Here is a 144,179-nt window from a genome sequence, read left to right as displayed (position 1 = left end):
AAAAACGGTCACAGGTATGTGTATACAGGGTATTTGTTACATAACAATTCCTTTTTGCTTCAACATCGATTGGCGCACGCTTTACCCGTAAAACAGCAAAACTAACTTATTAACGAAAACTGATTATCCCTGGCAGTATCTATCACAAATTGGTGGCTATATAACACAAATATTAAAGTAGGAAAAGGATTAAAGACTTGCATTAGCAAACTCTTTATAAAATGAGAGAGAGAGAGAGAGAGAGAGAGAGAGAGAGAGAGAGAGAGAGAGAATTATTTAACATTACTGGATAGTTGGTAAAATGGGTAGTAAAAACCGGGCCGGGCCGGGTCAGATCACCTTCGTAATCCGAATTTTTTAGTTTTCTTCGTTGATTTGTCATTGTTTCTTTTGAAACTTACAGAATATATTCTCAATGATATATTTAGTCTTCGCCACAAATTTTAGCACATAATATTACCTATAGGTAAGGAATTAAATGATTTTATGAAATCTGGTTGGTAAAATGGGTAGCAAGACCAAAACACACATTATTGCATATTTTCTGTATAATATGCATCTGAACCCGGGCCAAAAGGAAACCGGATGCGGTCGACCCAGGCCGGCGTTATTTATTCCGATTTAATTGCTAATGCTTTTATTAATTAACCAATAATAATGGTCCTAAAAAAATATCACCGACTGACAAATTATGTCTACTTTATGAATATTTAAACTGAAGATAGAGTTTAAAGAGGATTATAAGGAGAGTATTTTTAAATTACTATGTATATCCTGCCTGATTAAAATAAAAAAAATAAAATAAAAAATCGTAATTTATTAAAAATTAAACACATTTTAACCATACTAATTATGATCTGTATAATAATGACTTAAAATATTGTATTTATAGTGCTAGTATTCATTTCTTTATTAATAATAGATATATAATTTAAAAACATCTTAAAACGTCAAGATATGAAGTGTGCATATTCATAATATAAAATGATGGTATTATATATCTAATTTTTAAATGAAACAATTAACAACACAGTATATGTACATAAATTTTATTTTCAAAATGGCACTCAAGTAAGTCTGCATATGCTTGTTAAATTTGAGGATCATGAAAATTTGCAATTTTGGTAGGCCTTCAATTTTGTGGCAGTTTTTGCCGTACCTTTAAGGCTCAAGGGATGTAGGAGTCCTGAAATTTATGTCCCCTTTGTCCCAAAGATGCTTCATACCAAATTTGAAAGGAATTGGAATGATCATACTTATCAAGAAGTTAAAAATGTTCAATTGTTAACGCACGATGACAGACGACAAGCAATTTTGTAATGTCACCCGAGACCTAAAAATCGTAGAAACGATTAAATAAATCGTAGAAACGACTTTTTAAATCGTAGAAACGACTTTTTAAATCGTAGAAACGACTTTCTAAATCGTAGAAATGACTTTTTACATCGTTTCTACCATTTAATAAATCGTAGAAACGATTATTTTTATTTTTTCTGCTAGGTTAAATTGGCACGAATACGCCGTCGTAAGTAACTTAATTAATGATAGTTAGGTTAAAATTTAAATTAAAAAGATGGTTCTTATGAGGATACCTCCAAGTGGTAAGAACTAAGCAATGTCACGTTTCATGAGATCGTGCACGTGATAGCTAACATCCTCATTTTATTCGGAATTTTAATATCTGGCGCCGGCTGCGCCCCCCCCCCCTTAAATCCGCCACTGATATCTGTTGCATAACACTTCTCGTCTGCTTCAACGCCCCACAGATCGATCGGCGCACGCTTTACCCGTGAAACAGCAAAAGTAACTTCACGAAAACTGAATTATCCCTGTCTTGTTTCTATTGTGTAATTCTGATGTTAGTACCGTCCATGCGATAACAAAGGTGAGAGGAGCTCGTTTTATCACATATGCGATAACAAGACCCTGTTGATGATAATCAAATTTATCCCTTTAAGATAAATTCAGTTATTGAGAATGACGAATTTGACATGCTTGAATATTTTTAAGTGCAATTCAATTTTTCCGGAATTTTGCTGTCCTTTTCTCGACACCAGACTTAGTCCATAAATAGTCCCAACGCGAGCATGCGCTCTCGGCCTTTTCATTTTCATCCTCGGGCAAGTGCAGACGAATTCCAGGCGATCAAGAAAAAATCCAATTAAGGTAGTACTCTACATTGTCATAATGACTGACTTCCTTTAAAAACATGGATGAAAAAATCGATATCAACAATATTTGACTTTTCCTTTTCCATTTAAATACCTAGCCGAGTAGGTCAGTAGGTTAGAATACCGACTGCTGACCTGTAGGTCACAGGTTCGAGTGCAGCAGGGGTTTTAAATTTTTTCCATATTACCTTCTACTAAAACTGTATTTTTTGACAAAATAAAGTAAATTTGAAAATTTTCAACTTCAAAATATTTTTGTACATATCCTCCACTTTTCATCTACATCAAATTTCTCTGGTGTAGCACATCTCCTTAAATTGGCTAAGTATTGTATCAATCCAGCAAATTTAAGTATCGAAATTGATTTTGTTGAACTTATTATATTGTTATTAATCGTTTCATTGAATTTATATCAAACAATTTTGCAAATATTGTAATCTGTAATTTGTCGGACCGAATCTTTTATTTACACGATTGAAATAGATTTATAGCACAAATTTTTAATCGTTTCATAGAATTTTTATCAAACAATTTGCGAAAATTGTATCAGTAATTTGTCGGACACCGAATTTTATGTACACGATTGAAATAATTTTACACTAGTCTAGGCTAGTACATTTTTATGCCCCCGAGATCGAAGATCGGGGGGCATATTGTTTTTGTCCTGTCTGTCATTCTGTCTGATTTAGGCCAGGCTTTAACCAACATCTGGAACAACATCCCTCAAGCATTTCTGAACAAGTTAGTGACATCAATGAGGCGCCGTTGTCAAGCATGCGTGAATGCAAATGGTGCTCACACGCGTTATTAACTTTGTTAATTCGAGTTCGAATACCAGTGTCTTTCGAGTGTGCTGAAATTGACGTTATTCGACGTTAACATTAATGGATTATGAAATGTTGTAACGAATACATTTATTAACAGTATACAAAAAATGAAATTTGTTCATTGTTATTTTTTATTATTATACTTTCATGTAAAATACTCGAACCTGATTGGTCGGCTACGCCTCGGTTGACAATGGTTTTCTCGGGGTGAAAATTTTCAATGTTACCCTCAACTACATGCAATATTTATATATTATTTTTTCATATATTAAATAATGCTGTGTCTTTTTCCCGCTAATATACAATATCGACTGAGCACAGGTGAAAGATGGCGATATTTTATTTCGATCAAGGCATATTTCTAAAGGTAACTAGTGGCGGATTTAGAATTTTGATACGGCAGGTGTGATGTTTTGCCTCGTTTAGATGATATTTAACAGTGAATGTGGGAAATGCTCAGCATTTGAATCAAGATTATGGAAATTCCTAAATATGAGGGAATATTTTTTCGTAATACTACTTACTATCAACTGTTCGAAGACCGATTTTGAATACTCGCGATATCAGTCGAATATCAGGAATGCGGTAAACTGGGCACTGCCGATGGATCGGACTTCGCTCAACGACTACAGAAAAAGTACTCGCGTGATTAACAGATTTGATTTATATTTTCATTGATATGTTTCTTTTGCAAATGACCTTGAATTGTTAAATTCATAAAGTGTTTATTTACACAATTAGCGAATGAGTTTTGTCGAATGCCCCTATTCAGATGTCCTACTTTTACAACAATACCATCAACACACAATCCCGATCCTGATGAATATAAATACATAACAATATAAACATTAATTTCTTTTACATCACTCCATCACATGTTACAAAATTCGATCTTGATCTGTAGTTTGCCACTCTGAAACTACATGACAAGTTTCAAATGAATTCTCGCAAGCGTAACCGGACTAAACAGACTGACTGACAGACAGAGGGACGGACAGACAGGAGAAACCTATTGTAAAGGACTAGTAATTTCATTCGAACAATATGCAAAATGAAATTATCATTATTTGTTAAATCTTAAGTTAATGAATATAAATTCAAACATACAAGATTCATATATATCTGAAAACTCAAATATGTTTTGTTTTCTTTTGATTTACTAGTATTTCGGTCCAAAACAATTTAACTAACTAATTGAATTTTATACCAAAAGCTTATGAAATACATGTAGTTGAACAATAAATCAAATAAACGAAAACGAAACGTTACCTCTACAAATAGAAGGTAGGGAAGCTCAGATAAAATTAGACGATGTTGCTTTATTCGGGTATCCGTTTAAAGGTGGTCCGGGTAGGGGAACTCCTCTGATTTACTTTTAACCAAACAAATTCTTAATCAATGTTAAACCCAATATCTAATACTAATTGATCACGTGACCTATCTCGTTGCGATATTTACCTGTGACACCTGACACTGAATGGGATATTCCCGGTACAAAGACTAATTGATAATGTTTAATTCAAAAGAAAACCCACCAAAAAATCAATATGTACCAACTAATTAATTAATTATATTCCAAAAATCACATCACCAACATTTCATATCAATCAATGAATGCTTTATTCTCCTTAATATGTATAGTCCTACTTTACAGAGAAGAGACTGCTTTGAAGAATTTACAGAAATATTCAATACTGTTTTCAGTACTGTTGTAGGACTGCTCTTTGGGGTCAGAGGCACATATATCTCAGTAAAGGGTGAAAATAAGATTTGATTTGATGACAAATATGAACTGTCGTGATACTTTATGTGTATTCAATAAAACATGTAGGACTAGAAATATGATAAATACCAAACTTGTGCAGTCAAAACAAGGCGATGCTATATATGTGATGTAAATTTAAGGAAATGTGCTTGATCATTCCGATAAACCATGGAAGTTTTACAAGATATTCAAGCGTTAAAGGTTTAGTAGGAGCAGTCTTGCAACTAGAAACTCTTTTCAACATTTTAAAGATATTTGTAATGATAATAATAACAATGAACCCGATCCCTTACTTGATTGCCAGTGATACATTTTTTTCTGAACTTGATATAAATATCTTTGAGTACGAGGTGTCATATGTCCTTTAGCAGCACGCATCATTACTGGACTGAGAATTAACTCTTCCAGAACAGCACTCTATCATGAATTGGGTTGGGACATCTCAGCATGTCGTAGAGAAATCCATAAACTCATTTTATTTTATAATATAGTACAAGGCATTCCTCCCTAATATCTACAAGATCTATTGCTTTCAAATATACCACCTCAACATTCATACACCTTAAGAAACAATGATGATGATCTCAAATTTATTCTTCCAAAAGTTAAGACCACAACATACATGAATAGTTATCTGCCCTCCGCAATCAGGTTATTGAATGGTCTGTCAATACACATTAGAAACATTCCCTCACCTGCATCATTTAAAAATGCCTTCAATAAATTCTACTGCTTACAACCCAATACACTTTTTAATATCGGTAAACGTAAAGGTAACATTGTGCACTGTCAACTTAGAAACAATGCAAGTAATTTAAATACAGATCTTAAACCCCACTTCTTACGAGATAGTGCTACTTGTGATAGGCGTGGCCACCATACTGAAGATTCTTTTCATTTCTTCTTCAAATGTCCTGAGTTTGCTGACCATAGAACTATACTATTCTCGTCTATCAATGAAATGCAACTTTCTTTTCTTTTAACACTGAATTTATTTTATATGGCGAAAAATGTTTAGGCTTTAAATACAATGAATTTTTTTTTTGAAATTGTTCAAAAGTATATCTTGGAAACTAATAGGTTCTTTTAAGTATCCCATATTTTGTCTATTATACAATTTTTTATTTTTGGTATGTAGTTTTTTTCCCTTTTACCGGTACTGCCCCCCCCCCCCTTTCCTTATCTTTTGTTTGTTACATGTATATATCCTTACTTTTCTTTCTTTCTCATGGTATAAATATTTTTCAGTTCTCATTTTATTTGTTTGTTTGGGTTTTTTTTCAATTTTTTCTTTTCGTTTACTCATTCTGTATGTGTGCATATATCGAAACTTCTTAGTCTATCTATTGCTATGGAGTTAAGCGCCCTTGGTAGTAAGTGGTCAGTAACAAAAGAGCTCGTACAAATATGTGAAAAACATCTATTAAATCTTGGGGTGGATTGCCAGAAATTTTCCAGAAGATCAAAGGTCCTTTATTTTCTGCAATTCACCCTTCCTATTTTCCTACCCTACATGTTTTGTATGCTTTATTTGCCATTGTTTTGCTGTTTTTTGCATGAACTCATTTATTTTGAAATGTCTTGTATTACTACCATGGTAGTACTGTACTCATGTGAATTGTTGCCTTGTATGTATTTGTGTTTTTTCTTCCATACCATTTTGTTTACTTGCAATCAAACCTTATGTGCAGTTTGTCATGCAACCATATTTGTATATTCTAGGTCTTCAGAAATACATGTCCTAATATTTAAACCCTCAACAGGAAACATTTTCTATGATTGCAGCTACATATTTTCAAATTACATATACCACAACTTAGATAATGGGTAACTCCATTGAACAATTCCGAGCTGCAATCGGTCTTTTCTATTTATCAGGTAGAGGTACTTACAAAAGTTATTGTGTTACCGTTTTCATGTTTTATGCATTTCCTCAAACACATTTTAAAACTACTCGCTAGTTGTTTGACATTCATTAAGCTTAGATCTGTGTTTATCAATTTTTATCTTCAGTTTTTCATATTTGTTTTGTTAGCTTGCGGCGATGTAGAGTTAAATCCGGGTCCTGCTGAAAATGTCCTTGACATATTACATCTGAATATCCGAAGTATAAGACACAAACTAGGTCATTTAAATTCTTTTGTTCATGACTTTGATATTTTATGTTTTTCTGAAACCCATCTAGATATTTTAGTGAGCAACGATAAATTACTTCTTGACGGCTTTAATAAAATAATTCGTAAAGATAGAAATTGTTTTGGAGGCGGTGTTATGATATATTTGTCAAATCAAATACGCGTTACAAGACGCCCAGACTTTGAGCCCGCCGATCTTGAGTGTATATGGATTGAAGTAGATAACAATACCTGTGTTTATCAGCTTTGCTGTATTTATAGGCCTCCCAGTTCCGACAGCTCTTTTTGGTCTAAACTTTCGTGGAGTTTAGACACAGCGAATATTCCGACAAAATAATCATAGTAGGCGATTTAAATGTAGATTTTCTTTATCCTCCATTATCACACAATATTCGTGAAATTATTTCAACTCATGGTCTAGTAAATAATATAACTGTCGCTACACGGAATCTGGCACTCCTTGACCCAATATTGACCTCAACAGAGATTCAATCGTGTGAATCGGGTATATTAAAAATCGAACCGACGATCAGTGATCATAGTGCCACATACACAGAACCTCGGTCTTTTAATTGGCGACAGAACTTCATCTCTATTATGAGTTCTGTCGAAGATTATGCCAGACGATGGGCTAAATATGAAAAAGAAGAACTTGATACACTGTCAGAATGGGTTAAAAGCATAAGAGGGATATTAAAATCCCGCATTAGACACATGAAAACAAAAGTACGTGCCATCTATCCTTCTGTGTTTAGTAAACCAGAAGTGATAAAAGAATTAGATAGGTTACATGAGGAATATGTTTTGGTTCCAGCTGACAAAGCTAGTAACAACATTGTCTTTGTTTGTAAGGCTCATTATTACAACTGTATTTTAAATGAACTTGGCATTAATTCCACTTTTGGTAATCATACTTATACTCCAACTGCCCTTTCAAAAGACGAAATTCTTCAAAACCATGCTTCAGTTTTAGACACATTTAATATTCCAGTCAATGGGTCGAATGAATATGAGTTACCGTACCTATACTGGATTCCTAAACTACATAAAAACCCTTACAAACAAAGATACATTGCTGGATCTAGTAAGTGCTCTACCAAGCCCCTATCTTTGCTCCTCACGAAAATGTTAACAGCTGTGAAGGAGAAACTTCAAACTTACTGTGCGACTACATATGCCAGAAGTGGTGTTAATCAAATGGATTCTAAAAAATTCTAAAGAACTTTTAGTAAACTTGAAATCACAGAATTTTTCCCAAATCAATAGCATTAAAACCTATGACTTTTCAACACTATACACGACCATTCCTCACGATAAATTAAAGACTAGACTTTTTGACATCATAGACAGTTGCTTCTTCAACAAAAACGGAAAACGGAAATATTCATATCTAGTGATTAGTCATTCAAAAACTTACTTTGTTAAACACCACTCTGATTCCACGCACAAGTACTCTGAAGTTGAAATAAAAAATATGCTAGAGTTCCTCATTGACAATATCTTCGTGGTCTTTGGTGATCAGGTCTTCCAACAGTCTGTTGGAATTCCCATGGGCACGAATTGTGCTCCTTTGTTAGCTGACCTGTTTTTATATTCATATGAAGCAGAATTTATTCAAAAACTTCTACGTGAGAAGAAAATCTCTCTCGCTGTGACCTTCAATTCAACTTTTAGATATATCGATGACGTTTTGTCTATTAACAATGATAGCTTTCATTCATATGTCGATTTGATATATCCCTGTGAGCTCGAAATAAAGGACACCACAGAGTCGTCCACTTCTGCTTCATACTTAGATATTTTATTGAAAGTAGACATTAACGGCAAACTGACAACTCAACTGTATGACAAACGGGATGATTTCAGCTTCTCCATCGTCAACTTCCCACATTTATGTAGCAATATTCCATTATCACCTGCATATGGTGTTTATATATCTCAACTGATTCGATATGCAAGAGCTTGTTCTGGGTATAGTCAGTTTTTAAATCGAGGTAAGCTACTAACAAACAAGTTGATGGTACAGGGATTTCAACAGTCTCGATTGAAGTCAGCATTTCGCAAATTCTATGGTCGTTATAACGATCTAGTTCGTCAATACAACCTCGCATTGGGTCAAATGCTGTCTGACGTGTTTCATACCGATTGTTAAGCCGTTCTTGGCACACTGATTTGACTGCGGATAACTCCGTTTACCTGATCAGGATATGGGGCTCACGGCGGGTGTGACCGGTCAACAGGGGATGCTTACTCCTCCTAGGCACCTGATCCCACCTCTGGTGTGTCCAGGGGTCCGTGTTTACCCAACTATCTATTTTGTATTGCTTGTAGGAGTTATGAGATTGATCACTGTTCGTTATCTTCACTTTGCATACATCTCCCTCTTTTCGAATATAATGTACAATCGTGCATACACGCGTAAAGTATGGATTTATAAAAATGCTGACTTTATAAAACTCAATTATTTAATTGAAAATTGTAACTGGGCAAATATTATCAACGGAGCAGATACTTTAGATTTGGCAACCAAAAATTTTACATCCGAATTTCTTTCTTGTGTTCGTCAATGTATACCTGAACAAATTATAACAGTTCTTCCGCAAGATAAACCATGGTTTGATTCTATGATGATTCATCTGCGCATGCGTTAACTTAGGAAGACACGAAAAATTTGGAGGCGATTCTTTTTCAAAATTTACGCAAAGTGCAATCGAAAAATCAACGTTTGAGCATTGGATTATGATTGGAGAGTGTTTTTGCATCCCGAATGAGTCCGAAAAAAGGTAAAAATTTGCGAAAAAGGAAACCTAAGAGCCAAAATTTAAGTGGTGAGAGTGAGAACAAAATTCGAATTACAAGTACTCAGCAGGACAAAACACAGCCGAGGGACACTAGCGTCATCAATGGGAACACTAACCCACAATACAACCTACAGAACCCTGGATTTGCTATTGTTCACCAATCGACACCCGTTCCAGCGATGAACAGCGCTCAGATGACTCCAATGCCTTTGTCTATGGGTAACCAACAATATTATCACGACCAAGTGAACTTGTCACCTATCAGAAATTACCCGCCAAATCAGGAATTATCTGGCAAAATCGACAACCTCACCTCCAAGCTTGACAACATAAACAAAAAACTTAACAAACTTGACATAATCGAGCGACGGCTAAAGACATTAGAGGAAAGCGTAAAACTGTCAAAAGATGATATCAAACACATGAAATCAAAGTTTTCTGGAATCGAAGAAAGTCTCACGTTCATGAACGAAAAATTTGAAGAAAACAAAACAGAACTTAAGTAACACAAGGATTCGGTGAAACAGATTTATAGTACTACCAAATCCCTTAGCAGTAAGGAACAAGATCTCCAAGACCAGCTCGTTAACCTTATCTGTGATCACAACGATTTGAAGGAGAGGCATCTTGATCTTCAGTGGAGAAACATGAGGGATAATCTCATCATTAAAGGTATCCCGGAAGTTCCCGAGGAAAACACCGAAAACGTAGTGATAGAATTCCTTAGTCGACAGATGGAAATAGTTCTCGACCCTTCCAAATTCCATCGTGTTCACAGATTTGGGCGCACTGGTACGGGAAGGCCGAGACCCATAGTGGCCAAATTTGTACTCTACAAAGACAAGGAGAGAATACAAAAATCCCAAAAGAAGCTTAAAGACACACCCTATGGAATTAGCGATATGTACCCTCGTGAAATCAACGAAAGACCCACATTACAAGCGCGCCCGACAACAAGGGATGAAAGCAGTGATGAATGGTGACAAGCTTTATATCAACAATAAGTTATTTGACCCACGTGAGCACGTAAACAACAACCACATGGACACTGACCCCACAACCGGAAGGAATCATGGAATCCCCAATAGAGGCATAAGAATCAACTCTCAACGCTAGGACTGTCGCGGAGGATCAACGGAATGTGACTCTGACAATCCTGATGTAAACTCTATTTCAAACCCACAACTGTCATCTGACTGTGCAAGTTATTCGGCCTCTCTTACAAGTACTGGTAATTATTTGAGTATTTTATGCCTTAATGTATGTGGTTTAAAACCTAAACTTCTCTGCCCAGAATTTCTAGACTTCATAGAAAAATACGAAATTATCTGTTTAGTTGAATCAAAAACTGATAGTACAGATATTTTTGACATTCCAAATTTTGATTGTTACACAAAGCACAGACACGAGTTATCACGCTTTAAATCTGTCGGGATTGTGGTATACTGTAAAACATCTTTAAGCGCTATAAAAGATATCAAAATTTTGGATTCAAATTTACCATATGTATTTTGGTTATCTCTGTCATTTGATTACTCAAACAATAGAAATGTCAGAAAACTCTTACTTGGTGTAACATATATTCCACCAGAAAACTCTAAATATGTTTCACCTACTGTGTTTGATGAAATTGAATTGGGTATTAACCAATTCTCCGATGATTATGATCTAGTAGCACTTATTGGTGACTTTAATAGTCGAACAGCAGATAAATGTGATATGTTAGAGGATGATTTAGAGGATGTATTATGTTCTGAAAATGACTTGACAATAAACGATTTTTCAAATGTAAATATGTACAGAGTGTCAATGGACAAGGACACAAATAATTTTGGTAAGAAACTACTGTACTTGATTTATGTAAACATATGAATTTATACATTATGAATGGTCGAGTCGGAAGTGACCGTCTCGTAGGACATACTACTTGTAAAAACACAAGTGTAGTAGATTATTGTATTGGGAATTTAAATTTTTTTTCAATTGTAGATAATTTTTTTGTTCAACCCTTTTCATCAATTTTATCCGATGTTCATAACCCTATATCTGTTTGTTTGAAAATTGATTGTAAGTACTCCGAATCAATACATAACAGGAAATGATACAAATCCTGATTTGCCTAATAAATGGAGGGATGAGAAAGCAAGCTTATTTAGAGAAAAATTTTATGAAAATATTGATTATGTAAATGAATTATGTACTATGTTTGACGAAATACATGTATCTGACATAACCAGTGATTTTATTGATAATGCTGTCGATAAACTATGTACTCTTTTTTTAGACTGTGAAGTATACTTTTGGTGTCAAAGAAAATAGAAAAAGAAATGTTAACAAAAGATTTAAGAAACCATGGTTTACTTGTGAATGTTTAAATGCAAGGCACTGTTATAGAAAAGCCAAAAGATTGTATAGAATTTATGGAAACGAATTTTTTTAAAAATAAACCTTCTTGAGAAAGAAAAAGAATATAAGAAAACTATGAAAAAAGCTGTAAACAAATACAAGTTTAATACTCAAAAAAGGTTGAGTGAATTGAAAAAATCATGTCCAAAGGAATACTGGAAAATATTGAATGGTAGAAAAACTAAGAAAACTGTTGATAAAATTAGCATAGATGAACTAGAATTGAATGAGGAAGATGAATCAGTTGTACCAGATTTTTTGTTTTGTGAAAATGATTTGAATATGATCAGAGTATACAGAAATGGAATGAACTTTTATGTAATTCGTCAAAAGCAATTAATTATTCCATCTTTAAAAATGAACCAAATTTTGAATTTTATTTAGATGAACTTCCTAAAAATAAAAGAGAAATACTCTGTAGATTTAGAGCATCAAATTTTAGATTACCTGTAGAGACAGGACGATGGTTAAACATTCCAAGAAATGAAAGAGTATGCACTTCATGTAATAATAATGATTTGGCTGATGAGTTCCATTATTTATTTATATGTACTGATGAAACTATTAAGAAATCAAGATTGGAAAACTTAGATAGATATTATACAAATAGAACAGACAGATATAAATTTAAACAGCTTCTTAATAGTAAAAATATTATTGTACTTAAAAGATATGCAAATTTTTAATGGTTATAAGGGAGAGGGCATGTCCTCCATGTTAACTGCATGCTACATGTATGTATTATATATTATTCGTTGTATTATATATTACGAATTACTTCTCTACAATACACATGTTGTATTTATTTGAGAATCAATAATTTTGTTGTTGATACGGAAGACAATCGGAATTAAAGATCGACTTCGCAATAAAGCATTAAAATCAAAAAATGACTCCGACTGGTCCGCTTATAGAAAAGTTCGGAATTCGGTTAACAATATGAAAAAAACACGCGATAACAAATTATTATGACAATATAGAAACCTACTTAGACGATTCTAGTAAAGACAATAATAAGTTATATTGGAAGTTGATGAAAGACGCGTTTAATATTAAATCATCGAATGAAATACCTCCAATACAAATTAATGATAACAACGGCGATAACAAGTTAGTATATTCTGATAAAATAGAAGCATTAAATGCATATTTTTCATCAATTACCAATATTGATGACACCAATGAAACACTACCAAACATGTATAGCTTATTTAATGGTTCCTTAAATAGCATTATTATTGAAGAACAAGAAGTATCGGATATTATTACAATACTCCCAGTTAATAAAGCTGTTGGCCCAGATAGCATTAGCCATAAAATGTTGAAATCAACAAAACCTACCATTGTCAAACCACTTGCTATGTTATTCAACAGATCATTGTCAGAAAATATTTCCCCATCTTTTTGGAAAATTGCTCACGTCATTCCTCTTTTTAAGAAGGAAGACCCGTCAATAGTATCTAATTATAGACCTGTCTCGCTATTATCATGCGTTAGTAAAATTTTGGAGGGAATTATTTTCAAACATGTATATAATTATTTTCATAGTAATGATTTATTTTATCGATATCAAGCTGGATTTTTACCAGGTCATTCTACAGTTTATCAATTATTAGAAACTTATCATTGTATTGTTCAAAGTATTGATAAAGGGAAATCATGTTGTATGATATTTTGTGACCTATCAAAAGCATTTGACAGAGTATGGCATAATGGTCTTATTTTCAAATTACAAACTTATGGTATATCTGGTAGTCTTTTACATTGGTTCAATAGCTACTTATGTCACAGATCACAAAAAGTAATGTATAAGGACCTTTTATCGTCAAAACTTGATATATTTGCTGGTGTACCCCAAGGTTCTGTTTTAGGACCTTTACTATTTTTGATTTATGTTAATGATGTTGCTGTAAATATGCTATCAATGTGTAGATTATTTACTGATGACAACTCACTCCAGCAGTCCTCATATAATATGCTAGAAATTGAAAACAAGCTTAATTATGATTTACATATACTCGAAAAATTGTCAAATAAGTGGTTACTCAAAATTAATCCATCCAAGACTAAAGCTGTTTATTTTTCGAAAAAAGATAACTCTATTTTACCGAAAATATTTTTCCAAGGTGATAGATTGGAGTGTGTTCCAGTCCATCGTCATCTAGGCTTATTATTACATAACCTCAGTTGGTCTTTATACATTGATTCCATAGTTGATAAATCTTTTTAAAAATTAGGGCTTTTAAAAAGATTTAAGTTCAAAATTGGCAGAAAACATCTGTCAACATTGTATATAGCTTTTATTAGACCTACTCTTGAATATGCTTCAATTGTTTGGGATGGCTGTTCTGTTCACGATACTGATAAGCTTGAAAAAGTACAATTACGTGCAGCTAGAATTGTTACTGGTCTTCCTATTTTTGCATCTAGAGAATCCCTTTATTTAGAAACAGGCTGGCAAACTTTAAAAAATAGACGTTATATTGCAGAAATGACTACCATGTTTAAAATTTGCAATGGTAGCGCCCCTGATTATTTGAATGAAATTGTTCCACATAAACATGAAAATATATCCCTTTATAATACTAGAAACAATGATAAGTTTTACATTCCAAAATGCAGATTAGAGTTATTCAAAAAATCATTTGTACCTGACTCTGTAAAACAGTGAAATTTATTAAATGTAGAAGCCAGAGAAGCCATCTCAATCAATTCATTCCGCAAATATAACAGACATTACAAGACCACCATCATATTACTCTTTTGGAAAACGATATATCAACATTATTCATACAAAGCTAAGATACAACTGTATACTTAATTATAATCTTTATAAACGAAATATTACAAATTCTCCGTTTTGTACATGTGGACATATTAATGAAGATGTATACCATCTCTTTTTTGCTTGTAAAAATTACTCCAGGGCTAGAAATGATCTTTTTAATCACCTTTTCATGCTTGACTTGGTTAATATTGATACAAAATTGTTATTATGCGGTAATGTCAATTTACCTCTGCAAACTAATATAACTATTTTTTCAGTTGTTCATAAATTTATAGAAGAAACTTGTAGATTTGTTTAATCATTGTACATTTTACCTGTTAATTATTACCTTGCATGACATATTGTAATATTTTAGGAGAGGGACTTGTAAGTTGTCAGAACTTCTTCCCAATCCTTTTGATTTCATCAATAAAATATGTTCAAAATAAACAAGCTATTAAGGCTAATCCGAAAACATGAGTTGTCTTTCCTTGATCCGGAACGTAGTGCGCTTGCATAACAGTAGTTCAAGATTTCCGGGTAGTATATTCGAGAAGCGTCATTATCAACAGTGCAGAAGGCTGCAAAGATATTGCTGTATAATATTACAGCAATAACGCCAACAAATATGTTTAAGTTAATAAAAAATTACAATGCATAGGTTTCCTTCATACACGTAAAATTAACCAACTTTGCATGTACAAATAAAAGATATTAATGTTGTAAATAGAGGACACCCCCCTCCCCGATAGAATGTTCTATCGTTTTTGTGATGCAATTTCCTACGGCGGGCCGGGCCTGTCCCGAAACGCAGTTAGATTATTCTTTCTAACTTCCTTTCCAGGATTTCACGTGTTTTATGACTGAAATTAGTATATATCATGATATATTGCATAAATTTCCTCAGGATCTTTAATATCCCGTGTTTTTATGCAGTCAGAATTAAGAACATACAGAGTAGGCTGGATGAATTGCATGCTTACTACGACAGCTGGAATATTGAGGTCAATATTGGGAAAACAAAAATTGTTGTATTTCATTTACCTCGCACTGATAACAGGTTTTATGATATGATTGATTGATTGTATCTTGTTTAACGTCTTTCTCAAGAATTTTTCACTCATATGGAGACGTCACCAAGACCGGTGGAGGGCTTCAAATTAGACCTTTGCTCGGCGCTTACGGCCATTGAGCAGAAAACCTACTGTGTTACATTCGATTTTAAGGTCATCTCCGAGAACCCGTAACATTCACACCTGATGCTGAGCGTTTAGCAATGGAACTGTCACTACCTGTTTTAACGACTAAGGTCTGTCGCGGCCGGGATTCGAAGCCCGGCCTTCCGCATGCGGGGCGAACGCTCTAACCTCTAAACTACCGCGGCGGTTTTTATGATATTTAAAGAATTGAAAATGACGATAGTTTCAATTATTTAGGTACAATTCTCACTTACTTGTAATTACCATTCTACTTCTTCAGTTACTATAGAGCGCCAAATTAACATAAACTCAATTAGATAAAGACATCTTTAATCATTTGAAGATATCATTAATTCATTTTTTGTACGGAATTATTAAATCAAAGATTTCTTTTTTAACAATCCAATCGTGTCTTTATGTCTGAATTATTGCGGGTATTAATTGAACTATTGATAGCATTAATTCTTCTGCTGAATTGATGCGCACACTGATAAAATTGTTGCTCTCTTCAAATAAATTGGTAATATCAACAACTGAATTGATGCACTCTATAATTCAATGAAGAGAGCAATAATTCAATTAATGCGTGAATCAATTAATGCGAGCGATAATTCAATTAATATTCTCTTCTGTTAAATTGCGCGCATTAATTCAATTATTGTGCGCAATAATTGAGTTATTGCCCTCTTTAATCAATGATATCATGAATTCAATAAATGTGTTCCATTTTTCTTTTAACTAGAGAGCATTTATCTAATTAGAAATCTCTTCAATTCAACATATCCACAATTTAATTAATGACATCTTTAATACGGGACTTTCGAGATACGGGTTCACTCTGACTTTTATCGAGCGTCGAACGTAATTGTAGGGCATGTCACTTCCGGATTACAATAGCAACTAAGTAAACAAGCATGGGATACTTCAATTGCTATTAAATTCCTGCATTAAAATGCTATTTTTCAAAGAAAGGATTCACTACAACCATTTATAAGAAAACACATTTGATTAAATTATGTGAGTTGGCGAGGAAAACAAATCTAGGGAATATCTTGAGGATATGCGTCTAAATGCGCCTTTTCCCTTCCATCTAATTTACACTCAGGTACTAAGCACCAACAGTGACTTGGATCGTCATCGTGGGACTGCGCATCGCTCTTTACGGACCATCTGCTAGCGAAACACCAGTTGTATCGACGTCAACTTTGGTCTACAATACGCAACTTCCGAGATATCAGCTCTTCTGTGATGGAGGTACGTTCAGTGTTCTGTTGAACGCTTAGATGGGTACAAGATGTATACATATACTATAGACTAGCTATGTCAATACGGATAGAAGTAATGAAAGTGTAAATTTTGTTTATATCAGCCGTCGGTACACATTAAACCGACCATATCAAGAACAATATTTGTTTGAATTAGGCCATTGAATTAAATATGAACTTATTTTTTTGTTCCCTCCTCTGCACGAGTGATATTTTAATCAAAGAAAAATGGTGATTATCGATTTTTGTTTGAGCTAATTTATTATTAAATACTAATAAACTTAATAATACTGTGTTTCCCTGCAGATTGGGTGGTTGCATGATGTCTGATAATCGGTCTTAAGGCAATATATGAAGGCAACCATAAGCATTTGTACCCACAGCGTCTGGACGATAGTATGTTTTGCGTCTCACTGTGCGTAAGAGTTCCACAAAGGGAAAGAACTATTGGGCAACTCGGAAATTGCGTATTGCTTATTATCACGTGACCGCGGTGTATAAACGTCAAGTTTAATCGGTCGTTCCGGCACATCCCGAAAGTTCCGTATTGAATTGCTGTTTCTTAAAAGAATCGATGCGCGCATTAATACCTGATACAAAATCGTTTTGTATAATTAAGAATAAAGATATTTTAAATTGAATTAAAGAGACCATCAAATCAGTTATACCGAGCTCTAATCAATAATTAATTTTTATTGCGCAAAATAATCGAATTGAAACGAGCATCAAATCAGTTATTGCTGTCATCAATATTGAATTGATGCGCGCATTAAATCAATTATTGAGCGTAATAATTTAATTGATTTGCGCATCAATTCAATTGATAAAAGCAAAATGTTATTAGATGTTCGCCTCTATTCAATCATTGCGCATAGTAATTGAATTGGTGATATCTTCAAATGATGAAAGTTATCTTCAGTTATTTGGGTTTATGTTAATTTGGCGCCCCATAAGTAACTTACTCTTTGATACAGAAAGCATCATTAGAATTTTTAAAGTATCTTTCTTCAAAAAACTAATGTTCATAGAAATAATATACCGGTATAATATGCTTATAGTGTAAAACTTATACGGTACCAACTTTGCTGCACCAGATGCGCACCTCGACAAACAATGTCCCTTCAGTGATGCTCAACCGAAATGTTTGAAATCCGAAATAACTATGAAGTATTAGAGCTAAATATAGCCCAAAAAAAAAAAACCAAAAAAAAAAAAACAATGTGCCAAAAAAGTGAAGCCAAATTCGTCCAAGGATAAGAGCTATGCATGAGGGAGATAATCCTTGTGTGTGTACTTAAAGTTGTCAATGTATAACAATCATATTTCATTTACAAGTATCTAGTAAATGGATGGTGGGAGTTTTGTAATCATGGTATCATTTTGAAGAGTTTCTTAAATAAAGATAATCCACCATTGGAATTTTTGAAAAAAAATGTTTACTGTTTGATTTATTTCACTTAGAATTTAAAGTAAAGTATGTTTTATTAAAATATTTTTAAAAGGAATTATATTATCTCTTGGTAGAAAGTTGTATACATTTTCTCTTTATGAAAATATGAAATAAAATTAAAAATTTACCACATATTTTTAGAAAAAAAATTCTTATCTTTACAAAGGGTGAATAACTCTTTAAAAAAGTCTTAATAATCATTTACCATTCAGCTTCAATTTCATCATTTTCTATCGATAACCATTTAAATATTGATTTAAAACCTTCAGAATTGTTCATTATCCTTTCGTTATACATAAACATTTAATAACTTAAGTTCATGTCATGTTATTATTATCATGTAAAAATTATATCAAATGCTCAATATGTATGTACAAATACTTTTGTTAGTATATTCGGGATAAAATGTGTGTTCTGCATGTAGAACACTGTACCCATATGGAAAGCCAAAGAGTTCAATATTCTATCTTTGTAATTATGTATTTGTTGTTACTAAATGCGCCATTGGTTCAATGTAAAATAGAAAATGTTAATCGTTATCTTGACATTTGTAGTACATAATGGTATATTTGTTATTTGAATGGCGTAAGATGTAAAGGAATGTAATGTCTTTGTAGATGCGTAACAAGTGAATGCATTATTTATTCAATGTAAATTTGAAATTAGATCTTCGTCATCGTATTTGAGCATTTGCACATTGCAGTTGCGAGTTACAGTAATTTTTTTTGGTAATCCGTCTGATGATAGTTCGACATTCGAATTTGCTCATTCGTTTACTGCATTTCAACATTTGTTCGTTGTTTTACCATTATGACGACAGAGGGCGCGCGCTACATCGAATCTTTTGGGAAACAGACTATAGAATCATATTGGAGGACCAGTTTATGTGACATTCCCTCGGAGCTATTATTTTCCCGGCCTTTCGAAGTCCGAGGTAAATTATTTTATTTTGTGCAAGGACGATATTTTGATAAGCAAATTCATACCATATTTTTATTATGAGTTTCATACCTTCTGTTTATCATGAGTAGAGTTTCTTCTCCGACGATGTACTGATTAATAGAAAAATTCGATTATCTAATCGAAATTGCCCCCGATTATAGATAATCTATTAAAATTTTGGATAATCGATTAATCAAAATATAACTTAAAGTAATTAAATTTATATTCATGCTTTCTTGATTTATTTTCTGTGAATGTAACTAATTCATAAGTATTAATTTGATAAATGAATCCAATGATAAAAAATACATCAAAAATGCATTTCAGAAATCACACCAAATTTTTTACCAATTCATTCTTCATTCAATAATAAGCAAATTTAATACTTGAAATTAATCGATTATTAATCAATTCTAGTGCGTCCGATTATACTGATAATCAATCATGAAAATTTTTTCCGATGGTTCATCACTACGACTGTTTAAAAGGTTGGACACAATTCCCTAACAGGGCAATTGTTACACTAAAAATGGAATTGTTACTCTTTTTTAGTCTAATTAACTGTATCATGGGATTTTCAGTTGTTTCCCCTCTATTCTCGTGTTTGCTTTGAGTAAAAAATTAAGTGCAAGAATACTTCTACATCCTCTAAATATTTAGAGTCTAGGAAGCGTATATTTACTTATATGTACAAGGACTCTATATGTGGCCAACAAGGTTTATAAATAACCTCTAACAGCTAGAATGTTTCTTTCTCTGCTTTAAACAGACAAATGAGTGGTTTACAATAAAGAGGTTTGACAGAGGACATCTGGAACAATATTTTTGACAAGAGAAAAGTATCTCAAATTAAACTATATCAAAATACCCCCGGTAATGTTGATTAATGATGCATTTTTAAAGGGACTGGTTCACGATTTTTGAAGAAAATATTTTTTTATTTTTTGTGCTAGATATTAAAAGTATAACTCATTTAATGTTGACAACCAACATTTTGACCTTCTGAATGCAAGGATAAAAGCTATATTTTAGCCTTAAATATGTGTTATGTAAACAAAGACTCGAGTCTTTTTATGTAAACAAACAAACAAGTAAAATATAAAGCATCATAATTTTGCATAGTTGCACATTTTAACTTTTATATAACACATATTACCCGAAGAATGCTTGAAATGCGAAAGTTATAATAAACTAAGATCGATATCTATTTTTTTTTTTAAATTTCATAAACAATAACATACCGCAATCTTTGTTTACAAAACAAATAATAAACTCTCTAAAATGGGCTTCTGTGATGATGTATAACCTTAATTTTTATGTGAATTTTTTAAAAACATATTAGACAGTAAATTTTGATCATTAAAAGTGAAAAATAAAATTTTGGGGAAAATCGTGAATCAGTCCCTTTAACAAAAATAGGAGTTTTGAAATTGGGGTGTCTGAAATTGAGTTAGCTATCTTGTGGAGAGAAAAAGAAGGGGGTGATCAGATACGAAACAAGTGCTTGTGGAAATAATCTAAAATTCAAATCTAGGTCATGGCTCAGGCTACTGGTTTTATGGCCTGGCCTAGTAAACATTATGGAAAAATAGCCCGACTGGTCTATTACATAAAAACTTTAAATATGTTACATTCAAGGTTGTCTGTCATTTAATGAAAACAACTGGTAAATGATAACTGATTCACTTTGTTTACAAATATAAAACCCATAGGCGTCGGAACCGGGGGGGGGGGGGGGGACTAGGGAGGGGCTTACCCCCCCCCCTCCGACTTTTTTTGCAAAGATAGACATAATACAACCCCCCCCAAACGACGTAGAAACTTTTTTGTTGGTTTAGCCGCCCCCCCCCTTTCCGACGCCTATGAAACCAGAATATTTTTGCGTGTTTTAGAATTCTTACCCAATGTACATATTAACTATTTAATATTGTAAATTACGTATTTCAGTGACAGCAATGCAAAAATGGTGAGGAAACAGGGGCGGATCCAGGAATTGTGGTTACGGGGGGCGCCACTTTATGAGGCTGGGGGTCCAGGGGGCGAAGCCCCCGGAAGCTCCTGGATTTTACAGATTTTATGGGGCTTGAAATATTTCTCCTATTAAGTCATTTGTACTATTTTCTATCATTTCAATGATGTGAAATTAATAAAATGACCCAAATTTTAAGGGGCTTTTGGAAAAAATTAAGTTCTCCCAATAAAGTAATTCAAGAAATCAAAGGATTTTGTCATTTATTTCTCCGGGAGTGGAAGAAATTATTGCTTCTTTTATCGTTTTAGTACATTTTCCGAAACAAGATACCGCGATTTACCTTAAATGTGAAAATTTTAGGGGGGGAGGGCGCCCCCCTCTAAATCCGCCAGTGGGAAGGGGCACGAAAACGAAAATCAATCCCAATCAAAGCAAATATGTACAAGAGTTTTTGGTCTCGCACAAATAAATGCATGGCATACACTGTTTGTTTAAGTAAACTCATGGAAAAAAATCAGTCCAGTCATCTATATTGATACTTACAACAATGTTCTACATCAAGTCTCAAACTACTTCAGCAGCACATTTTCAACGACTTTTAGCGCCAACCGGTTAATGTTGAGTGTGCTAGACACCCGAGTAGTCCCGAGTGTTAACTGGTCCTACTATATGATTCTATAGTCTGTTTCCCAAAAGATACGATATAGCACGCGCCCTCTGTCGTCATAATGGTAAAACAATTTACAAATGTTGAATTGCGCAAAGGCGAATGTCGAACTAACATCGGACGGATTACCAAAACACATTTACCACAACTTGCATAGGCTTAGGTAGCAGGGGACAGTTTCGCACTATAGGCCCGGTCAACTTTTTCAAAAAATGGAATTACCCTGTATTTGAAGTGATATTACATGTGTAAAAATGTATACAATAATTTTAGGATGCATGTCAAATGTAGCTGAGTGCTTAGTAAAAATGTTGATATACAACATGTAGGTGTCACCATGATTCCTAGCATATAGATGGGTGCAAATACGAAACTAAGACACGTGGTCAGTTGCTGAAGAAATTCCGGTGAAAACATGCAGGGTCTAGCAAAAGGTCTGTAGCTGTGAGGGAAGGTGGATGGCCCCATATGAGAGGTAGATTTTTGAGAAGGGCAGATAGGGTTCTTGATTGTGCACAGTGTCTAAATCCCCATGTTTGGTACTGTGATGGTGTGGGGGTGGTGCGGATTAGCCCAAATGAGGGAAAATCAAAGCAAAAAAGGGGAACCTGCTCAGAGCATGTTTTGTGCACCAGCACCAGTATTTATAGATTACATGTAATTTAGGGTCATAATTTATTAACTACACTAATATGAAATACAAGTATTGACATAAAAGGGAAATATGATTTTTCATTAGTCTGTCATAATCTGACTTTGGTGTATACCCCCTATCCACATGTTTCAAAACCAAAGAAACTGTCCCCTGCCACCTTTACAAACTACAATGTGCAAATGCTCAACTACGGATGACGAAAATCCAATTTCAAATTTACATTAAATAAATAATGCATTCACTTGTTACGCATCCACACAAACATATATTCCTTTTACATCTTACGCAATTCAAATGACGAATATACCGTTATGCACTACAAATGTCAAGATAACAATTAACATTTTTCTATTTACATTGAACCGATGGCGCATTTAGGAACAACAAATACATAATTACAAAGATAGAATATTGAACCCTTTGGCTTTCCATATACCCACAGTACATGTATGTTAATGTATGTATGTGTATATTAATGTGAACTTCTACGTCATCGATTGTTTTCTTTTTTAACATGTAAGTGGTTGTATGTAACCCATGCCTGTAAACCGTAAATTGTGAACTTAACTACATGTATAAGAGAGTATAATCTAACAGTATTGATGACAATAATACTAATAATGACAATACTACAACTAATAATAACGATAATAATACTAATAACGATAATAATACTAATAATAACGATAACGATACTAATAATGATAATAATACTAATAATGATAATACTAATAATGATGATACTAATAATGATAATACTAATAATAATGATAATAATGATGATAATAATGATATTGATAATACTAATAATGATAATACTAATAATGATGATAATACTAATAAGGATAATACTAATAATGATAATACTAATAATGATGATAATACTAATGATGATAATACTAATAATGATAATGATAATACTAATAATGATAATACTAATAATGATAATGATAATACTAATAATAATGATAATACTAATAATGATGATAATACTAATAATGATAATAATAACAATAATGATAATAATACTAATGAAAGACGAAGATAACGAACAGTGATCAATCTCAAAATTCCTATAAGCAATACAAAATAGATAGTTGGGCAAACACGGACCTCTGGACACATCAGGGGTGGGATCAGGTGCCTAGGAGGGGTAAACATCCCCTGTCGACCGGTCACACCCGCCGTTCGCCCTATATCCTGATGAGGTAAACGGAGTTATTCGTAGTCAAAATCAGTGTGCCATAAACGGCCTAACAATCGGTATGAAACACCTCAGACAGCATTTGGCCCAATGATAGGTTGTATTGACGAACTAGATCGTTATAATGACCATTGAATTTGCGAAATGCTGACTTCAATCGAGACTCAGTCTGTTGAAACCCCTGTACCATCAACTTGTTTGTCAGTAGCTTGTCTCGATTTAAAAACTGACTATACGCAGAACAAGCTTTTGAGAGATATAAACACCATATGCAGGTGATAATGGAATATTGCAACATAAATATGGGAAGTTGACGATGGAGGAGCACAAATCATCCCGTTTGTCATACAGTTGAGTTGTCAGTTTGCCGTTAATGTCTACTTTCAATAAAATATCTAAGTATGAAGCAGAAGTGGACGACTCTGTGGTGTCTTTTATTTCGAGCTCACAATAATAATGATAATAATACTAATAACGATGATAATATTAATAACGAGGGTGATAATATTAATATCATAATATTGCTTAATGCTTAATCCACAGGATTCCTGGTATTAAACCTAGAAGATTATATTTCGCCTGTGATGAAAAAGAAATCGCAAATAGGTAGCTCTACGAAAAAGAAAATTTGTATTGCATACTATATATTCTAAACCGCCTGTTGTTCTGTCTATATCATATATACACTGTGGCCTAAGAGCAACAGACGGGCGTTAACAAAATGTTGATAAACATGAATGTGTAATAAAAGATCCGTTTAGGAAATACTACATATAAATATGAATCGGCGTAAATCATAATTTTACATTAAATATGAAATTTTAAAAAAAGAAACTTACAATTAAGTTGTGACACAATCCTCATTAAACTATATTGAATGAATGTCTTCAGAGACCTTATTCTTTACCTGGTCTCAGTCATGCATACCGCCGTTTTTCTTGCGTTGTAGTGTTTAAACATATCAACATTGTGTGCACACTCATGGTCGCATTCTTGCCAACCCATATATAATCATTAAACTACTCAAGTTCAGAAGAATGGTGGCTGATTTCTGCCATTTCACACTTTTTCGTATTTTCGATTATTTTAAGGCAAATAGACGACAATTCGCGACTTTTTGCAGCGAAATAACGAAAAGATGACAAAACGAAAAGACGATAAAATACATGCGAGATTACAAAGAAAACCCGCTTTTCGTATTTAAAAAAGTCGTCTTTTCGCTAAGTGTTTGATCGACTTGTCGTTATTTTGATGAGAAAAGACGAAAAGACGGCAGAACGATTATTAGCGACTTTTCGCCCCAAAATATTTATCAAACGACAAACAACTACGCAAAAAAAATACGTGTTTAAAGCTAGTGTCTCCTTAAAGCTGACATGAATTCTGAAATATGTACACATTTCTCATTTTATCGGCCATGTTTTCTTCAGATAGCTAAATGGTATTATATTCTACTCGTATATATCCCAAATGTAATTGTTACACCTGAGTGATTTTCTATTTGAACTGCACATCTCCGATAGTACAGTGTAGTTGGTTTGAACATATTTTATTGCATATATAATATACAAAAGGTTTGAACACAAGTTCTTACAACTTACGAGGTTCTCACCTCAGATTAATTAATTGATAACAATTGTCATAAAACATATGTATAGTACAGTGTAAGGTATAAGGAATGAGAAACAATGAGAAACCAGGCTTTAAAACATCATGCATTGCTCAAATAAAAAACAGCAACAACAAAAAACAAACAATTCGTGCGTAAGTAAAACATTCTGAATATTTAGATAAAAGGTTGTTTTTTTTTATATACTTGCATGCATATTTTCAAGCATTTACAGTTATCACGTTAATGATATGAAATAAATGCAGAGAAATCATTTGCCTAATGTTATAGAACGGAATGCGCAAAGAGCATAAAATATAATTTAAAAACACATTCAATTCTTACAAAATGTAGATGTATGTGCATAAACAACGCACACGGCATGCTTGCCTAGAAAACGCTTCAAACTATTTACTCGGGACGGGAAATGTACAATTACTGAAAATGTTACATACTCTTTATTGTGATAAATCCACGAGACTTCATTTGAACATGTATCTCGACAGTTACAACACGTTACCACATATACAGACTGACACACATCAACCGTGCCAATCATCAGGGGTGGATCCAGGAATTTCGGTTAGGGGCACAACTTTGTGAGCCAAGGGGTATGCGGGTCGCCTTACGGCCCCCAGTGGATCCAGGGCAAAGCCATGGTGGGGACCCAGGGGGCGAAGCCCCCAGAAACTCCTGGATTTTACAGATTTTAAAGGGCTTGAATATGTCTCCTATGTAGTCATTTTTACAATTTTCTGTCATTTCTGATAAGGTGAAATTAATAAAATGACGCAAATTTTAAGGATTTTTATGAAAAATGTAAGTTCTCCCAATAAAAGTAATTCAATAAATCAAAAGATTTTGTCATTTATTCCTCCGAGAGTGGAAGAAATTATTGCTTCTTTTATCATTTACATTTTTCTAAACAAGAGATCACGATTTACCTTGATTTACCTTAAATTTGAAAATTTTAGGTGGTGTGCCCCTTTAAATCTACCACTGATCAGGATGTCTTCAAGCAGGGGAGATATCAGAGTCAAATATATTTCATTTATATAATGCTTGACTGGTCAGGAATGTCTGTTTAAGAAATAAAGATCGTGTTTTCATGTATATTGTAAGATAACCTCCAAGGTCGAGAAATGTTTTACATTTCAAACAACATTTCGAAACAGAGGAGGTTATCTTGCAATATACACGAAAACGAATGCTTTATTTTTATTCTATACTGCGGACCAAAAATATACAGCCGATCGTGTACATATACAGCTAAGAATTGGTTCACCGTGACGTCATGACATTTTCTGAAACGGACTGTTTGACGAAGAAAAAGGTTAGGTCGAAGAGTATACTAGATCTATTTTAAAAAATTATATCAAGTATTTAGTTTGACTAATTATATCAACTGATTTGAATACCCCCCCCCCCCAAAGAAAACTATGTGTGCATCGACCTGTTTGTTTACATGCTTATCGATCTCAGAATGCAGACGATTGATCTATACTGAATGGCAAATGTTCTTCAGTCATTTATAAATTTGTTTTGCAACATATATTGATTAATTTTTATTCTTGTATTAGCAAAACATGAAGTGCAATCGAGATTTGGGATCAGGTGCCTATGAGGAGTAAGCATGCCCTGTTCACCGGTCACGCCCGCCTTGGGTCCATATCTTGATCAGGTAAACGGAGTTATCCGTATAGTCAAAATCAGTGTGCCAATCAGTGTAAACAATTTTCTCATAATCGGTTATTACATATGAAGGTATATCGCAGAATAGTGGTCGCGGCATTCCTTTGATCTTTGTAATAACCGTGCTATACTGGGATTTATTATATACTTTCAATTTCATCTCTTCTTTTTTTCTTTTTTTTTTTAAAGTTTGCGGGTATATATCACACGATATATGCCCGGAAACATTCCGGCCCGCTAACAATAGGTCAGAATCAATACCAAGCAAATTACTACGTCGTTAATTTTCAATTTTTTCGTGTTTTTCATCTTTTACTCAGTTAAACCAATAAAGGAATTGTTAAAAATAAATTATTGTTAGTTTCTAAATTAAAAATAAATTATTGTTAGTTTCTAAATGAAATTGAAAGTATATAATAAAAAGGTTATAGACTTTGTATGGGAAAATATGACGACCTCGTTTTTTGTCGCTGACGGACCTCGCAAGCTCGGTCCGTGTACGCGCCAAAAAACTCGGTCGTCATATTTTCCCATACAAAGTCTATAGCCTATAAATATTGCATGCACAATTTAAAATGAGTAGATGATTACATACAACCATGAATGATATTTCGAAAATATACATCTGGCTGAAAATACGGGTATTGCATGCGCAATCCAAAATAGACAGCTAATTACACAAAACCACATATAAAAGGGAATGTTAGTGTATAGACATAGTAGACAATACAGCGCAGCTTTCAAGATTTTTTGTCTTTTCGGCAATCACATAATTATTTATGCTCATTTTGCATGTATATGTATATTCATTGATTGAAAAAGGAGAGAGAGAGAGAGAGAGAGAGAGAGAGAGAGAGAGAGAGAGAGAGAGATAATGTTTTACTTCGATGTACAATGCTATTTCATAGAAGGGAAGGAAATTGATCATTGGTATCAGCGTATAAGTACATGTACATTGTATACATGAATTTCAACTATTCTGAAATGTTGTATTGACAATATAGTGGAAATTTACAAGAGTGGCTTCGGTGCTTATCATTATTATATTTGATATCATCATTAGAAATTTAAAAAAAAGAATTAGGTTGGGTTTGGACATAAAATATTCGTACTGAAAGTATATAAATTTGCATGAAACTCATATACATAAAAAATTGAAATATTCAGGCATGTTGCATCGGTTTTTTTTAAGTAGTAGGGGGAACAGCTGGCATGGGGTTCACTTCACACTTGCATTAAAATTCTTGATAAGTAAGAAAAACGGATCAATAATTGAGACACTTTCGCCCAAATCTAAGAATCCTTAAATTAACATGGGGGGGGGGGGGGGGGGGGGGGTGTCACACTACACGTATTCCTCAATTCAGCACTTCAAACAGCAACTACCTTTCTTGACTTACTTTGACTTAATTCCTTCTCTCCTAGTGGAGAATAGGGCAATGAACAAGTCCTCTCCATTTACTTCTGTCCTGGGCTGATCTTGCTGCTTCTGTCCATGACCCCAAACCTAGTTCTTTACTCTCTCTCTTTCTATTGTTCTTCTCCACGTTTCCTTCGGTCTTCCTCTCTTTCTTTTTCCTTCTGGTGTCCAACTAAGGGCTACATATGGGTGTGTTCTTTTATCCATCCGTAGCACATGTCCAATCCACTGCCATCTGCGTGTTTTTATCATAGTGCTGATCTTTGCTACTCCTGCCATCTCTCTAACTGCTACATTTGATATTTTCATTGGCCAGTAGATCTTTAAGATTTTCCTAAGACATTTGTGCTGGAAGGTATCTACAAGTTTTTCATCCCCTTTTGTCATTTACCAGGTCTCGCTGCCATACAATAACACAGCTATTACATTTGAGCTGAAGAGCTTCATTTTTGTTTTTCTGTTGAGTTGGTTATTGCTCCAGATTTTGCGTAGCTTTTAAACTACCTTTCACTGCTACTTTAAAAATGGGGAGGGGGGAGCAATCAATCTAACTACATGTAGAAAATATGAGATTTGTATGTTAGAATAACATTAAAAGTAAATTGTTATAAGGAGACAGGCCAGGGCTGAGTTTTACTGAACTTCGTAAGATACGATTTCGATCCTAACCTCTTGTTCTACGTGCCTGATATAACACTTACACAAACTAGTTTAAGAAAGCATTTCTTCAGGAGAATATAAGTATCTAAGCAACATACTTTAATTTTAAGTGATTCCTTCCCTGTAAATGTAATTATTAATCATCCACCACAGACAGCAAATTTCAAATTGAATTCCTACAAAATCAGACATTAAAAATAACGGGGAAATATATAATCTTATATCCCCACTCGCATATATAGACATTGTTATAATAACACATATTGATTCAAAGTGACCTATAGGTCCGTTTGGGCCGGGTGTTAATTCATTAATGTATACGTGATTTGTAAAACACATGTCACTATAATGAAGTACTTACTTATACCCTTCCCGTTACTATTGGAGATGTAAATGTACATGTTACCCGTCGAGACTACAATGTATACGCACAGGTAAATCGGAAACACTGATGTAAATTGAAACTTACCAAAATCGTTCCTATACAAATCCTGATACATATAATGATAGAATATTCATCTAATATGGCTGATAGCAGAGGGATATAGCGGACACTTAAAATTTCATTCTCTCTCTCTCTCTCTCTCTCTCTCTCTCTCTCTCTCTCTCTCTCTCTGTTAATTGGTGCAAAAAGTCGCTAATTATCGTTTTGTCGTTTTCCCCCCTCAAAATAACGACAAAACGCCAAGCTAAAAGAAGACAAAATTGGTCGCTAATTTGCGACTTTTCTTTGTCGTCCCTGAAAGAGCTCCCATGCATTTCTTCGACTTTTTATTTTGTCGTCTTTTCGTTATGTTGGGGTGAAAAGTCGCTTATTGTCGTTTTGTGAATTTCCTCACTCCACCCAAGTGTAAAAGGTAGACAGTGAAAGATATTGTTAGAATGTTATTGCTCTAGCGCTTGTAATGGCAGCTTGCACTGTATGCTTCCTAGGAGGCTGAGAAAGTTCTAGATTGATATAAGGTTTGTCGGGGTAATAATGTACATTGGTTATTGTAAAGTGCTTTGAGCAGACGAGAAAAGTTAAATGGCACAAATAAGCCACCATACTGTTCAAGAGAAGCATTGGTTTATCACAATGCCGCTTCGAAGAGATCTCAATTTGACGTAATACACAGGTATGTGTTCATACATAGTGTGTTTGCATATCAATTACATGAAAAACAAACATGTTCAATTCATTCCATTAACAATTCGATTTACAATTACATAAAGAACAAACATGTTCAATTCATTCCATTAACAATTCGATTTACAATTCTGTTGACGTTGGGATTATATTCACATTTATTTAAATGATTTCCAGGTGACCCCCACCCCCTATTATTGAGGCTGAATTGATAACAAAAAAATAGTTTTAAGTGTACATGGTCCATTTCGTAGTTTCTGCGACGTAATGAATACTGCGTTTGAAATTTAACAAGCTAATTACCTTTGAAATGTATGTCTAAGTGATTGATTTGGGGGTTGTAATTGAGAACATTTTCAACATAAGTCTTCATGGATTTGTCGAGTTCTTTACTGTCTGTCGTTAACTTTCTTTGAACACGTCAATGTAATATCTTGTATTCATCTTGAAAGCTAATGAACGTTCAGCTTTTAATTGACGAATAGCCCACGATACGATTGATATGAAACGACCTGTCCTTAAAATTTACATAGGTACAATTCAAATTTTGGAAATAAAAACAAATACAAACCAGCACTCAAACGAAAATATCTAAAATTAGACCCCCCTCCAAAAAATAAATAAATGGCGGGCTATATTTTGTTCTCAATGTACGTGTTTGACCCTCTATGCATGAATATACCACCAAACAGAATACTTTTTAACACTGTTTAATGGTACACGTTGTATTGAATATAGCAGAGGAAAAAAAACATATCTTTGACAAATAAAAATGGAACAAGATATGTTTGTGAAACACCATAGGCGCCTGGGTCAAGGATATTGCACTATAACCTATATGTAAGCAATGGAGGAAATTTGAATCTCGAATAAATATTTCTCCCCGATCTATGGTGTCTCTTTTTACATTTTTTTATTTAAAGTTTCAGGAAGCTTAAATACACGTGTCATTATCACAGAACACTAATTTATCCACATTTTAAAAAATGTCTTACCCCACTGTTACACATGTATATTCACAGGCACTTAATTGTTTCTGTAAATACATAATTATGTAAGTTGTGACATCTGTATACTAATAATACAGAGGTCACAACTTATTTACAGAAACAAGTACAGAGGTCACAACTTATTTATAGAAGCAAATACAGAGGTCACAACTTATTTACAGAAACAAGTACAGAGGTCACAACTTATTTATAGAAGCAAATACAGAGGTCACAACTTATTTACAGAAACAAGGGTCTGTGTGTATATTATGAATCAGTGGGATAAGACATTTTTTAAAACGTGGATATATTAGTGTTCTGTGATAATGACACGTGTATTTAAGCTTCCTGGGATATGAAAAAATGTATAAATAGACACCATAGGTCGGAGATAAATATTTATTCGAGGTTCGAATTTCCTCCATTGTTTACATATACACATGTAGGTTATAGTCCAATATCCTTGACCCAGGCGCCTATGTGAAACACTAATGTCCCCGTAAGGCAGCAGAGTATATTACGTTACCCAAAGAAAGTTCTTGTAACCAGGAATACACATGTGAGATATGAAAGCCCCATCACTAACCATTCAAATGTTACAGCCAAGGTTAAATTTTTTAAAAAGTAGTTCAAGGTCAAGAGGTAAAGAAATTTGTTACCTAATGAAATAGCTTGTCACAAGGAATACATACGTGTATTTGAAATATGAAAGCCCAGTCACTAACCATTCAAAAGTTATGGTATAGGACAAAGTTTGTGGAACTTTTCACCCTGAGAGATGTACATGTACATATGACAATATAGTTTATTTTAAACTATTTCAATAGAACATGCTCTTCCCATAGACACCAATGTTCATTCATTCATACAAGCCTCAAAAACAGTTCTAAGTGAAGTCTCACAGGGATAACTGAAGCGAAATAAAACTTTACTGCAGCCAATATAATGGATTGGGTAACATATGCTTATCTGAATTCAATTCAGGTACATACATTTTACGATTACCACGTGAAATTTTACACTCGCAGGGCTGTTGAATTTTATTACATTCAATTTAAAAGAGAAGTCCATAAATCTATTTTATTGCTTGGATGTAATTTCAATCTTAAAGTAATTCCACCCTTCTGTGATGTCATCAGATTTTGCAAAATCAATGATTTATTTAGATTTTGCATGATAGGAACATAAATTTTGTTGGAGTCTTTTCCGATAGTTATTGTAAAAAATCTTGTTGAAGATAAATTACTTTAAAAGTGTAAGTTATAGATCTATGAATAATCAACGATAAGTTTCAAAATATTGAACCCAAGGGCAATAACTCTGTTTTTATTGATTTCTTTATCAAGTCTCTTACGCGGTAGATTTCCTTTATTTTTACAGACATTTTGTATATTTTTGTGAAGAAACAGTTTTATGAAATTGTTATGAATGTTATTATATCGTCACAACCAGATTTTATGAAATTTCGATAACACTGTTTAAGGAAAATTGCAATTTTCTGACGCTGATATATGATTCTGTATATGTATGTGTTACATCTTAAAAAGTGTGATGACCTATATATTTTATTTGATCATTTGTTAGTTTTAACTCTAATGAATGGAAATAAATACACTTTTTAAACTTGTATAAGATAAAACTGCGAGTATGGAGTTACCTTAAACCATAAAAATCCTACAATCTTCCCGTTATTAAATCCTTACTACTCCGTGTATGTAAAGGAAGCCAAAAACTGTCCGTTCTGTGAGAGAAAGAACTGATCGAGGCCAGGCGGCCGTTTCACTAAGCGATCGTAAACGTACGATCATTTGACTCGCACGTATACAAGCGTTTCACGAAACCTATCGTAGTCGTAACACTTACGATTGCGATTTACGTCTGACTTTTTAGAACTCTTTTCTCTATGGAGGTAGATTTAAAATTAATCCTACCATGGAAAGAAATATCCATTCATTATTTCCTCATGGTTTTAAACATCCTTATCGTCTGCAGTAACCCATGCAAGTTGTCAACAAAAATAATGGAAATTTTGAGCTCTAGTGTAACGTTTAAACGATCATAGGATAATTTTTTATAGACTTTCATGTAACTAACTAAAAGTTTGGAAAAAATGATACAAGAAATAACATAAAAGATTTACATTTTAGAATTTTAATGTTGAGTAAACCATGTTCAAAGGATTAAAAAAAAATAAGAAAATGAAATGATATTGATAAAAAAAAAAAAGATAATAAAATGAAAATAAAATTGCACACAAGTATAGGAAATTTTATCCTGCATCAAACCATGGATATATATATATATATATATATATATATATATATATATATATATATATATATATGAACTCCGGCGTTTAAACATTGTTGTAAAATACGCTATAACACTAATGACATATCTGTTCACTTATTTGTATAAATTTTAAACAAATGATGGGCTCAATTTGTTCCTTAAATGACTTGAAATTTATTTTCCCCATGCGTTTGTATATATATATATATATATATATATATATATATATATATATATATATATAAATTTAGGCCTATACTCGGCGCTTACGGCCATTGAGCAGGGAGGGATCTTTATTGTGCCACACCTGCTGTGACACGGGACCTCAGTGTTTGTAGTCTCATCCGAAGGACCGCCCCATTTAGTCGCCTCTAACGACAAGCAAGAGGTACTGAGGACCTATTCTATCCTGGATCCCCATGGGATTGCATTTTATAACAAGGGGTCGGAACCCCAAGGATTCGATAATGACCCATCCCTTTTCTGTGTATACATATAGGTCTTGGTTTGTATGTTTAATTTCTAACGACCTTCATAAAACTACAGAAACGTTCTACTTGCAAAATTGGGATTTTAACCCTTCTCCCATTACCAAATCATGTTATTATCATATTTTCCTTAAAATTTGTAATGTTTATCATTCGAATGTGCATGTATTATGCAGTTAGTCAGTTGCATCAAAGGTATTGATCTGACGAGAAAAAAATAACTGAGTCCGTCGAATCGCAACGTCTCGGATTTAAATGAACTGTTTCTAAAGAAACTTAATTTCTGAACATGTCTATGAGAATTACTTGAATTCTGCCTACTGTTAAATATACATGTACACTAACGGTAATGCAGGCACATGTAGCAATAACACCCCCCTTCCCCATATTACTTTTCTAACAACTGTTCTCGTTAACATTACATGCAAAGTTTGATAATTGTATGGACTACACCCACCCCCCTCCTCACTTTTTAAAATATGAATTCATTGCCTTTACATTTACTTCAGCAGACTGGTCACAGGGGCTACAATGAATTTACTATATCTGTGGTATCACAGAGCCCGGGCCCAAAACGGGCTTGACCACTATGAGACTGGCATTTCTGTGGTTGTGTGTAACAAAGAAGGACAACTCTATTAAATATTGATTTAAGATTCGGGGTCGGACTGTACAATATTTTTGTGCAAAAGCAGACTGCAAGTCATTGTGATTGTTTTCTTCCTACAAAGTATAAACAAACTCAGTCAGGTAAATACTACCACAAAATGATCTCAGGCGGGCCAGCATGGCGGCCATATTGCTCATTTACGTGCATGTAGGAGCAATTACGATAGCCCTAGACCACTCGTAAGGTTACGATCAATACTGATCGTAAATCGCAAATCGTAACTTTTAGTGAACATTTAAGTCTACATTTACGATCTACGATCGGTTAGTGAAACTTTCTCTCACAGAATGGACATTTTGAGGCTTATATACTACTTAAAACATTACATAATTTGTTCTAAGAATGGACAGGCTCAGGTAAACCCATTGACAATGATAATTATGAATAAAGCTAGCTACTTTTGAACAGTCTGACAATATAACCAGTCTTGCGTAGAAGTCTGTTTCATTTGTTCACTTAATTATTGGACAGTCTTGTACTGCAGGTTTTATAGTCACTCACTCTGTATTATTGAGCCATAATGGCATATCAACATGTCGTCCTCTGATGGGGAGAGTATTTTCATTGCATAATCATTTAAGGATTTTAATAAAAGTACTGCGAATATTATCTTTATGAGTTATATTCTGGATATGAAGGATGAGAATGTTAGATCTGAAAAGCAAGTTGATGGTGCAGAGGTTTGAAGTCAGCATTTCGCAAATTCTATATGGTCGTTATATAACGATCTAGTTTGACAACACAACCTATTATTGGGTCAAATGCTGTCTGACGTGTTTCAGGCCGATTGTTAGGCCGTTCTAGGCACACTGATTTTGACTACGAATAACTCCGTTTACCTGATCAAGATATAGGGATCACGTGGATGTGGCCAGTCGACAGGGGATGCTTACTCCTCCTAGGCACCTGATCCCACCTCTGGTGTGTCCAGGGGTCCGTGTTTGCCCAACTCTCTATTTTGTGTTGCTTATAGGTCATTGTTCGTTATCTTAACCTTTCATACATATTAGTAGTTCAATGGGTATGATCGCTTTGTCCTTACTAATATTCTCTCTCAATCTTTTTTCACAATGCAAAAGAGAGTATTGGATAAGATTTTACAGATGTTCATATAACTACCTAAGATAAACCTGGAAGATGAACAGGAAGGGGAGAAAGTGAAACAAGAAAAACAGGGAGGGGAGAAAGTGAAACAAGAGAAACAGGGAGGAAAAAAAGTGAAACAGGAGAAACAGGGAGGAAAGAAAGTGAAACAAGAGAAACAGGGAACAGAGAAAGTGAAACGAGAGGAACAGGGAGGAGAGAAAGTGAAACGAGAGGAACAGGGAGGAGAGAAAGAGAAACAGGGAGGAAAGAAAGTGAAACAGGAGAAACAGGGAGGGCAGAAAGAGAAACAGGGAGGAGAGAAAGAGGAACAGGGAGGAGAGAAAGAGAAACAGGGAGGAGAGAAAGAGGAACAGGGAGGAGAGAAAGAGGAACAGGGAGGAGAGAAAGAGGAACAGGGAGGAGAGAAAGTGAAACAGGAGAAACAGGGAGGGCAGAAAGAGAAACAGGGAGGAGAGAAAGTGAAACAAGAGAAACAGGGAGGAAAGAAAGTGAAACAAGAGAAACAGGGAGGAAAGAAAGTGAAACAGGAGAAACAGGGAGGAAAGAAAGTGAAACAAGAGAAACAGGGAGCAGAGAAAGTGAAACAAAAGGAGCAGGGAGGGCAGAAAGAGAAACAGGGAGGAGAGAAAGAGAAACAGGGAGGAAAGAAAGTGAAACAGGAGAAACAGGGAGGAAAGAAAGTGAAACAGGAGAAACAGGGAGGAGAGAAAGTGAAACAAGAGAAACAGGGAGCAAAGAAAGTGAAACAAGAGAAACAGGGAGCAAAGAAAGTGAAACAAGAGAAACAGGGAGAGGAGGAAATAGAAGGAAAGGGACAGGGAGATAAGAAATTGGAAGAAGATGGACAAGGAAAGGAGAAAGTGAAACAAGAAGAATGGAGAGAGGAGGAAATCGAAGAAGAGGAACAGGGAGGGGAGAAAGAGAAACTGGTAGAACAGGAACGTGAGGAGAGGGAACTGGAAGAAAAGGGACAGGGAGATGAGAAATTGAAACAAGAGGGACCAAAAAAAAAATGAGAGGAGAAATATGAAGTGTCTGAGAAACTTCAAGAAAAATAGAATTTAAAATGCTTGAAGAATTTAATATTTGCCTAAAGATTCTTCAAGGTTACTTTAATCCCTCAGACCCTGAAGTATTATCGTAGGTTGTTTGTTTGAACATACTAATGTACGTTCCATATGAGATTTTTCGTACTCGTGTAGTTTCAATGCTCGATGTGGTACGGGAATTCGATCCATACCCAAAAGACCTGTGACTTTCACTGTTAATGCTGGACACATGGCGAGGGATCACTCACTACCAATGTTCGGCGCCGAGATCGAGAGCCTCCCGATTCCAAAGCCAGCAATGTGATCACCAGTTGTAAAGTGGAATTTCCAAATCTAATTTTGATTACTTTGGCGACAAGTTGACCTGGTTTTGAGCAGCAGCATTTGATCTTTAAACAAAGTTGGTAATATGATACTCAATCTTATTTAAAGAAAATAGATACCTTTGAATTGATTATTGTTCAAAATGGGCATATAAATTGTTTTAAAATACGTATTTTACAACTGCATTCTTTTGTGAAATTTTCGGTTCTGTTAATAGGGAGGTACTTGAATTGAGTTATCTCCATTAAACATCTACATCTGATGTGACCAGAACACGAACGTTAAAGACACTATACAGGTATAGTGTGGGTCTTCGGGCAACATATCAATTTTTGGCCATGAAGGTGAAAATGTTGCCCTAAGCCGTCGGGCAACATATGATTTGTTGGACCTGAACGTGAAAATGTTGCCCACGTAGGCACGTGAAACTGAAAGTCTAAGATCTATCTCAACAACTTTACCTCTCAAGAGAGCACTAAGATTTATTGTCGTCCAAGATGTCTCTCATCCCACTGCAAACTGTTCAAACTTGTGTAAATATGAATCAATACAATGTTTAGATCCATAAAATAGAGGTGACTTTGGTACAGTGTAACACAGCGAGCACCTGAGAGGCACGACCCACGGAACTCTTCCGTCTTTAATCTACATGTATATATGCAATTCATTTTCGCGCTTAATTTTTTTCTCCGACTGGATTTCTTGTTCAACCGTTCTTGCTTCCCTTTCTGCCGCAATTTTAATTCTTTAAGAAAAAATTATCTTTCTTTTCAATAAAATATTGTAAGTCTTTATCTTTCAAACCAAATTTCTCACTCATAGCTACAGAATGCTAGTAACAGCAAAAACATGAAATTGACAAGGCGCATGAAAAAAAATTGTCTTATGAACAAGTTTAAAGAATTACTTGCAAAACAATTCAACCAATTAAAAGCTGGCGAAAAGCAACCTTTACAAAGTGGAAAAGTAAATAATATATGCACTCTTGGCTATTAAGGAATCATCCCACCGCTGCCACCGAAAATGTTACAACTGAATCGCAGTTGTTGTGGGTTCTTTTACCCTAATATCAATTAACTCAAGAAAATATATGTTGAAATAAAACTGTAATAGATAGATAGATGGACAGATACAGACATTTAATCATCACCCGGTGTAATCTAATATGTCCCCGTATGGTCCAGCTATCGTCCACGTCTACTGAATGACCGCGATCCACCATTAACCTATTCCCCGCGTTCCAGCTGCTGAATCAAAATCCGCTGAACATCCTGGTCACGGGTACCTGTAAAGTGCGAAACGAAATCGAAACGAAACGAAATCTACCGAAACGAAACGAAACCCACCCAAACGAAACGAAACCTACCGAAACGAAACGAAACAGATTGTATAACCGAACTCTTTTAATTATAATGATTAAAAATGGTATCTTAGGCCCCAGTGAAAGTTACCACATACAAATGAAATTCGCCTCCCCTTTGATCAGTGCTCGAGCTGGGCTTCGCCATTTTCGCCAATGGCGAATTTTTTTCAAAAACGGCGAAAAAAAATTTAAAGTGGCGAAAATCCCTTTTTGCAATAAATTGTATTTTTAATCCTTTGTCAGTGACACATTATCGCCTGTTTGTTTATGCAGTCAAAATCTGTTTATTCAGTCAACGCGTGCGATCAGAAATCTCACGTCGCTCCAGTGCACACAGAGCTGGTCACAGCCTCAGGTAATTTATGGCTGCAAAAAAGTCGGTGATTATGTAATAAAGTACATCGGACGGCTGTTTACCTTGCTGTGGTCAATTGTTTAACATTTAAAGTCTTATTCATTATCGTGTTATCATCTCCACATTAATGTCAATTCTTAACCAGAGAACCGACCGGTAATTAAATTGGCCGTATTATTGTGTATAATGTATATCTGAATACATCAATTGTTTGTTTTTGCGGCCAAACTCGTTGATTACAAGATTTTGATTTTGATGTGTTTGATTTTAGTTCGAATATTTCATAAACAATGCGGTCGGTCACCATTGATATGGACATGGCAATTTTAATAAATAATTTTCTTTGAAGTTCGGTGCGCAACAGTATAAAAATGCTAATCTCATAAGACTATGCACCCCATTCTATTTTGACACTAAACTTGTAGCTTCTGATCCTAGTCAGTCTAAAATCAAAAAAATATCTATGTTTGGCTTTACAGTCAACCCCACCTCCTCAAACATCTGATTCTGTCCAAATTGCAAAATCTTCCATACAAAAACGGAAATTTAATAGGGAATGGTTGAGATACGACTCTAAATTGGGCTTGATGTTTTGTGACATCTGCATTTCGGCCAATGTACACAATGTTTTCACTGAGGGGTGTAGCATCATGAAGTTTATATTTATATGATTTATTATCTGAATTTTGATTTCCATAATAGAATTTATCAAACAAATCAACTTCTTATTATTTCAGAAAGAAATGTTTAGGTATGGTAGCTGGATATGATTAAGTAATGTAACTGATTCAAAATGCTAAAATAAGTGTAATGAATAAAATAATATATAATATGATGGATATAATTGTAAAGCATGTGATTATTTGTGCCGCGCCACTCCCCGAAAAAGTGGCGAAAGGGAATTCTGGTCCAGTGGGAGCACTGCCTTTGATGTAGGCTTTCGGCTTGACTGATACAAAGTTTTAAAAGTTGGAAGGGGGTTGAGTAAGCACAAAGTACATATCCGAAGTTGATTAAATACCATGTGCAATTAGTTTCGGATCCATAAATTTCAGAACGGAGGATTGCAATTTCAGAGGTATGGGGAAACACACTAAACGAGGGGTGGGGATCCGCCTTTGGGTATAGAAATATTATTTGAAGAAGCTGGTGTCTGAGAAAGTTGAAAGCAGGAAGAACTCTTAACCCCTTATTTTATCTCTAACTGCTGAGGTACGAGTGCTTTCAATAATGGAAAAACATTAAATAGTATACCATATTATATGAATGCAATGCGGTAAGATATATATACATATATTATTAAAAATTATTATTGATACACTGTATGTAGTGAGTCTAAAGATAACTCTATACATTTAGGATGTTGCTAAGACGGGAAATTGAAAACGGGACGGAAAACGGAAATGTTTTGTGCAATAATATCAGGAGGATGTGAGCATTTTGTAAAATCAAAAGGCTTATGAACAAGGGAAGCAGAAATTACAAAGATAAAGGGTGGACATACTCAGAATCCACCGTTTGATATAATACATACAAATACACAATATCCACATGTGTACATAGATTTGTCTTTAGAGCAAAAAATACTGAAACATGTATTATGCCCAAAGATGGATCCAACGCCGGCGACCCCCCCCCCCCCCTCGTTTAGTGTGTTTCCCCAGACCTCTGACTTATAAGACTGTAACCCTCCGTTCTGAAATTTATGGACCAAAACTGATTACACGTGGTATTTAATCAACTTCGGATACGTACTTTGTGCTTAATCACCCCCTTCCAACTTTTAAAACTTTGTATCAGTCAAGACGAAAGCCTACATCAAAGGGGAGGCGAATTTTATTTATATGTGGTAACGTTCACACGGGCCTAATATACCGTTTTTAATTATTATGATTAAAAGAATTCGGTTATATAATCTGTTTCGTTTCGGTAGGTTTCGTTTCGTTTCCATGCGTTTCGTTTCGGTGGGTTTCGTTTCGTTTCGGTAGATTTCGTTTCGTTTCGCACTTTACAGGTCCCCCCTGGTCACTGGGCTAGATGGCATATTTACACAACGTAAACTTTCTGTAATGAAATGCACACTAGGCCCTGCCTACTAACACCGCTACCACTACAATTCTACATCAAAAGAGGTAAAATCAAAGGCACATCTTTTTAGATAAAAATTAGATATTGAATCCGAAATCATACTCCATATACCAGTACTCTCGAATCCCCTCCGAGTAATTACGCTAAAGAGCTAGATGAACGCTTATTTATTACGCAATGAAATGGCTATATTTAAAAATCTGACGATTTACATCGATAGTTATGGTCTTCCCATAACCTCATATTCTTGTACATTTGATTCTGTCAAAATTATATGAGATTAATAAATAACAATAATGTATACATGTACATGCACCTCATTATGATAAGAAAACTCAGTAAAATTTTCGTCTTATTGGAATCTAATTACGTTTATAAACATCCACTCAAATGACTGTCGGCAGTGACAACATAATGGGGGATTTGAACATTTGAAATATAGGGAACTTTCTTATAGTGGGAAATCAAATTTGTCAAGTATCTGATTTTCAAATGTTGTATACAGAACGGAGAAAGGAGGCGAGCTGCGATAACGTTTGTCCGAGTAAGATAACTAAGAAGAAGAAAGACAACTTGCAATACATGCATGAACTAACATCTCATTTTCCAAAGATGGATGAAGACAATTTTCGTTTGAGCGGTCCCACCTTAGATGATACTTTCGGGCGCGGTGGGAGTTTATTAACTTCACAATTCTCTAAAATATCAGCCCCCAAATTGACACAATAAAACGTTCTGTTTTAAAATTTTCAAACGATTAAATTAGTGGTACCAGGGACGGATCCAGAAATCGCGATAAGGGGGCGCAACTTTATGAGGCAGGGGGTCTGGGAGCTGCCTTGACACCCCAGTGGGTCCAGTTCGAAGCCCTGACGGGGACCCTGGGGGCGATGCCAGAAACTTCTGAATTTTACAGATTTTATAAGATTTGAAAATGCTTCCTATGTCTAGTCAATTTTACTATTTTCTGTCATTTTTAATAAGGTGAAAGTAATAAGATAAATAAGGGTGAAAGAAAGAACTCGTGTTCAGACCATTTGTATAATATACACATACAATGAAATATGTTCAAATCAAATCATAAAATGACGCAAATTTTAAGGGTTTCTGGAAAAAAATGTACGTTTTCCCAATAAAAGTAATTCAATAAACAACAAAGAATTGTCATTTATTTCTCCGAGAGTGGAAGAAATTATTGCTTATTTTATCGTTTACATTTTTTTTTTTAGACAAGAGACCACGATTTACCTTAAATTTGAAAATTTTAGGGGGGTGGGGGGTGGGGCTGCGCCCCCTTTAAATCCCCCACTGGGTATAGCGCAGCCACATAGTAAAAGTAAACCATTGGTTAATTATAACAGCCTGTGGCACGCGGAACAGCGCGCTATCGGTACATATGTAACTGTACATCGATAAGATAAAAAATATTTTGTGCAACCTTTCTCAAATGTTAAACTCATAACTACAATTGTAAGTCTGTAAATGATTCTATTTATGCCATCAGAATGGCAATTTCTAAAATGTTTTATATGAATGATCCACTTTTTAAGCAAAAGTTGACGAACATTTGCCTGTAATACCCACTTTTGGCAATTTTCAGTGCTCAGAGAAATAAATATACACTGTAGCATATATCTCCGAGTACATTTTAAAATTACATATTAAAGATGCATTATTATTCTAATTACTAATTGTGATATTACAGTGTAAGTATGTGGTTATTTTCTCACAATATGCCGCAAGTTACATAATATATATGTATATTAATTATTTGCTTAATTTGCACTGTACATGCAGTTTTGAATGTCGAATGTTTCTGAAAATTTTCTGTAAATCAATATGTACATCGTCAGACTCACTGATTATAAATCTGCACGCACTAGTCTACCGCACAATGTACAATATATATCAGTTATAAACATTGAGGTTTTGTAGGAACCAATAAGCATCGGGATTGGTATCCAATAAATATCCAGAGCAATGGCTGCGCCCATTGCGACTTAAGATTATTATTTCGTCTCATTTATGTGATCTAATCGTATATGGTAAGTTCTTCATGATGTCAGCTGTATCCACTTTTTGGAAATTTGTTTCAGAACGTGTTTATAACTACATGTAGCTCAGAATTCGATTTATGGTAGGTATACACTGTTATATTGGTAGGGTTAAAACTTAAATTGGTAGGGTAGGTCCTAGCCCAGAAATAAATCGTACTTCCAACAGGTCCAGCACAATCTCTTGATCTAGCTATATAGTTTTATAAAGTTATTTGAAATAGCTTGATTTAGCTATTTCGAATCTTTTATCAAATTAATTTCTAAAATCATGAAACTCGAATTTCACTGAGTGTGCGGATAACGCAGAGGTAGATAGAATGTTATATCTTTAAAATGATAATGTCCTATGGACCCGATTGGTGAGAGCCTGTCCCGAGACACAGTTAGATTATTCTAACTAGCGCAGAGGCAGCGCTCTCACTTCTCACCGCTACTACCCGAGTTTGATCCCTGTGATCGGCAGTGGTTGTAAGTGAGAGGGTATGGCGGTTGTAACATAAAAATGGGGGTAAGAGTCAGAGGAATCTCGGATTAATGACCTAGCACAAATATCCGTGCATCAAAGGACCCCATTGGAAATAAGCTTTCGAACATGCGTTTTCCTATTTATGTATGTGTGTATGTATATACTGAATAAACATTTACTTATTTTAACATATTTCATCCTTGAATTCAGTACAACACATCATAAACATAAAATAATTCTTAAACTACGTCCCTATGGGAGAATATTGATTCACAATTGTCAAAAGTCAATGAGAATCAATAAAATGATGGATTGGCAATCTTGTTACATATTGTAAAGTCATCATACTTTTCTATGCTTCAATGCACACAGGAAAGTGGACAGTTAATAACACCAAAAAAATTCTCATTTCATGAAAAACCTTGCACTGACTATAGTATTGTTATGAACTCTAATTAGAATAGTGTTGTGGTTAGTTCAAAGTATAAACATATTTAAAAATTATTGTGCAACTTTTTTTACTATACCACTGCTCTTAAAAAAATCATATAGCTATATAGCTTAATAAAGTTATATACCTAAATCAAGACCTGTCTAAGGCAAGACTGCATTACCTGTTGGTATATGAATATTTTCGACCAAGGTACTGGTAACAGTTGCATTGAAAGATGTGTTAATTAGCATAAAAATGAATGATTTTAAAAGTAAAACTCAATAAATGTAAATAGTGGTTATTATTTTCCGTATCTGTAGCATAGGGCCAATGTCAATGCAGTCAGGCTAGTGATAGGTAGGCGGTCGGTCAAAATTTTACAAAAAAATTTCGACCAAGGTACTGGTTGCATTCAAAAGTATGTTCACTTGACAACATAAAAATGAAAATGTAAAACTGTAAAATACTTGCTAGCCTACTAACAACAACTAGTGCATTATATTTATTATTGCTATACTATAATTACTTATGCTATTTCAATGTCAAAACATCCTTCAAAGCCATTTTTGATTAAATGGTTTGCTTTTAATTGTGATGCTTGCTTTCTCCTCCAAGTCCTGGCCTGGAGGTTATAAAGCCGTACTCAAACTCTTACTCTCTGCCAGTATATTTATCTATGCGTAGCCATGCTTGTTTTGAGTACGACACCTGATCAAGCTCCAAAACATACTCACAAAATCTAAAGCATGTACTCCATTTGAGTATAAGAATGGTTTTATCAATATGAAGTTTTATTATGAAAACATGCTCAAAAAAGTTTAATAACCTCCAGGCCTGGAGAACTCTAGCATATTATAAGAGGTTATTAGATTAAAATAAAATGAATTTTCTGTATGAGAAAAATATTTGATAACCAATCCCCAGTAAAGATATCTTATTGAAAAAGTTTAGAATTTTATTGGTTTGAACAAAAAGGTCAGATCGAAATCAATCCAAACCATGCTTGGTCATTGGTTGTTCGAGAGTTTTATAGTTTATTTCAATATGTATTTAGACACTTGTATTTCTCATTGTTGTGTAACACTATATCTACCAAACCATGTGCTTGTTAGATAAATGATTGGTCAAAATTTCTACCATTACCGTGATATCATATTAGATAAATGCTAATCAAAATTTTCATCAGCAATAGCATAGTAGATCGATACTACTACCAGACCACAGAATATTGGATAAATTAATGCTGGTATTAAAATTTTCAATCATGCCCAAGCATAATAGATAAATGCTTTTAAATGTATTTTACATATTAGATTTGATGCAGCCATAGCACGAATGGGGCTCGATTTCACAACCTCCCGGTTTACGAAGCTAATTATACTGTATCACTGAGCTTCTAGCTGTCACCAGTTTCTACATGAATGCACATTGTATCATGGTCCAATGAATCTGAATATGACTTTCAATCTTTTAAATTCAAATGACCAAATGTTTTTAAAACAAAGCTCGCTAAAGTTTTCATCGTTTAATATATGGGTGGATTTGGAAGTTATTTGCATTTCTTCATTTGCAGATTCGAAATTTTGTTTTATCTAATGGCAAGTTTGAAATTTTATATTTCTTCATTGGCAGGTTAGAAATTTTGTATATTTCTTCATTGGCAGGTTAGAAATTTTGTATTTCTTCATTGGCAGGTTAGAAATTTTGTATTTCTTCATTGGGAGGTTAGAAATTTTGTATTTCTTCATTGGCAGGTTAGAAATTTTGTATATTTCTTCATTGGCAGGTTAGAAATTTTGTATTTCTTCATTGGCAGGTTAGAAATTTTGTATTTCTTCATTGGGAGGTTAGAAATTTTGTATTTCTTCATTAGCAGGTTAGAAATTTTGTATATTTCTTCATTGGCAGGTTAGAAATTTTGTATTTCTTCATTGGCAGGTTAGAAATTTTGTATTTCTTCATTGGGAGGTTAGAAATATTGTATTTCTTCATTAGCAGGTTAGAAATTTTGTATATTTCTTCATTGGCAGGTTAGAAATTTTGTATTTCTTCATTGGCAGGTTAGAAATTTTGTATTTCTTCATTGGGAGGTTAGAAATTTTGTATTTCTTCATTAGCAGGTTAGAAATTTTGTATATTTCTTCATTGGCAGGTTAGAAATTTTGTATTTCTTCATTGGCAGGTAGAAATTTTGTATATTTCTTCATTGGCAGGTTAGAAATTTTGTATTTCTTCATTGGCAGGTTAGAAATTTTGTATATTTCTTCATTGGCAGGTTAGAAATTTTGTATATTTCTTCATTGGCAGGTTAGAAATTTTGTATTTCTTCATTGGCAGGTTAGAAATTTTGTATATTTCTTCATTGGCAGGTTATCACTTACAATTGACTGGTATAACTTACTGATTACTTGTTTTACAGATTTAAAATAGAAAATAAAGCAAGATGACAGAAAGGGATGAAACAGATTTCATTCTGAATTACATGACAGAGGTGGAAGCTGCAGCAGAGGAAATTCTAGCTAGCAAGCAACACTTGGTAGAACTGGACAAGAGGAGACAAAAGACAAGAGAAGCAATTAGGTCGAAGATTTTTAACAAAATAAATCTCTAATTCATGCCATAATAAACAGATTGATCATTGTATTACAGAAAGAAGTGACTGCCTGTGTTATTAAAGTATAATTGAATGTAAACGATAATCCACTTATTGGCTTTTATCAATTATTAGTTGATTTGCAAGTGCTTCCATTGCAATGCCATTTTGTGCAAACTGTGTAACCAAAGTAGAACCTTCTCATAAATATGGGAGTTTCAATAATCAGCAGGGAAAATTTTAGCAGCCAGTACATGTATGATAAACAAACACAATCTTCTTGCATTCATTTCTTCTCTTTTTTTTAATCAAGTTTGTGATGCATTACCAACTGCTGGTAAAAAAATTACTGGTGTTGCATATTGTTAATGTTGCTGAAGTAAATCTGTATTTCATGTGAATCTCAGAATTTTCACACTTTATACTTGCAATACTTCGATCAACATATTTTGATGCTAAACATTATAAACAAAATCATCCTAGACATTAAATTAATATGCATTTAGAAGAGTTGGATATTTTATAGGGTGCTACAGAAAGACAAGGTTTCTACTAAACAGTGGGTTTGCCTCGGAAATATGTTTATAAAGATGCCATCAAAAGAAACAAAGAAACTTCTTGAGAAAGGTAAGAAATATAAGAATATATTCTAAATGTGATGCAGCAAGTCTGTGACTGAGTTTGTGGTAAGCGGTTCAAATCATATTACGCCACTGTCTGGAGTTCACATGAGATCCACTCCCTCCTGCCCAACACTGTTTGATCACAGAAGGCTTTAATTTCATCAATATTCATTAGATAAAGTACTTTAAGAATTATTTACAGCAAGTATTTAGTCAGGGTCTATTGGTGATGTCATATTTGTAAAACTTGTTAATATATTTAAGTGGTTAAAACATTTTTATGCTGTCTTAACAAGAAGGCAGAAAATTCATCTGATTCGTTTATGATAGCATTACTTCTCCATCCTCAAACATTGTCAACAAGTATTATTGGATATCCCAAGGTCACTATAAGGTCATGTTCCAACTATGCCTTACTCACAATGGTTAAAACATATTAGTGAGATGTGAGAAAATATATGAGCGTTAATTACACGTAAAGGAGGTGAGGATCATGCATGTTTATTGTACCTGTGGTTTGTGATGTGATGTCATTTTGAGGTTCAGAGTATTATCAGGGTAAATTTTTGAAGTATTTTGAACGTATGTAGTCATAGTCTGATGTTTCACAGATTCTGTGCGAGAAAATTGCTACATTTTTAGATAAGAAATTTTACATGAGTTCCAAGAGTTATTTCTCTTTGAACAAATTGTCCAATTGGCACATCATGTTCATACATCAAAACTTTAAATATAAGTACAATTTGTGTGGTGACTATGGTGACCAGGATTTGATAATTACACTGTATGGTGGTTGATCAAAAGGTCGAGGGAGTGGTGTCGGCAAGGGGGGAGTAAACTAAAACTTGTGAAAAAGTTAAAGTCTTTAAGAAACCAAATAAAGCAAACATATCAAAGACATAATTAAAAGTGAATCAAGTTATGTACTTTGCATTCATTACTCACACTGTTTCATTTGAGTAGGATTATGCAAAAATCTAAGAATAGGTTTTCTAGAAATTTGATCATAATGATTTATTTTTTATATGCTGGACAACAAATGATAAATGAATTTTGACTGTAGAAAGTGAAAAAGCGTGTACCTCAGATCTAAAATAAGATGGAGGAATTGTATGCCAGACTTAATAATTTATAGAGTTTGTCATTTAGAGCGTAAAGTATTCAATTATCAGACTACAATTTTACTTAATATCATAAAAGGAAGGTCTGATTTCCAGTGTGATCGTAGATAAACCCTTCTCTGAATATATCTAATATTAATTACTGAGAGAGCTGGGCTGATAGCATAGCTTTTAAAGGGTAAGTTCAATTTCCCAATGTATTAACTTCCATTTCACTGAGGAAAATATGGAAAACCCAAAAGGAGTAGGTGTGAGTTGTGCTATATCTCAATTATCTGTACAAAATATTGATTATGTATCATCCAAGCAATCTAAAATAGGTAAAATCTGGTTATACATGTAAGTAACAGAAAAAACCTGAGGATAATAGAAACATCTTATTGTGTTTGACATATGAAGGTTTTCAATAAAGACAGGGACCAATTATCAATCTCTAGAAATAATTTGAGTCTGGAAAATATTGCATCAGATAAATTTTCCTAAATATGGACATTTGATGGCATATGATATTGGTGTAAAAAGATTTAAGCTGAAGTTGATCCAGTAATGGATTTTCACCAACTATTGTCTGCTGAAATGCCCTGAAAGACTGTAAATGCTATAAGTCCATTGTTGGTGTCTAAACATTAGCTTTTAATATTTAGTATTGTCTCAGGAGTAGTAGTGTTACACAAAGCAACAGTATTAATGTATTCATTATGAAGAATTTTATAAGTAGATAAATAGTGTCATGTTGACATAGATTAACGGTGCATGTCCAGCCGCACGGAGATATGTCGATATACTCCCTGGGAGAATAATGCAAAGAACATCACGAGACTTGAATTACGTAGACCAAGCAAACGCAGTAGTGATATCATTTGCATTGATCGAAAACTGTAGTAATTAAGTGATAGTGCGATCTCATAATGTTTTGTGTGTCAAAAAAATGAAGGTGATGTAAATTAGATCTGTGCGTCGATTGGAATATTACTTGATGATAATGATATTGACATTTTCTCATATGGGAAATAAGCTGAAAATATCGTGCCAAAGTGTTGCACTAATTATTTAGACCAAATTGCATTCAGTACAATCACTAAACTTCAGAATGATATAGAAATGATACATGTATGTGGCAGTAACACAACCTGTTAAGTCTGATTATATTAAAGTGTTTCAGAAAATTGCAAGAAAATTGAAAGTATCTACTATCTACCAAATGAATTTCAATTTTCAGGTCATCTGAATCACTCAATTTTAAATTATGTGTTCTGTCCATTTCCATTCAGGTGTTGAGTGTCATTTGTAAACTTTTGATTAAAGGTAATTATTATCATGAATTTTTAATTCATTGGTATATTAGTTAATAAGGGAGTTGGGAATGACAGTGTAAAATTAAATTTTTCCAGTTCATACTTATGGTTGGGGCCAAACCCTCCTCCCTATAACAGCAGTTTTTAGCTGACCTTAGTCACTGTTTCAGCTTCTTCTCAAAAATAATTAGGCCAATTTCAACCAAACATGGCTCAACCCTTCTTAGGGTGAATGAATGAAAATTAAGGACTGCACCCCTTTCAAGAAGAGAATAATGAAGAAATAGTGAAAATAGGGGGAGGGTTAAGATTTTTTTTTTAAGTACCAGTGTACCAGAAAATTTGTAAGATAGAATTTTGTACAAACCATGATCCTTCCAGGGAGGTGCCTATATATATACAGTATATATATAATCTGAGTACTGGATTTTATTTTTTGACTTACACACACACACACACACACACACACACATACACACACACACACACACACACACACACACACATATAAAGCACTAAAATCCATCAACACTCAACATCCAAAGTGTGGAATCTAATAGTAGATACAAGGTCAAATAAAAAAGGATATAAAAAGCACTAGAAATGACCAACAGACAGATCAACAGTGAATTGTCAAATTTTCGGGACGACATGTCCCTTCTTAATAGAATAAGTAAGGAAACCAAAACTACAACTAAACTACAAAAGCTATGATATATAAATATATATATGATACAATGGAATTTCTTATCATGGTGGATATTTCAAATGCCATGGATATGTCAAAGTGAGTTGGAAGTCCCAACCATTTTAACCTCAATATCTCAAACTCTTGAATCTCTTTCTTGGGCCCCATCAAGTTCGAAGTTCGATTGTATATCCGTGTATGTATGGCAACAGAGTATGATTCCCTTGTAGTTATGTGTATGTATAGTTATGTGTGTATTGCAAATATCTTTCTTTCCAGTTTGTACACTACTTGCAAGATCTTCTAAGTAAAAAAAAAAAAAAGAAAGAAATCTGACAAGCTCTTTGATGATAAATTTTGACATGCCACTTTGATATATTGAAGGACAAGTGACAGATGTAAATACACAATAGTATGTTTATAATCTCTATCCCATCCATCTGTTATCTGTCAGTCAATGAAACTCCTCCTCCTTCTTCTCTCTCTCTCTCTCTCTCTCTCTCTCTCTCTCCTGGGAGTGGAATTCAGTACCAAGGGAAACTTCGTTTCACAAACATCACACATTGACTGAATTTTCTATTTAAAGAAACTTGACAATCAAGAAGTATGAGAAGAAGTGCATCAGGAGGATTTACTGCTAGCTCTCATGTAAACCTGTGTAAAGTGTTCTGATAGCACGTAGATGCTAGAAAACTGCTGCAGTTTGCAGTACCGTATTGTCATAAGCAGAAAGCTCAGATCTGAACCCCTACACTGCAGGTTGATAAGAGGGGAAGTGTTTAATGCAGATGACAAATTGGTACTGAAATCTACAATGCATGCATATCAAACAGTTAATTAAAGAAGGGTGGGGTGGGGTTATTGAGGATCAATTAGTCCACAAGCGTAAGTTTCATTGAGCAGACGATGTACATACACGTGCAATACTTAAGTCAGAACTCCTTAAAATCTAATCGACACCTATCCTTATGTCCACAACACGCAATGTAAAGAACGTTTTGTAATATCGAAACAGTGGTATGTCTGTATTCTGTCAGTAAAGATGTGGACTATCTTTAAATGTATTATTACCCAGGTATCACATAAAGATGATACATAACGATAAATGTTAGAGAGAGAATTCGAGACCATTGTATTTTATATGCTGCCTGTTGGATTATGTTATTTCTTATGATGTAATATAACTCTTAGTATTACATGTAGGCCTAAACATTAAATCTTTTGGATTACCGGTTTGAAAAAAAGAGAGCAAAATATGCGTTGCTTATGTGAAAAGAAGACGTCTACACAGCATAGCTTCGTTAATACAAAGACAATGAATTACGAAATGAATAAAGAAATTAAGAATCAAGAGTCAAACTGTACACTCATGACTGTATAGGATTGATTGGTGTTTTCCGCCACACTCAACAATTCTTCAGTTATCTGGTGGCGCCCAGTTTTTATTGGTGGAAGAGAGAACCCAGATACAATGTACCTGGGAAGAGACCACCGACCTTCCGAAAGTAAACTGAGAAACTTTCTCACTTACCGGCCACGGAGGCCCCCCTCACTGTATAGAAACTATAAGTTACATGTACTAAGACGCTGGAGAATTAATGAAAAGGGATACAATATTAAACTTAATTTTTTTTTAAAATTTTAACACAAGATATTGAGAGATGAGAATCTATAAAAGCTAGTAATGTATGACAGAGGGATCGTGTGGATATGTTTTATAGCGAGTAGCAAGAAACGTTTCTATAACGTCAACAATGATATAGTATATAAATACAACATCACATCTTTTTACAAATATTTAGAAAACAAGAACCGAATATTTTGTGGGGATCGTGTTGGATATAATTCAAAACGGCAATCAAAGATAAATTATAGCAGGTGAGGAATATCATGCAATTCCAGGACAATCTCGCAAAAACAATCCTGCCTTAGTGATAACATCAAATGACGTATGCCATGCAGAACTCATGGAAGAAATAGCGCTCTACTCTGTATTTTCAATATTGCTTTTTTGTTTTTAAATTTTCCACACATAATATATCATCGCTGCTTGAATTACATAATGTAGACGTCTATTTTCTATTTGTTTGTGTCCTTGTAAGATTATGACCTGATGCTGGTGCAAAGGATGATTATATCTTAATTATATACTAGCGTAATTGTGGGTTTTTTTTATTTAGCGTGGTGATTAAGTGTAGGCTCTGTGGATACCGTAACTTTTGAATTCTAGAGACAATTAACATGAATGTCATGTGACATAACTCATACATACTAACAATGACTTAAATAAACTAGTGCTGACTCATCGACTAATTTTATATCAGATTGGCGGTTGATAGAAATTTCTGGGAAGTTTTAAAAAGCAGGGACAATTTTAAACAGAATTGTAAAGCAGAAAATGAACACTACTTAAAATTAAGTTTATAAAAATGATGTGGTATGCATACTACGTATTGATCAGACAATTCCTCCAATTTGTCTGCTAATCACCTAAAGCCAGCGTTCATATGATTGATTGATTGTATGTTGTTTAACGTCCCACTCGAGACTTTTTCACTTACATGGAAACGTCACCTTTTTAGGTGAAGGGCTGCAAAATCTAAGCCTATGCTCGGCACTTATGGCCTTGAGCAGGGAGGGATCTTTTACGTGCCACACCTGCTGTGACACGGAACCTCGGTTTTTGCGGTTTCATCCGAAGGCCAGCTCAATTTAGTCGCCTCTTACGACAAGCAAGAGGGAATGACGTTATTATGGAAAGGAACTATTCACTGATGACTAACTGTTGAACTTACGCATTTCTGCAATGTGGTTTGATATCTCATAGTGTATTAACCAGATCAAAACGTCCATTAGATATCAGAGATGTATGATCATACTGTACTCACTCAGTGAGGATAGGACAGAAAGAAACTAGACGCTGTCATAAGACAGTAATACCCGCACACAAGTGTTTGCCTCTAAATATATTCCCCATCGTACTTGTGTAACTAGCAAAGAAACCACAATATTTACCACATAACATACCCTATACCAAATATTCATTTATTCTTGCTGCGTGTGTCAAAATGCATTGAGTATTCTGGTGGGCAAGTGTCCTGGGGTCATCCCAAACCCCATTTCATAATTAAAACAATTAAGTATTCTGATGGGCAAATGCCCTGGGGTCATCCCAACCCCCATCATTATTTATTGTTCAAATATTTTTAAAATGGTTGAAATTCCAACCCTTAAAGCAGATATATTTTTGTTGACCACGACATCATGCACTAAGCACCAGGTTTTTGAAAATTCCAAAAACGTCTTTCACATCTAAATGACACCACCAATCGTCTACCAAAAGATGATTTGGCCACTTCATAAAATGTCAGAGAAGTTCTGTGAAACAGATTTTTCCGTAGAAAAATGTTGTTTTTCAACCTCCAATTAACCCTCAGGGTGAAAATGAAAATTCTGAAACCTTATTGCATATCTATAGGACACCACCAAACATCTTCCAAAAAGATTATTAGGCTACTTTGTAAGTTCTAAGAGTTCTGGGAACCAGGTTTTTTATGTATAGAAAAAGCAAACCCGTCGGGTGGTTTTTTTTTTTTTTTTACCCCCAGGTTAAAAATCGAAATTTATTGCACATTTAAAGAACACTATTAATCATCTTCCAAAAGATGATTTGACTACTTCGTAAATTGCCAGATAAGTTCTGGGAACATGTTTTTGTTTTGTTTTTTGTCTGTTGGTGTCTTTTTGTTGTTGTTGTTTATTTGATATAGAAAAGTCGTTTTTCGACTCCCATTTGAACCCCCATAGTGAAAATGAATATTCTGAATATTATTGCACATCTACAGGACACCACAAATCATCTTCCAAAGATGATTTGCTATTGCGTAAAATGTAAGAGGAGATCTGGAAACCAGGTTTCTGTAGAAAAACATCGTTTCAGACCTCCATTTTGCTCTCGGGTGAAAATGAAAATTTTCAAACCTTATATTTACATGACATCACCAATCTGAACCTGGGTTTTTCTAGAAAAAAAACCCATTTTTTAAAACTTCCATTTTGGGCCTCAGGGTGAAAATAGAACATTTCGAAACCTTAATAGCACATCTGCAGGACACCACCTATCATATTCAAAAAGATTAAATTGGTTACTGCTTAAAATGAAACAGGAATGTGAGGAAGAACAAAGCGTGATAGACGTAGGGACGGACCGGGGTAACAACATTATACCCGAACAGAAGGCACTTTACTTAGATGTCGTGCGTGTGAGCAGAAGCCGCGACAAATCCAGTAATCAATACAAATGTATATACATGTAGGTAGCGACTGTTCCTTCGCCACGCGAATAAGTCGCTGGTCATCTATTCTCATTGAGCAAAAGAATATTGAATAACAAGATAATCTAGGATACATTTTTGGAAATAAGTCTAAATTATGACTCCAAGAAGTTTTTCATTCACAACTTTGAACGCCCTTGCATTCATTCATTGACAAACTACATAAGTGTTTACCAACGAACAGTTCATTTAATAAAAAAAATTGTACTAATTTTCAAAATTTAATACTCCCCCTCTATCATCTGAACAGAAAGCACAGCCCGGCACTATATATACAAAGTGTCATTAGGCGATAGATTAGTGCAGATAATTTCACTTGCATGATGCATTATTTCTTGTTTGCGTAAATAGTGAAGTTATGTCTGCATCGCACATTTGTCTTGATTACATGGTTGTGACCTTCGCTATATTGCGGTGACCTTGTTCATTATTGGTGGTCTTGATCACCTATTTTTTGAAGGCATTAGTTAATGATGGAATATCATGAAATCCTACTATCATCTGAGATAAAACATGATACGGAACACAAAGTTTCTATTGATACTTCATTATTCATATAGAAATCAATGATTGGATGCCATTCTATCACAATAAATTCAGAATTCACGAGGGAGGTTATCTACTGTGTTTACAGTGTTGGTTGCCTTTCAGAACAATAGCAAGTTTTCACGTCAGTTTGATGTTTTCGACAGCGTGTACATTTTCTGGTAACGCACATATCCAGAATTCTTGAGTTATAAATTTGTGATCGTTTGTGATATAGTCTTTCAGAATTCTTGAGTTGTAAATTTGTGATCAATTATGATATAGTCTTTCAGAATTCTGCAGTTGCAGATTTGTGATCATTTATGCTAGAATCTTTCAGAATTCTGCAGTTGTAAATTTGTGATCATTTATGATATAGTCTTTCAAAAATTTGTGATCATTTATGATGTAGTCTTTCAGATCTGCAGTTGTAGATTTGTGGTCATTTATGCTAGAATCTTTCAGAATTCTGCAGTTGTAAATTTGTGATCATTTATGATAATTCTTCAGTTGTGAATTTGTGATCATTTATGAGGTAGTCTTTGAGAATTCTTCAGTTGTAAATTTGTGATCATTTATGAGGTAGTCTTTGAGAATTCTGCAGTTGTAAATTTGTGATCATTTAGGATGTAGTCTTTGAGAATTCTTCAGTTGTAAATTTGTGATCATTTATGAGGTAGTCTTTGAGAATTCTGCAGTTGTAAATTTGTGATCATTTAGGATGTAGTCTTTGAGAATTCTTCAGTTGTAAATTTGTGATCATTTATGAGGTAGTCTTTGAGAATTCTGCAGTTGTAAATTTGTGATCATTTAGGATGTAGTCTTTGAGAATTCTGCAGTTGTAAATTTGTGATCATTTATGAGGTAGTCTTTGAGAATTCTGCAGTTGTAAATTTGTGATCATTTATGAGGTAGTCTTTGAGAATTCTGCAGTTGTACATTTGTGATCATTTATGAGGTAGTCTTTGAGAATTCCTCAGTTGTGATCATTTATGAGGTAGTCTTTGAGAATTCTGCAGTTGTACATTTTTGGTAGTATCCTCTGTGTTTTGCGATTCGTCTTTGGAAATAATGATAATACCATGAAACCATTAAACTTGATTTATTGCCATTTAATAGTAATCGAAGAAGTTTTAAAAACCACAGATTGCCTCAGCACAATAAGGGGGTATTGACAGTATTGTTTATATCAGATTTCATAGAATATCATCAACTGCAGAAAAAGATTCACACAGTAATAAAATCATGTACTCATGTCATGAAAATGGGTCCACTGTATGTTTTAAGTAGAGTGAGGTGAAATGATAATTTACTAAGAAAGAGTGACCGTGATTAGTCGGCCATCGGTTACAGCTGTCTTTTATTGGTCAAATAGTTTTCAAAGTGTATGTTGTCTTCTCGAAATGAGGACTAAATATTTTCAAAGTCCTGAATCCAATTTTCCAATTTCTAGTTGACTAATTCGGTTGCTAGTCGCACGTGATTTAGTGCTTGAAGTTGTGTGTTTTCTTGTAAACATCAGTTTATCATCAGTTCCAAAGGTGTCAGAAACCTTAATCTGAATCGCCGGTTCTCCTCTCCGATTCAATAGAGTAGAGAGCAGCCAAGTGAACGACAGCTTAATTATTCTTCGAAATTTTGATTCTCCAAAAAAGTATATGATGGGATTGATAACATTATTGACGAAGTAGGCTCTAGCCAACAAGGGTAGTGTCCCAAGAACTATTGGTGTAGGAGGAAGCGTGTTTCCCTTATTGAATGTGGAATTTGCATCCAGAATACAGTCCGGCAGGTAGGAGAGAATGAAAGCCACAGTAATGGCGATCATAATCTTGGTAATTCGAGGATTGATTTTGTGTTTTTTATCCTCGATTTTATTATGATGGTGAAGTTTTAGGATGATGATTGTGTACAGTACAACAAGAACAAAGAAAACAAAGACGTACACAGCCAACAGAACAACTGTGTATACGAAAGGATAGATGGTCTTTTTCACCCTGTCGTCAACGGAACAGTCGAATCCTATTATACCGCCATCTAAGTAATGGTTACGCGTGCCCTGTATTATTGCATTGGGCCAGGCAAATAAAATGGCTACAGATATTGCCATAACGCACAAAATACGAGCCTGCTTCGCAGATATAGGTTTGCTGAATGGCTTGCATATCTTCTTAAATCGACCGGCTGCCATGATCAAAATGATGAATGCGGACCCAATCTTGAAAACATACCCTAGAAAGCGACCCCCTTTGCAGAACGCCTCTACGAAGAACATAAGTGGATACAAATTATCCACTAATTCAACAGGCATAGCTATTAGACAGGACAAGAGGTCTATAATGGCGAGGGTGAGGATATACGTCCGGAAGGTCGATGAACGGTACTTCAGACTGTATACAACTAGCACGGTTATGTTCCCAATGATGCCAAAAGCTATGAGGATGCATAGAAAGATAATTGTTGGAAGTCGCTGTCGTGCCTTTAACTCGTTTTGCTCTTCCAAAGTTTTGAAGATTGCTTGTAGTGTTGGAGATTGGGTTTCCGTATATGAGGTGTTGTTCATTGTGTATCAACGTTGTGTTTTCTTATCATATGCCCTCCAAGTGCTGTAATGATAAGAATGTAGAAAAGTATTGTCTATGAACGACACCGAGTGTTCTAGTTCTGTGAATTGTTGTTTGGAAATCACGAAACCTTACGTTTGATGATTCTAGTGTAACGATATTTACTTGCATGTGTTGCAAAATTAAATCATGCAGGTAATGATTTTGCACTACGATTTAATATTTAAACTTTTTGGGGTTGTTTTGCTACATTATTGTAATTGTAAAACAGGTTGCAGTAATCTAGTGCTTAGGGCGCTCGCTTCGTAACCGGAAGTCCCGGGTTGGATTCTCGATCCCTACGCCGCGTCAAACTTTAGACGTCTAATATAGGCAGAGACGTCACCAAGTTCTCAGCATCATAGGTGAATAACAAGGCTCTTTTGGATATGATCTTTAAAATGGAAGTTCCGTGTCGTTGGTACAATAAAAAACCCTCAATGTTACAACCCTGATTGCTATGCATAGGTCTAAATATACATTGTTCTGGTGCCGTCTGTACATGAACGAAGAATTCTCGAATGGAACTTAAGCAATAGTCAAGTAAAGTTTTTAAAAAGTAACAACCCCCCCCCCCCACACACACACACATACAAATAGTGTGGCATCATTAATTTTTTTTCGAAATGCAATTTTCGTTGAATTCGTGTTTACCCCTATTTCACAAACTTCACATCACAAGGAGATATACGTGTACAATTTACATGACTTGAACCACTGCGACCAGCATTTTAATTTATTTTAGATTCTACGATCCCATTTTGTAATCTGACTTTAATCTAAATCATCCATATGTTGTTTTTTTTAATAAAGAAATCAAATGTTGTATGTGAATCGATGAATATCTTACTAATTCCGTATAATCTTAACGATGAATTATAAATACATGTAAATCAAACTCATGCATATTATTGCACTTTTAAAAACTACGGGTTTTATTTTCTTGGTTTTAAATCATAAGATCTCACCTTTTCTTTCAACAGTAGTTTCACAAACTCTGAACAAACGAGTATATTCTTTTTAGATAAATGAATCTCCTGTGAAAATCGCCTCAACTGTTCAAATATAACGCACTATCTAGTCCTTGTGAAACTGTGCCACTGCATTATACTAATTCTACAAAGTTATCAAACAAAGGGTGATTTTTCCACTTTTCTACTGATTTCCGGTAGTTTTATTCTTATCAAGTTAATGAGAGGACCTTCCCGTCAATACGATTTTGTGCAAGTAATATGCGACAAAGACCGTCATTCTGAAAATGAAAATTGCTCGTAACAAACATGACTGTTTTGGAGTTTTATCTTCTATGTTTTGTGACTTGAATACAAGAGATTACAAATTCAACACAATGGGTATTCTTAATTATCACTTACCCAGTCTTCTTTGAATAAGGGAATAATATATGTATTGTGATGTATGTTTTTGTATCAGCGGAGTGTACCAGATCAATGAGCATTATTACGAGCTATTGTAGAGTCGTGCGTTTTCGTTGAACTTAATTTTTGTTCTTTTTATGATGAAGGGATTCCCACCACGAATTTGTGTTTCTGTGAGCTGCACACGTATCCAAAAGATCGGACCACTTTTTGCCTCTTATTAGGGATTTCCAATGCAAATGTTATATGATCTAACAAAAATTGATATGGTATTTAAAAAAACCACCAACCAATTACTTTTGACTTTAACTCCATTGTACTTCCATACAATGTATTATTTGAAAGGGTGGAACGGTAATCTTTATATGTTGTGTACGAATTATTTTCGCTTTCATTTTACTCTTTCCCGTGGGGATCCGGGTTAGAATAGGTCCTCAGTACTCCCTTGCTTGTCGTAAGAGGCGACTAAATGGGGCGGTCCTTCGGATGAGACCGCGAAAACCGAGGTCCCGTGTCGCAGCAGGTGCGGCACGATAAAGATCCCTCCCTGCTCAATGGCCATAATCGCCGAGCATAGGCCCAAATATTGCAGCCCTTCACCGGCAGTGGTGACGTCTCCATATGAGTGAAATATTCTCGAGAGGGACGTTAAACAATATTTAATCAATCAATCGAGCGAAAAAAGAACATGAAATGGTTATGACAGATAGTAATGATCTATATAGAATGGGTCTAAAAATCTTCATGAAATCGAATTCATACAAGAAACTTGAAAATATCTAGGATTGAATTTAAATCTTCTATAACATCACGAATGTTATATAAAACTCATTTGTTTCATAAAGGAATCATTATAAGCGATATATTCTCGAATGACGATTGAAGTTTATCTGGCAAGAAGGCAGGGAAGCACATAATACGTAGTTGTAAGGGGAAAGTGTAAAAAAAACAAAACAAAAAAAAACAAAAAAAAAAACACCAAAAACCGCAGCAATATTGAATTTGAAAGATGCGGAAGTTTATGCGCATATTTTTTTATTTCAGATATGAGTACTATGTAATGATTGCTCTTAGCTTCAGCTTCTAGGAATTTATCTTTCGGACTTTGGATAAGTACTGATAATATTGTTCATTATCAGTACAACAAGTATTGAAAATTCGAATATATATTACTTTTATATTTTCCCTGTGAGTCATGTTTCACTCCGTTTTAAATTTTCGGGGTTTTTTTTTTTTTTTTTGTTCCTTTGTATAAGTCGGATACTAACACTTTGTTTCATATTTGTGAATTCATGACACGACTAATCAGGAAGTCAACTAACTCTTCATAATATTATAAATGAATATTTCTATTACACGACAAGCAGAGTATGTAAAAACTAGTGAAAATGCGAAGATAGCGAACAGTGATCCATCTCCTATAAGGAATACAAAATAGAGAGTTCAGTGCTCCAAGTTACGAGTAAAACGGTCGTATTTGCGACAAGAAAATCGATTTTGCGACTAAAGATTATATTAAGTCGCATTTTTGCGAGTGGAAAAAAAATTTGGCATCCAGTAAAATTTTGTAATTGGGATCGGAAGTCTGAATAAATATTTTTCAGTCTCGGTCAAAACAGCGTTTGAAAGCAATCAAGATGACGGGGAAACGAGGGTTAAAGCACTTTGGATTTATCAGTAGTAAAAAGTAGAAGCCTCGCCTAGTACATGTAACGAAGAAATTAAAAAATCACACGGAGAAAGTTCTGCATTTAAAGATGACGTAGCTGTGTCGAAAGAAAAATGCAAAAGTAAAGGAAGAACCCCAGTCCTAATGGCTGAAGGAATTTTCGTGGTTGATATTCAGAGATTGCAAAATGTTTTGCAGAATTTGTGAGGCCAATCAGCCAGCAACTTCCACCATTTATGGACACCCATTGTCCGATTTCACCACGACCTGGGGTACATCTTTCAAATGTGGAAGTGTGACTATTCACGATAACAGTAAGAAACATGTCTTTGTCCGTGACTGTATTATCAGCAATAAGTCGAGCGGAGCAACTGTTGCTGATAATTTTCACAGACAATTACAAACTCGGGATGTAGTGTTCTTATTGATGCTGGTACTGATTGTTCAGCAAAAGATCCAACAGAAGTAGAAGCTTTTATTCACATAAGCAGTGAAGGCCCTCTTATTAAGGACTTTAACATGTTTAAAGCAAATCCCTGTGTGGAACGCTGGGTTTTCTTCCCCAGAAACGTATTGTAAAATATACAGGATGGCTCAATGCAATATGCAATACAACTTTTGCCAGAGTAAATACTTGACTTGTTAGCATCAGCATGTTTCACAGCACATTTCTATTCAGTTTTAAAAAAATAAAATAAAACAAAACGCATTCATGGGTGAAGATTTTTTACTTGAAAGATATTCAAATTAAAAAAGAACTACAAACTTGTAGGTCTTATTTACAAAATCTTTTACCATGGCGAGTAGAAATTTTGAACATGGCGACTAGAAATTTGAAAATGGCGACCAGAAATATTTCTAGGTCGCTATTTCGCGACCTGATAGCAGATGTGACTTGGAGCACTGGAGTTGGGCAAACACGGACCCCTAAATATACAAGAGGTGGGATCAGGTGTCTAGGAGGAGTAATCATCCCCTTTTGACAGGTCACGCCCGCCATGAGTCCTATATCTTGATCAGGTAAACAGAGTAATCCGTAATCAGAATCAGTGGCCTAACAATTTGTATGAAACACGTCAGACATCATTTGACCCAATGACAGATCATATTTGCAAATTAGATTGTTTTAACGACCATAGAGTTTGGGAAATGCTGACTTTTAACGAGACTATTGAAATCCTTGTAATTATGGTAAAAGACGATTTTTACATGTTGATGACGTTAAAAAAGAACAACCAAAACAGTCAAACGCGGCAGACTAAGCATCCCCTATTGACATGTTAAACCCACCAACAGCCCTATATCTTGAATTAACAAACATGGTAACCCGTGCTCAAAATCAGTGTGTAAAGAATGGCCTGACAATTGGTGTTAAACCAGTCAAGACAGTATTCGATTTCATGAGAGGTTGTATTTACGAAGTAGGTCATTATAAAGAGCATACAATTTGCATAATGCTGACTTCAAATGAGACTGTTGAAACCCCCTGTAACATCGAACATTTTTTTCAGTAGTCTGCCTCGACTTAGAAATTGACCATACGTAGAGCATGCTCTCTCGTATCGAATCAATTAAGAGATGTAAACACTATATGCAGGTGGTAATGGAATATTGATACAGAAGTATGGGAAGTTGTGATGGAGAAGCTGAAGTCAATCCGATTGTCCTGAAGTTGAGTTGTTAGTTTGCCGTCAATGGTTACAGTTGATTGTTAAGTTCACATGGAGGACAATTCAATTAGATGGAGTTTGAAAGACGTTCTAATTTTGGTATGCACACGTTATTTATAAGGTTATGTACTTCTCGAATGTGTGCACTAGTGATTTTATAACATATTCAATATCTTGTTCAAATAGTAAATTGTTTATAGTTGACAGTGAGTTCCATATTTACAACATTGACTTTGAACATAAAAGGAATGATGAATTCGATAATGCGCGTCTATCGAGACCAGGATCAAACGCCATGTTACAGTAGGTGTTATATACTTCACGGTAATTTAGCACTCCTGAAGCACCGACTCTTCCGAAAGTGGTCATGTTTTAGAATATCAGTTTAAAAATCTCCACTTAGGTATGCATTTTTCATGAAGTATTACAGAGAAAAGGCAAAACAGGATCATAAAGAATCTATCCATGGAATTCACAGTTTATGACGATAGGAGAGGCAGAAAAGACGAGGTGTTTACTTTGACGCTATTTGGATTGATTAAATCAACTGGATTTAATTCCTTGGGTTGCAGTTAAAGTTTGATGCCAGACTGAAGGATTCAGCTAAACTAGTTTTGTTTAAAAATAAATGTTAGTACAGACACTTAATGATACTTGCAGGAATATCGGTAATATGCCGGTTGTTCGAGTTATTTGATGTTGTTTGTATAGCCTACTATGGGAATTAGTAAAATAATCGTTACTTCTAAGTTCTGTGAATAACAACAACAAAATTACCCCAAAATCAATGACATATGTTTGTTATCCATATACAAGTGGGTATCCTATACAATATACATGTACGCATGATAGAAATTGTAAAAACAAAATTATTTCTACTTATTTCTGATACAAGCCTTTAAAATCACATCCACAGAAAAATAAATCTCACATTAACCGCATACATGTATGTCCTCTTATTGGCTGTCTGATTTCAATGTCTTCTTCATATGTACATGGCTGACTTTTCCGTTTCCGAATCTGTCATTGACTTAAAGTTGATTTTCGCTGTTCGGAAAATTGTCACTTTTCGTGTTTGGTATTGGGTCCTCAGTTTTAAAGGTGTCCGAAAACGTGAATACCGACCCATCTGTCTTTGAATGCCGACGAAACAATGCATAAAGCATTACCAGGCAGGCATGTTTAACAATTTTCCGAAACTTTGAGTCTCCTATGAAGTATATTATGGGGTTGATAACGTTATTGATGAAGTATGTTCTGGCCAAAAGAGGCAGTGAACCCAGCACAGCGGGTGTGGGTGGCAGCATGTTTTCTTTGTTAAATGTTGAATTTGCATCCAGAATATTATCTGGTAGGTAAGAAACCAGAAAAGCGATAGTTATGGCAATCATAATCCTCGTGATTCGCGGGTCGATCTTGTGTTGTTCATCGGTTACTTCTTTGTGATTGTGATGGTGAACTTTCAGGATGATGAGGGTGTATAGGATAATCAGACCAATGAAAACAAACACATTGATGGCAAAAATTACGATTGCGTAGATGAAAGGGTAGCTGGTGTCTTTCAATTCGTCATCCACCGAACACGCATATCCGATTACACCGCCAACAAACTTCCGATGTTGTTTACCTCGTATTATTGCAAACGGCCAGGAAAACAAAATGGCTACAAATATTGACAATATACATAGATTACGAGCCATTTTGATAGAAATGGATTTAGAGAATGGGCGGCAAATCTTTTTGAATCGACAGACTGCCATTAAAAAGATGACAAACGCGGATCCTATTTTGAGAATTTGACCAAAAAACTTCCCTACTTTGCAAAATTCCTCACTGTAAAACATGAGGGGATACACGTTATCCACCACTTCGAAAGGCATCCCGATAAGGCAAGATAGAAGATCCAGAACAGCCAGGGTCAAGATATACGTCCGAAAGGTTGAGGAACGGTACTTTTGACTGTACACAGCCAAAACGATAGAGTTTCCAGTAATTCCCAAAGGTATCAGAATGCTGAGGAAGACGACGGTGGGGAGTCTGTGACGGCCTTTCTCATCGTTAAGCTCTTCCAATGTTTTGAAGCTGGAGTTGAGAATTGGACTAGTGTCTGTGAAGTTCATCATTCATCAATCCTTCTGGATTTTCATCTACTAAAATTAAAAAACACACCAAAACATACCATTATATGTGTGTGTGTGTATATATATATATATATATATATATATATATACACACGGTGGATTCGGATTTTAGAGAACGTCTTACCACATACTCCCTTTCTTGCGTAGTTGTGAAATTCTTCCGGTGTGATGTATTTTATTTTTAAAAGACATTGTTTTCTTTAAGTGTTGTGATTTATCAGGGAAGAAGGAACTGATTGACCATCGATATTGTAACACGCTATATAGACACCTTGAGGCTCCATTCTTGTTATTGACAACGTCCTGTAATCTGCCGCTGAAAATGTTACAACGGGGTCTTTCTATCCTCTTGTGTACCCCCATTCAGATGGATTTTCTGAGAAAAGTCAATGTTTGAAATTGTGGAACACTGCCAATTTTACTTCCCGTTGAGTTTAGAGGTCTACATTCCGAATGCGTATTTATGCCACTGGAATCCCAAGATTTGTAGGTGTATACTAGTTTATAAGCAAGTCCCTGCGTCCTGCCTGTTGTCGTTTTTGATATCATTTGTGATTTGCCTGAACTTTTAATAAGTGGCTCTGCATATTGTGCTACAGTGAATATGGTTATGGGTAGCGTTTTAGTCTTTCTCAGATGATAGTATTTACTCATATAGTGCTTCCTACTCATAGCCGGTGTTGCACTTGCCCTACATCTTATGCTTCCGTCATTCTGGTTACTCTAGGTATTTCCCTAGCTTAATACAAGTTTAGTGATATTTCAGTGACAAAATAAACGAAAACAATGAACAGTAATCAAATTCATAATTCCTCTAAAGAATACAAAATTAAGAGTAGGGAAAACATGTAAGTACCTCTGGACAAATCAGAGGTGGGATGATGTGCCTAGAAGGAGTAAGCACCCCCTCTTGACTAGTCACACCATGAGCCCTATATCTGGAGCAGACAAACGGAGTAATACGTAGTCAAGAACGGTTAACTATTGGTATGAAACACTTCAGACAGCATTCCACTTATTTGTAAATTACATGTAGATCGTTATACAATGCAACAAACCTATGATTTGCGAAATGCTGACTTTAAAGGACATTTGTAGTATTAACTTCGATATAAAAACTGATTATGCACAGAAAATGTTATTGCGTATCAAATCAGTTGAGAAACAAAAGCACCATATGCAGGTGATAATGGAATATTGCAACATGAATAAGGGAAGTTGACGATGGAGAAACTGAAATCACCCCGGTTATCGTAAAGTTGAGTTGTTAGTTTACCATTAAACATCTACGTGGAATTGGTAGACTCTATTCTGTGGTGTCTTTTGTTTCCAGTTCATTGGGATATATCGTATCGACATTTGAATGAAAATGTTAATAGAATTCGCCCTTTCATCCAAATGCTCGTTTTAATGCATAGATTATCACAATACTTTCTTATATGTTTAGTACTGCAATTTTAAGGTTTCTTTTTTACAATTGCATCTTCTTCCCCCAAACCATTCAGCCAATTTCAACCAAACTTGGCACATCCTATCCTTGAGTAATTGAAGGACCATCTCCCCTTTCAAGGGGAGATAATAAAAAAGGCAAACATTACGACGGGGTCAATTTAAGTTCCTCTCAAGAACCACAAGGCCAGAAACTTACATGGAAGCTTCCTGAAACTGTATAATGAAAATTTGAGATCGTCGAAATCATGGCCTCCAGAGGTAGGAGTGGGGGGCTACAATTAGGAATTAAAGTTTTACATGGGAATATGTTGAAACAATCTTTAACATCTTCTCAAGAATAGATTGATTGATTGTATCTTGTTTAACGTAAAGTAAAGGTGAAGATAACGACCAGCGATCAATCTCATAACTCCTATAAGCAATACAAAATGGAGAGTTGGACAGATACGGACCCCTGGATATACCAGAGGTGGGTTCAGGTGGCTAGGAGGAGTAAACATCCCCTTTCGACCGGTCACACCCGCCGTGAGCCCCCATATCTCTCGAGAATTTTTCACTCATATGGAGACGTCACCAAGACCGGTGAAGGGCTTCAAATTTAGGCCTTTGCTCGGCGCTCACGGCCATTAAGCAGTGAGGGTTCTTTAGCGTGCCACACCTACTGCGACACGGGACATCCGTTTCACGAAAGCATGTTTTAGTAAAGTTAAAAAAATTGAAACGACTTCACTGATACTGTTTTCAACTTCACATGTAAAAAAAAAAAAAAAAAAAAAAAAAAAAAAAACTTCACATGTACGTTAAGTTTCCTTAGCAAAGTATAGTCTGCTGCATGGTTCAGTGGTTAAAGTTGTCGACTTTTATATGTATTCCTTTTAAAACGACCGGGTTTGAATCCCTTACGAATACATTTTTTTTTCATATTACGTTTTTCATCTAGAGTTTTTTCTAATTGAAACTTTAATTGAAACACGCTTCTAGTTTTTATGAATGTTTCATGTCAAATCTCTCTTTATTATTATGTGCCGAGTTTGAAATAAGCTTCGGATTCAACCTGGACACTGTTTAGCTTGTGAATACGACTCGCAACAAACACGCCGAATACAGCATGCAATACCTGTGTTTCAATAGTTAAGGCTGCTAACGAGAACTTGTATGGTTTTTCTGAGTGAAAGTTGTCGACAAAGACATGGTGCCTTTTACGAAAAACCGTTGTGAACTTCGGAAAGCTTTAGAAGAAAAACTTTAAGGCCAAACAAAGTAAATAACCGTTAAACAGTTTGAACGGGGAAGATGATATGTATTCCAGTAGCAAATTGCTATGGTGGATCAATTTTTGCTGATGCATGAACTTCTTATTATGTTGAACTTTATAAATGCGTATTAAACTTCCCATATTTTGTTTTGTGGTCAGAGTTATGTACAGTTGCCAAATGTTGGTTGTAGAAAATAATACATAGACTGTAGTAGTATATAATATTAGATATTTGAAACACTGGTAACACGTAACCGTATACAATGTATGTGATACTCAGAAGAAAAAACAGACAATTTGATTTTCACGATTTCAAAAATTATGTTTAGACTACATGTATATTTTGTTGGCACATAGAATGTATTAGGTTTGTCCTTAGTACTGCATGGGGAATCCTACAGGTATTCCGCAATAAGAGTGTAAATATGAATGAAGGTCAGTTCTACGTCACGAGTGCTGACACGCAGCTCCGATTCGGTGCAACACATTCGTTGTTATCACAGGGGTTGGGTAGGGCTACAAAACTGAAGAGGGGATGAAAGGTTTACATGGAACTATATAATGCATATAGAAAGTCTTTGATAATCGTCTCATGAACCGCTAGGCTATGATAGTTTTAACTTAAAAGCATATTTACATAATGAAGATTCCATTTTATTCAAATCATGGCCTTAAGGGTAGGGTGGGGGTCACAAAAGGGGATCAAATTTTTACTTGGGAATTATGGGAAATATTTTTCGAGCTTCTCAAGAACAATCATGGGCAATCGATCATGCATGCTTAGTCATATCAATGGACAATCGTTCTCATGTGCTGTGGATGCAAGTCCCTTCAAAATCATGACTCGGGGATGTCAGATGAGTGCCTCGACATGGGATCAAAGTTTTATATAACAATACATTGGAGAAAATATTTGAAAATCTTGTCAGAACAGCGGGACCAGGATTAGTCATATTTCAGATATACGTTAATTGGGATGATCTACAATGTACTTGGGAAAGGGGAAGGCTTAGTTTCGTTGGTACAGCTCTTTTGAAAAAGGCGACATTCGGCTATATTGGTTTGCACCTGTCTATTGGTTGGTCGGTAGACGTCTTAAAAGAAGCATTTGCTTGACAGATTTCAAACTTGTTATCATGAGGCCACAAAGTCAAGGGCAAATTTTCCCTGGACAAAAGTAGGCATTGTCCGCTCAATATCTTAATTAAACCTCTTGTTTGACAGCCATCGATGTTGATACACTAGTTCCCTCAAAGATGTTCCGGTAGATGTTCCTTATAAGTTTAAGGTCGACGGTCAAAATGTGCAATACATACAGAATGCGTGTTATTAATCAGTTACTATTCATTTTTGATTTTATACGAAATTTTTGCAGGAAGTACTCCCCGGAATGATTTAAAACAAGTTCCCGGTATTAAATAAAGACATTTATATATGCTACAGCTGCAAATAAATATACAACCTGGCGATTAATCGGCATCATCACGTGACATAAATCTGGAGTATCAGCTGGTGAAATGAACGTTTTATAAATCAATTCACCTTTTTTCATGTAAATTTTCCTACAAGAAACCTACGAAAAACACAAATTCTCCTGATGATGAGTTTTTAGTGTGTTTGAAAATTTACTTTCTGTCGCTTTTATTCAATGGGCAGATGTATTAATCACACTTGAATTTGTTAACACCTACATTTATGAGTGTCAGTTTGATATTTTTCTTTAAATAATGTGTTTAATAATGCACTTAAGGCTTCAACAATGCATCTCCTTATGAGTGAAAGATTCTCGAGAGGGACGTTAAACAACCAATCAATCCACCATGCATTAGTGTATTTGTATGTTTGAAAGATGTATGCTACATTTAAAATATCAAATATTCTTACATAAATTATAGACTAGTATCATTGCTCTTTTATAAAGTACATATGTTCAAAATCGTCTCCTCTGTATTCATTTTCGAACAAAATACTAATATGTCGTATTTCCTATGAAAATGTTAGCGGCTGATTTAGTTGTATTGTATTTTATAATTTGGAGTGTCAGTCTGATTGAAAGAGCTCTTTATACTGTAGTTATGCTATGAAGCTCCCAGTTTCCTGTCTCCGTTATCGGAGTGTCCTCCCTTTCTCTCTCCTCTCCTCCTCTCCTCCTCCTCTCTCTCTCTCTCTCTCTCTCTCTCTCTCTCTCTCTCATTTAGAACAGCCATTCTTCTGCGTCAAATGGAATATATTGGTGGGAGATTAAAATTTTGTTTGATATTTTTTAAAAAGCTTTTTTTTAAGGATATGTCGTCTTATCATCCATTGGCCTTCAAGAGTACACATAGAAACAATTATCTTTTTAGTGGAGATATGAAGTCGTTCAAACAATCAAGCATTTGTCGAAAGATTTGTAGGAAATGTATTCTATGAATTCATGCGGAAAAGTTTATTCGAGATATGCCTTGTTCAGAAATAGGAAATTTTATGGATTTAGAAAAAAAAAAAGAAAGGAAAAAAAAAAAAAAAAAAAAAAAAGAATTTTGGCCAATCCAACTGTAAATGTTAAGTGGTGATAAAATACATTTATTATTGTATATGTGTGACTTTCTCTGCTTCGAATTATTTAAATTTTCACTAACTCCTGTGACCCTCTGTCTAATGCATTAAAACATTGCCTTGAAATTAACTTATAACAGTCTGACTTTTATACAAATCGCGACACTGCCAAACATACCCATTTTCTACTGAATATAGCTTTTTGATGCAGTTGCAGTTATTGGCATTACGACATTGCGATCTCTTCCGAAATTCATGTTGAACGAAAATGTAAACCAAAAATTTTTTTGATAGGAAGAAATGATCGAATTATGTGTTGAAATTAATAAATAAAATAATAAACATACATGTATATATAAGCCATGCATTAATTTAAATCTTAAAATTATATAGATCAATATTTATTTTAACATACCTGACTCATGGATATTGTTAAACATAAGGGCCAAAGTTGTTTTCGAGCATGAATGTGATATCTTTCCTTTATTTCTGTACAGCAATGTACACAACATACCTATTTAATGAAATAATCTTGACTTGAAGTAGTGTTAGCTTTGAGGAGTGCTTGGACATAAAAGTCCCTTGTATTTTCTTACGTCCCGACTGATGTGTGCACGTGTGCGCACCAGGTTTGATAAAAGAGGTCACATTTTTGCTTGGAGTGTCGTTTTGTTACGTGTTCAGATTTGCATCTGTCGTAATACTATTTTAGGCGTGGGTGAGCCTTGCGTGTGTAAAAACTTCGGATGTGTAAACCTTTTCACAAATATGTATGCTGCAGTAATATTTCGTCAGCAGCAACGTGATGTTTGTATAGTTTATCTATGATTGTTTTTATCATCTCTAGTTACTTCATTTTGGTAAAACAAAGGCCAGCGGGAAGGTTGTAAATTTACCTTCATTCATTTATTAATGAATCGTCAGTTGGGAGGACGCTGATAAGTGTACAAATGCAGGAATTTAACAACAAATTTTAAAAATCGTTCCTTGATACTTTTAGCATGGCGCTGTTGACAGAACAGAACTGTTTATCAAAACGTATACCCATGTATATTCAAGGAACATATCATTTGGTATAAATTTACCTTACATTTTTGAAACACTGGCTTTTGAAATTGCATGTCTAGCAAATTGATACATTTCAAGTGTATTTCAAACATCGGTGTAATCCCGTCCTTTTGCATCTAGTACACATTTAGTACAAAATACTTCCATTTCATATCAGTTGGTACGGACAGAGTTGGGGTAAGATAATATATTGTGCTTCAAGACATCATACGAACAATCTATGGGCTGCACATCGTAACATGCCGTGTAATTAAATGATTATTTAAAGTATTCAAAATATGTGGTATTAATCAAATAATACTAAACTGCAGAGTGCGCAAAGGCGCCAAATGTCTTGTCTAAGAGACCAGAAATTCTTTAATTGCGACAGAAACCAAGATGAATGTTAAATAAGATAGTAAAGACTGAACATTGATTAAATCAACCCGGTGCCATATGCCACTAGTTTGGAGAACGTTGTTATTAAATTCATTCAGGATAGTGTTCAACTCAGAAGATGCCCGTGTAATTGTGCACTGCGAAATTGTTTCGTTAATGCAGTATCGAATCACTACCGTGCGCAGTTATACATAATAGTTACTCCCCATGAGTCCGAGCTGGTGATTATAAATGGGAATGGAACAATACTACTACTGGTAGAGACCAATTTTATACTTTGCACAATAACAGCGTTAATGACATCACAACAATATACTTTTATTATAATTATACACTTAAGTAAAAAAGAACTTTTTAAGAAGGATGTAGAAACATTTTGTACCACGCATATAATACTTATACAATGCTTCAATGTAAAAGAAACAACTGTCTTAGGATTAAAATATCATAAAACAATATTGAATACTAGACACAATTCACAGTTGTAGACGTTAATATTAAAACAGTATCAAGATTGACTGGTACATGTTTGCACATATAATTAAGTACATGTATATAAAGACTGGATTTTTTGGTTTCATATTTCTCTCTCTCTCTCTCTCTCTCCTTTGTGAGGTATGTCTGGGCAGCACTAACGTGTTAAGAGGAACCTGAAGACTCCGCTGAAATTAAGCAATGATCCACTTGAGATTGTTTAGAGATTTCCAAACAATGAGTGGGTCCACATGGATTAGCTACATGTCGGTGTCCTGAAGAGTTAGGACGCGCAGTTATTTGGAACAGTCAGGATCGTGTACTTAAACACTGTAAATACGTCTATATTATGAAATACTGTAGAGAAGGTTTTGTTATCAAATACTGTAGAGAAGGTTTTATTTCACAGTCGTATAGTTTTAAGTAACTTAGTAAGATTTTGTCTCTTGAGAATGGTAGTTCTCACGATTCGTTACAATATCTGTAATCAAGAAAATGTGAAGATAACGAAAGTGATCGTTCTCGTAATTCCAATACAAAATAATGAATAAGGCAAACACGAACCCCTGGACATACTGGTAATCGTCCGCGAAAGTCTCCTTTCGATAACCTAACCCAATTACGCAGAATTAAAGCGCGAAATTTCCGTTGGCGTGTAACAGACAGGTCTGTTCGGTCGGAATTTCCCAAAGCAGTTTTTATAGTTATTTGTAGCCTTTGGTTATCTCTATTTAAGAGATAGTTGTGTCACAGATGGCATTTTGATCCAAGATAAATATATATAACGTAATAGTTTTATGCACAATCCATGATTTAAGTACAGGCTTTATTGTCAACAATGGCGGATTTACTGTTTGGATTATTGTTGATAAATTATTGATGATGTTAAAGATCCGGTGGTAGTACATGTAAGTCCAGCTCGCCTACCGGATGAGTATACTCCATTAAGCAACATTTCAATGATAATTGAAAATTAGGACCCCACAGTCCGGTTTTTCAAACTTCACGGCGGTTTTTTTAAAAATCAAGTATTGGAGGGTGATTGCGACGGTCTTATCTTTTGGTCAATACTGCAAACTTTGCATCGATTGCTTTTACTAAAGTAAATTTTGAGGATTCATTTCTTGAAATTCTATATAATGATCTGTACTTAATTGTCATGAGCAGGCCCGTAGTGATATGTTGTCTCCATTTTTCAATTTTTTCGTAGTGAATCAGTGAAAATATGCCAAATATCGTGTTTCCCACTATCTGCATGTGTTGTCATTAAATCTAGATATCACAAATGTTTGGGGGAAATTCAAAGAAAATACTTTGTAGTTTACAGTTACTAATTAATCACACAATGCCCATATCTTTCATCAAAAAGTTGATGCCTCACATACGGTTGAATATAGAAAATGATAGTGATTGCACAGATGGGACTTCTCCTTGTGTTGAGTTGTGAATTATGAATGTGAAGTTGTATGTTTCACGTCCGTGAGGTGCATCGTCTCAGCCACAGTAAAGTCCTTCAGCCTTTTCTGTCCCGGTCTGCAAATGGTATAAAATAACCACCTCGTACACTGTTTAATAATGTTTCTAAATTTGGGATCTCCGAACAAGTAGATGAATGGATTGATGACGTTATTGATGAAAAAAGTCCTCGCTATTAATGGTAGAGTCGCTAGGACAATGGGACTAGGGGGCGCTACGTACCCATGTTTGAATGTAGATATTGCGTCAAGAATGCAATTGGGGATGTAGCAGACGATAAAACCCACTGTTATTGCAATCATCATTTTTGTTATCCTTGGGTTGGATTTCCGAATGTTATCATTGAACTCGAATTGCTCTTGTTCTTTGGCGTGCTTGTTGAGAGTGTAGATTACTAAGCTGTACAGAATCGCTAGTGCTAGGAACACAATGGCGTACACCGTAAATAACACTGTAGAGAATACAAATGGGTAGTTTGTATGCGCTATGTCTGAGTTGATGGTGCAGTCGTAACCGGTTATATTGAAGTTAAGTTTACGTTCTCTAATCCCCTGGATGAACAGCGTCGGCCATGAAAAAACACATGCTAAAACTATGGACGCAATGAAGGCGAAACGAGCTTGTGAAATTGTCGTACTCCTGCTGAAAGGATGACATATCTTCTTGTATCGGCCTATTGCCATGACGACGATGATAAATGCGGCGGCAATTTTAAACACATTTCCAAGGAAGCGTCCCACCTGGCACACTGTTTCATTAAAAAACATAAATGGAAGTACATTGTCAGCAATTTCAAACGGCATGCTGATGCAGCATGTTAAGAGATCTATAACGGCTAAAGCCAGGATGTAGAATTTAAAGGTTGTGGAGGGGTATTTCAGAGTGTACACTACTAGCACTATGATATTTCCAACCACTCCTACAAAAATTAGAAGCCCGAGGAAGATCACAGTGGGCATGCGCTGATAGGCGGCGTCTTGATTTTGTTCATCACGACTTTTGAAGTTGACCGTTCCATTCATTATGTCTTCCCGTAGTATATCGTCAATCTCATTGTACACGGTAGATAAATCCATCCACAATCACAGACCTGTAAATAGACAAGATTTCTTAATTCTACAGTTATATGGTCCCAAGTAGAACACAATACAAGCAGTGTTCCGGGTAAATAGGGAATCTCTCAACCATTGGTTAAATCATTTTATGGTGAAGGTTCCCCCTTCGGAATCCAATCTACGTTCAAAATGAGAATGATAGGCCATAAAATATTGGACTAATAGTGGTATTCAATGTGGCTTACATGCGTAGATTTTCCGTTTTATAAAATTATAATGCGATTTCATCGGTTTTCTTGTAGGAAGGGTTGTCTTTTATCCCCAAAGGATCTATCTATCAAATATTATTGATGTTGTAATCCAATATACAATTGTTGTCAGACTCCTGTTCGTGGATGTATACCAGTATTAAAATTGTATTTTGAGTTTTCTCCAATTACACAATAGCACAACACAATGGTGTTACAGAAAACAATCCAGCAAATGGTCTAGTTTTCAAACGATATGTGTAAACTGTTAGTTGATGCCATGCAACTTAATTAAAACTATTCGGCAATTGCAACCGTAAATTTCACTGTTACTGAGCAGGAACAAGTTTTTCCATTGTGTCAGCAGTTATCTATAATTAATGTAGTAAGTGTTCAGTCCCATCACGAACTGTCACGTTCGTTAGTCCAACCGTTCCATAATGCTGCCTACGGATTGTCTGGGATAAATAGGATGATTGGTCACCCATCGAATCTGAAAGGACATAACCTTGCAGTCCCATTCCATCATCACGGTTCTGCGATTAAAAACATACCAGCCACTTTGCTGAATTCCGGTTGCGAGCGTATTATACACGCGATTGTGAAGGTCTTTTTTAATTTTTAGCTTGCCTGAGCTGAAAGCTCAAGGGGGCTTTTCTGATCCAAATATGTCTGTCGTCTGTCTGTAAAGCTTAACCTGGAATTCGTCCGTGAAATCAGCATCCATCTGGCACGCACTTCTGTTGACAAAAACTTGTTTGTCTTTAATATTTTTCTCAGAAAATAAAATTTAAAAAATAAAATCCTCCCACCCGCCCCATAGTTTTTGGTGACCCTTAATGATAATCTACTAATTAAGTTGAATTGGTCTTATATAGGAATATATATATGAACAACAATCTTTGACAATCTTTTCAAGAACAACTTTGGAACAATTTGTCAAATTGACTTGCAAACATTTTCACATAGGGCGGATTCCTGTTGGTTCACACCATTTTCGTGATCACAAAGGAGATTTCAACATCTTCATAGGAAATTTTTTTAAGTGAGCCAGGGGTATATTATGAAATATTGGTATTCAAACATCATCGTATATAGTGTATATTTATGTTTGTTATCTAGCGAGACCTTAAAAGAGGTTTAAAGTTTTGCATTGCAATGTAGAGTCAAAGTATTAAAATTATTTTCAAGAACCAAAATTTGTCAAATAATTACGCAAATATCCTTTAGGCTTGTCTACAGAAGGACCATGGGGATCTGGGCGAGGCCAGACTTGATATATTATATATATATAGCACTAAAATGACCAACAACACGAACAATAGAGAATCATCAAATTTTCGGGACGACCTGTCCTTTCTTCAGGACGATAGGATATTTACATAAAAATGAAAACTAAATAAAAGTGCAAACTAAAATTAAAACTAAACTTCATATACAAAAGTTGATAACACCAAAAACGCCTACACATTGAAATGATCGAGTGTAATATGGTGCAATACAAAATATATATGTTCAAATTCATATGATAGCTGAAGAAAATTAAGATTTATCTCCCTATTTTACATAGAATCCTGCAAATATATCTTATCGAAACGATTGAAACCATTTTTATCCAGATACACAATTAAACAGTCGTATTTATGTTGTGAACGAACTTGTTTTGAGTAAGAGCGTTATTAAAACAGACGTAACATGCAGAAAGCGGATGGTGGATTTTCCCCCCAAAATACAAGGACGATTTAATTCCTTTTACCTTTGCATGATCAGAAAGCTAAAATCCAAACCCATCACGTCCTTCCGGTAGATGTCAAGGTATCCTCAACTTCCCTTGTCCACGTCAGATATATATTTACTCGTTTGTCTGTCTAATTACACAAATGCGCCGCTTGGCGCTTCGTTAGAGGTTAAATATAATTAGAGCTCTATTGATTTTTACAGTCGTGCTTCTTTCTAATTTTGATTCAGATATTTATTTCCCAAAGGCTGCTTGTTCTGTTTTATTGTCGTTGATGTATCTAATTACTACGTGAATCCTACACGAATTTTGTCTTTGAATCCTATCACAGTTTTACACCAATGAATTTTGTACTTCATTTTTCAATGCTTCTTGACAACCGAAAAATTATTTTCTTTTGTTTGTTTGAGAATTGATATTATTTGCGGTCTGGTCCGATTTATGTGCATGCAAATATTGTCTAATTATCGAATAAAATTTCTACAACAATTTGCGAGTAAAGAGAAGGATATTGGATTTTATAACCTGTGTGTTTCTTCAGAATAATTCCCAGTTTTTTCCTGAACGAAGAGTCACCCTGATTGAATACACAATTCGCACTTTGCGGCTTTTGGCAACCTTCATGTACCAGCTCGCCAATACCAAGTAGCCATGAAGCGTTTACATGTGTTGCAATAATAACGAAGGCGTAAGCTTCCTTGTGGTCTTATTAAGTAGCAGTCCAGCCAAATCCATCGATCTATCCAGTATCCATCCATATACGTGAATATATGAAATATAAATAATTTTTACTGTAAGAGCCTGCAGATATTTTGTTCAATATTTCATAAATCTATTATTGTTTTAAAATATGTACTACAACTTCTACTTGTAATATATTCATTAAAGATGTAACATTCGAGAACAAAATTAGACGAGGCCTTTTCATCAGTAAATCCTCCTCTGCAGGATTCTTACATCGATTTCAATGAAAATTGATGAAGAAACATACGCCTGTTTTAAACGTTTGTGTGATCCCGCATTTCCTTGAAATGCATATATAGGTGACTTTCAGCGTCAAACCAGACTGTACGCGCTTTTATCACCAGATGCCTGTTGAATGGTGGTCTGTTGATGGGGTTTTTAGTCATTACATCATATGTCAAATTTTTGTTTGCTACATGTAGATGATGTAATCGTAATCGCCTTTTGATGACTTAGTAAATCTTCTGCATTTGCGAACAGCTGCCATTAGATTGGTCTGTTCTCTTAAAGGAAATCTCAAATAGCTATATATATATTTAAAAATAAATTTCATTTTTGAAAATACATAAGTATATGAACTGCAACGCTTCACGCGGGCATACTTTTCATGAAGCGCGTGGATAAATATTCAGTTTTAAATATACGAAAAAACATGAGGATATGAACTGCAACACTTCCCTGAACTGCGACGCTGTATGTTGTCGTACTTCAGGAAGCGCGTTAGAAAAATCTTTAATTTGTATGGCCGGTTTAATATAATGGTAGTAGAATTCAATCAGTGATATGCTCAGCAGTCTTTGTAAGCCATAGATATACGTATATAACCGCATCTATCACTAGAACACCCCAACACCCCCCTGGTGACCATCATGTATTGTGTAGTAACATGCTGGAGTACTGACACCGATATTAACACGGTACTAATCCTACAAACATATGAATTAACTGAAATATTATACACAGCCATCATCTAAGCACCTGTGCTCTATGAAGTTTCGATCAGTCAAGGATCAAACAATGCTTTCTCGATTTTCATCGCTGATGCGCCGTATGCAAGAATGATTATTCGTACGAAGATCGTGTACGGAGACACCGTTATCACGTGACATCGATTCGCTACAAATTAGTTACAATTGGGGTCAGGAAACTCAGTGGTTTGCCTCGTGATGAAGGGTCGTGGGTTCGAGCACCACTGGTAAAGGTACATGTACCTCAAACCGTGTCCGGTCTTTTAATTGAGACGTTTAAAACCGAGGACACATGTTGCTACAGGGGTGTACACGTTATAGAACCTTCATTGCGACGGTCCTGGGCGTCATGCATAGGTCTGAATTTCCCTCATTGCGACGGCCCTGGGCGTCATGCATAGGTCTGAATTTCCCTCATTGCGACGGTCCTGGGCGTCATGCATAGGTCTGAATTTCCCTCAATGCGACAGCCCTGGGCGTCATGCATCCCTGGGCGTCATGCACAGGTCTGAATTTCCCTCATTGCAACGGTCCTGGGCGTCATGCATAGGTCTGAATTTCCCTCATTGCGACGGCCCTGGGCGTCATGCATCCCTGGGCGTCATGCATAGGTCTGGATTTGCTGCAGGGCACCTTCACCTGGTGAAATGTCTGTATGATACTTGAAATTCCATAAATAAATAAGCAAAACGAAAGAGGATTAAAACTTAAGTTAATTACTAGATGTAGACTACTCAATGTAATGCAAGCCTGTTTACAAAATGAATCACTAGTGTTGTTATTTTGGTACGTAACTGGGAAAATTAGCGTTTCTGGTTCCGATTCCACTAATGTCAGTTGTAGGTCTAGACTAATTTTCAAATAACCAGACAGTATGCTAGAATTGTAAGGAATATCATATATCAAAATGTTTATCTTTTCCCAAAATGCAAATACATTTGATTAATTCTTATGTTATTTCAATTAAAAAATAAATGCCAAAAGATTTCAAGATATAGAACATGTTTTGTAAACTGTAAGTGTTATGCATTCGGGTGACCTAGTTTTCCGTTCACTAATGAACACTATCGATTTTTCTTAATTGTGATTACCACGGTCATTGAACCACCTAGATCTGAGGGATGAGGTCAACATCTTACAAAAGATTATGTAATCTTTTAATCTGTGACTTTTTTTATTTACCGAAAGATATCAAACAAACTGCACGAATAGCCGTTAGGAGAAAGGATGCCAAAATTGTGAAATTCATGGCCCCTGGGTCAAAGGTTCTTGGGCAGGGTAGATTATTATATCTCATGTGGTGAAATCTCATATCGTGAAAATGTGCTTTTCAAAATCGTTTTTCTCTTTGACTTCTGAACATCAAATTGACAACATGGCAATGATAAGGATTTTTGGACGCATTTGTAATCAATTAATTTGCTCGACTAATATTGATATACAATCAATTTCATCTGATAAGGAAAATGAGCTGTGCCAGGTTCGATGATCCCAAGAGCCAAGGTTTTCCCCCTTTATTTATCCTGTATTATGAAGACTGAAGCTCCTGTTGTTGACTATGAAAAATAAGAAAACACGGACTACTTTCGACGTCTTTCTATCTGTGTATCCGTACGTCCAAGATTTTATACTATAGACTTCTTATTTTAAAATAGTACTTAAATATTGTGAAATAACTCGTAGACGTCAGAAGGCGAGAACATGAATTCGCCAGTGGTCTGTTGATCAAGGGTTTTTAATAGTATTTTAGCAATATGTTGATCAAGGGTTTTTAATAGTATTTTAGCAATATGAAAGTAAAAACAAGTAATTTTAGTGGACTAGTGATGCTTCTCGCTACATCACGCGATAATGATTTTCTCGCGTATATTTAGGAATTTGGTAAACGATACTATCAAAATAAAAAAAGTATTTTATGACAAGCCAAAATCGGTTCAGTAACACAAGCTCAATGGAAATCTCGAAACGAGAAGGGGAAAGGTTTAGTCTAGGGTGGTTTTCCGCCATGTGGAAAAGCATACTTATCTTCTGCACTGTAAAAACTTTACGCATGTATAAAGTCATATTTTCCCCCATGACCGAAAGTCTGACGTAGGTCCATTTTTTCCAGGAAATATTCTTTGGGGAAATTACATACTACAATACAAGGAATCACTAAATTCTGTGGTCTTGATGACGTTAGATATAAGATGGACCTTGTATTGGGCTTGCAATACTTGGCTGGTTAAATTCCAAAATATCGAATATTTTGATGCAGCTTTTCACCGATCCTCAGCTTATACAAAAATCAGTAATTTAAGATTTTATAGATATTGCAAAATGGATAAATGGTTCTAATGTCATACAATCGATGCTCTATCGAGCGGCTGACGAGAGAACAACATGAAAGTTAATAATGGAGAAGGTTTATTACGGGTATCGTTTTATTATCTATTCATTTTGTAGAATAAAGAGATATTCCCAATTATCTATATCAATGTTCACGGACTGTATTACACGGAAAATAATCAAGTCTAAATAATTCCGCATTCAAAGTGTTAATTGCCCTTATGTTTGCTATCAGTACCAAACTTAGATATATCCGTTGCAGTTGTTGCAGTGCGAGTCGTATTGGTGTTGATTGTGTTCGGATAAAAAATGAGGAAATTTGACGAGATACCAAGGTTAACGTGAATTCTGCAAAGCATGTTTGATGTGCTAGTTTTTTGTTAGTATCATTAACGAAGTTCTGTATCATTCTTAACCTCTTAAAATACGGGTTATCAAACCGCACGTTCATGTACATGTGTTGATGGTTAGAGCGTAGTTTGGGTACGAATCGTCTTATACTAATTAGAATTAAATGTTAGATCCACTCACATACTCTCTATACAGGCTTTTGTGTGTCGGAATACGTGAGCGGATCAAAGGATCTGGTTTTAATTACAGTACTTTAATGATGAGTTGACGTTAGATGATGACGAAGAAAGGATATATAGTTTAAGGTACAACTCAATTTCCTAAAGATGACATTTCAATTATATAAAATTGCTGTGTTTCTCTACAAAAGAATGTTTCAGAGAGATACTTTACCACATGGAAGAAACACTAAATCCACTTGGTCACATACACGAACTGTGTCAGTTTCGTGGTTGTTGATTTCTATTTTGTGAAATTAAATTTCTTAATAGAAATAAAGCTTTCAGTGGATTATGTTTCGGCCAATAGATTTTGTTGGCTTGAATGGATAGACACCCTAATCTAAACTCGTTTATCAAGCGCTATGCGTTCTAAAGAAGTGGATTTTCAAAATTTGCATTTAGAACATGAACTCGAAATTAAACAGATATTTAATCGCGTTAGTGTTTCATGAAAATTATGTCGGCGTTAAGCGTTGCAATTCATCCATGTACCCTCGTGTATTTTCAAAAATGAAATTCATTATTTTTTATTTGCATTCTTTATTGTACTTCAATTTCGGAATAGAATTTCCAGTCGTTAAAATAGGCGGACTATATTATCAAAATTCACACGCGCATTGTTCACAACTATATTGCATTCATGAGGAAATGGCTATCATTACCATTGGGTAAATATAGCAAAGGCAAAAACATTGAAAATGCAAAGATATCCCATTGAACACCAGGAACAAATGCGTACAAGACACGGTGCATTTAGACGTTTTGATTTTTCTGTTTGATTATGTTCTGGGAAATGCACAATGCACATGGTCTCAGTGCATTGGCATATACTGTGTGCAAAATGAGCGATAAAGAACATGTTCGCTTTTGAGTTAATTTTCGTTATTATCGAGATAATGAGTTTTGTTTCAGCAGAAGTTCGATATTTTTGCATGAAAAATACAGCAAAGCACAATAAGTTAGTCATTAAAAAAAGATAATAAAAAGAACATCAATTTGTTGGAAATCCATTCCCTTTTATGTAATGTACATGTATTACCACTCTAAATTTCAATATATTGGTGATTGACATTTCATACATTGTATGACTCGCACATTTAAGGACCAGAAGAAATGACGTGCTGTTAGATGCAGCTAATGGTGTTTTTTGTTGACTCATATATTTTGACTTTTCCTGTCTTTTCTGTATGTATCATCGAAACTTTAATTTGGATAATGAAGAGGTGTGCTTTCATTGATTCGTTGTTAATACTACTGGTGTGTAATCTATAGGTTGTGCCTATTACACACACGTGTTTCAGATAATCCTAAATTCCCAACATTAATTATTCAGGGGGATGATCAATGGCTATTAGAAACATTGAACTTTGTGAATCATCTGCACTAAATTAGTCTTAAGTGTGAATAACCACACATCTCAAATCAAATATAAGTAAGTGCACCATTAAATCAACTTTCCTTCTTCATGTCAGCGATAAGATCACTGTGAAGGTCACTAGTTAGTGTGACAAGCTTATGATATTATTTACATAGAATGATTTATACCCACCAAATACACACATACATGTATAGTGGTTAGGTCGCGTTATTTCCTATATACCGACGACGTAGTATAGAAATTATGTAAAACGAAAAACTTACCTTGTAAGATATAAACAACCCCGGCAGACGTAACTCCTTAGTTATGTTTTTCGAATGATTCAGTTGGAAATTTCAAGTACAGTTCGAAATTTCTACACACAAGCAACACGTGGGTTTAATGGCAAGGAGCGGTCGAAGACTACATCAACAGGGAACCTCATTATGTGAAATTATATGACGTTGTTCACATGACTAATTAGCTTTTTGTTGTACACAAATTTGAATATAGTGTACATTGTCAGAGGGTCTACATCTAACACACTAGAAAACATACCACATCTCAAAAAATCCATAATATAGCGATAAGGAACCCCTCACCTGGTAGTGGCGCGCGCATTTTTTTTTCCAATTTAAAGGGTACACGCGGATTGATTTCAATTTGATTCTAATGTGTAAACATTTTCATTGAATGTTCACCGTGTCCCACATAGCAAGGTTAAAAAAAAAAAAGCCCAATACGGGAATGAAAAACGAAACGATGAAAAGGACCGGGTTAAAATAGATCCCTGCACTATTAATAACATTTTGACCCTGTTGAGGGTACATCAAGCACACAATCTACAAGGTATACTGTATGTACACATGTACATATTCATGAGAGGTCAGTTTGTCCTTAGCACCAATTTTGGGCGACCACAAGCGTTGAAAACCTCTTAAACTTGTTATTGTAAGGTAATAAAAAGAAATTAATTCAAGACATGCTGTTAGCTATTAACATTCATGACGTTCTCGCCATACTCTCCTCAACAGGGTGTTGCTAAAACGCGGAGCGAAGTACAAAACGGAAAGACTAGAATGATATTTGTGTGACATGATTCACATTATTAACTATGGGGGTCCTGTCCTTAGACCCTAAACAGGCCAATCAGTTTTGGTAATTAGGATCACTGAAAACGTCAGCAATATATTTTTTTTAAAAAGCAAAAGACACCATGCAGTACATGCACATTGCTAATACACAGGAGCCATCTTCCACTCCCTTGGCTTTTATGCACCAGGTCATGCAGTTTAAACCTAATCGCAGTAATGATTTCAATTTCTCTTAGCCAAGGCAAACATATGCTACCTTTCAGGACCTTCCGAGAATTTTTAAAGCATCCACAAACAAAACATATGTTAAAACTTCAGATGTCTTGGGGACCCAGACCCACCTAGGCACCGATGTGAACCCTATGGGGACCCACGGCTACCCTCAGACCCTCTGTTTTGTTTTCCTGATTTTCATTCTTCCGCCCTTATTTTGCTGCCGACGTCAATGCACCTGCCAGTGGTACACTCGTGCCTGTATAAGCAATATTCACATTGAAAGTTGTACCGATTACTGTTGGTTTTATACAATTTCAGGAACCCTGAAACGTTTTATTTATTTCTGAATAACCCGAGCCCATTTTCGAATGTCCTTCCTCAGTGTTTACCGGTTGCTACTCTATATTAAGGAATATAGACGATAAAATCATTAACATATAATCAAATACACAAAGTGAAGTATATGACCGAATTATCAAGTTTTCTCTTCCTGCCGTTCACCGTTCCATGTTTTAGCAACACCCAAGCAAACATACATGGGGTTGTTTTTTTTACGGGTGATAAATTATACGAATCAGATTAGTATACTCACGATTCCGGTTTCGCTGGTTGTGCATTTTGCTCTCTAAGTAGGTCACGAACAATCACATTAACCTGTAATCAGGAAAATCAGGTAATGTTTAGTTAACGTCTTGCAGCAACATGTACGAACGTTTTATCAAGGCACCTTCCACTACAGACATATCAGGCTACTTACGTTTAACAAATCAAAGACGAGTGAAAACCATCATAACAAACATCAGAACTGTAAGCGGTTTTCTTTTAGGTCGGTGTTCCTCTTATAAATATATCATGCCTGTTGCGATTGAATATAGGCGACACTTCATGATTTATTGTTCCTTTTTCAATTTAGGTTTAAACGCACAAGATAGTTTAACGACCTATTATAAGCAGAAAAAATGTACAACCTTCCAGTAATATAATGTTCAGGGTACATACAGACTTATTGTATGAATTTGTTTAAAAGAAACTATACAGGCTTACTGCCGTTCGAATGGGTTAAAATCACATTACATAGGTGTCTCCAATATTTAGATCCCCACTTTCTCCCTACCTTGACCCCCGTTTTGTTATTGAAGAGGCTCTGTAATCGCAAATTAAAGTTAATAGTACCTTTGCGTTCGATATGCGTGATAATAGTTTTCTGTTTACGCATAACTTAAACTCACGTACATTACAGGTGTATAATGTACATTCGCTTCATCATAAACAATGTACTTGTTTTGTTTTTTGGTGTGTTTCCATATGTTTTATCTAACCTCTATCGCCGAAACTAAATATCAGACTGTAACACTCTGAACGGAGGGGCACGGTGTGGCGTATGAAAAGGACTAATAATAAATGTGAATCATAATAAACAGTAGCTTTAGTTGACACAAACAATCCTCTGTCAATTAGCTGTTTATCTTCAACTCAATCTAACAGCGGGTCTTCACAGGTTGGTTAAACAAATATGGTTAATGCAGATCTATTCGAGTGACGATTCAGAAGTCCTGCACTTCTTCCCCTGACCCCCCCCCCCCCCCCCCCTCTCTAATCTTTCGATAGAGAATTCGATCACCAAACATCCCGTTAGTGATTCCTCAAGGAAGCTACCTCCTCTGTATTAGTGCACAACCGTGTACTATAATAAGTACTGTACATGCTGTAGTCCAATACCTTTTTCATTAGTACAGATATATGTACATGTATATTTTATTTTTTTCCCCATTCCATTCAACTTTACAACGAATTTGATAAGGACTTCATTTTGTGGTGGAAGGATTGTGTAATCAAAAAGCTATAAATCTGCACAATTTTACTGTCTCTGTTTCATTTAATGTATTGTCAATATTCATACTCATAGACATGATTTATATACAGACAGTAGATATTTAAAACTAATTCAAATGCTGTAAATTTCTGCTGGTGACGTCTCTATGAGTGAAATAATCTTGTTGGGACGTAAAACAAACAACCTAATCGATATATTTTTGCAGGCAGAACAGTGATTATTCAGAACAGTCTAAATGTATACTAGTATTTAGCATCCCGATAAATTGTATGAAAAATTCATTTCTTTGCCACTAACTCAAGCAAACAAACTATCTATAACCCCAATTTGATTGAAGCAAGACATAGCAAATTAGGGAAAAAAATTAAAACTGACAATACTTTTCAACTCTAAGATTTAACGTGACGAATTTTTGCCTGTTTTAAATTCAAAACGGTCAGTATTCATTTTGATGCATGTCTACGGTAATAGATGAAAAGTACATCCTAAATACAGCTCAATAGCAAATACTATTTGACCCCCCTTGTATCCCCTCGCAAATCATTGCAAGAAGGGATAAATAAACGGGACCGTGTGTGAGTATGTGTGGGAATGTGTGTGTGTGTGTGGCGGGTGGGGGGGGGGGGGTACATCTGTAACACTGAGCTTGTACACACTCTGCATGTCACAATGATTTGATGCTTCACATGTCACAATGATTTGATGCTTCACATGTCACAATGATTTGATGCTTCACATGTAGCTTTGAGAGAGGAGAAACTATGGAGTTGGGGTTTAAAAATCAAAGGTCACTATGGGACCTCCTAGAACTCATTGCTAGGGGGCATGTCCTGTCTTACTGAGCTCTCGTTTCTTTTTATAATCCCCCGTCAATGTAGAAATTAGAAATATACTTCCAATATAGAACTGGCGATACTGCAAACAGCATGTTCGAGCTTCTGTAACTGGAACGTTCGTATATCTTCACTTGAGGGTTTAAACTCGATGGATTACTGTGTATAATTCAATCGTACTTGTCTTGAATATGTTTAATGATTTATATCATTTTCATCTCAATGGACATGACAATCTAGACGACTTTAGTATAAGTATAAACTGTTTCAAAGCATGGTTGTTCAGAAATTATTTTTACTTTAACGATAAATATGGACATCATTGACAGAAGCATATAGCAAAACTCGCGCTATATTTTTCGTAATCAGTAAATCAATATTGCTTTCTGCAGAATTCTTAACTAGATCTGAAGAAATGATCACGTGAATACTGATGAGAACGAGATCCATCTATTGTACTGGTAGATGATTGAAGTAGAACATACTTTGTCGCAGTATGATTGATGATTTGAATTTAATTTTTTAGTGAAATGCTGGAAACTGTGGTGATGGAAATGCATGCCTCACTATCGATGTGCTTTATTGATTATTTATTTACCAAATTCAAATCTGCATTTTGAAAACTGCATCAAAAAAAGCAGTCTTATTGTAAAGTTTGTTTATGGTTGTGAGAGGGGCGGGGGGGGGGGGGGGGGGGGGGGGGCAGAGATGAAACATGTAAGGCGATTTTGGTAAAATTTATGGATAAAAAATTAACCTTTTATTTGTTTCGTAATAAATACAATATAATGTTTTATTAGATATTACACCCATTATTACTATGGCATGTCAAACGTTGCAATATTTGATTTTTTCCATTTGTATTGTATAATTTTCCATTTGTATTCTATATTTTCCATTTGCATTGTATAATTTTTCATTTGCATTGTATTATTTCCATTTGTATTGTATAATTTTCCATTTGTATTCTATATTTTCCATTTGTATTCTATATTTTCCATTTGTATTGTATAATTTTTCATTTGTATTGTATCCAGGGAATGATTATTTTGATTTGTTACGAAGGATTTCATTAGTTAACGTCACTGAAGTACCACAAATGTAGACGTCCTTAGCACACAGGGCCGTAGGAATGACGGTTCTTTATCGTGTCAACGCCTGTGCAGCGATATGGAATATCTGTTTTTAAGACCCGTGATTCTCACTTTTAAATGCTGAGTGTTTGGCAAAGGAGCAATCACTGTCTTTGTTTATTTCGTAGGTTTGATGCGGCAATGACAGTAACGGTTCTCGAACTCACGACCTCTCGCCCACAAACCAAGCGATATATTGCTGAGCTACCGCGACCAAGTCCATGCAAGACTAGTTATTTTTTAAAATACGTAGTTAGCTCTAGTAATGGCGAATCCCCCCCCCCCTTCCCCCGATCATTTTAAAAAAAAATAGAACTGTCCAGAAAAGCATGCACATTTTTATTTAGTCAGAATAAGTAGATTCGGGGGGACTTAACTCGGCCCTTGGGTCCCCACCAATTGTTAACGTCGAGTTTGGTTTGTTACAACTATTCAATGGATTAGTCTTAAGTTATCGTTTATCGAATTTGGTAATGCGCGAGATGTTGAAGAGGTAAAGTTCAGGAGCCACGTTTCGCAGGAATGTACCGCGTTTTCTAAGTATAATGGCGTACCCCCCTCCCCCAATTAATTGATCGCTTTTATGCGTCTAATGTGATCAGCATATTCAAACTAGTCTCCTATTTAACCACTGGCTGATCTAGATAATTCTGAACGAAAGGATGCAGTAAACTGCTGGATGTCTGGGGACTCTATCCCTAGTGCGTCCAGTGCAAAGCCTTGGTGGAGAAGAAGAGGGGGGTGTTGCAGGGGGAGGGCGAAGTCAGTGGCGGATTTACCCCCCCCCCCCTTAAAATTTTCAAATTTTAAGGTAAATCTTGGTATCTTGTTTAGAAAAATGTATTAAACGATAAAAGAAGCAATAATTTCTTCCATTTCCGGAGAAATAAATGAGAAAATCTTTTGAATTCTTGAATTACTTTATTGAGAGAACTTAATTTTTTCCAGAAACTCTTAAAAATTTGCGTCATTTAAAATGGCATTTTACTAATTTCACTTTATCAAAAATGACATATTTCAAGCCCTGTAAAATCTGTAAACTCCAGGAGCTTCCGGGGGCTTCACCCCCTGGACCCACCAGACCCCCTGCTTCATAAAGTGGCGCCCCCGTAACTGCAATTCCTGGATCCACCCCTGGAAGAAGTGCGTTCTGACAAAATAAAACGTACATGCATGCTTTTTTCGTCATCTATATACAAAATATCACATTTGTGAAGGGAGGAAGGTGGTCTCCCGGCGCAAGATTCCTCATTGCTAGCTACATGTATGTTCAACTAGTCCTTATATGGAACCGATCGCGGTAGTTAAGTGATATACCCTTTGATTCGTAACCGTGAAGTCGCATGTTCGAGTTCTACTTGTGTCATGGCTGAATCAAACTTTAGACATAAACATAGTTAATACTTTCCCATACGCATTGCTATCTAAAAGTGAGAATCACGGATCTACCTACCCGTACATGTAGCATAGTAAGTCTATTTGTGGTATGTTACCTGCAGCTGGTGACGGCTAAATATAATTGGACCTAAACTAATGAAATCCTTCGTAACAAATCAAAATAAACAATCCCTCGGATGCAATACAAATGAAAGATTTTGCAATGCAAATGGAAATTATACAATGCAAACGAAAAAATTATATAATACAAATGGAAAATATAGAATACAAATGGAAAATTATACAATACAAATGAAAAATATAGAATACAAATGGAAAACATACAATACAAATGGAAATTATACAATGCAAATGAAAAATTATACAATGCAAATGGAAAATATAGAATACAAATGGAAAATTATACAATGGAAATGGAAAAGATCAAATATTGCAACGTTTGACATGCCATATTATTACAGACGGTGCTTTATTCTGATACTGATGAAATATTTACTTAGGATACCCTCATGATATGCGGCACACACTATTATAATAGCTCCATATATTGTGAGTTGTTTTACAATGAATAAAACAGATTTGTGTAAGAAATGATAAAACACTTGTTTAAAAATTAGAGAATGTATATTGTCACATGTACGTCATATAACACTTAAACAACTCTGCACTGCGTTATCCATCCTCACTCTGTGTGGAGAGAACGTAATCACAACACCTTGACTTTGTGAGGATGTGCGTCACCTTGTCTCTATTTGAAGGTTTGTACTTGTCTATGCTATTCAGGAGTTGTCTCTCTTTGTTCTTGATTTACTTTCTTGAGTTGATACTTCACAGTGATGTTTGATGGTGTGTCTGTCTATTGAAAATACCATCCCGTCTATCATGTACAAACAGCCATGGAATGTCATTATGAATTGCGTTATATAAGGGGTGAACATTGAAAAGGTCGTATCATTCATTATTATGATCAGACTTAAAGGCATGGCTGTAGTTATGAACTTATTTATAAATACTATAGTATCTTGTTTTCTAGTACTGTCAAACAACTCTACATTAGTATTCCAAGAAAAAAAAAACCCACTACATTTTACTACAAAGGAACATTTCATATTTAAAATTTAAAAACAAATTAAATCGCGAGGTGGGATGATAGCCCTATGATATAAGCTGTTAGAATGTATTGTGCTTGTTCCGTGTATGTAAACCCGTACCTCGTTATATAACAGAGATGTTCTTATCAAATGGAAATCTGCATTTTGATGACGATAGTAGTTATGTTGCTTATTTTCGGTAGGGAAAAATCCATCAGAATTGACAGATGTGATAGGCTGGTGGCTATTGAGTGACATTATCTATATTAAATCGTTATCATTCCGATATTATTCGTGTTTTCATTTGTTTTTAAATAACTGATAACTTCGAGAGTCGGGATGATTTTCTTTTTATGAATATGATTTCTTTAATATAGATATACAAACTTTATAAACCTTCTGCACTGTGAAGAAATATTGAGATCGTTATAATTGGTAGGAGATGAAATGTTTTCTAATTATGAAATTGCAATGATTTAAAAAAAAATTCATATGAAGGGTGAAAATGCTAGTGAATATACAGAAAACTCATAGCTTATAGACTGCACATATTCACTTTACAGTGTACCATTCAAAATTAGTAAACAATGCATTATATATAAAGATGTAATGTTTTCAATTGGATCATTTGGTGGTTTGTTTGGGGATTGGGAGGGGGTATCATTATTATTATTATAAGAAGGGTGTTTGAAGGTTGTACATCTATTGTCAGATGGTGGGAGAGTGGGATTGACCGGTAAGATTTTTATGAAAATACTCGTGTGCAATGTTGCATGCAAGTGTAGCTTTGAAACTCTATATATGTCAAAACGAACAACATTCAATGCTTTAGATATTTGTTTTTGTCATTTACGACACGACTTTGTTATGTGAATTTTAAAGTAAGTCAACGCACAATAACACGACAATTTTAAATCTAGCACAAAACTGATATTGGATGATAAAAGGTGTTTTCATTGTCAAAATAATGCGCTACGTAATGGCGTAAAGAAGTGTGGGGGGGGGGGGGTAACAATTTCGTCATTCTGATCATAGATGTAACGAACAGGAATAGAATGATACTTATTCTAAGTCGTGTTTACAGAAGATCTGAAGAGCTCTTTACGAATTTGTAAGATAAAAAATGTCGCATAATGATGTATAGCTACAGATGCCTGCTAATACCCATCATAATGATATTTCATGGGTTGTAGTTTATTATGAGTTATTTTGTATAGAAAGAAGAGAAAGATTGAATTATTAGCAAATTCGTTTTGTTCCTTAGCGATTTATTTTTTTCATTAAGAGCCACAGTAAGAAAGACAACTCTTACTTCAAAAGGCAGCATCAATATGGTCTTAAATTGCCCCTCCTTGTAAAGAAATATTTTTAGTGAATTGATTTACTATAGTACATGTAATACAATCTAAGGAATCATAATGGTCTATATTTGGTATTAGAACGAACTGATTTAGTATAGGAGACAGCTTGACGTCGTATGGCAATAAATGTATGTTCTCACACTCTTCGCCTTGACAGAAAACTTCAGGCATTTCGATATTTTCAATCATGGGTCGCATAACGAGAAGATTGTCTGTTATATCTGTGTGTTGGTTTCGATTTCGTTTGTCTCTGATTGAAAGTTACATTTTGTAGGTATTCAGAGCTTTAGGTTCAGTAATTTTACATTTTGTAGGAATTCAAGGCTTTAGATTTAGTAAAGTTACATTTTGTAGGCATTCAGAGCTTTAGGTTTAGTAATTTTACATTTTGTAGGTATTCAGAGCTTTAGGTTTAGTAATTTTACATTTTGTAGGTATTTAGAGCTTTAGGTTTAGTAATTTTACATTTTGAGGTATTCAGAGCTTTAGATTTAGTAAAGTTACATTTTGTAGGTATTCAGAGCTTTAGGTTTAGTAATTTTACATTTTGTAGGTATTCAGGGCTTTAGGTTTAGTCATTTTACATTTTGTAGGCATTCAGAGCTTTGGGTTTAGTCATTTTACATTTGGTAGGTATTCAGAGCTTTGGGTTTAGTCATTTTACATTTTGTAGGTATTCAGAGCTTCAGGTTTATTAATTTTACTAGTATTACGGAGCCAGTGATGAGTGCCATTTTGAATTTATAGATAAATGAAATCGTGCTGTGTGTAAAGAAATTCTCTTCAAGAAATTTGATATAAATGAAATGATTGTGCAGGAGATCGCCTGTTCGCACAGGAAATTTTGGACTGTGAAGTAGATCGACCAAATTAAAATAACGAGAGCAATGTGATTTTTAAAATATACATGTATTTTACTGGAGATTAGAAATCGATAGTCCATCATTTTCATAGTTTTTGGAATTTAAATATTTTGGAAGACGTTTTTTGGTTGAAATGTCATATGATCGAGAAATTATGTCATTGGATGTTTTTGTTTGCGCGCTTTATCAATATGATATGCAATGAGAACACATTTAAACAGCAGATATTCATAATTAAAGGTATTTTGATACGCATTTTGGTGTATTATAATAGATAGTGTCGATTTTACAGTGTTTAAATCTAATTTTTACTTTTAAAAACGGTTACATTTTAATTACTATTTACACAATGTGACGTCACTACCCCCAGCCCCCCATAAAGTTACCGAATTTTGCAGCCGATCAGTTCGCTGTAATATCTTTAAATGATAAATTGATACATGTTTTCCAAAAGATCGAACGAAACTTACACGTACATGTACGTGCATATCTTTCATGAAGCATACATTAATTATAGACGTCTGCTTTGTGTAAATAGTCGCATTCGTTTTTGATAGAAGTGTCTTTTTTTATGTAGTTTTCGTAAGTTTTTTCCCAGTTAATATATTAAATGGCGTGACACGAAACGACGTATTCTGGTACCTCGTGTAAAACATTTCATCTATAAAAGTAATAAAAAACATATTACATTTTTTAAAGTTAAAACCAAACTTTAACACTGGAAATTCGACACTATGTATCAAAATACATCCTACAAGAAAGAGTGTAGGGGTAACCCTAAAATGACAAAGAATGAGTTTTTATGATGAAACAATCAACGGGGTGGGGTTGGGGGGTCTGTGACTGTCATTGCATTTATGTATTTTGTTGTCAGATTATTTATATCACTGGATGAGGTGCGTGTATGAAACTCAAACGGCGTTTAACTATTGTCCATTTAGACAAGATTGTGTCATTTCTATAAGTTCCAAATCAAACACAAGGATGACACTTATTCTGAGGTTAAAGCTACAAATAATTCATATCCATTAGGCCTACATATCGGCACAGCTCTAGCAATAAGATTTATAATGAATATTAGCATGTTTCAAGATTTTTTAAAATATAAATTCTGTTTTAAATCATATCATATAATATATATATTATTATAATACATATTATATAATATTATAATACATATAATTATGATTATAAAATATATTAAATCATATCATATCATTTTTATTTCAGAAAATATTAAGTTTCTGTTAGAAAGGCATGTCTATGGTCCAATTATTGCCTTCCTTTTTGTGCAATTTTTTTTTAAAGGACAGTAACTTGTTTTTTCATCTTAATCCAATTGTTTTCATTTAGTCGATCTTTCTGGGGGGTGGGGGGACATTGTTTTTATACTTTCCGTCCGTCCGTCTGTCTTTCAAAATCTTGTGAACATTCTCCTCCATGGGTACCTGTAAAGTGCGAAACGAAACGAAACGAAATCTACCGAAACGAAACGAAACCCACCGAAACGAAACGAAACCTACCGAAACGAAACGAAACAGATTGTATAACCGTTTCGTTTCGATTTCGTTTCGCACTTTACAGGTACCCGACCTGTGAGACTGTAACCTTCCGTTCTGAAATTTATGGATCCGAAGCTAATTGCACATGATATTTATGTACTTTGTGCTTACCTCCCCCCTTTCCAACTTTTAAAACTTTGTATCAGTCAAGCCGAAAGCCTACATCAAAGGGGAGGCGAATTTTATTTATATGTGTAAACTTTAACAAGGGCCTAAGATACCATTTTTAATTATTATAATTAAAACATTTCGATTATACAATCTGTTTCGTTTCGTTTCGGTAAGTTTCGTTTCGTTTCGGTGGGTTTCGTTTCGTTTCGGTAGATTTCGTTTCGTTTCGGTAGATTTAGTTTCGTTTCGCACTTTACAGGTACCCCTCCTCCATGGGTTAACGGATAGACTTGAAACTTTGTAGAATGCTTCATTGCCATTTGTAGATGTGTATATGGTCGGGACAGGAGGTCCAATTATTTCCCCAAAAGTTATAGTGGATCTAAGAGGGGGAATTATGTTAAAATAGCTTGTGAACGCTTCTCCGTCTATATGGCTTATCAGATAGACTTGAAATATTGTACAATACCATGCAGTACATTAAGGGGAGGAGGCTTCATTTGGAGCACTTCCAATTTTGGGAGTTGGGGAAACATTTGTTTTTCATAAAAACAATCTCTAGTTTATGTCAAATTTCTTGAAAAACAAGTGACAATTCCTGTTATTCTTTACAAGGCATGATAGCAAAGGGCGGCATTAAGAACACTTGATTTGCAATTTCATAAAGAGGCACTCGACGTTTTTAATAAAAATATTTATATAATAAGAAAGTGTCTTCCTGTAAACATAATATTGAATATTATGCTTATAGGAAGACAATAAATTTATTATAGATATTTAAAACGTCGAGTGTCTATGAATAAGACTGAGACTGAGACTGTGTTTTCGTTCAAATGTTCAACTTGATCGTTAAAAAAAAATCACTACCGGCTCTCGCGTCAAAACAAATTCCAGCGTCAAACGAGTGCACTGCTTACTACGATTGATTAATTGAATGAATATTGTTTAACGTCCCTCCCGAGAATATTTCACTCATATGGAGAAGTCACCACTGCAGGTGAAGGGCTGCACAATGTAGGCCTATGTTCGTCGCTTATGGCCATTGAGCAGGGAGGGATCTTTATCGTGCCACACCTGCTGTGACACGGGACCTCGGTATTTGTGGTCGCATCCGAAGGACCGCCCCATTTAGTCGCCACTTGCGACAAGCAAGGGGATACTGAGGACCTATTCTAACCCGGGTCCCCACGGGATGTTTCCTACGAAATCATAGGATATTAACAGAGCGTCACCTTTTTTTTTCGATTTAAGACCCAATTTAATTTGCAGGGGTCAACTTACCACCAACGAAACGAAATCTAGCGGGGTTTTCTGCACAACCGTATGTCGATCACACATTCTTTGGTTTTGCAGAAGATCGATTGGTGACCGTGAACATGGTGCACCCCAGGTAAAACCACCAGACTTGTATACAGGACTTCGCTTTTTATAACCAGAAAAAAAGTTTAGTGCAGATATGGTCTAAGTTCTCTACATTAATAGAGTGTATGTCAAATACCCGATTCGCTTACTCTTATTTTAGGTCACCTGAGTATACTCAGTTGACCTATTGCAATTGGTTGTCGTCCGTCGTCGTGCGGCGTACAACGTGTGTTAACATTTTTTTCTTGAGAACTACAAGTCCAATGCTTTTCAAAGGTATGAAACATCTTTGGGGCAATAGGAACATAAATTGTAAATTCTAGGACTCCAGCACACCTGGGGTATGGCATGCTAAAAAAAAAAAAAAACACACTGCTCAATGGCTGTAAGCGCCGAGCAAAGGCCTAAATTTTCAAATTTGGTATGAAGCATTTTTGGAACAAGGGGACATCGTGTACCGCGCCCCGGAAAGTGTATGTGTGATGTGTTTTAAAACGACCTAAACAGACCCTTAAAAATAAACAGGAATCATTGCAAACTGAGATAGCCATTTATTACGATATTAATGGAATGATACAGACATGTACAGACAACTGAGCACAATCCTTTTTGTACACTGAAATCAATAAAACGTTAGTGTATCCCATTACGACCATTAAACCTGACGGCGTGGGGATATGTGTAGAGACCCTCACTAGGTATTGCAGAATTAACGACAGAGGATCAGAAGACACTATACACAACTTGTAATCATGTTATCTGATTATTTCCTATATATTCATTGTTAAAACGCTGTGTTATTTCAGCACGTTCATTTTAGTTACACACGTGTTTATTGAAAATTATATTTTTTATTTGCAAAGAGCGATAACGCGTGAAGCCTGCTAGAGGACAGTGAGGAAAGAGAGTAAGCTAATGGGACACTTAGCTTGCAAGTTAGTGTAAAAGTGTTGTTATTTTCTATTACTAGTTTCAAATTTAAGCCACCAATTTAGTACGAAAGACGCCCGGTGATAGAATCAGTATTTCTTACACTGGGAGAAGATGGTTCGAAAAGCGCGATAATTCATGGCGTAGCACGTCTGATCTACATTGAGGCCTACGGAATCTTATCACTGATGGAGAAGTTGTCATTGGGGATTGGTTTTGTTGATTTCTTTGATTGGCTTACAATGTATTCATTGATAGATGAAAAGAAATTACAAATTGACAAGATAATGGAAAGAAAATAAGTCAAATCCGAAGGTAAAAATCGTCTACAGATGCTTAATGTCAACAACAAATCAATTATGTTATCGTAAACTAACTTAGTTTCAGTCTTACTTTTAATGTCGATGTTTGATGTCTATCGTGAAATTTCTTATCACCTTGAATGATTGCAGTGAAATCGTTTATCTATCTGTGGGATATTTCTTGAATGCTAATGACACAAAACCTCCCACGAATAAACGTATAAAATACGTATTTCCGGAAAACCTTATGGTAGATTAGGAATAACAATTTATCTTATTGATGTTTCGTCTTCAGATTATTGATAACTATCTCGTGTCAGAGATTCACGTTTATTTAAAAAGTTGTGGTAAATCATTATGGTATATTTTATTATGGAAAGATGTCGTAAAACCACATAGGAATAGTAAATCATTGTATCTACATTGTACACTGTTTAATCATTTTCTAAACATCTTTCCTTTAAATTTAAAACGTTTTTATTAATACTTATTTCTTATTTACTTCTTTTGAATATTAGTTTTCTATCATTTATTCATTCAAATGTTTCAACTTATCGCATCGCTTCTCGTCCTTTGGGCTAAGGTCGTTTACAAAATTATCTCGGCCATCTTTAGAGCAAATACCATCAAGACGGATCAAATTGTAACCTTCTTGTTTAAACTCAGGGTATGTATAGATCCCATGCAGAGTAAAAAATACATACTCTGAACTTATTGTTTACGTAAAATTATACATACATGCTAGTGTTTGCATCTCTTGATAAATCTACGAGATGGAAAAGTACAAATAAGGCATTGTACAAATCAGGAATCCCCGGTCTGACAAAATGAAATTCATGTTTTGGCGAAATTCCTATTTTGGTGCATGTTCATTTTGACTGTCCTCTATTAACGCACTATCTGGGATGAAACATCTATTAGAATTAACATAAGAATTGTGTTGGTTGTTGCAGTAATGGAATATTGAGGCAGAATTTGCAATACACATTAGTATTTACCATGATTTCGCAGAACCAATGAGTATACTTGCTTCTCTAAAATGAAGGTTTTTTTTTATCCAAATCAATTTTTTTTTATTCTTTTTATTTTTTCATGCAAAACACAAGGCCTTTGAATAGATAAACAACTGGCCGAGGTAGCCAAGAGGTTTGGACACTCATGTTGCATTTGGGGGTCCCAGGTCCGATTCTCGATTGCTGCGCCGCATCAAACCCAAGACGATTAACATAGGTAGTAAATGTTCTTTAGTCAAGTACCCGGCATAAAAAGTGATAGCTACAGGTCTTTTGAATGTAACCTTACAAACGAAAGTCCCGTGTCATGGTAGATGTTGGTACGATAAAGAACCCTTACTGATATGACCTTGAGTGTCACGCATAAGTCAAAGTTTGTCACGCCATGAAGTGACATTACGTCATAAGTGAAAAATTGTCGAATGGAGCGTGAAACAACCAAAAAGAAAATACAGAAATCACCCATGAGAGATAGAAATAACTGCTAACTAACAAGCAATGGGTGTGACCGGTCAACAGGGATGCTTACTCTTTCTAGGCACCTGATCCCACCGGTGGGTGTTGTGTTTGCCCGGTTTTCGATTGTGTATTCTTTATAGCTAGGATTTTTAAAGATTGGTCACTCGTCGTTATTTTCACCATTTTTTCCCAATCTAAATCCTGTTTCTATCCTTTCTTTCGAGTCATTCTGGTCTTCATAAATGACCCCTTTTCAAATAGTAATATCTATATTGGTCGAATAAATTCAAATTAAATGGCGTATACATGTACTAGAATATCTTTATCCAACTTTTCGCTCTCTTTTACTTCAGGTAAATTTAAAACATGACAAATACTGGACAATATATATAATAACTCTAAACAAAACGGGTCAAAATCGTATATCATTGTACAACAGCAAGCGAAAATAACAAGACGCGAACACGGTCCAGCATGGTGCTCTATCAAATAAGGAAAAGTCAAACAATAACAAACTTTAAATTAGTACTTAGTTTTCTGCATCTTAGCAACCGTTAATTACACCGCGCTGCTTAATATAAGAAATATCATTAGATATGAATTATGGCATTCAGGGCTTTTGATTTCAACTTTTATGGAGATTAACAATAAAATTGCCTTAACGAAACTTGTTTATCAATATTTGTATCTGTTAGCGACGTTCTATCCATATCTTTTTTTTTTTAACACTGTCCTCATGTCTGTTTAAATGTAGTGTGCAGCATTATATTACGACACAGTCGTAGTCCATAAACATGTCTTAACACTACATGAAATGCAGAAAAACTCCGTACATGTATATACAATGTTTAAGTGAACAAGAGGAAACCGGAAGTAGGTGAAGTCACCGATACAAAACAACTATCTCAAAACCGGAGTGCCCTGTGCTCATCAGCGTAAGGAGAGCAATCTTAACGTATGACCTTATCTGGGAGATGATGTCTCAAATTGATATTTCACTGGTGTCAGCATTTTAGTACTGCAACTTTGTATCCATTACATAACGAATACTCTAGTGAATAAAGACGCTGTATATTGCATGTTTTCGCCTTCGTATTAGTTCGCAGTTTTCTTCATTGACGAAATATCAAACGTTCAGATAGCTTTAGCGGACACGGGATGATATTGTTCATTAGGAAAAAAACCCGCCACAGGACGAACATTCTCCAATAAACAACGTATACTTCTAATAGCATTCGAAGCTGAACAATCCCCACGTGTTCAGAAACAACCAACATCACTGTATACATATTATGAAACATGTATTTGACGATCATCATGAATTAGCCAGAATCATTCGATTTAACCTCCGTTAAGCGAAATGACTCTGTTATGGCAAATCTTTGCTTTTGTTTTTCTTTAGGGCAGCAAACAGTATAATACAACCATCTCAAAGATTGTTTCACGATGTTGCGGAATTTGGATTCTCCTATCAAATATATAAAAGGATTGATAACATTGTTGATAAAAAATGCTCTGGCTAAAAGCGGAAGCGTTCCCAAGACAATGGGACTCGGTGGGAAAATATTTCCTCTTTTGAATGTGGAAATCGCATCCAGAAGACAGTTCGGTAAATAACACAAAATGAATGCCACTGTTATTGCAATCATGAGTTTTGTTATTCTGGGGTTCAATTTATTTAGTCTTTCATTGAGGTTCCGAGTCGTTTGTTTTTTGGCATGACGTTGAAGGGCGAAAATTACCAAACTGTACAGTACAGTCAGCAACAAAAACACTATAACGTACACGACAAACAAAGTGGTGGAGTAGATAAAGGGGTATTTAGTACCCCGAATGACGTCATCGATAGAGCAGTCAAAGCCAGTGATGTTCCCCGGGAGATACACGTGTTTTATTCCTTGTATGATTGCGTTAGGCCACGAAAGGGCGATGGCAAGGACGATTGATGCTGCACATAATAGACGCGCCACCAGCAACGGGGTGGGCTTTGAATATGGGTGACAAATCTTTTTGTATCTACCGGCCGCCATCACAACAAGAACAAACGCAGATCCGATCTTTAGGACATTGCCAAAGAAACGTCCACTTTTGCAGAACTCCTCGTTATAGAACATTACAGGGTATGCGTTGTCAACGACCTCAAGGGGCATTGGGATGAGGCAAGAGAGAAAGTCAAGCACAGCTAGAGTTAGGATGTACAGTCTGAACGTGGACGGTGGGTATTTCAGGGAGTATGCAACAATGACCACTGTGTTTCCAATCAGTCCTACGATAATCAGAAAGACGAGGAAGATGACCGTTGGGAGGCGCTGTTCAGCTTTCGATGCATTGACTTCTTCTAGTGTCTGATAAATATTTCTAGAAGTATTAGAAATTATTCCAGTCGAATTGTCCATTTTGCTTGATTCTGAAAAGTAAAAGATGAAATATATGTACAAAAATTTACATTGCTTGTGTTTCAGATAGATACAGAGTTTTGAACTGTTCACCTGCACAATAAAGTAATAAATTACCAGCAGTTTCACGACAAGTGTGCGTCACATGAGCAAAATAAATGGTCAGAAGATGAAGGCATGAACACGTGATTGAAATGTCAAACTGACCTGGTCGTCATGAATTTGGAAATTCAATAATTGATTTGGCGCTGATAGCTTAGGTTAATAACAGAACTAATAGCCAAATTAAAGAACTAAAACTCGAAAGCTTAATTCAATTAGCGGTGTTTGTTTGTTAGTGTTTATTTTATTTTGGGGTGTTTTTTCCGTAGTTTAAAAATTGTATTCCATTTGTACTGTCATGATCCTTTCAAAATCGAGTTCAATGCGATACTGGTCAACCGTCATCTAAATATCTCTCCCATGGGAGCGACTGGTTCATCGATTTCTTTATCTGTGTCTCACTTTCTGATGTGTAATTCAATGAAAGTAAATTAACTCTATTTAAATGATAAGAACTGTGTTAAACACAAGTTAGAACTTTGAGAATCGTAGCTACTAGAATTGAGATATCATAGAACAGAATTGGGTATTTGACAAACCGTATACATACCTTCTTGCAAGTAAACCAAATACAAAAGTTATCCGATAATTACGAAAATTAATATTGTTCCTCTGACATCGCCTTCACAGTGCTAATAAACAAGTAAAACTATGTAGAACACCCCGCTTGATTTCTTTGACACGTGTGGTGTTTTGTAACCGTCACGTCGAATTAACGGATTGTGTCATGATTATCTCGCACAAGTAAATCCGTCAGTCACTCTCCATTCACAAACTGTCAGTGTATCACTAAGATAGCTATATGTCCTTAACATGCAGCTTACACTAAACATGTCCCTCCGTATCTACTTCTCCTTTGATGAACAAAGCACTATGTCGGGTTACTTTAACACTGATGAAGCGTTGAACAATCTGCATAGATTTTCATCTCTAGAGAGAATTATTAATTAATAATTAAAACTTGTGGCAAATTTTCAAACATGTTATCTCTAGGGTATATGATACGCAGATAGTATGGACCAAAGACTACATCGGAGTAACCGGATGGTTGAGCGCGGAATGGTGAGATTTTCCCGGTATAGGTGTGGGTGTGATTTCCTTTTCTTACCATTGGGTATCCATGTTTTGATTGACGGAAAATTTCACCGGATATTTAACGAAAAGTCAAACAAGTAAATGAAAATAAGAATGATAATATCTTAAACGGTTCTTTTAACCCAGTTATCCCAATAGCTAACGTTCTGAGTTTTCTAATGGACTTCTTAAAAGCATTTTCATCTAAAACTTCGTCATGTTTTAAAGCCCTTTTCTTCACAATTTTTTAATTAGAATTCGATGCTTTTCTATAATTAAATGATTTTTTTTCAGTACAGTTAGAGTGTTGATGTTTAGCACTTAGGTCTTAGTGTGTTGTCTGATCTGACCGTTTGTTGTGAAACGTCCAACGCCATCAGCTGTAGGATTGAGACCCGTGCGATGGACATCAGGCCTTTTGATTTTGATAAAAGTCTTACTTATTCACAATATGCCCCCTTTATTAAAAATGAGACTTAAATCAAAACTGAGCTCGTGTAAGTTTCATAGCCCCGGAACCTAGTGAATCCGGTAAGGAATCCTTTGTGGTGTCAAAGCCTTCCTTGACAGAGGACATCGGTTTTGTAAAACAAAAGTCATCGGAAAGATCCGTTACGTAATTTTCAATTTTAACGCCGAATGCTTGGCAAAATAACAATATTATTAACTTAACAACCCAGATATTACGCGACGGAGGCTGAAGCTACCACGAGGGTCGGGAAAATGATCAATCTGAGATTTGTGCTGAATCTTCAGCGTGCGTTATATATTTCATAAAGATATAAAGCTGCATCCGGGATTGATACTTAAAGAGCGACGCATCCATTGTTTGCAGTGAGATATATTTAGAATGCATGTATGTGATGTACTTTAGCTTGTGTTTCTATCCATTATAGTTTCTGGAGAACAAGTATTTGTAAATTTAGACAAACACGTGTGTCCAATTTTATCTAACTATCGATTTTAGTTAGGAATTGGTGTATTTAAGAGTGATGATGTAAGTGTCTGAAAATATTTAAAACTGTCAACTACTTGCCAAAGACTCAAATTTTACATGAGTAAAAATAATTACTATTGTCCAATTTTTACACCTTTCAGTGGATTATTAAAATAATATATGATTATTATTCGAACTTGAATGTTAAATTTAATAAGGCAGTGAGAAAGAGCATACCTGAAAATGGTTTGCACTGCACTTAAACCTCAAAAAGGTTTTATCAAATCGAAATATGAAGAAAACATACAATTTATTTTATTTCACCACGCAACATAATGTATGGAAAATATATGCCACAATAATCAATGACGTAATATAGTATGACACTGATAGACCCCTTTGTTAGTAAGGATGTGAGGGGGGGGGGGGACTCTACCGAAGAGACAAGATGCTCTGTTTACGACGAAGCTTTGCGGAATCTTGCTCCCGAGGTGGAATTTCGCTATCTCACAAGAGTGAATAAAAAAGATCATTTTTACTCTCAAGATCATCGAAATCGTCATTTGAAATTCAATGCAAAAACTAATCAGACAGTATGAAAGAGCAAACTGGGAACTTTTACAAAAAATGTAAACCGAAAAACCCAAGACTGTCCTCCAGAAAGCTACTCAAATCGAAATTTAAGAAAACGTTGTATATAAATATTGCATTATACTGAATGTTATATAAAGAACAAAGCAGAAAGACTTGCGTCTGTTGACATTTGATCAATCACTGTCATGCGATATTTCGTATACGTGTTTATTACAAACGCCCAAACGACGTCGTTTGACAATCTACGGCGAACCGTATGCGCATAAATTTGACGCATTTGATAAATTTTTTTATAATATCACCCGTTGTTAAGTACTGTTACCCGTTGCTAGATTCTATCAACCTGGAACGCGAGCTTTCAGTTCTCAGAGGGTAACAGTATGTTTTTTTCAAATGCTTCTCGACCAATCAGATTCGAGTATTTTACATGAAAGTATAATACAAAATATTAGTCTATACTTCACCAATAGCAAATATATGACGTCATAGTCAATGACGTCGTAACAGTTTAAAGCAGAAACGCCTCACATGGCTATCTCACATGGGTAACGTTTGTATTGCTCCGTCGTTGGATTGATAATTGGTATTTCTTACAACAACTCTCCTCTTTCTGAAAGGTGTTGTTTGATCTTTTGAACTTAAAACAAATCTGATATAAGCCTGAAGCCTAATACGCCATTATTGACACATTATCGAAATGTGAATTAGCTTACGCAGATGCCAAAATAAAAGATTCGTCTTTCTGTTGTAAGCAGGTAAATTCGTCTACAGAGAGTTTGCCATGCTTTAATCTTGAATTTCCTCTATATTGTTTAGATTTTCTGTCTGCCGCAATGGTCACGTGACCTATGTTTATTTCCTTTCAGCTCTCAAAGATCAAGTTTCTTTAGATTTGTTATTTCGTTTACTGTAATTATTTGCGTCACAGAGATCTTAAGTAAGTAGTTTGTACGTAAAGGTGGAAAATTGCTTTACAACAAATTGAGAATAAGTATACTTGTGAAACGAGTTTTAAATATGGTGCAGTGTTAAAGAATTGTGTGATCTACAGAGAAGATATAAATTTATGTGTCATTTTGATTCTGACAGCCGTAATTATCAGACTACATGTAAGTGTCCATTCCGCTATTTAATGTCTGTGACTGTTTAGAAGTCCCATGGTGTCACGGGAATAATTTGGGAGATTTCCGCTATCATGCTCTCTCCGCATACTAGGATTAATACGTACTATTTCGATGCCTACTGATCTTCAAATTAAACTGTTTGAAAGTTGATCACAAACTGGCATGGTTGATGACCTGAAAAAGTGTGATTTTAAGGGTTAAAATCAATAATCACAAATTAGCACCGAATTCTTAACCATTGAAATTGAGGATAATGAAAAGAGAAATCTTTCGATAATGAAAATGCATTAAAGAAGTAAAATAAGTGCCAAATCTTAAAAGTGTGGGTATAATTGGATATGGAATGGCATGGATTTCAAATCCTCAGCAATAACCATTGATACATGTCCCCCAACACCTTTATACACGTATTTTGCTCAGTGCACAATCTTTTCTGGCTTAGACTGTTAAAAAACTTGTTTAACCAGTGTGGATTTTCCTACATTCAGTTCAAGAACATTTCTCTACAAATTAAAGCACATTGAACCACAAATAAATTCCATCCTATCAAGGTAAAAATGAGAACTGCTGTGCAAAGATACGATTAAAACTAGCAGTGAAAAGCATGAAAAAAGTCATCCAGTTGTGTTTTTATCAGTTGTGGTCAGATTCATTAAGTTGGTAAAACTACATTAATCTTGAAGGATAACACAATAGGAAGTACAATCATTCGTATTGGCAATGGAGAAAACTGAATCCATATACAGTATCAATATTGTCCGATGCATGGAATGGGCAGAGTGGCTTTTAATTATCCATTACAGAATCCCCTGCTGAGTCTTATAATAACCGTGATATTTTCCCTGGATGTAAACTCTATAACTCCATATCGTACTAAGTACATGTAATGGTCACTAATTATAAGAAGTAATAAATAATCAATTACCCCTTGGCACAAATATTCGAGTCGACGAGAAGCTTTAATATATATTGTAGAATTTGTTTATGAAACGTCATGAATAAAGTTTAAACGTATATACTGCGCACATCTATCGGTTACCATTTTAAATGCATGTGTTGTATTTATTTATGAAATTGTAAGGATTGACATCATTTTCGATGCACGGCGAATCGAAAGAGTATAGCAATGTCATGCCAACTTCTCATGTATACGTATTTACTTACATTGAATTAATACAGTGCTTAAACTAGCTATTCTAGATTCTGACAAATCTTTTGAACAGTTCTAAGCTCCTTCTACGGTTGAAATGTAATTTAAAAGTTTGTTTCTGCGTCAATTTAAAGATTTCCCCCCTGATTGTGGCCGTTGGGCGACGGAAAGAATTAAAATAAAATAATTTACATATTAGATGAAATCAAATCCTTTCGTCACATAATATATGAGTAGTGCACATGTAGTTGAGGGTAACATTGACATTTTCACCCCCTGATGACCGTAAAAACGATTGTCCCGTGTCACAGTAGGTGCGGCACGCTAAAGAACCCTCACTGCTCAATGGTCGCAAGCGCCGAGCATAGGCCTAAAATTGAAGCCCTTCACTGGCATTGGTGACGTCTCCATATGAGTGAAAAAATCTCGAGTGGGACGTTAAACAAGATACAATCAACCATCACCCCCAGACAATCATTGCCAGCGTAGCGCAGCCAAGGTTAACAACTACACGCCCTATTTATAATATTATACTGAATGTTATGCATTTATTAGATATTTTATAACAGCATAGAAATTCAAAAATAGAATTTGGTTTTTCTAAATTGTCGTCACCAGAAAATTTCGCCATTGTGAATTTTAGTTAATAAGTTCAAAGCGTTACTTTTTGCAATATATAGTAACGTGGTATGCATACATACCTACCTACCTACCTACCTACCTACCTACCTACCTACCTACATACATACGCACGAAGTATGGTTAAGAAGAAAAAGCACTACAAAATGCATATTTATTTAGATTGTTAAAGACTGCACCTTATAAGAACATGACTGTACGGGGAAATTGTTTTGTAAAAGGTAATTCTGAGAATGTACCAATCGTTTACTCCAGGACTCAAATCCTTGGGGTTAAAAAAAAATGCGCTCTTAACAAGTCTCACGACCATTGGACCATATCGCATTAGAAAGAAAGAAAATAGATATCAATTAGAAACGCATTCATCTATGGATTTCTGACATACATTGTAAATTACGTAAGCAACATTTTATGATAGAAAAAATCAGGTAGAATCATATTTCATTTTGTTTCAAGAACGCAATTCTTCTTCTAAATCAACGAGAAAGCCATTGGTTTAATGGACAAAATGGGCATATGATATTTAATCATTATTTCAATATTACCAATCAATCGTTGTAGTCTAACATGTAATTTCATGTTGTATAATTGTTCGCAGTTATTGTAGCAGACTTGGTTTTTTACTTCGTAAGTGCAACACCTTTCGGACGTGCAGTTCCTTGTTTTCATAAAGACAAACCCCATAAATGTCTTTACACACGATGCTCCGTGTAACCAGTATTACAAGGCTACCCGGTAGATGCCTTTACACACGATGCTCCGCGTAACCAATATGTCGGACAGGCTACTACAAGGAAATTCTTCTCTGCCTTTGAAGAAGAGAATAAACGCACATTACTTTGCACATGATCTGCTATGCATGCACTAATTTTGTCCGACTGATAATCATTACCAGATAACGCTTTAACCTTTGTAATCTAGTCGTGACTATTAGGCAACCCTTGCAAGTTGTCAGGTCAAAAGGTCAAATTATAAGGTCACTGCAATTAGATAAGATAAGGACCATTTTTATTTTATTATTTTGACAGTGTTTTCGGTACAATTTACACACAATCAGCCATTTTCTAATTATTTAATGATGTGATAGATTGATATGTGTATGTCTTTTTGCACGTGCATTGTCCCAGTTTTCGTTTACAGGTAATAGAAAAATATGAGTACATTTACCTAAATTATAGGCTTCTTGGGTCGGCAGCGAGTTCACTTACACACACACACATCCTTCCCAATTAAATTACTGTGGTCTGAGTGTGCATGCTTTTAAAGTCTTTGCGTTTTCAGATTTTGATCAGCTGGACAAGGAAATCTCGGACACAAGACAGGACTTAAAACCCAAAGTGCAGCAGCTCCGTGACCTTGAACACAAGGACAACCCAAAAGGTTTTCATCTGAACCCACTAACGAAAGAAGAAATACGGGCTGTCGAGCAGATGTTATAGTAGTGACTGTTCGATATGACAAACACTTGTACTAAAGCACAAGATGACTAAGCATTAGTATGGACACTTTAAAACATGCTGTTACAGTGCATTCCAGATAAGTATCTTGAGGACCTACTCAACGGAAAACGTTCTAATTGGAGTTTTGTGACACTCCTGTGCCGTCTCGTAGAAGTACTAGTCATATTGTGATGATTGATTTGATAAAGAAATTACCTGATAGTGATTATTGTTCCGTAAATGCCAAGAAAACGTATGTGTCGAATGAAGTATGGTGATTTTTATCATGGCGTATACAGATGCCATCCAAACACATATACTCAGCAGATGATTGAATAAAATATGAGACTCAACTTTTGCTTACTTCATACAACGTCACTTATCGGGCACGAGGTGACTGAGGTTGAAATCAACTCTATCCAAGGCAGACTTGAAATTCGACTTTATTGGTATTATGTCTGCTTAAAATTTATAATTTCGATAAAGACCAAAGGGATTTATTTTCTAGTTTAATTTTAAATTTCATTGGCAAATAAACAGAATATTTGATATTGGTTGCATTTCATTATATACTGTAACGAATATCTCTTTATGATTTTTCATTTGCTGGGTTTAGAACATTCTGAAATATGCATGCATTATCAAAAAGAAAATATTAAAACTCGATGTTGGTTATGAGGACATATATACAAATGGAAAGTGGTATTCTTCATCAACAATGCATGACAGGTATACGATTTATGCAATTCATCACGTTACCCGGTGAAGTTATACAAAATTAATGAATATTTACATCTGTAGCTGATATGGAGCCATATTTCGTAATCAGATTATTCATAGTTCAGAAATTGTCGTTGAATCTCGTCACTTTATCATGACACTACAAGAAAAATAATGTCACATGACCAGTTTTTGTTTTCTGCCTCGGAGGCAAAAAATATTAAAATAGCAGTACTCGTAGATGAAAAATATTTTCATGAATTATTAATTTGTTTGTAGTTTACTAATATTTTTCTTCTTCATTTTGTTAATATTTTATACAACTTACAGTGGTGGATTTAGAGGGGGCGCAACCGGCGCCTCCCCCCCCCCCTAAAATTTTCAAATTTAAGGTAAATCGCGGTATCTTGTTTCGGAAAATGTACTAAACGATGAAAGAAGCAATAATTTCTTCCACTCCCTGAGAAATAAATGACAAAATCCTTTGATTTCTTGAATTACTTTATTGGGAGAACTTAATTTTTTCCAAAACCCTCTTAAAATTTGGGTCATTTTATTAATTTCACCTTTAAAAAATGATAGAAAATAGTACAAATGACTTAATAGGAGAAATATTTCAAGCCCCATAAAATCTTTAAAATCCAGGAGCTTCCGGGGGCTTCGCCCCCTGGACCCCCACCAGGGCTTCGCCCTGGACCCACTGTCTCATAAAGTGGCGCCCCCCGTAACCACAATTCCTGGATCCGCCCCTGACTTACTAGGTAATCTAAATACACAGTAATTATTCATTTGCGACCTTTGTCCTCTTCCTGGACTTTTAAACCTTTTTTTGGTCTTTGGAAGGCTATTGGACCAATTTTCACCTAAATGTTTGCATAAAATACTTGGGGTTAAGAAACACGCTGAAATGTGAATTTCACGGTCGTTTTTTCTTTGGGTCTAAGTATGAGGCCAAAGCCTGTAAATTAGTGTAGTATTTTTAGTCTTCTTTACTCCTGCGTACATGTATCTAGCAGACAGTCTGGGTATATACATTGTACATGTAGTATCAAATGAGCAAAATCTTTACCGTAATCGTGAAATTCATTACCCTATTTTTTATATTATTTATTCATTTTTACCACATACATAAAGGAAAGGTGAAGATGACGAACAGTGATCAATCTCATAACTCTTATAAGGAATACATAAAGAGTTAGGCAAACAAGGAACCCTGGACATATTATAGGTGGGATCAGGTAGCTAGGAGGAGTAAGTACGCCTGTCGACCGGCCACCCCAGCCCTTTGTCTTGATCAGGTAAATGGAGTAATCCATAGTCAAAATCAGTATGTCAAGAACGGCCTAACAATTGGTATGAAACACGTCAGACAGCATTTGACCCAATGCTATGTTGTATTGGCAAACTAGATCATTATAACGACCATGGAATTTGCGAAAAGTTGATTTTTAATCGAGACTGTTGAACCCCCTGTAACATCAACTTGTTTGTCAGTAACCTGCCTCGATTTAAAATCTAATCATACGCAGAACAAGACCATACGTATTGAATCAACACCATATGCAGCTGATAATAAATACATATGTACATACATCTACATAAAGATGTATATGAACAGACATATTGAGTAACACATATATACGTCCCTCACACATTGATTCATTCAGTCATGAAAGTGTAGATGTCAGAAACGGTAACCACTTGTGTTGGGATTGATGTAGCCACGGGAATTACGGATTGGTGTAGTCATGGAGATTGCGGATTGATTAGCCACGGGAATGGTGGATTGACGTAGCCACGGGAATTGCGGATTGATGTAGCTACAGGGATTGTGGATTGATGTAGCTACAGGGATTGTGGATTTGTGTAGGCACGGGGATTGCGGATCGATGTAGGCACGGGAATTGCGGGTTGAGGTAGCTACAGGGATTGCGGATTGATGTAGGCACTGGGATTGCGGGTTGATGTAGCTACGATGTAAGCACGAGGATTGCGTATTAATGTAGACACGGGGATTGCGGTTGATAGAAGACAGGTACTGGAGTTGATTGTACCTAAGGAGATTGAAGTTGATAGAAATAACAGGGATTGGAGTTGCCGTTGATGGTAAGACAAGGATTTGGGTTCAAGGTAATCACACATATTGTGATTTTAACCCTTCAAGTTCAAGATAACAGAGAGAAAAAAAATCTTAACAATCAATTTTTTTCTAGTCTATTAGTTCATCGAACTGATGCACCTTTTTGTAGTGAATCAGTCAATTTACACTGATTTACAGCAATATGTACAGTAAATCAGTCATTTTACAGCAATGTGTACAGGGGATCCGCAAAATGTGTCGGTTTACATTTATATAGTGAAAAATCAGTAGAGCTATGATAATTTATCTTATGAAAAGTTGTGATAAGTCCCAAATGGAATCACGAATAAGCCTTATGCAATGGAATGGCATCACGAATTAACCATTCCCTTATAAGAACCAGTTTACGATCGCAAACAACAGCTGTGGCGAGTAAGTCCCTCAGATCCAGGTTGTAAACATTGTAATAAGTTTTGATATAGTTTTAATGCTTGTATCTCTGCATAATAGTATGTATCGGTACAATGTAACGGTGAAAGTATATCATTGAGGGAGTCAAGGGTTATTGATCCGTTACCTTGTTAGTGCGAGGTAACGAATCACTATAACTTTTGACTTGTGGAGATAATTTACCCAAGGCTTGCTGACACCCTCAAGGAAATACTGTACAGTGTGGTGTGTGTTTTTTCTACATCATCTTTTTCTAGGTCGTGACCTTGACACGATTTCTATATTACCAGATATTTTTAAAAACGAGAAGCGTACTATTTAACAGTTGCTAATATACAATTAAGTACCTGTACAATAAATCATTTATAAAGTACACCATGAAAGAGTATCATTCGTTTCCGATACTTAATTACATTCTCGTGCAAGTACTTAAATAATGAATAATGCGGTGATTTAAAGAGGACGATCAGGCTTCAATGAGGGTCATCTCAGTCATTTATAACTACACACTATCACTTTTGATTCATGTTGTCGACCAATTGAAAAAAGAGAAGTGTGGAAAATGAGGCATAATAAACAATTAAATAACCGTGCACTCACCTAGCTGATCATATTAAAAGCGCAGGAATAAAATATGGGATCGAAAACGATCGAGAGGTCAATGATTGGAACTCTAAGGTTGATAATTCATCATCATATAAATGATATTTTATAGTCTTTGCAGAGTTGCACCTCAAAGTCTACATTCTGAGATACATTTTTGAAATACATGTGATGTAGATTGTAGTTCTTACAATAACCCTCAGGGATACTTGCATACTAGCAAAATGTACTGAAATTCCTCTCAAGAACTGCAGAAGTTTAATTTATCAAATTATAAAATACACAAGCGTCCACTTGATGTAAATTCAAGTTTTTTGGGTTTTTTTGTTGTTGGTTTTTTTGCTTTTGTGTAAGTCACTAATTAGTTATCATGATATATGTATGTTGAAACGAGCAAAGTTCCTTAGCATCTTGCAACACGACTTCAGACATTTAATCCGCCTATTCGTTTGAATTAGATGCGATCTTTTCTTCCTTCAAACCAAGCAATTATCAACAAAGCGTACACTTCTCTACTACAATTTAGAATACTTATTTTATCTACGGGGTTGTCATATGCATGAAGTATACATGTACTGCAGTGACGGCGACATTTTTCCAGAGCACTATGGGTGATACTCATAATTTTTTCAGCTGGTGAAGAGCCCATAGCAAAGGTGCAATCATTGGAGCGAGCTTGTCGCGTCGCTTTGGGACGCTTGGCCTGCTATTAACATATTTTAAGACTTGCTATGGGAAGATCTCATCGTTCTAGCAAATATCTATTCGAGAAAAAAGACAATGAGTAATTGTTATTGCATTTTGATTTGCTAAAAAAAAAGGAGGTTACCGTAATACATTCCAGGTTGTTTATCTGCTTCCCGAAAATGTGCGATTGCCGCCTTGCATTTAAGAAATAATGACAGTTTTAGTTTATATTGCAGGATAACCTCCGAGGTTGAGAATTGTTGTTTTGAAATTTAAAAGCCGAGGTGTTAATCGAGGCTTTTACAGTGTATATTTCAAACCAAGGAGGCTATCCTGTAATACACACGGAAAAAAAGAACTTTATTTTAAAAGGCATGTCTTTTAGAGTTTAATAAGATTCTGTTCCTTCACATTGGGCATCTGGGAACTTCGCCCTCACGGCCCTCACCAGGGCTTTGTCTTGGACCCACTGGAGCCATGGTAAATCCCCAAGCCCTCGTACGTGGCGTACACGTTAAATATCGCTTCTCCCGCTGTCTGTGTTGTTTCCTTATTTAAAACAAACATGGAGCCAGTTTACATGAACGACCATAGCCCTTTTGTCGCCTCTATTCAAGAAATGGATTTCATTTTGAAAATACACGAGGGCATGAAATTGCGACGCTTTACGCCAGCATACTTCACAAAGCACGTTAGAATCTGTTGGAATTCCCAACCGTTAATATGGTCGTACTATATTTATCAAGATTCATACGCACATTGTCCAAATTCATGAAGAAGTGACCATCATTTCATTTAGTGACGGCCTCTCACCTCTGTCGGCGTGGGTTCGAATCCCTCTCGCGCCGGTAAGTGAGAAAGTTTCCCAGTTTACTTTCGGAAGGTTGGTGGTCTCTTCCCAGGTACATTGAATCTGGGTTCTCTCTTCCACCAATAAAAAACTGGGCGTCACCATATAACTGAAAAATTGTTGAGTGTGGCGGAAAACATAAATCATTCAATCGAAGGCAAAAACACTGGAAATGTAAAAATTAAATATTCCGTGATGTTTGGAGATACTGATATGAAAATTACTGTAGAGTTCTAATTATCCACTGCGGAATCCGATCATGTTTGACTTTGGCCACGGTTGATCCATTTTACAAGAGTTATATAGCCCGTTGTACAAATTCCTCCCTGCACTTTGTAACTGATCCACTATGTATTTGTAAATATACGTGAGTTATTACCCCTTCAATAACATTTATTTCCCTCGATTGGGAAGCAAGTTATAGGGGGTGTATATCATAATAAGCTCAAATTGCTTGTAAGCTTCATGCTATGATCACTAGATATCTCCCTTCTGTTTTCTCCGTGACCCCTTCTACCAATGTACACATATATTCCAACGATGAATTTCCTTAAATCAACTTTCATACAGTGTAAGAATTTTCATTGTTTGGATGACGGACCGGTTGTTCAGTACAGTAGATATATAATTGTACATCAAAACCTAAAAACGATGTATACATGTATTTCATCCAGCACAATTATATTTTTTATCATACCGTGGGTGGCGATACACCATTCATTCTACAGATAATCACAGCTGATTCTTACATGAAATATTTGATGAAACTGACAAGTTACGTGATAACAGTGGCATGCTTGTTAAAATGAGAAATTTCCAACCTGCAATTGTTGATATTCATTAAAATCGAAGACATCTAGGCTCCAAAAAAAGTAATTGAGGACAGATCTTGTGTGAGAAAAAATTGCATGATGTGTTGTCTTCTGGTTCAATGAAGATTTGTAATCATTCGGGGAATATTGCTTTTTCCAAGTTATTATGTCAAGGACGATCTTCATAACAAGGAAATGATGAAGAACCGGACACTTTTCACCGATAGATGACTCGAAATTCAGACTTCCCGAGAGATTTATTGCAATTTTAGCCTTTTACACTTTTTAGACCATTCACAAACTTGTTTATGGTATCATTAATGTACACTCAAGGTAGCTCCACTATTATGTGATTTATCAAAATTAATAATGGTTCAAAGTAGAAAAACTGTATTGATTAAATAAAGAAAATATACATGTATATGTTGCCAACTTTTTAAAGATGCCAGATATGTAAAAAAAAAAAAAGAAAAAAAAAAAAAAAAAAAAAAAGAAGTTTATATCAACATCAGAAAATCATTTTCATTAAACAGCTTGATTATAATACATAATAAGAGGCCCATGGGTCACATCGCTCACTCGAGCAGCAGTTCCTAGCAATAAATAAGCTTGAGTAAAACTAAAATTATACAAGCAGCTTGCTTCGAGAAAAAAATTCAAAGGTAACACCTAAAATTCATTAATTATCAAACTTAATTATTAAACTTGACTACAAATTTATATTATTTATCACATGCCCATATACTTGTACAATGTAGACAGGTATTACCTTTCATTAAAACTTTCATTTAAGGATGCTTTACGCATTTAGTTTGGTTCCCTTCACATATAGTGATCCACCATTGTAGCCCCACCCTAACCCCAGGTGTTATGGTTTTTACATACATGAATCTTCACTTTGTCCGGAAGCTTTCATGTAAATTTCAGCTTTTCTGGCCCATTGGTTCTTGAGAAGAAGAATCCGATTTTTAAATGACCCGCCCTATTTTTGCATTTTTATTATCATTTCCCCCTTTGAAGACATCTTCCCAAGTCAAGGGTTTCTGATCCGCTACCCTCCACATCACAATTTATGTGGAGCGGAGCGGAGCGGATTAGAAACCCTTGACTTTGAGAGATGCTTTGAAGGGGGCATGGCCCTTCATTTGAACAAACTTGAATTGTCTTTACCTAAGAATGATTTGTATTAAGTTTGATTGAAATACGCAAGTTCCGAGTTACCCAAAAGTTATTTCCCTTTGTCGAACTCTTTCGCATTTTGTGACGTATGGTGGGTACACAATGTATACATTATATCGTAGACTGGCATTGTACATAACGATTACGTACGATAAATGTAATAAAAGCGCAATTTTTGTTTATATCAATCACTGGTACGCATATTCTGGCCATATCAAGCATAATTTGTTTGAATAAGATCATCAAATTGGCTATTGAATCATTATTCGTTTCCTCTTCTACATGAGTGACGCTTTTATCAAAGAAAGATGGCAATTAACAATATTTGTTTGAGCCATTTTGTTATCTAATACTCATAAACACACTAAAGTTGCCTTTTCCCTGAGATAGGATGGTCTCAGAAACTCTGGATATCATCTTTTAAGAAATAATACAACGATAGTAATTAGCAAATGTACCCACTGTCATCATATTTACGTCATAATTTACGGAAGAGTTCGACAAAGGGAAATAACTCTTGGGGAACTCGGAACATCCGTATTGGCCCAGTGGTTCTGGAGAAGATTTCCTATTGTGACCCCACCCTACACGTGGGGGGTAATGATCTGCACAGTTTTTAATCCACTCTATATCAGGAAGCGTTAACGTAAATCTCCACTTTTTTGGTCCAGTAGTTCTTGAGAAGAAGACTTTAAAGATTTTCTTTAATTATTCGCATGTATAACTTAAATCCCCTTTTGTGGCCCCAACATACTCCCAGGGTCATGATTTCAACAAATTTAAATTTCCATTATGTTAGGAAGCGTTCATATAAATTTCAGCTTTTCTGGCCTAGTGGTTCTTGACATGATTTTTAAATAACCCCACCATTTTTGTGATATCTCCCCTTTGAAGAGGGCATGTCCCTTCATTTGTTCAACCTTAAATCCCCTTCACCCAAGGATGCCTCGTGCCAAGTTTGATAGAAATTGCCCTTGTGTATGAAAATGTGAAAAGTTTACGACAACGACAGACAACGGAAAGTTTTGATCAGAAAAGCTCACTTGATCCTTTGGCTCAGGTGAGCTAAAACTGGTTAAAATGACAAGATTTTAGAATTTCAACAGTCTAAAAATAACTACTACTTTGTAAATATATAAATTGATTGTGGATATCAAAGAATTCATTGAATAGTGAATATACAATAGAGAAAATCCAGCATTGGAGTTATTACCCCTGACAGTAGGACAGATAATTTACTATTTATAGAAAATTAAATAGTTTACTTTTTTTTATATACCCTGTGAATAGAATTCCTCAAAAATCTAATTATCTTTCTATCATGCACACAATAAGGATTTTACAAAAACCTATGACATCATAATAAATGTACTATTACGTCAAATAACAGATAATGTATCAAAAAAGAATAAAATAATAGTTTCTCATTATAAGTTTATACTATCTACTGCCTTTAGGAATTGAAGCCATGTGAAACGCATAGCTCTTAAATGTGTGATCAAACGAGCCAACGTAACATTTCCCAGATGCTTGCAAGTTCAAGAATGAAATCTGTAAAGAATATTCGATAATTTCCCGTTATATCACATGATATGGGTTCCAACGAAGATTCCATTGAAGTACAGAGATTAAGAACAACACATCAGTCTCAACTTGTGAATTAAAATCGTATACACTGTACATGTAACAATATAGAGAAAATGGGGACTTACGATAAAATTGATGCAGTAAACACCTCGGTAAAGAAAGTACATGAACGATTTCAGGAAGCACATTTACAGTGTCTGGACAGGCGTTCCAACACTCAAGTGATAAAAACATTTGCAGAGAATTTTAAAAACTGCAAAAATGAAAGATTTGTTAGAAAATATTGCAATTGTTAAATCCAATTTCGGATATTGTTACTTAAAATGAACGCAGCGAAAGCGGAAGTGCTAAAAACAAAGTCAGGGAAACGTTGAAGTTGAAAATACACCACCCACGGTATCAGAGCTATGCTGTACTGGGAGCTGAATAACAGATCGCAGCACTGACAAGGAAATAGGAAATGGAACGTGCTCGCAAATAAATCGAAGGTTAGGAGAAGCTTTTTGAAGAACAGACCAAACTTAAGATTGTAAGATTAGTGGAATCTAGAAAGAAGCGTTGATACATGTAAAAGACGAAGGGAAGAAGGTGAAGCAATGGCGAACCAAAGATCATGAAGATATGAGGTTTAGGCCGCCATGGGCAACGGAACCGGAAATCGAATACGCGATGCGTTTACTCAACGTGGTGAATGACACGAAATGATACTAAAGGAAATTATCATGACATCCAAGATCAAGGTATCGAACTGACTTGACCAATCGTTAGCTCAACAACCATTGGTATTGCTTTCAGCAGATTGGCGTCCACTCTAAGAAGAATTCAACATTCCGAAACTGGCAATACTAGTATTTAGCTGCGATGGATCAACTATGTACTACACGAGTTTACTAAGAATTTGAAACGAACATTGAAAACAAGATAACTGACAACAGTACTAGAATAAGTTATTTAATTGAGTCTTGTCAACGTGAGACTTCTCCGTACTTTGACGTCACTAAGATGCGACGTCACCTACTTTAATATGACGTGAATAACAGATTGTGAGTTTCAAATAAATCACTTTATGAATCAGATGGGTTTCAACTTAAAATATTTTTATTGAAAATAAATATTAATGGCAAACTAACTTTATGACAAGCGGGATGATTTCAACTTCTCCATCATCAACTTCCCATATTTATGTAGCAAAAATATTCCATTATCACCTACATATGGTGTTTATATAAATATCTCAACTGATTCAATACACACGAGCTTATTCTGCGTATGATAAGTTTTTAAATCGAGACAGACTACTGACAAACAAGTTGATGTTACCGGGGTTTCAACAGTCTCGTTTAAAGTAAGCATTTCGCAAATTCTATGGCCGTTATAACGATCTAGTTTGCCAATACAATCTATTATTGGGTCAAATGCTGTCTGACGTGTTTCATACCGATTGTTAGGCCGTTCTTTGCTACATTTATTTTGACTACGGATTACTCCGTTACCTGATCAAGACATATGGCTCATGGCGGGTATCACCGGTCGATAGGGTATGCTTACTCTTTCTAGACACCTGATCCCACTTCTTGTATGTCCATGGGTCCGTGATTACCCAAACTTTTAATTTGTATTCTTTATAGGAGTTATAAAGTTGATTACTGTTCGTTATCTTCACTTTTCATTTCGAATTTAAAAGGAACTGAATCTGGGAGAGATCCGCCATGTTTCTTTAATCTAGGATGGCGGTCTTGATCTCACGCGTGAAAGTAAATCAAACGTGAAACCCAAGGACATGCAAAATCATCATAGCGACGAGGTACCAGTATAAACACGACTGGGTCCGTGAAAAAAGAGCTGTGTTTGCTTTTCAGGTACTTGCATATAGTAAATCCAACTCTGAATTTAACAGGTCATTTTTGTTTTTAAGGTATTCAATGTATAATGACCATATTTCATATCTAATTAATGGATGGTGGAATTTTTGTAATCATGGTATCATTTTGAAGGGTTCATCAAATAAAAATAATCCACCATAGGAATTTTCAAAATTTTGTTTACTGCTTGATTTATTTCACCTAGAATTGAACATTGAGGTATATGAGAAAAGCATGTTTTATTACAATATTTTAGAAGAAATTATATTTTCATACAAATCTCTTGGTAGAAAGTTACATACACTTTCTCTTAATGAAAATATGAAATAAAATTAATCATTGACCACACACATTTTTAGAAAATTAGATTTTTCTTATTTTTACAAAGGGCAGACAACTCTTCCAAAAAGTCTTAAGTGCAAAAAAGTCAGCTTCTAATTATGTACCAGTCATGTGAATTTCATCTGCTTCACTTTCATCATTATTTAACAATAAACATTTATGTTGATCTAAATCCTTCAAAATTGTTCATCATCCTTTCATTATACATGGAATACCTTAAAAGCTAGAACAGTTTGTGTTTCAATTGTTTAAAAACGAAACATAAAATCATGTAGAAATCCAAGTATGTGTTCTGTTTTAAAGTACAAGAATAAGCACCATATGCTTTTACATATGTGGGCTGGGTTGAGTGTTGTCTGACTTGTTTCATACCAACTGTTAGACCGTTCTTTACATACTGATTTTGACCGGTTGCGGTAGTTCAGGGGTAGAGAGCGTACGCTTCATAACCAGGATGTTGTAAGTTCGAGCCCCGCTCGTGCCATTAGCCGCGTGAAATTTAAGAAGACGTAAACATAGGTATCAATTACTACTTCGCCAAACGCTCGACTATCAAGGGTCTTTCGAACATGACCTTAAAAACAGGTCTTGCGTCGCGGCAGGCGTTGACACGATAAAGAACTACCACTGTTACCGAGGTAAACGCTAAATTGTGGTCTTTCACCTACAACTGGTGACGTCTCAATTTCAGTTAGAACTCTCGATAGTACGTAAAACAAAAGTAAAAGAACAACTACAGAACATATTCATTTTGACTATGAATTACTCTGTGAGAGAGCGCACGGGGGAAAACAGGGGATGCTTGGTCTTCCAGGGCACCCGATTCCACATGTTTGTCCGTCTCATGATTTTGTATTCTTTATCTAGGATTTATTAGGTCGATCACCGTTCGTTATCTTCACTTCTTCTTGCAAATTTAGATGATGGAGAAGACAAAAAATGTGCGATGAAAGATATTGCTAAAAAAAATATTCAATTTCAAAGGCAGAACCGTAAACTTTCAAGTCACAATGTTAAAGTCATTTGGATACACATTGTTGGGCAGAGACGTACAGAAAAGTTTTCATATCTAAAGTGTGAACTGTTAAAGAACTACAGATACCAACTAGGACTGCGGCACCACCGAGTAAACTAAAGAATTGCTATTACTCGTCAATCTTAAAATACCAGAATTTGAAAATGATGATGTCATACTTCTCATCGGTACAGATGCACCGTTTGCGCATATGCATTCCACTTAAAGTACGCGCCGGAAGTAATAATCAACCCTACGCTATTCGTTTTAGCCTTGGTTGGGCCGTTCAGTTCCCGATGGAAACATATTCCTAGCATGTTAAAGTAGAAAGAGTTATCTAAGAACTGTGCAGACAATGTTTGGTAGGAACGATCATAATTTATACCTCAAAGAGAGAATGAATTGAGTGGACGGACAAACTGCCACATATTGAGGACACGTCTGTTTGCGGTTGTTATAAACTCGTGTCCTTTGGGCGAATATGCAACTAGCAACTACACATGCTTAGTGATGGATCCTAGAGCGGATATCGAGCTTGTGTGTATATACGACTCATCGACGAAAATGGGTCTGCATTGCTTTCGCCTGTGATGGGAAAGTTCAGGTTATCACCAAAGAATTAACTATGGTAGTTTTCGATTGTAATTATGTGGAGCAGTAGCTTCTTGCCGACTATTTGAACTCATTTCTTGTGAACTAGAGTCTCCCATTGGCCAGATTAGGTTCTGGACTGATTCCATCATAGTAATGGAATATATCAACAATACTCCCTGACGTTTTAAAACAATTGTCGGCAACATACTTACTGAAATTTCAAAACCAGGGCAATGACGCTGCGTGGATACCAATTCAAATCCAGCTAACATGGCATAGAGAGGAATGGGTGTTCAGGACAAAAACGGAAATCAGCATAACGGAATGACTTCAGCCTCTCCATCTTCCCCTATTTATTTAGCAATATTCCATGATCACCTGCATAATAGTGTTTATGTCTCTCAAATGATTCGATACGCAAGAGGTTGTCCTGCGTAAGGTCGGTTTTACATCGAGGTAGAATACTGACAAATAAGTTGATGTTGCAGGCGATTCAACGGTCTCGTTTAGGGTCAGCAGTTCGCAAATTCTAAGGTCGTTGTAAAGATATAAGTTACCTATACAATCTGTCGCTGGGTGGAGTGCAGTCTGGCGTGTTTCATGCCGGCTGGGACGCTCTTTGCACACTGATTTTGACTACGTATTGCTCCGTTGCGCGAACAAGATATAGGGCTAACGGCGAGTGTGACCGGTCGACCGAGGATGCTTATTCTCCTAGGCACCTGATACCACACCTGGTACAATGTATGTCCAGGGTCCGTGTCTGCTCTACTCGTAGTTTTGTATTCTTTGTGGGAGTTTCCATGTGGTTGAATGGTCCATGCTTCCTCATAATGACCAAAAAAATTGGCCACGAAATTCATCTTTACCTGGACTGAATGGCGATGAGACAGAAGTCAAGAAAAACACTAAAGTATATGCGGTGCTTGTGTCAGTTTAAATTGGGAGCGTGCATTGTCGACCTCAGCGAATAGGGATGTCCTAAATGTGCTCCGTAGGGTTTACATCTGGACTTCGAAAAGTCCATGACAGTGTCACAACTGACTCCCTACTAAAAAGTCCTACAACACCATGTGACCTGGCATTTCAATCCATGAACACTGGCCTTGGTCGAAGAGGGTGATTATCAAATAAGGCACAACACTTGCAGGAAGAATGTTCCTTTGGTAATCTTGTGCACTAATGGATTTTTACCACTATTTTTATTGCTTGTAAATATCTATATATGAAAATGTGGTGTTTTAAATTGTGCTCATTGCTGGTATTATTTTTCCGATATAAAGCGTGTTTTAGTGGTTAATTTGTATCGAAATTGCAAGACGCCAGATATATATGCATATTCTCGTTGGAGATTTTCGCGCCATTAGTATGTGACGTCATACGTGTCAATCGTGGTGAAGCTATAAAGCATGGAAACATTAAAACAAGTTGTGAACAGCACATACAGCAGGTTGTTGATGCAAATTGGAGATTCAACAGTTACAAGTCCCATTATATTGTGTTGTACAGTATATAACTGTAATAACCAGCAAAAAAAAAAAATGAGTTTCTTTACAAATGACTAACCCCCCTCCCTCCCACGATTAAAAGAAAAGTAAAAATCCTAGTTAATAATTGTCAAGAATTTTAAAATACGGCGGCTTTATTTAAAATGATGTCCATGTCAACGTAGTAAAAAAAACTATATAATGTGTGACTCCCCCCCCCCCCACCCCCACTATTAGTAGTTACTTAGTGAGTGGGGATGTTATTAATTGACAAGCCCATTCTCTCTCTCTTAAACACACACTATACGATTTAAGAAGTCGATAGGTTTTCAGATTTGTATCAATTAAGAATTTTAAAATCCGGCAGCTCCCCCACCCCCTTGAAAAAAAAATCGTAAATTAAATCGATATCGGTAAATCAGCTGTTTCCTTCGACACGTTTTAGGTTAATGCATCAATCTAATTAAAAGTAGATCTTCTCTACCTTCTCCAATGTAACGGTTAGAGAAGAACTGATTTTAATTAGACTGGCTAATGCATGTTACACTCTACATGAACATGGTTACACGAACATATCTTATTTTTCCAATGAAGGGCCCTCAAGGCTTACCGGCTCTTTTTATGTTAAGGGCCTTCACGTGACGATCAAAATAAAAAGAGCTAGTGAAGATTTGATTTTAATCAGACTGCAGACAGTCAATAATGTAATCAATCATTTTCCTTGTTTAAGAAATAAATCTTGCTGTTTAGACTTAGTCTCTAAACTTTTAAGTAGAATTTTAAAACAACAACAACAAAAAAAGAAATTGGAAATTGAACTTTTCTTTACAACGCTTCCGAAAATAAGGAGGTGGTGTTCGTTGTATTACGGTAGACTTTAATATACATATAAGAGATACACTGTCACATACAAAATTTAGTACTTATTTACATTTGACAAAGACACTTATATATTGGAAACTTCTAAATCAGTTTTAACATCCTCTCCAGGGAAGCATTCACCAGACAGTTTTTATCGAGCTACTTCATACAGCCGAAGATGAGATATTAATAATGAGATATTAATAATACATTGAATATACTCGATAGATTCTACCTTTGTTCTTGAGAAGAAGATGGATATAAAATATCTACTGTAACCGTACCCTCACCACAGGGACCACGATTAAAACGAATTTAAAGTTGCAATATATACAACAGCTTACGTTACCTTTGCAGGTACTTCAGTTTGATGTTGAATTGTATTAGCTGACCCCCCACCCTTCCCCCTAGAATCTTCTGTTGAAGATTTCTTTCGTCATTTGGTAAGTAATAAATTACAATTTTCAATCTCGATCACTCTTATGTTTTTGTTCAAATATTATATGACAGCAAAAACGAGCTAAGGTGAGCAGAGAGTTTGGGTGATAGAAGCTGATAAGCATAGAGGTTTTTCTCATTCGTGTTTACACCAAGCGAAGCTGGTCCGTCCTCAAAGCAAGGTTCTATAGGTGACACGTATGCGATTGGTTGGTTGTAAGTTGTTTAATATTTCACTCACATGGAGACGTCACCATTGCCGGTGAAGGGTTGCAAAATTTAGGCCTATGCTCGGCGCTTATGGCCTTTGAGCAGGGTGGAATCTCTATCGTGCCACACTTGCTGTGACATGGGACCTCGGTTTATATATATATATTCTACACATGTTGTTCTTAAAAAGAGTTTACATCTTTAAACAGAAGCCCCTTTTCATATATTTATCGTCTTTCTAGCTGACTGTCATTGCTCTCTACCACTCCCAGGCATTCTGAGCAGAACTAAATGTATCTCCTACACAGAAGAGTTCTTATCACGAAACCTACATCCCTGTTAATGAAACTTTGAAGGAGGGCGTGAGGGGACTTAATTTCTAGAACTGCTATGAATATTTGCTGGATCCAACATCTCCTAGGGGTGAAACCCCTCAAACCACCAGATAAAAATACGCGCTCTTTCCATCTAACCTACAACACAAAATGAAATTAAAGGAACGCTCGGGTGCCTGTAAGTTTTTGAAAACTTATTGATAAAGAATAATGAAAAGTTTTGGATTGAAAGCAACGGCTTCTATGAAGTGGGACCGTTTCCCTTGTGGTGTATCCATAAAAAAAAAAAACTAAGGTGGATCCTTGGGGAGTGGGTGAAAAAGACTGCCCCCCCCCCCCCTAAACCTTTTTGCAAATCCTTTCCATTTTTCCTAGATCTGCGCACGAAAAATAAATGATGATTGATATATGTAATTCTGTACTCAAGCACCTAATATCATATTAACCCACGATACATTATCAAACAATTTGAGGAAGTTAGCATGCATCATTTGAATCCTGATTTAGTGGTTCTTCACTTGAAGATTTTTTTCATTTTCATTTTATCTCACCTTAGAAAGGAGCATTGCCATCCATTTGGACACCTGATTTCCTTTTAAATGAGGATAAAATTGTTTTGTTTGCTTAAAATTGGCCTAACAATTGAATCTCGAGTATATGATTGTGACGTTTTTGAAGTCACTGCGCAACTCGAGCTAACGTACTTAGGTCATGATTGTCGTGACATACATTGATTATGACTTTGACTAAAGTTATATTTTCAAAATACAAAACCATAAATCATAACGGTTGGGGCCTTTTTTTTAAATTAAATAATTTGGTATGAATGCATTTATGACGTGATTTTACCCGATAGCAAATATGAGGTAACGACGTAAGCGTGTGATTTTCGACGCCATATTTACGTTGTTTACGTTGACAGCAGACAGAGTTTGACAGATGTCACGGTACCGCATATATGGGTTCTGGTCGGAGGAAATGTTATCATATTATTTCTAGACCTGTGTATTCTATTCAAAATAGAGATGAAAGACGGGGTCGCAACACGTTGATCAGAATCTCTGCACAATTTTAAAAGTATAGCCAAATTGAACAACGTCCAACAAACTTATGACTAAAAAAACTCTGCAAAATTTTTATCATGCCAGAGTATCAATAAAAAATTTGTATTATATTCCGAGATTACGTAAATAATAAAAATAATTAGATCTATAGGTTATAGACTTTGTATGGGAAAATATGGCGACCGCGTTTTTTTTGGCGCGTAGACTGACCGAGCTTGCGAAAACTATATTATATTCATTGAAAACAACCTCTTTTCTTATAATTTTCATAAACTTTATCAAAATTCAATTTATAGTACTAGCATTTACACCATGAACAGCACAAATATCTGCAGTTTATGGTCTCGGTGTTTTCCCTAAACAGTCATACACACATTATATGACTGTAAATACACCACACTCAATGTTTTTATTCCACTCATACAATGGTATGGAACGGTAAAAGTTGATGTTTAAGTTTCCTTAATCATTTTTCTGTAGGCCTAATTCTTGGTAAAAGTTTTAAGTCATTAATAAAATCTATGTCCAGTTTTTGTAATAAATGTTTTAGATTTTAAGAAAGTTAGAGCAAAACTGAGTTAAAGTACATATATTATTTTTGTACAAAACTGAGTTAAAATTCATATATTATTTTTGTACATAATTACTTTAAAGCAGGTTAAGGTAGAGACCGATAGCAACCACGTGATCAGTAAAAATCGTGTATTTTCACGTGAAATTATTTTTCGGAATTCCGTACATCGCCATAGAGTAGTTGAAAAACAAAAAGGGGTTCCGAAAGTAAAAGTTGTTGCTGTGACTGAATCGATGATTGAGAGGGTCGTCTCGACGAAAGATATAGAAATTTGGCCATAATTTAGATTAGGAATACGTCAATGTAATAATAGTGGACTAAATGTTTCGTCCGTGCAGAATGGCACTTTTTACCTCACGAAATTCACCACTATGCATAGCTGCGCTACGTAAACAAAGTTGTTGATGTAGCGTGATCGTGATGTCCGAGTGCTGCGAGTTTCAATACTGTTTATGTAGTCATTGAGAGTTTAAACAAAGTTTCTTCTGAGAAGAGGAATTCGATGGATGCATTCAACGTGGACAACAAAATCATAATTTCGTTTGGTAAGTGAAAAAAATGGCAAATTGAATTTGTATTCAACCCACTTTTCCTCTGCTATTTCACAACGCGATTTTATAATAACATCTATAAACGCACAATTTGGAGCTGTTTCATTTTTTGTGCATTTATGTATTCCATATGTGCCCAAAATATAACTCCTACATGTGCATGTAATTGTAAATGGATGTCATGTATATGCCAGATTTTAAAAAAAAAATAGGGCTCTCACAAGTTTGAGGGGGGGGGGGGGGGGGTGTTGCACTAAAATTCTATTTGGTATAAATGATAGTACTTATAGTATCTTGAAATTTCATTGACCTAAGAGATATTTCAAATCTGGGGTTTCATGTTTCATGCAAGCATGTAGGTCTACAAAACTTTATTTAAAATATTTGTAAAATCACAAGCCCCCCTCATAGGCAAAGAAATGTATTGTATGAAAATAAGATATGTATGTCCTCCTCTTGACGCACACTCTGTAAAGGAGACAGGTCTGATAAATCTAGAGTTGACTTGTTTTGATATTATTAGAATGAACTGGCAGTTTATGAAAACATATCTGTCATCTCATATTGTAATATGATAATTATGATGTTTATTCACCTCATTAAGGACCCGGGGTGGGAGGGTATGTACAGTTTAAATAGAAGGTAACTATAACAATATGAAATAAATAACAATCATGCAGATGTACTACTACTGCAAGAGTTCACATTGCTGCACTGCACACATTTAACATACATGTAGTGTTACATATGTAATACTGATTTCAGACAAGATTTTAAAAATTAACATAATAAAATACATGTTATGTGTGTAATTTTCAATATATCAGCATTTTAAAGTTCACTAAACATGCATTGAGACACACAATTTTAAAATTGACATTGTCTGACACAGTATAATTAATGATTAATACTGACTGTGCAAATATTAATTATGATGATTTTTTTCTAAGCATCATCCTAAGGACCAGTGCAAGTTGAAATGGGCTTCCAGCCAACAACTTCAACAGCAATATGCCATGAAAATCAGCAAGAAAGGTACAATATTTTCTGTCTTAGTAAGATAGAATTTTTCATTTTAACACCAGACATTTATAAAGACAATTCTTAGTATATTAGATATTCATCTTTTTTTCAATATTTGAATATACAGAATATATTTTTTATAACAGGTACTTCATTTACATTGATGATGTCATATCCCCTGGACCCCACAACTTTACAGGTTACAGAGAAAATTCAAGAACTTCTGCAAAATGTGGGACTTGGATAGAATCAATAATGTATTTGTGAGCCCAGAGCAATGGATATATTGTGCAACATACTAAAGTGTGAATTTAATGGAAAACAAGTACATGTACTCATGTATTACATGTCTTTTTTAAAGACAATAATATTGTATAATAACCGGCGCGAGCCCCCCTAAAATTTTCAAGTTTAAAGTAAATCGTGGTCTCTTGTTTAGAGAAATATATACGATAAAAGAAACTATAATTTCCTCCACTCTCAGAGAAATAAATGTCTGACAAAATCTTTTGATTTATTGAATTACTTTTAGTGGGAGAACTGCTACTTTTTCCAAAACCCTTAAAATTTGCGTTATTTTATTAATTTCACCTTATTAAAAATGACAGAAAATAATCAAAATGACTACATAGGAGACATATTTTAAGCCCTAAAAAATCTGTAAAATCCAGGAGTTTCTGGGGGAATCCCCCCTTCAAGGCGGCCCCCAGACCCCTGCCTCATACAGTTGCACCCCCCCCCCCCTCCCAACTTCAATTCCTGATCCGCCCCTGAAATAGCTTATAGAAACCTTCTTATTGTCATGTTCAATTTTCAAAGAGGTAATTTGGGAATGCTTAAACATTCTAAGTTATAAAAAGGTCAGTAGTTTATCTCTGCTGGCTGAATCTTTCTTCTCAATGCACCGAGTGCAATTCATGACGTCTATGTTCCTGCTCATTCTTTCTCCTCCATACCATGCAGTATATTAAAGGGGTTGGGATGTAATGGAGACATTTGTTTTAACAAATATAAATTGTATTTCAATTTTTTGTGGGGATTTTTATTTGGGAAAACTCTTGATATTAATCATCAAATATGATGACGTATGATAAATCTATATTCTGAGTGTAAGTGCACAAAGGTCAACAACGAGAACTACAACAAAATATAAGCTAAAATTTGAAATACATACTTTCTGTATTATATTTATTAATTTAAAAAAGGTATTACAAAGAATCTTCGAATTTCAGCAAGCTGTTTTTGATGGATTGTTTACAACATCTTTTAATAACCCTTTTTCTTAAGAAAATGTGTACTTTGTTAAAAGGGGGTGGGGTTAGGAATTTTTTGCTAGTTCCATATTGAACCCCATTATGGTGTATAATTTTTTTCATATATTTTACTTACTAATAGACTGACCACTTAATGAAATAAAATACGAAATTTGATGGGTAATTTTTTTGCAGCTTAAGCAAAGGTATGACCCTGTGTGCAAATATTGTACACTGTTTTAAGGTAATTGGCCAATGTAGCTGTGTTGAAGTAATGTTGTTGCATGTTAATAATGATTGCTGAACTTGAAATTGATGTGTAATATACAATTATGTGAAAGGTTGTTTGGAACCATATATGACAAGTTATGATCCTCTTTACAATAAAAATGTTATAGCTCTATTTGTATATTGCTCTCTACTTATTTTTCTTCACTTTTTACGCTTTACAGGGACTAAAGAAGGTGTTGTTAAAATCGCCCTATTTCTCAAAAACAAGGTCGATTACCTACATTGATTTTTTATTATGTTTTATATCGAAGCTTCATCATAAACATATATCAAAATAAAAAAAATTCAATGGTTAATTTTTTTAGCATCAACCTATCAATCTCTACCTTAATTAGTTTTTAAAGTCATTAACTTCCCGTTAATTACATGCTTGAAAACATTTGCATGTAAAAGAAAACGATGAGAAGATTATTTAAAAAGTAAATAGTAGCGGGAACGCATAGATTTGTGTCTATAAATAGCCCCACGCGGGTCAGGGGAATCAAAGGCAACTGTCTAACTTTAAGGCTGAAAGAGCGTAAAACAACGAATTACTATGAGGTATTTGATATAAATCTTATTTGTATTAAACTTATGCCACGGTATTGTTGTAACCAAATACACAGCTTTAACAGATAATATCATTGATGATCTAAAAGTCTTATAATAACTGGCCACGTGACTGCGACTTGAAATGGCTGAGTGAATGTTGTTTGTAAATACCGATTTAAAATCAAATAATTCTGGTTAAAACAGATGAAGTAATGTATGATATATCGTACAGCCTCATAAATACGTGATTTAACAGCGTTTTATAAGGCGGAAAAAATTGTCGAAATTCGGACCATAAAACTTTAAGAATGATTGTTCAAACAAAGGATATTTTTCAATGAAATATATAGCGTAAAACATGAAAGTTGACTCATTTATGGCACTACAATGTAACTGTATAAACCTTGTCATATTTAACATTTTAAAGAAATTACTCACCTGTATAAACCATCAAGTCGATATCATTTTTAATCCATTATTTTTATTGGCTCCACGGGTGCATGTTACACTTTTGACTCCGAGTGTCGGTTACGCAAAATATAACGTCACACTGCCCTACTATGACGTTATAATGTTAGTGTCAAAATCTGTAGCGTCTTGATCAATATGACGTCATAAAGAGCATAACGAAGGAGTGAACTGTGCGCAGTTAGTTCTATCATACGCGTAAAAGTTTTACGTCTATGGTTCTATACACTTTCTAATATTCTGTCTGTCCGATATGTCATCATTTAATATTTACATTTGCCAATGCACTTCCTTATATGACATTACTAATGAAATCGATGTTCAATTTCGTGTGACATGAATTTGGTCACGTGATCAGTTTGTTCTTGTGTATAAATACAATCACCGCTTCAAAAGTCTGTTCCCGTATTTTCACCTGGCTTCTTGTTTATGCAATGCAGTGGGGGATTTAGCCCCTCTCCCTCTCGCCACAAATTTAAATAATAGAAATAGTGTGAGTAAAATTCCAGATTGGCACCAAAAATGGCTGAGTATTTTGGCTAATACTTGACTTTCACACACACCCTTTCGTAAACCCCGGATCCGCCACTGCAATGACATCATAACAGAAACAAACGCAGCAGGATATTTATACAGTTTATTTTGTAAACAAACAAGAATTTCATCAATTTATGAAAGAGAAACATTAAACATATCATTCTGTTGTTTCATTTTATACAGTTTTAAATACCGTCTGCAACTTCTGCATGGCGAATTTATAAAATAAAGTTATATGATATTGGAAGCGAAAACATGTAGGCAGAGTTAAGTTAACGTGTTGTTTCCTGGCAACTTCCATCACGACTGTGACTCGGCATGATCATAAGCGAGGCTGGTTTCGAGGCTCGAAAAATTTACATGTTCATGTCAGGGTACCGGTGCGAGTCTTCATTAAAATCCTACAACAGAAATCTCTCAAGTGAACAAAAACTCCGTCAGTTCGTTTTTATTTTCATTTACACACACTGAAGGTAAATAAAAGACGCAACCTACCTGCACTTTGTCTAAATCTGTCCTACTGTCTTATATCGTCTCCTGCATGGCTACAACCGCGAGTCCTAACGATGAACATACCGTTGTTTCTTTCCAAAAAACCTGACTAAGAGCTTAACGTTAACTTGACCCATCATATCCACCATCAATTCTATCAGATCCTTTGAATTTCTGTCGAAATCTGTGATCAACAATTGCGTTTTCAACTTAGTAAACTAGACCGACGCCAGTTTCCCCATCGTTGATCGCGACCACATCACATCACGGATGTAGTTTACTCCACTCTTCCTGTCGTCATTTCAGTTAACTTTAGGCTCTAAATTACTTTTATTTTACACATGTTTTGTCTTTTTTAAACATTTTCAATTAAATATCTATATCTTATATTCTCTTTGATATTGTTCCTAATTTTTTATTCGATAAAACTCTAACGAACTATATGTTGTGTTCTACGATCGTTATTTTGGTCATCTGCTACATAATCATGGAAGCTCGGTAAGAACACAAATCAAAATAGAAAATATAAATATAAGAAATAAAATATCATTTTTGAATGTTATTGGGATATGACATGAAGTTGGTACGTGATCAAATCTACTATAACGCCCTAGGATTTGATCACGTGACCAAATTTATGTCATATCCCAACAACATCTTATTTCTTAAATATAAAGGTTAAGAGGTTTCACATGAGATTCACCATAATAGCTTGTAATACTAGACAAATCTTGCTTATCAAATATTTTGCATCGGAATGATAAAAAGGTGCTTTGCTAATGCATAATATGTTGTACGGTGTGACCGTTGAGACGAGCGAGTCTTGCAACACGACTTATAGACATTTTATCCGCCTTTTCATTTAACACGGGAAATGTAACGCGGTGGATGTAAACAGTTACATTATGACGTCATATTAGCTGCAATGTTTTTTCTTCTCTCAAACCAAACAAAAACAAAACATTTGAAGCTATGAGAAAGCTTGTCTGGAATTTAAAACCATTCATGGTACTTTCTAAACAATCTAATTATTTTAATTACGGGTTTGTCAATGAAGTATACCGCAGTGACGGCGACATTTTTCCAGAAGCATTATGGATAATACTCATCTTTTTTCAGCTGATGAAGAGCAAATCACGTGACTCGCTATGAATATCTAAGAAAGTATGTCTAAACAACTCGCTGGCAGATATAGACGTTCTATTTTTTTTCAAACAAACAAATATTCATGAAAATTGAAAACTTTATTTGCTAATAAACTTTTTTTTAAATCTACGGATAAAATCTTTAAAAAACAACAACAACAAAACCAAAAAAAACAAAAAAAACCAACAACACACAAAAACAAAACAAGAGGCCCAAGGGCCTAGAATCCCTCTTCTGATAAATTGTACAACCCCACCATTTCTATTCTTAGCCTCTTGGTATTCTAAATCTTTAGTTAAATCCTAAGAATTCAAAAAAAGTAGGTCAATGTGACCTACTTTTTTGGTTTACACATTTTGAGAACCCAAGAAATATCAACTGACAAAGTTTGATGATTTTAAGCCAATTAGTATCTGAATATTGAAATATAGCTGTCAAATTCCAATCGTAGGTCATGGTGACCTACTTTTTGGTCAGCGAACTCCGAACATGCAAGACCCATCAACTGACAAAGTTTGATGACTGTAGGTCAAATAGTATCTGAAATATATAAATATAGCCGTCCAATTCCAAAAGTAGTTCAAGGTGACCTACTTTTTCGTCAACACCCTTCAAACATGCAAGACCCATCAACTGACAAAGTTTGATGACTGTAGGTCAAATAGTATCTGAATTATATAAATATAGCCGTCCAATTCCAAAAGTAGGTCAAGGTGACCTACTTTTTGGTCGACACCCTTTGAACATGCAAGACGCATCAACTGACAAAGTTTGATGACTGTAGGTCAAATAGTATCTGAAATATATAAATATAGCCGTCCAAATCCAAAAGTAGGTCAAGGTGACCTACTTTTTGGTCGAAACCCTTCGAACATGCAAGACCCATCAACTGACAAAGTTTGATGACTGTAGGTCAAATAGTATCTGAAATATATAAATATAGCCGTCCAATTCCAAAAGTAGGTCAAGGTGACCTACTTTTTGGTCGACACACTCCGTAGACTCAAGATGCATCAACTGTCAAAGTTTGATGATTGTAGGTCAATTAGTGACTGAAATATATAAATATAACTGTCAAATGCCAAAAGTAGGTCACAGTGACCTACTTTTTGGTCGATACACTCCGAAGACTCAAGATGCATCAACTGACAAAGTTTGATGATTGTAGGTCAAATAGTGTCTGAAATATAGTAATTTAGCTGTCAAATACCAAAAGTAGGTCACGGTGACCTACTTTTTGGTCGACACAAACCGAAGACTGAAGACGCATCAACTGATAAAGTTTGATGATCCTAGGTTTTACAGTGCCCAAAATTAGCATCTAAAATTGAAAATGTGAAATTTGAATATCTGCAAAATTCAAAAAGTAGGTCACTGTGACCTACTTTTTTTATAAATATGTTTCAAGGCCTCAAGATGCATCAACTTACAAGATTTGATGATTCTAAACCTCTCGGTATTTGAAATAACAACTTAAAATATATCTATAAATGATAAGCCATAAAATTCAGAAAGTAGGTCACGGTGACCTATTTTTCAGTTGACGCATTTCAAGGTCTCATGATCCACCAACTGACAAGTTTTGATGATCATAGGCTTCAAAGTGTCCAAGATATGCATCAAAATTAATTTTAAAATAAATACCTGCAAAATTCAAAAAGTAGGTCACCGTGACCTACTTTTGAGACAACTTGACACAAGGTCCTAAGATGCATCAACTGTCAAAATTTTATGATCCTAGTCCTTATAATGACTAAAATATCAAAGATTTAAGGAAATATAAATTTAGGTCAACTTTGAAGTGACCTTGAGACCACGCCCTTTGCCCCAGGGTAATGCCTTGAACAATTTTTAATCTACAACAGATCCTCATCCTTATGTGTAAGTTTGGTGATAATCTGCCCAGTGGTTCTTGAGAAGAAGATTTTTTAGCAACCACTACTTTTGTTTGTATTTTCCTGATTATCTCCCCTTGTTAAAGGGTCACATCCCTCTATTTAGTATGTATGAAAGCCGTTGGGCCAATGATACCCTGTAACAAATTTGAAAAAAATTGGCCAAGGGGTTCTTGAGTTATAGCCCTTTTTCTAAAAAGTTTACGCACACCGCACAAATGGCCATAGCATTAGCTCTTTGAGCCTTCGGCTCAGAAGAGCTAAAAACAACAAAAAAAACATGTCATTTAGAAAAAAAGATATATCAGAGAAATATGTTTTAATAAAGAAATTGAAATGAAATGGACAAAATTAAAGATTTTTCAAACTGAACCAAGCCCGATCGGAATTATAAAAAAGTCGTCATAGAGAACATTGTAATCAGAAAACTACATTCCCTTGACGTAAAATGGTTTACAAATTAAACGAATTTATAAAGGAAACTAACTTCTTAATGAAAAGTGCATGCAATTAGCAACAATATGGTTATTTTTAGTAATTTCTGTCAATTTTGATCGGGATCGGTACTTTTTTCTCTCGTTTGAATATAGTGATATATCTGAAATTTGGTCATTTTGTTTTAATTTTTCATTATAATATACTTCTTTGATATATCTCTTTTCTAACTGACATATTTTTTTTGTTGGTTTTTTTTTTTTTTTTTTTTTTTTGGTTTGTTTGTTTGTTTGTTTTTTTGTTTTTTTTTTTGTTTTTGTTTTTGTTTTTTTTTGTTTTTCTTTTATTTGGTTTTTTTAATTTGAAGATTTTATCCATAAATTAAAAAAGTATCAACAAATAACTTATTAAATTTTCATCAATAGGAAATTTTTAATCTGAGTCTTTTACGCATGTTTTGTTAGATATTCATATCTTACACCAAATCACAGCGAAATTTGGACCCTAGAATATCTTATTTGCAAGCAAAACACTTTTTTTATCATTCCGGGAAAAATCACAAAAAAAAAAAAAAAAAAAAAAATCATATAAAATAACTGAGAGCTTGTATCACTTTTCCGATGGTGAAATCATACTTCATAAGAGGTGCTTTAACGAGCTATGAAATAAAACTTTGGTGTAATGAGCTACCTTAAATGTCTTCACCCTCGAAGGCACAACCCAGAATGAGATTATTTTTGCCCTTGGCAGGACTTTCACCTGTAAATCCAGAGGTGGTCTACGGCACCAAAGGTAATCGGGAGAAAATGCAACGGACCGGACCGGGATTCGAACCCGGGCCCCCAGAATATCCAGTCAGATGTTCCACCAACTGAGCTATCTGGCCACCGGCAATCGAACCCGACTGCTGACCGCTACATATAATTTATATATACGAGTGTTCTGATGGGATTTCAAGGCTGTTTCATTTGGAAAGAGTGTGACCTTGAAATGACCTTGACACAAAAACAAGAACCACACGTCCAATTTCTGTATGTCAAAAGAATGTCTACATTCTATTAGTTGCTTAAAATAAAATATAACATCTCAAGACATTCAATAAATATGAGTAGGACATCCTTAATACAAAACTGATGTACACATGAAAATGTCTTATCGACAGAAATTTCCGATTGACATTTCAATTTTAATATTGATATTCTTTAGAAGTTTGATTGTACACAAACATATTGATTTGCAAAGATTTCTTTTATATAATCATATCGCGTTTTAATTCTAAAAGAAGAAAAAAATGAAAAAAAACAAAAACAAAACAAAACAACCCCCAAGTAAATTCCTTGGCTTCAACAAAAACACTACTTTAAAGAGTTTATGATAATATGTTAACGGTGTTAACTACCGTTAGGGCGTGCACTGGTACGTATACGTTTAAGAGGGAATAACACACCAGAGAAATCAGATATTGATGGTCGTCGGGTTGGTTGATTGGTTGTATATTGTTTAACGTCCCTCTCGAGAATATTTCACTCACATGGAGACGTCACCCATGACGGTGAAGGGCTTCAAAATTTAGGCCTATGCTCGGCCCTTATGGCCATTGAACAGGGAGGGATCTTTATCGTGCCACATATGCTGTGGCACGGGACCTCGGTTTTTGTGGTCTTATCCGAAGGACCGCCCCATTTAGTCGCCTCTTACGACAAGCAAGGGGTACTGAGGACCTATTCTAACCCGGATCCTCACGGGAGCAAATATGGATGGAAAGTGTAAAAATATGGAGGGAAAGTGGAGGGTATGCTAATCTGAATAAAATACAGCTGATCTTTCAGTAAGCGCTATGCTATTTGCGCGATGTGTAGCATTTAATGAGAATAAAGATACGTAGCATTTAATGAGAATAAAGATACATGTATTAACAACAAAAATTTTAAATTGATAACTTTCAAATTTATTTAGGTAAAAATACAGTTTTAGTAGAAAGTAATCGGTGATTAAAAAACTGCTAGACACGAACCCACGATTTACAGATCAGCGGTCAACATGTTAACCTACTGAGCTACCCAGCTAGACAATCTACAGATCAACAGTCAACCTGTTGACCTACTGAGTTACCCAGCTAGACAATCAACAGTCAACATGTTAATTAACTACCCAGCTAGGAAATCTACAAATCATCAGTCGACACATTAACCTACTAAACTACCCAGCTAGGCAATCTACAGATCAGCAGTCGACATGTTAACATGTTGATCAGCAGTCGACACGCTAATCTACTGACCTACCCAGCTAGGAAATCTACATATCTACATAACTTGAACTTGTAGGAAATCTACATATCAACAGTCAACATGTTAACCTACAGAGCTACCCAGCTAGGCAATCTACAGATCAACAGTCAACATGTTAACCTTCAGAGCTACCCAGCTAGGCAATCTACAGATCAACAGTCAACATGTTAACCTTCAGAGCTACCCAGCTAGGCAATCTACAGATCAGCAGTCAACATGTTAACCTATATACTGAGCATCGAAACTCTTATTTTACCTACGTCAACTCAAATATTCAGGGTTATCTGAGAGTGACCTTATAAAGGTTTGCAAATCACTCATAAGACAAATTTGTGAATATGCGTGCCCGGTGTGGTCGACAGGGCTTACGACTTCCCAATGTAACCAAATAGAATCAATCCAAAAGAGATCTTTAAAAATTGTACGACCATGTGACTCCTATAAAAATGCAATGGAAAATACCATTATTGAAAATCTTGCTACCAGAAGGAAAAATATATGTCTAAAACTTTTCAGTGAAATGGAAAATCCATCACATCGCCACCATGATCTTCTCCCGAAACTGCAGGAAAACAAGTACCCTCTACGAAACTCATCGAAGTATGCCTTACCGAAATGCAGGACACATCGCTATAAAAACAGCTTTGTGCCATGGTGTATTAGACAATTATCTTGAACACACTATCGTTTTTTTTAACGCTTTTTAAATAAAAATATTTACATATATATCTTAATCAAAATTACTTTTTATGACCCATATCATATCAAATTTTTATAGCATTTAAAAAAAGTCTTAACCAAATTATTAATGATAAATTTCCTTTGAAAACACCATTGTACGTATAAATCTGTTTTATGCATGTTTTCATGTATTTGTCTGTTTCAACTTTGATTAGAGTATTCTGAGCATACCATGTACTTGTACTTTTAACTATTTGGTTGCCAATGAAATAAATCAATCAATCACCTACCCAGCTAGGAAATTCTACTGAACTACCAGGCTAGGAAATCTACAGATCAGCAGTCGACACGTTAATCTACTGAACTACCAGGCTAGGAAATCTACAGATCAGCAGTCGACACGTTAATCTACTGAACTACCAGGCTAGGAAATCTACAGATCAGCAGTCGACACGTTAATCTACTGAACTACCAGGCTAGGAAATCTACAGATCAGCAGTCGACACGTTAATCTACTGAACTACCAGGCTAGGAAATCTACAGATCATCATCAACAGTCAACATGTTAACCAACTACCCAGCTATAGGAAATCTACAGATCAGCAGTCAACATGGTGACCTACTGAGTTACCCAGCTAGGAAACTCGATTGTTTAAGGAATGAAACTAATTTTAACGTACATGTAAGCTACAAGGCGTAATCTAATTTGGTGCAGTTGATTGAATATTTTTTAACGTCCCTCTCGAGAATATTTCACTCACATGGAGACGTCACCACTGTCGGTGAAGGGCTGCAAAATTAGGCCTTTGCTCGGCGCTTACGACCTTTGAACAGGGAGGGATCTTTATCGTGCCACACCTGCTGTGACACGGGACCTCGGTTTTTGCGGTCTCAACCGAAGGACCGCCTCATTTAGTCACCTCTTACGATAAGCAAGGGGCACGGAGGACCTTTACTAACCTGGATCCCCATTGGACGTGTTTATTAAAAGACAGTCCAAATTTTAAAAAAAAGCCCAGAATGCAGATTAAAAATAAGTCTGTCTGCAACAAAACTCGATGAAAGTGCCAATTTTCTAGAGAGAAAACCCTCGAAACTTCCAAATAACTCTATTGATTCTCCTGAATGGGACATTTGCGATGTATTTCAGATATTCGATAAAACCAGCCAAAGTAAGCTGTTTGAACACAAACACACTTTCTGTTAGTCTACAACAAGCTTTAGTAGGACTCAAATAGTTTCAGGGAAACCTTTATATTCTTATGTTTTGGGGGCCTGCAACACTCATAGGGTAAAGAACCATTCAAAGAGAAATACCCTCTTTCGATAAGAAGCCTTCACCTGAACCTATGGACATTGATAGGCACATAGAATCAGAAGGGGGCACTTTTTGACAATAACCATTATTTGTTATTTTGTAATGCAAATACCCCCACCCCCACTGCTACATGTAACAGTAGTAGTTAATGAGAGGAATGTAAGCAAAGTATGAGCATTGATAGGAAAAGACTTCAACAACACCTCTACGATTTAAGAAAATACGGTTCCAAAAAGAAAAAAATTGAGACAGACACAGAAGAGGACCCTAACCCATCTAGAGCGACCGACCGTGGGTTTCCGACGATGATATGGACTTTGATAGAGCCAAACTAAGTTTTACAATGTCTTTAGGAGCGCTGCAAAACACCATTCTTGGTATCAATATTCCTTGTGATTCCGAAGAATTGGGCTTGCCTTAAATCAGAGGTATAATCGTTGAAATAAAACCATGCTTTTTTTTCTCAGAACCACTGCATGCTAAACCCATGAAAATAATTCAACTTCAAATAATTCAATTGAATTCAAATAATTCAAGTTAATTGGCATAGATCATGAGAGTCTCTGCTTATGAGTCATCTCATATTCGAGACAGAATATCAAAGCCAGAGGGTTTGAGAATGTCTTTCACAGCACACGGATTCTCCGGGGGGGAAATCGGTGTTCATTTGATATACGTTCGAGAATCGCTTTAATGGTCTTGAATAATTCATCGAAATTTTGAACAGTTTGTCCTGAAGCATATCACATAAACCTTTGAAAGTTGTGCATTTGTAAATATATGCGACACACATTTTCCAAAACGTCATAATTAAACTACCGTATTGCGCTTGGTGCTGGTACATATTGACGTACCGTAATGTTATTGATTTTTTAAATTTATTTATTTGTTTGTTTTTTGAAGCATTAAATGACATTTTTATCCAAAAACAAAATACAATATTTAGGCCTTTAAAAAAGTATTTAAGAGTTTATCAAGAATGTCACCATCTACTAACAGCATCTCAAAATATACATGCATGTATATACTCATTTGCTATATTTGTTAATTGTAATGGGACTGATGAAAATAATTGTGGGTTTGAGCATGCATCATGTTCTGGTATGAAATCGGTATAAACTGCATTCTCATCAATAATTTCACCTGTCTTGCAAACAAAAACTGTTCTTAATTAACTTATGATTTTGAAAAGTTTATAGCATATAAAAAGATAAAATGAAACTGGTCGAAAGAGCACGGCGGCAAATTGACGCTATGACGTCATAGAAATTACGTGGGTGGTTTTTTTTTTGGGGGGGGGGGTCGTTTTATTGTTTGTTGGCTTTTTTTTTTTTGAGCTGTGACAAAATCGCTAAATTTAGATAGATGGTGGGATATTTGAATATTTTTTAACGTATATCATATCCGTCAAATTTATTTGATAATATTATATATATATATATATATATATATATATATATATATATATATATATATATATATTAAATGCTCCTCGAAGGATGGTAAACCGTTACTGTACCTCATTTTATACAATTATATGTTTGAGTAAGCCATAATTATAATTAGTAAGTAAAATAACGTTAACTCGTATAAGTATACCAAAGCGGCTACAAAGTCTTCCCGATAATAACTAGGGGACAATCATGTGCTATTTACCACTTCTGAATATTTTTTTTCCTCTCCTTTTAAATCTACTATACATACCCTGTTCAACAATACACAGTCCCAGGAAACGAATAATTTCTGTTTGACATTTCACTAGTTACACGCAATACATTAATTCCAAGGTATTGAAATTGACAAAAGAAATAAGCATTTCAACATCATCACTAAGGATGAACAAAACCATCCTCTTTATAAAATTTGATATAATTTTAAAGACAAACAAGAGAGTGTCTTTCAGAATTTGTTTTATGTACAGTCATTTAAGGTATTTTGGGTCACTTTTTACATTTTTACTGCAGTAAATAAAACAAACATGGTTATTATTGGTTGTTGGGTATTATTGGGAAGTACATTTTCTGAGTGAATAGATCTATAAATCGATTTGGGTTTACCTTTGATAAAACAACTCTAACGGGAGTTTTACTTGGACCAACAATTTGGGGTATTGCGGGTCACTTCCGGTTACTTCGTGTCATTTCGTAAAAGATTATAAAATCTAAATTAAAGGCTTGCTAATATCGTTTTGTGACCATGGTTAGGCAGTATTGCTATAATTTATTTTAAGTTTTGTCAGAAATGTATTTTTACTGGACAAACGGCTTACGTTTAAAAGTTGATACACGTATGCACACGCGATGTAACGTGTGCGGATCAAGCAGACGGACCAAAATAATTATCGCCTCCAATTTAAAAAAAAGGACACCTTTCGTTATTTCACAAAAAATAATTGAAGTCATTTTATATATTCATTTGAAACAATGACAACTAAGATATCTTTTAAAGTAACAATAAAAAAGGTAATATTACATAACAAAATACAAAACCTTTGTATTAAAAGATTGAATGTATATTGTTTAACGAATCTTTCACTCCTATGCTGATATGGAGATGTCTGTATTAAAAAAAATGACTAGTATGTAAAGCCCAATATAACAATAATATTAAAACTAACGTGAAACAAAAATGGAACATTGCCTTATTTGGACTCATATAAAATAGTGATAGATATATACATGTATCTCTCTCTCTCTCTCTCTCTCTCTCTCTCTCTTCTTACAAATTGTGGAACATGTTGCTATCTGGACATTATAAATCTAAAACAGTCTCTCTCTCTCTCTCTCTCTCTCTCTCTCTCTCTCTCTCTCTCTCTCTCTTCTTACAAATTGTGGAACATATTGCTATCTGGACATTATAAATCTAAAACAGTCTCTCTAGCTCCCACTCTCTCTCTCTCTCTCTCTCTCTCTCTCTTCTTACAAATTATGGAACATGTTGCTATCTGGACATTATAAATCTAAAACAGTCTCTCTAGCTCCCACTCTCTCTAAAATATTGTATACGTTGTATATTCTCTTTAATAAATTGTTCAGCTTTGAAACACAAAAACAGACACAAAGTATATACTTAGGCCTAGTATATAAAAAAATATTTAAAAAATGGAACATGTAGTCTATTTTGGACATTTAGGAATTGATTTTCTCTTTATATGCATACAATACTTTTTATTTCACCAGCATATATATAATCTAGATAAAAACATCTCATTCGTGAGACAATATGAATTGTGATAAAGATACATCATTTACCAACATTTTAGGCATATTTTCAACATGCTGTTGAATAATGTTTAGTCAACGCACCATGGAAGCTTTAGGGTCATACTAAAGGTTGTATTTACAAGGACTTCCTACACCTCCCACTTTTTTCACCATAGGGGGCCAGGGTGGAAAACTTCGCTTTGGTTCACCAGTAACGATTGCAGAAATATCTACTCCAGCACCCATCACATACATGTATGCCAAACCTCTTGGAACATGTCCACATGGAAGACCTTCTATATCGCGTAATTTGAGACCCCTCTCTTCATCAGTTTTAACATTTTAAACGTGTTCTGGAACATTTTCTGGAATCCAAACTACATTTGAGTTTCTTTTTCCCTCTTAGTTTTTCCCATTATTCTACAAATATTTAATTCATGTGTAGTATTATTTATTGTCCATAAGCTACCTGTACCTTCATAGCTATATAGATTTAGAAACAATTTGTTTACTTTGTCATGTACCGGGCATAGATCTATGCATGGATCTTTCCAGTACTATTTTATCTGTCAATCACTGTTTATACTCTTTTCAATTAATTCAACTAGAAGTTGAAATTCCACAAGGCATTTTAAATACTTTTAAAAATTCTACAATGCTTTATAAGGCTTGATAAAGATATATTGTATAGCTGTATTGCTAAAGAAAGAGGCTGAAGTGAACCGTGGCAGCGATAAGATGTATTTTGTTACGTTGAACAGCCAAAATTCAATCGTAATTAATCAATTTTACAATCTATAATTAATGATAACACATTTTCCAAAAACAAGAATGAAAATTTTACTGTAAGCATCAACATGCGGCACAGCAAAGATTCGACGAAGATGTACCTTTTAAAATGCACGTGACCCGAAATACACCAAATCGAAGGGGGTAAGAAATATGCTAATAACTCCAAAGAATTTATTGTAATTAAGTTTAGTAAAGTTGCATTCGAAAGTGTATAAAATAAAATTACCTTTCCAGCAGTATATAATATGTATCGTTTCGTCAATCTCAACATTCACAACATCGATGAAAATAACAATATATCCGTTTTGGACACGCAAAATTCTCCGATCGCGATAGCATGCCAATTAATCAAAGTGTTGATTATGCTGTTTATTTTTAGTATTTCACTTGTTAATTGTGTGAATACATAGAATCAACCTTCCTGGACGTAACTGCAACAATATTTTCTTTTTTGGGGGTTATTAAAAATATTGACTTTCCCAGCATACTAAATGACTTCAATATGACCATCATTGGTATGTTACAGTTACAAGTAAGGTCTTCTTATGATGTTGAATTCACATACCTATGTTTAAAAAGATACGTTAAACGAGTGACAATGATGAACGTCCAGACTCTAGAAAATAGAGGCCCTCAATTGTTTTTAATCAAATGCCAAGGTCACGAGTCAAGGTCAAAATTATTTCTCATAAGTAACTGTAAATTGTCAAGTCATGTATTAAAAAATGTTAGTTTAATAGATTTCATACATGGTACTGGCATAACATTTCTTGCATATACATAGTAAGCAGAGCTAATATTGAACTGCAGAGAGAGAGAGAGAGAGAGAGAGAGAGAGAGAGAGAGAGAGGGGGGGGGGGGGGTAATTCCTCATGAATCAATGATAAATTACAATCTTTATGTATCCTATTTAGTTCATTTAACTTGAACAATTTTTAAGATCAATGATTCAATTTCAATGTCACACTTAATTCGATTGGCAAAGTGAAAAAATGTACATGATAGTTTGAAATAACTGAAATATTCAAATATGCATTTTCTAGATATGGTAGTTATTTTGATGAATTCTTAAGATATACACTTGCAATTTGTGATACATGTACAATACACAAATAGAAATCATGCACATTTGAAGGGGGAAAAAAACAACAACAAAAAAACAAAAAACTATGCATTGATTTAATTATCTGTTACAAATTAAGAGTGTTTATGATTGAAGAACATGCATGATGTATAACAAAATGATATTTACTTGAAAAGAATGTGAACATCAAGTTTGCTGTTTTGTGATATTTTGTTACCATAGCAACAATGTAAAATGAATTATCTATCAGTATTAATATTTTATCAACTATAAATATTGACTTCAGTTGAATCTGTCTATAAAAGCATTTTATTTTTTGGGGGGTCTAAAAATTTATTTATTTTGCATGGATTTCGAATTTGAAAAAAAAATAGCAATTTTCGTTTCCATGGCAACTAACATGAATTCTCATATTACACTTGTTAAATTTAAAATTTAACATCAGTAGCAATCGGTTATTAAGATTATATACTTTGAATACATAGAAAATTGTATTTTGAATTACATTGAAAAATGCATCTCTACTGTCATATCATGACGAAATGCATCATTTTGTTTCCATGGAAACACAGCTTAGATGGTAGATTCCCAAACATGTCTCATTGTTATATGATAGTACTATATCTAATGTATGTTGTACAAGCATTTATAGATTTCAAGCTGAATGCGGGAATTTTTATCCATCATTCAAATTTGCCTCTAAATTAGCTTTTTCAGA

General features: G+C 35.1%; 5 protein-coding genes and 1 long non-coding RNA gene across 23 annotated transcripts; 3 read left to right on the top strand and 3 right to left on the bottom strand.

Annotated features, from left to right (window-relative positions):
- The first annotated feature begins 35,708 nt into the window (after positions 1 to 35,708).
- On the top strand, positions 35,709 to 37,802 carry LOC130053824 (octapeptide-repeat protein T2-like). Its single transcript, XM_056161426.1, has 3 exons — positions 35,709 to 35,730; positions 36,321 to 36,860; positions 36,994 to 37,802. The coding sequence occupies exons 1-3, from the start codon at positions 35,709 to 35,711 to the stop codon at positions 37,296 to 37,298; spliced, it is 867 nt and encodes a 288-aa protein (XP_056017401.1). The 3' UTR covers positions 37,299 to 37,802.
- Positions 37,803 to 41,883: 4,081 nt separating this feature from the next.
- LOC125672195 (p53 and DNA damage-regulated protein 1-like) lies at positions 41,884 to 135,552 on the top strand. Of its 3 annotated transcripts, none has more exons than XM_056163459.1 (4): positions 41,884 to 43,506; positions 46,837 to 46,997; positions 47,537 to 47,637; positions 134,846 to 135,552. In XM_056163459.1, exons 2-4 carry the CDS (start codon positions 46,861 to 46,863, stop codon positions 134,968 to 134,970), a joined length of 363 nt encoding a protein of 120 aa, XP_056019434.1. In that variant the 5' UTR covers positions 41,884 to 43,506; positions 46,837 to 46,860; the 3' UTR covers positions 134,971 to 135,552. The 3 variants fall into 3 exon arrangements, with proteins under 3 accessions (XP_056019434.1, XP_048764313.1, XP_048764312.1); XM_048908356.2 differs by lacking the exon at positions 134,846 to 135,552 and adding an exon at positions 107,566 to 108,076; XM_048908355.2 differs by lacking the exon at positions 134,846 to 135,552 and adding an exon at positions 107,566 to 108,076 and having other exon boundaries at positions 41,884 to 43,598.
- LOC125672185 (neuromedin-U receptor 2-like) lies at positions 56,684 to 70,882 on the bottom strand. 9 transcript variants are annotated; one of them, XM_056163446.1, is made up of 4 exons: positions 70,716 to 70,856; positions 64,732 to 65,064; positions 59,168 to 64,577; positions 56,684 to 58,202 (listed from the first exon to the last, which is right to left on the bottom strand). In XM_056163446.1, exon 4 carries the CDS (start codon positions 58,157 to 58,159, stop codon positions 57,017 to 57,019), a length of 1,143 nt encoding a protein of 380 aa, XP_056019421.1. In that variant the 5' UTR covers positions 58,160 to 58,202; positions 59,168 to 64,577; positions 64,732 to 65,064; positions 70,716 to 70,856; the 3' UTR covers positions 56,684 to 57,016. The 9 variants fall into 9 exon arrangements, with proteins under 9 accessions (XP_056019421.1, XP_056019423.1, XP_056019424.1 ...); XM_056163448.1 differs by having other exon boundaries at positions 64,732 to 65,061; positions 70,716 to 70,834; XM_056163449.1 differs by lacking the exon at positions 70,716 to 70,856 and adding an exon at positions 65,180 to 68,282.
- Positions 71,999 to 86,208, bottom strand: LOC125672189 (trace amine-associated receptor 1-like). 4 transcript variants are annotated; one of them, XM_048908336.2, is made up of 3 exons: positions 84,774 to 85,213; positions 84,609 to 84,670; positions 71,999 to 74,786 (listed from the first exon to the last, which is right to left on the bottom strand). In XM_048908336.2, exon 3 carries the CDS (start codon positions 74,770 to 74,772, stop codon positions 73,669 to 73,671), a length of 1,104 nt encoding a protein of 367 aa, XP_048764293.1. In that variant the 5' UTR covers positions 74,773 to 74,786; positions 84,609 to 84,670; positions 84,774 to 85,213; the 3' UTR covers positions 71,999 to 73,668. The 4 variants fall into 4 exon arrangements, with proteins under 4 accessions (XP_048764293.1, XP_048764291.1, XP_048764292.1 ...); XM_048908334.2 differs by having other exon boundaries at positions 77,263 to 86,208; XM_048908335.2 differs by lacking the exons at positions 84,609 to 84,670; positions 84,774 to 85,213 and adding an exon at positions 82,991 to 83,782.
- Positions 98,596 to 130,905, bottom strand: LOC125672191 (C3a anaphylatoxin chemotactic receptor-like). 5 transcript variants are annotated; one of them, XM_056163453.1, is made up of 5 exons: positions 130,623 to 130,895; positions 129,561 to 130,528; positions 124,387 to 124,427; positions 104,600 to 104,669; positions 98,596 to 100,675 (listed from the first exon to the last, which is right to left on the bottom strand). In XM_056163453.1, exon 5 carries the CDS (start codon positions 100,662 to 100,664, stop codon positions 99,591 to 99,593), a length of 1,074 nt encoding a protein of 357 aa, XP_056019428.1. In that variant the 5' UTR covers positions 100,665 to 100,675; positions 104,600 to 104,669; positions 124,387 to 124,427; positions 129,561 to 130,528; positions 130,623 to 130,895; the 3' UTR covers positions 98,596 to 99,590. The 5 variants fall into 5 exon arrangements, with proteins under 5 accessions (XP_056019428.1, XP_056019429.1, XP_056019430.1 ...); XM_056163454.1 differs by lacking the exon at positions 124,387 to 124,427 and having other exon boundaries at positions 130,623 to 130,905; XM_056163455.1 differs by lacking the exons at positions 124,387 to 124,427; positions 129,561 to 130,528; positions 130,623 to 130,895 and adding an exon at positions 107,452 to 107,567.
- LOC125672203 (uncharacterized) lies at positions 125,562 to 128,750 on the top strand. The gene is made up of 3 exons (XR_007368882.2): positions 125,562 to 126,018; positions 126,975 to 127,059; positions 127,194 to 128,750. It is a non-coding gene; the product is annotated as an uncharacterized LOC125672203 (long non-coding RNA).
- Positions 135,553 to 144,179: the final 8,627 nt, after the last annotated feature.

Source organism: Ostrea edulis, chromosome 4 (genome assembly GCF_947568905.1).
Source record: "Ostrea edulis chromosome 4, xbOstEdul1.1, whole genome shotgun sequence".
NCBI classification, from domain to species: domain Eukaryota; kingdom Metazoa; phylum Mollusca; class Bivalvia; order Ostreida; family Ostreidae; genus Ostrea; species Ostrea edulis.
Note: the sequence above shows the minus strand (reverse complement) of the source record. Positions and strands in the feature narration are given on the sequence as shown.

Bases quoted from the DNA above. Each gene is read 5' to 3' on its own strand.
- LOC130053824 (XM_056161426.1), top strand. From the start codon at position 35,709: ATGTCGTCCTCTGATGGGGAGA. The intron at 35,731-36,320 runs GTATTTTCATTG...GAAGATGAACAG, and splicing joins GTCGTCCTCTGATGGGGAGA to GAAGGGGAGAAAGTGAAACA. The intron at 36,861-36,993 runs GTGAAACAAAAG...GAGGAGAGAAAG, and splicing joins AGAAACAGGGAGCAGAGAAA to TGAAACAAGAGAAACAGGGA.
- LOC125672195 (XM_048908356.2), top strand. From the start codon at position 46,861: ATGACAGAAAGGGATGAAACAGATTTCATTCTGAATTACATGACAGAG. The intron at 46,998-47,536 runs GTCGAAGATTTT...GATATTTTATAG, and splicing joins AAGACAAGAGAAGCAATTAG to GGTGCTACAGAAAGACAAGG. The intron at 47,638-107,565 runs GTAAGAAATATA...TTGCGTTTTCAG, and splicing joins AAAGAAACTTCTTGAGAAAG to ATTTTGATCAGCTGGACAAG.
- LOC125672185 (XM_056163445.1), bottom strand. From the start codon at position 58,159: ATGAACAACACCTCATATACGGAAACCCAATCTCCAACACTACAAGCA.
- LOC125672189 (XM_048908334.2), bottom strand. From the start codon at position 74,772: ATGGATTTATCTACCGTGTACAATGAGATTGACGATATACTACGGGAA.
- LOC125672191 (XM_056163454.1), bottom strand. From the start codon at position 100,664: ATGGACAATTCGACTGGAATAATTTCTAATACTTCTAGAAATATTTAT.